At 42.0% G+C, this 144,179-nt stretch overlaps 3 protein-coding genes and 2 pseudogenes across 4 annotated transcripts; all 5 read right to left on the bottom strand.

Annotated features, from left to right (window-relative positions):
- Window positions 1-7,394: 7,394 nt before the first annotated feature.
- On the bottom strand, window positions 7,395-8,019 carry LOC148773592 (serpin B8-like; annotated as a pseudogene).
- Window positions 8,020-11,439: 3,420 nt separating this feature from the next.
- On the bottom strand, window positions 11,440-28,915 carry LOC129549914 (plasminogen activator inhibitor 2-like). Of its 2 annotated transcripts, none has more exons than XM_088833393.1 (8): window positions 28,821-28,915; window positions 24,013-24,192; window positions 20,021-20,140; window positions 18,156-18,284; window positions 17,397-17,514; window positions 14,181-14,323; window positions 13,346-13,510; window positions 11,440-11,979 (listed from the first exon to the last, which is right to left on the bottom strand). In XM_088833393.1, exons 2-8 carry the CDS (start codon window positions 24,181-24,183, stop codon window positions 11,575-11,577), a joined length of 1,251 nt encoding a protein of 416 aa, XP_088689519.1. In that variant the 5' UTR covers window positions 24,184-24,192; window positions 28,821-28,915; the 3' UTR covers window positions 11,440-11,574. The 2 variants fall into 2 exon arrangements, with proteins under 2 accessions (XP_088689519.1, XP_088689518.1); XM_088833392.1 differs by lacking the exon at window positions 28,821-28,915 and adding an exon at window positions 27,854-27,990.
- A 49,772-nt stretch (window positions 28,916-78,687) lies between these two features.
- On the bottom strand, window positions 78,688-93,961 carry LOC129549642 (ovalbumin-like). The gene is made up of 7 exons (XM_088833418.1): window positions 93,794-93,961; window positions 89,937-89,987; window positions 88,348-88,470; window positions 87,340-87,457; window positions 85,195-85,337; window positions 82,354-82,509; window positions 78,688-80,736 (listed from the first exon to the last, which is right to left on the bottom strand). The coding sequence occupies exons 1-7, from the start codon at window positions 93,959-93,961 to the stop codon at window positions 80,341-80,343; spliced, it is 1,155 nt and encodes a 384-aa protein (XP_088689544.1). The 3' UTR covers window positions 78,688-80,340.
- Window positions 93,962-101,579: 7,618 nt separating this feature from the next.
- Window positions 101,580-130,005, bottom strand: SERPINB7 (serpin family B member 7). The gene is made up of 8 exons (XM_055417507.2): window positions 129,945-130,005; window positions 125,301-125,486; window positions 118,104-118,154; window positions 117,410-117,529; window positions 112,074-112,191; window positions 108,564-108,706; window positions 103,857-104,003; window positions 101,580-102,704 (listed from the first exon to the last, which is right to left on the bottom strand). The coding sequence occupies exons 2-8, from the start codon at window positions 125,466-125,468 to the stop codon at window positions 102,306-102,308; spliced, it is 1,146 nt and encodes a 381-aa protein (XP_055273482.2). The 5' UTR covers window positions 125,469-125,486; window positions 129,945-130,005; the 3' UTR covers window positions 101,580-102,305.
- A 5,794-nt stretch (window positions 130,006-135,799) lies between these two features.
- Window positions 135,800-136,869, bottom strand: LOC129549913 (large ribosomal subunit protein uL30 pseudogene; annotated as a pseudogene).
- Window positions 136,870-144,179: the final 7,310 nt, after the last annotated feature.

Here is a 144,179-nt window from a genome sequence, read left to right as displayed (position 1 = left end):
TGCATACAGGTTTCTCAAGCGGCAGGTCAGGTGGTCTGGTATTCTCATCTCTTTCAGTATGTTCCACAGTTTATTGTGATCCACGCAGTCTAAGGCTTGGCATAGTCAATGAAGCAGAAATAGATGTTTTTCTGGAACTCTCTTGCTTTCTCCATGATCCAGCAGATGTTGGCAATTTGATCTCTGGTGCCTCTGCCTTTTCTAAAACCTGCTTGAATATCCGGAAGTTCACGGTTCACGTATTGCTGAAGCCTGGCTTGGAGAATTTTGAGCATGACTTTACTAGCGTGTGAGATGAGTACAACTGTGCGGTAGTTTGAGCATTCTTTGGCATTGCCTTTCTTTGGGATTGGAATGAAGACTGACCTTTTCCAGTCCTGTGGCCACTGCTGAGTTTTCCAAATTTGCTGGCATATTGAGTGCAGCACTTTCACAGCATCATCTTTCAGGATTTGAAATAGGTCAACTGGAACTAAAGACATAAAAGACCTATAATCAGAAAACTCTAGGGCATTGATAAAGAAATTGAAAACAGAAAAGAAAAATATCCTATGCTCATTCATCAGGAAAAATATTTTAAAAATATTTTCTACTGAGCCCAAGAAGCCAGGTTTCTTACCACTGGAGTGGGAAGTTACAGGCAAACAAAGGGAGAAGGTTACAATAGCTGTGTCTTAACAGATCAGGTTGGAGTCATAATTATAAACTAGCTTAATACAGAAACACATATCTCTCTGTGAAAATCTTCATAACTGTGTGTATGCATAGTGTGGCATACATGCATATGTATTTTCATGCATTGTCTACTGAGAATAGTAAGTTCCCAAATGCAAGTTTTTATTACCATTCTCTAATAAAAAGGAACAAGGGCTCTTTAAATATGTGGCTGATACTAGGACTGAGACAGTAAATATGTAAAGCAAGATAATATTAAAATATGAGAAAGACGTACCAAAAAACCCCACAAAAGCTGAATTATGTAAAATAAAAACAGGAGAGCATGGAAAAAGCTCCCAATATCCAAAGCAAGAATAAACTAAGCAATCTAATAACGTTGTGCTGGATTATAAACAAAAGTTTAAAATAATTTTCATGTGTCCAAACTTTAAAAAAAAAAAGTTACATAGGTTTTATGAGTAGTGTTGAATAAAAATCTCTATGCAGAAAGAGTCTAAACAATTGATACAGACACTCAGCTGTCCATCAAGTATGTGAAGCTAACTTCGTCTCCTCAAGTGTGAGTCCTGCATTATGACTTCTACCTCAATAAGGCACACAGGATGGACATGGGGAAAATCAACAATAAAGACAAATAGCAAATGTTGGCAAAAATATACAGAATTTGGAACTCAAACTTTACTGGTGGAGATGTAAAATGGTGCAATCAATGGGTGTAAAACTTCAACATTTTCTCAAAACTACAGAAATGCAATTATCATATGTTTTGGAAGCTCCACTCCTAGATATACATACAAAGAATTTAAAACAGGTGTTCAAATATAAAGTTGTACACCAATATTCATAGCAGCACTGTTCTCAACAGCCCAAGGTAAAAACAATGAAAATGTCCACCAACAGGTGAATGAATAAGCAAAATAAGGTAGATCCATCCATAAGATGCATTACTCTGCCATAGAAAGGCATATAGTAATATATGCCACATAGTAAAATAGAGCCACAGCTGCAGAAAACAGTAGGGGGCTCCTCAAAAACAAACAGAGTTAACATAGAACCCTTCAATTTTGGTCTAGGGAATACATCCAAAATATTTAAAACCAATAACGGGAACAGATATTCGTATCCCATATGCATAGCAGCATTATTCACAGTAGCCAAAAAGTGGAAGCAACACAAGCATTCAACAGATGAATGGATAAGCACAGTGTAGTATATACACAATGGAAAATGATTCAACCTTTAAAAACAAGCTAACTCTCACACATGCTCTAATGTGAATGAACCTTCAAGTCATTATTTGAAGTGAAACAAGGCCAACACAAAAGGAAAAAAGTCCCATGATTCCACTAGTATGAGATATCCATATAAGACAAATTCCAAGTAGAATAAGGTAGCCAGGGATTGAGGGTGGTGAGTGTTTAATGGTTACAGCGTCACTTCAGGTAAAGGAAAAGATTCTGGAGATAAATGGTGAGGATATTTTTACAACCTGAGTGCAGTTAATGCTATAGACGTGCACACTTAAAATGACTCAAATGGTAAATATTATATGCTTGTAATCACAATTGATGCTTTTGAACTGTGGTGCTGGAGAATCCTCTTGAGAGTCCCTTGGACTGCAAGGAGATCCAACCAGTCCATTCTAAAGGAGATCAATCCTGGGTGTTCATTGGAAGGACTGATGCTAAAGCTGAAACTCCAATACTTTGGCTACCTCATGCGAAGAGTTGACTCAAGGGAAGGATTGGGGGCGGGAGGAGAAGGGGACGACAGAGAATGAGATGGCTGGATGGCATCACCGACTCGATGGACATGAGTTTGGGTGAACTCCAGGAGTTGGTGATGAACAGGGAGGCCTGGTGTGCTGTGATTCATGGGGTCGCAAAGAGTCGGACACGACTGAGCGACTGAACTGAACTGAACTGAATCACAATTGAAAAATGATACAGGTTACAACATGGAAAAGCACTGAAAACATCCTCAGTGAAAGAAGCCATAAAGAAAAAGCCATGCAGATCATAGTCACCTTGTCACTTTAAGTCCACAAAAGTTTTTGACATAACGGAAAGCCCCAGTGGTGGTCCCAGAAAAAGAAAAGTGAATTAGAATGGAGAAAGACATCTGCACAAAGTTTGGGCGGCTGATGCAAGTTGAAGTGGTCCTATGTATAGGATTGTAATGTGGACACCATAACTATCCCCCATTTGGGGATTATGGGCTGGTTCCCTGGGAAAGTGACCCTGTTTAGGTAAAACACATTGCATTTTTCGTTGTGAATATAGAAAACTTTGTACCACTATTAAACTTGAAGCTTTTGAAATTCTACTACAAAGTAAATTACTTTTCAGTACAACCATATAAGTCACATGCCAAAAATTCAGAGATGGCATCAAACATTGCAATAGAGTCCAAGACTTAACCAGACCAAATTCAACTAAAGTAGTGATGCTAATTGCCTTGTAGTAGTCCACATGGTATTAAAAGTCACCGTAGGAAGAGTAGCCACCATGCCTTGAATGCTGTGGATGGCCCTGATGGAACTGAAACTATGAGATGTCTGAATTCTAGTTTTCCATGTAACACTACACCAAAGCAACTATCAGAACTATAAAGTGAATTCAGGGACTTCCCTGGCAGTCCAGTGGTGAAGACTCTGCACATCTACTGCAGGGGGTCTGGGCTTGATCCTTGGTCAGGGAACTAAGATCCAACATGCTGCGTTGCATGGCCAAAAAATAAATCAGAACTGCAAGATCATGCGTGATTTTCTACACTAATAAATGAACTATCAGAAAGAGAAATTAAGAAAATAATCCCCTGTACAATTGCATCCCCCCAAAACTAGAAATTTAACCAAGGACTTGAAACAGCTGCAAGCTAAAAACTGCAAGACACAGTGCTCAATTAGACTGAACAGATATGAAAAGCTATCCCATGCTCATGGGTGACATTACCGTTAAAACCTCCATTCTAACCAAAATAACATACACATTCATGCAATCACTACCAACATCTCATTGACATTTTTCACAGAAACAAAAACAATGGTAAAATCCATGTGGAACGACAAAGGACCCAGAAGAGCCAAAGTGACCCTGAGAAAGAGAACAGGCTGGCAGCATCTCCATCCCTGACTTCAATCTACATTACGCATCTAAAGGCACCACAAGATGTGTGGAACTCTATCAGAAGCAGGCACAGACACCAGAGAGCCCAGAAATAAATCTGCAGCTTCATGGTAATCAATTTACAAGAAATGAGCTAAGAATATACACCCAGGAAAGGAGAGTCCCCTCAATAAGCCATGCTGGGGAAAATGGAAACCACACACCAAGGAACAACACTGGACACCATTCTATACCACAGACAAAAACTGACTCAAAACCCACCAACTTTCCACATCAAGCCCTAACAGTCCTGGGTCCTCTGAAGACACACACTCAGCAACAGCCACACACAGAAAGTTTCTTCCCAATTTTCCTCACCTTTTCCGTCAGCGGCACCACCTCCCTGCAGGTCCTGAGGAAACCAGACTCCTGTAAGACTCAACTGAACCCCACAAGTACCAAAGATGAAGCCCCAGCAGGTCCTGAGGAAACCAGGCTGTCAACCTGAACTGAACCCCACAATGTCCCAAAGCCAAAGCACTAATGGGTCCTGAGGGCCAGACTCCCATCACCCTGGATTGAACCCCAAAATGTATCAAAGCTGAAACCCCAATGGGTCCTGAGGAGACCAGACTCCCATCAGCTTGAACTGAACCCCACAACATCCCAAAGCCGAAGTCCCAGTGGGTCAATGTTCAGACTCCCGTCTCCCTGAACTGAACCCCACAATGTCCCAAACCTGAAATCCCAGTGCAGGTCCTGAGGAGACCAGACTCCCATCAGCCTGAACTAACCCCACAATGTCCCAAAGCCAAAGCCATAATGGGTCCTGAGGAGCCAGACTCCCATCACCCTGGATTGAACCCTAAATGTATCAAAGTTGAAACCCCAGTGGGTCCTGAGGAGACCAGACTCCAGTCAGCTTGAACTGAACCCCACAATGTCCCAAAGTTGAAACCCTAGTGGGTACTGAGGAGAACCACCTCCTGTCAGCCTGAAGTGAGATCTTTCCAGAGTGCAGTAGCTAGCAATTCTGACACCACTGTACATGTAACCTGAAGAGGAGAAAAGAGCTGACAAACGCAAATGGTGGGGGCCAGGCTCCTCGCTACAGGAGTGGGAAGTTACAGATAAGCAAAGAAAAAGAGGAGGATGCTGAGCCCCTGACCACCACTCCTTATGGCTCTGAGTTGTGTCCAACAGGACCACCACCACCTTCATGTAGATGCTATAACCCACCTGCCCCCTCCTGGCCTTTCCCCTTCCTCCCTGCGATGATTCCAGTGACATTTCCAGCCTGCACCCCTCTCCCAGGCCAGGTGAATCTGTCCATCCATGGCCTCCCCATCTCATTGTGGGGGCTAATAGGCCCCTCAAGGACTGCGATCCTCCTGCTGCCCAGGAGGCAGCCCCAACTTCTCCAGCTGCTGAGCCCAGACATCTGGTGTAACTGAGCAGGAGCCTATGGGGCCCTCCCAGGACAGACCCTGTCCTGTATCCTCTGCTGTAGCTCCTCTCTGAAGCTTGGAGATAACAGTATCTGAGGCACACTCAGGGAGTTGTTTTACAGCTGCTAAAAGCCCCACTGAGTGGCAGAAGTTAACTACTTGATGAGCATGAACACGTCACCCCCAGGGTGTCCAGTGCCTGAGGATTTGTGAGGTTAGCCGCCTGTTACCTCACCAACCAGAGAACCGCGCACCAGAGAATCACATACTCGGTGACGCCCCCCTCACTCACGTGGCCTGAAAAACTGCTTTCCTGAAACCCTTCAGGGATTTCAGGGTTTAGAGCACGAGTTACCTGTCTCCACGTATCGGTGCCTTTACAATTAATGCCGCACTTTCTTTTACTGCAACTGGCGTCAGGCGACTGGCTTTACTGCACTCAGGTGTGTGGACTCAAGTTTGGTTCAGTAACACGGAGGCCTCCCAGGTTCCCAGTTCCTTGTGCCCCAGGGACTGTCAGCTCCTTCTCCAGGGCATATGGCCAACCCCCACACTAATTCCCCTCTACACCCACGGCCCTGGCCCAAGCCTAATCCCTCCATCAGGCCCTACAAAGCTCCCTGTCCTCACGGTGCGTCTCACATCCCACCCAACATGGTCTTTTTGAAGCCTGAACAAGACCATGCCCCGCTCCTCCCTGTGATTCCCCTCACCTGATGAAGTCAGGCCTTGATCCGTTCCAGGTGACTCCAGGATCCTCATTCTCTCTACACTCCACGTGTGTGGCCTCTGTCTGTGCCCGCCTATATGGGTCTGTGGTGATCTCCTAAAATAAGGGTTATTTTATACACAGATAATGGGGTGAATGGTGGCCCCAAAAGATGTGTCCCCCCAGAACACGGGAAGAGGGCCGTATCTGGGAAAAGGGTCTTTGTAGATGTAGTTAAGGATATCAAGGTAAGGTCATCTAGGGTGAGGCTGACCTCCAATCCATGACAGAGTCCTTATAAGAGATGAAAGAGGACACAGACAAGAAGCCTCGTGAAGATGGAGGCAGAGGTGGGAGGGAGGGGGCCACAAGTCCCGGGAAACCTGGAGCCACAAAACTGGAGAAGGCAGGAAGGACCCTATCCTGGAGCCTCTGGAGGGACCTCAGCCCTGCGCCACCTTGATCTCAGGTGTCCGGTCTCCAGGACTGGGAGAGGATGAACTCCTATTGCTTTAAATCGCCCAACATTTGACTGTTTGTTACTGAAGCCACAGAGAACTCACACAGGACCTGCTCTGTAGGATCCTAGAAGTGTGGGTCTCACTAAAGGAAGATGGAGGCTGGATTACAGAACCCTTAGAGTCAGCACTGGGCCCTCAGAAATGCTAAAGCAGTGGATGGACCCCAAAATGTTGAGGGGTCAAGTCTGAACGCTGTCCCTAGGGGTACTGGCTGAACATGCCTCCCCAGGTTCTTACACCTGTATGTGGCATAGTAAGTATCTAGTCCTGACTGAGGACATTCAATGTCACTGTTCACATTGCTCATTAAGAACCCACCAGTTACACAGGTGAAAACCCAATTAGGATGCTTGAGACACCAATGAGCAATTCTGAAGATGGTTGGGGGTGGGGACTTACGTGCAGACAGCAGCCCTTCCACCATCCCACTCCTCCTCCACACTCCCGACCCCCTCCTCCACACTCCTGACCCCCCAACCCTAACCCCTCATCCCTAATCCCAACCCCTAATCCCTCACCCCTAATCCCTCACCAATTAACTACATTTTCTGTTATCTTTAGATGCATAAAAATGCAATTGACTGTTTTCCAATAATGATATCTTGTCTACTATAACAGATATTGTTCTAAAGTACAGTGACAGTCCTAATCACTCAGTTTTGTCTGATTCTTTGCGATCCCATTGCCTGTAGCCCACCAGGCTCCTCTGTCCTTGGAATTCTCCAGGCAACCGTACCTGAGTGGGCTGCCATTCCCTTCTCTAGGGAATCCTCCCCACCCAGGGATTGAACCCATGTCTCCTGCATTTCTGACAGATTCTTTACCATCCGAGCCACCAGGCAAGCCTCCAAGCTTTTTATCAACCAATTAAATCCTCTTAACAACTCGATGAGGGGAAGACCTGCTACCATAATCACACTTTATTCGGTATTCAAACCACTGGATCCATTTGGCCACCAGAATTTGGAGTAAGCCAGGGTGGGTGAAAGTGAAGAGAGAGAAGTAGATCAATTGCACCTCTTATGGAGAAGCCACAAAACAAAATGCTGTTGGTTTCCTGGTGTCTGACGAAGAGGAGGAAAGGGCAGTCTGCACAAAATTTTGGCTCCATTCTGCAGCACCGGGAGTTCATGACCACAGCCATGGCCCCAGCTGCCTCCGTGCTTTCCTCATTTACCTCTACGAAGCACTTGTGTGCGACCTTGGACATGGGCAGGTTCTTCTTAGCTGATATTCTGTAGTCTGCCTTGGCTTCCTAGATAGCATCAGTCATTTGTAAACTTCGAAGAAAAGCCTCCAAGTCATAATGCCTCCAGCTTTAATCTGGGAAGAAAAAACTTTAACTTTGTCCTCAGTCAACTTTTCTGGACTTGTCCAGGCTCTGAACTTTTCATACCTAAGTGCTTTTCCACCTGAAATAATGAGTTAAGTCTTAAAAGCTACATGACAATAGCCTGCTACCCACCCACGTACTGGCTCGTTAACTCCTCCCTCTCATGACCTGTGACTAGATGCTGAGTTCTGTTCCAAGATAATCTGCAGGGTATTTCTCGCATTTTCCCTTTTTTATGGATACAAGAGAACAATAGCTAGGCAACACCTAGCAAATGCCCCCGAGAATGGCAAGCCTCAGGCAGGGGAATGTGTTGGTTTCACTTTCTTACAGTGGTATCATGGGTAGTGTGAAATGGAATATCTCCTGTCATATCAACAAACAAAGATGCTGCATCTATCTGCAATTCCCGCCTCCCCAATTGTGAATTTCTGGGCCATGCCAGTAAGCAATAGGTGAGAGGGGGGCCCACCATGTGCCACAATAAGAATTTAAGAATGCCACAGTCTTTCACAGGTGGACTGAGTCAGTTTATCTCCCTGAGGCAGACCACTATGTATGCCTATAATAACAAAACTGGCAAGATAAGGGTTAAAGTCACAGAGCAGATCCATTGTGAATTCAAAATGAACCCTTCCCAGTTACATAAGAACACTGATTACATCCTTGACTCACCCTCATACCAATTCTAATCCCAATTATCCCCAAAGGCCCAGCCTACAAACTACATTATATCAGGGATTAGGGTTTCAATATTTGTGTTGGAATGAGGATAACAAATATTCAGGCCATAGTGGTGGCTGAGAGTTTCCCAGAACTAAAGCAAGACACAGGTTTCCAAATGGAAAACATTTCCTGATGAATAAGCTAAATTTTGAAAACTATTTAAAAGGACTCCTAATGCAAGGAAGACTCTTGAGAGTCCCTTGGACTGCAAGGAGATCCAACCAGTCCATTCTAAAGGAGCTCAGTCCTGGGTGTTCACTGGAAGGACTGATGCTAAAGCTGAAATTCCAATACTTTGGCCACCTCATGCGACGAGTTGACTCACTAGAAAAGACTCTGATGCTGGGAAGGATTGGGGGCAGGAAGAGAAGGGGATGACAGAGAATTAGATGGCTGGATGGCATCACCGACTCGATGGACATGAGTTTGAGTGAACTCTGGGAGTTGGTGATGGACAGGGAGGCCTGGCATGCTGTGATTCATGGGGTCGCAAATAGTTGGACACGACTGAGTGACTGAACTGAACTGAATGCAATGAAATATCAAGAATAGCATCAAAAACAAAAATAAAGTTATTAAATTTTAATAATTTAAACTACAAGAAGCAAAATTACAAAGACATCACTTTGCCCACATTCAAAGTTAGGGTTTTTCCAGTAGTCAGGTACGTATGTGAGAGTTGGACCATAAAGAAGGCTGAGCACTGAAGGATTGATGCTTTTGAATTGTGGTGCTGGAGAAGACTCTTGAGAGTCCCTTGGACAACAAGGAGATCAAACCAGTCAATCCTAAGGGAAATCAACCCTGAATATTCATTGGAAGGACTGATGCTAAAGCTGAAGCTCCAATACTTTGGCCACATGATGGAAGAGCCAACTTATTTTAAAAAGTCTCTGATGCTGGGAAAGAATGAAGGCAGGAGGAGAAGGGGATGACAGAGGATGAGATGGTTGGATGGCATCACTGACTCAATGGACTTTCATTTGAGCAAACTCAGGGAGATAGTGAAGGACAGGGAAGCCTGACATGCTGCAGTCCATGGAGTCACAAAGAGTTGGACACGACTTAGCAACCGAATAACAACAAAATGTGAATTTTAGAATTCTACGCTCATGCTCTAATTCAGTAATGATGGTGATATATATCTTAAGACTCACAACCTCACAATGATTCAGAAAGTTACTATTTATCACCTTGGGCTGAATGAATTGGTAAAATACATTTTTTTAATGAATCTAAAAGTAAGTAGGAGAAAGCAAGGAAGAACCTCTCATTTTTAAGAATGTCTGATTTAGAGGAAATAAATCACAATTCAAGCCTTAAAGAGTTAGCTGAATAATTTTTGGGGCTCTATGCTTGACCAGCTGGCAATGAGACAGTTTTATTGCCAACTAAGAAAATAATTATACTCACTAGTATTTATTAAGAACTGTATGTGCTAACCATTAATTTAATTTCTTGTTAGGTATGAATTCATTCCACCATCAGAACAACCTTAGGAGAAAAGCACTGTTTCCTCTAGTTTACACTGAAAGAAAACTGAAGCAGGAAGAAGCATCATTCCCAGCTTGTGGTTAGAGGACTCATAAGTGCTCAACTGGGATTTAGGTGCAGTTAAGCCAAGGTCATAAAGCTACCTCTTTAGCCACGATGCTCCAGTGGGTCACCCATCCCTGGATTTCATCATCAAGAGGGCAGTGCCTGGAATGCATTTTCAGGACCAGCCACACTTCTGCAGCCAGGTCAAACTCCCTAAACCTCAGATCTTCCTTATTTCTCAGGACTTAAATTATGTTTTTCTGTGCTGTTGACCCACTCAAAAATATTCAGTGCTATTCGAAGCAAGCACACTTAAAAGAGGTCAGTTTATGTCTTCCTTCCACCCTGGTGCCAGCTCTTCTCTACCCCTCTGAACGCTCTCTCAGTGCGCTCAGTGAGCTGACCCTGATGCTATGTCTGCACCACTAGACTCGGAGTTTATTCCTGACGTCCTGATCTGAACACAGGGCTCCCCAAAGGACTCTGACGCGAACTGTCCTTTCGGATTGCTATACTTTTTGCTGCTGTGAGAAGGTAGTTCTAATCAGTTTTTCACACAACTCTATTCCACCCCCAGCACTGGGGCCCCTTGCAAAGCAGTAGGTTATTCCCTTGGCTCCTTTATTCTGTTTACTATGTTCTCACAAACGAGTTGTGATGTCTGATTTCTGAGAAACAAGATAACTAGATCTTATAAAGACCTAATAGAATGTAAAAAACAAATGGTTTGTGAAAATAGGTTTATTTTTTATATTTTTGCAACCTTATGTAAGTTACAGCCACGTGTATGGGATACATAATGCTAGAAATGCATACAATATATATTTCCCTGTTGTTCAATGCGTTCTTCTAGGTTTCTATTACAAAGGGCATGGAAGGCCACCTACTTATCCTTCATTATAAGAACAAATACATATGCTTGCATGCTTAGTCACTAAGTCATGTCTCACTTGTTGCAACCCCATGGACTGTAGACTGCTAGGCTCCTCTGTTCATGGAATTCTCCAGGCAACAACAATGAAGTGGGTAGCCATTCCCTTCTCCAGGGGATCTTCCCGACCCAAGGATCGAACTTGGGTATCCTGCATTGCAGGTGGATTCTTCACCCTCTGAGCCATCAGGGAAGCCCACAGATACATATATTTCTTCAGAAAGAAAAATAAGTGATGACCGGCTTCTGTAAATGTATCAGCTACAATAGACAGTGACCATAATAAAAAAAAAAGTATATAAAACAATAAATAATACAGTAAAAATTAATGCTATAAAATAAACTGAGAGTAAGAAAGAGCTAAATGAGATATCATCCCATTTTAGGAGCCCAAATGATTAATGGCGGTGGGGGGGTAACGTTATGATTGACAGATGTCACACTATGTGTTTCTAGTTAGTGTGTAATAAAAGTTCAGAAAAGCAGAAACATGCAGAGGTCTCTAAAGTTTTGGCACTTGCAGAATTCCTGAGGCTTATACCTCATATTACAAATTCGTGTGCAGAAACGAAAACTTTCAATTTAGGGTGATGCAAATCTGCCCCAAAAGAGAATGGTCTTGGTTATCTTGTGCACAATAAGGAAGAGGAAAGGATGGTCTGCCACAAACTGCGGGCCTCCATGGCCTGTTCTCCCTGTTACGATGGCCCCAGTGCCGGCAGCAGCCTCAGTGCCCTCCTCGTTCACATCCACAGAAGCTTGATGGAACACTTCAGACAGAAACAGGTCATTCTTTTCTGACATGCCTGAGAAATTGGCTCGGCCTTGGCTGAAGGCATCGCCCATGCCCATGCTTGTGAGAATGGTCTTGAGTCCATAACGCTCTTCCAGTTTGAACTTGGGGATGTACACCTCCACGTCATCCTCACCCATGGTGTCCTCGCTGAGCCACTTGCTGAGTTTGTCATGGGTGATTTCACTCTCCAGCTGAGTCCAAAAGATAAAACCACTGAGTGCTTAGCAGAGAAGGACAACAACCTTTAATGATGACAACCAATGACTTTACTATATTAAAGTAAAGTAGGTGATATTAAAATTTAACAGGTAAAATTTTTGCAAGAAGATAGCATATATGAGATGTGTTTAAGGCTTCTGAATGACTGGGAAGCCTGGCACAGTTCGTGTCAAACAAGTTCACATATTCAAACTGCACACCATTTCCTCAGATGTAGACATGTGCAAGGGCTTTCCAGGTGACTCACTAATAAAAAAATCCACCTGCCAATGCAGGAGACGTGGGTTTGATCCTTGGGTCAGGAAGACCCCCTGGAGAAGGAAATGGCAACCTGCTCCAGTAATCTTGCCTGGGAAATCCCACGGACAGAGGAGTATGGCGGGCTACAGTCCAGGGAGTCTCAACGAGTCGGACATGATTTAGCGACTGAACAGCAACAGCAACAGCAGACGTGTGCAAAGGCGAGTTCAGCCCCAGAAGGTTTAAAACAATGGAGCTGGGTTCTTACCAGCTCCAGGCCCGCAGAGGGCTCAGCAAAGGCGAGTTCAGCCCCAGAAGTTTAAAACAATGGAGCTGGGTTCTTACCAGCTGCAGGCCCGCAGAGGGCTCAGCAAAGGCGAGTTCAGCCCCAGAAGGTTTAAAACAACGGAGCTGGGTTCTTACCAGCTCCAGGCCCGCAGAGGGCTCAGCAGTTCCGTCTGGAAGCAGCAGGAACATGCTGACCTCTCCAGCATATGGGAGTTCTAGAATCTGGGCCTTCAGGTCTGCTATGTAAACAATGGGAGCTGGGGTTCTTACCAGCTCCAGGCCCGCAGAGGGCTCAGCAGTTCCGTCTGGAAGCAGCAGGGACATACTGACCTCTCCAGCATATGGGAGTTCTAGAATCTGGGCCTTCAGGTCTGCTATGTAAACAATGGGAGCTGGGGTTCTTACCAGCTCCAGGCCCGCAGAGGGCTCAGCAGTTCCGTCTGGAAGCAGCAGGGACATACTGACCTCTCCAGCATATGGGAGTTCTAGAATCTGGACCTTCAGGTCTGCTATGTAAACAATGGGAGCTGGAGTTCTTACCAGCTCCAAGCCCGCAGAGGGCTCAGCAGTTCCGTCTGGAAGCAGCAGGAACATGCTGACCTCTCCAGCATATGGGAGTTCTAGAATCTGGACCTTCAGGTCTGCTATGTAAACAATGGGAGCTGGGGTTCTTACCAGCTCCAGGCCCGCAGAGGGCTCAGCAGTTCCGTCTGGAAGCAGCAGGAACATGCTGACCTCTCCAGCATATGGGAGTTCTAGAATCTGGACCTTCAGGTCTGCTATGTAAACAATGGGAGCTGGGGTTCTTACCAGCTCCAAGCCCGCAGAGGGCTCAGCAATTCCGTCTGGAAGCAGCAGGAACATGCTGACCTCTCCAGCATATGGGAGTTCTAGAATCTGGACCTTCAGGTCTGCTATGTATCCAATGTTTAGCTTTTCATGCAGGAACATCATCTCTACTGATTTGCGCTGAGTCTAAAGTAATTAAAAAATAAATTGTGAAAGTTGATAGTAAGATGTCAAAAGATTTACAACCAGACATAAAAGAGAATGGGTTCTGCTTTCATGCTAAAGAAATGTATATTTTTAATTAAAATTTTGTTTTGAAATTTGTTTAAAAATGTCAAAATATATTTAAAAAATAAAAATCTATTATTTGTATACTCTCACAGTGACTCTGATCTATTTTGCTTTTTCAAGATTATACCCATAAGATGGACAATTATAATTAAATACTAAAACATTTGTTCAGTACCTGCTAGGGGTCAAGAACTCTGCAAAATGTCATTGAATCTTTACAACAACATTTTGAGTTGGATATTATCATCCTAGTTTCACAGATCAAAACAAGGAGTGCATGAACCACAAGTAACAACACGGCTGGTACAGCCTACATATGAGTCCAGGTCGTGCAATTGCAAAGCCCATGGTCTCTATCATTACTCGTATGACCTCTCAGAAAATTACTAAGTGCTATTCAGTAACCTGAAGGAGCCAGTCAACTTTCCAGTGTGTATAACTTATGACTACTAATAGCAAATCATGTATGGGTATCAATGAGTGGTCCCGATTTTTCTTTCTCTATTTTGTCAAGGGCCCTAAAATATATGTTAAGAAAGTCTGCTTTGTTGTTGTTGTCTCATACCGAGTTCACACGGAAAGGATAAAGCCCCTCTAGTTTCTTCTGAAATGGAGTCTTCCATTTTCCTTTGAAGAAGACAGCATTCACCAGGACCATCTTGGTGTCTGCATCAACAGAACCTTCAGGTAACAAGTTTGGGATTTTGCCTACAGAAAATATGATATATGCTTATGTTTCATGATTAACAATTACAAAGTCATTATGATTTCTTGAATCTTTTGAGTCACCATCAAGCTTAGCATCCATATTTATCAAACTCTGCAGAGATGTTGATATTCACATTCAAATTTTTCTCTTAATTTATTTAAAACATAAGTAAAACTCAGACCAAACTTTTTAGGTTTGCAAAATTCAAGAGCAAATGAAGAAGTAATGTAATTAAGATTTAGAATTACTATCAGACTTGGAAAAAAAATTTTTTAATTTCTTTTTTTTTTCTTTGTGCTGCAAGCAAGATCTTATTCCTCTGACCAGGAAACGAACCTGCATCCCTTACTTTGAGAGCACAGAGTCTCAACCCCTGGACCGCCAGAGAAGTCCCAGAAATTTTTAAATTCCTTTTATACTGTTTTCTCAAAGTTTCATAGTTATATGAAGTTAGTTCATTCAGATGGGATTGAAAAAGAGACTCAAGGAATATAATGGGCTTCCCTGGTGACTCAGATGGTAAAGAATCTGCCAGCAATGCAGAAGACCCGAGTTCAAGTCCCTGGGTGGCGAAGATCCCTTGGAGAAGAGAATGGCCTGGAGAATTTCATGGGCAGAGGAGCCTGGTGGTCTACAGTCCATGGGATCGCAAAGAGCGGACACGACTGAGCGACTGACACTGACACGGTATTTACTAGCTCATTTCCCCAGTGTGTCAGCAGGGCTCCTTCTGGGTCAGGTCTAGACAGCCCATAGGTCTAACTCACTGATTCATCCAAAACAGTGTTTGGGAAGTTGTGCTACACCTACATCAGGAATAGCACAGATTCATGGAGTAATAAAGGAAAAACTGTCCTGGGGGCGGGGCGGGCTTAGAATATGGGAAGAGACATTCTAAATCATTCAGGAAAGAAAGTGCGGTGCGTTCCATTAAGAGAGCTGAATAACAGAGAGGAGGGCGTGAATGACCGAGTCCAAGGAAGTTCCCAGAAGTGATAATATCTGAGTGTGATTTTTTTTAAGTTGGTTTAAGAAACAGCCCATTTATAGTGAATACCTGCTCTGTGATATTTCAACCACATTATTTTGTTTGCTCCTCACAACCATTCTAGTAAGGGAGTATTATAGTGTCATTTTACACAAATAGGAAATCAACCTTGAATATTCAGTGGAAGGACGAATGCTGAAGCTGAAGCTCCGATACTTTGGCCACCTACTGGAAAGAGTCAACTCATTGGAAAAGACCCTGACGTTGGAAAGACTGAGAGCAAGAGAAGACGGCAACAGAGGATGAGATGGTTCGAAGGCATCACTGACTCAACGGACATGAGTTTGAGTAAACTGCAGGAGATAGTGAAGGACAGGGAAGCCTGGCTTGCTGCAGTTCATGGGCTGGCAAAGAGGTGGACATGACTTAGCAACTGAACAACAACACAAATGGACACCATAGTGAGATATTAGTAATCTTTCCAAGGTCACAATGCTTGAGAGCTGGTCAGAATTCCACCATCTTCCATTTCTGCTGACAGATACAGGACTCAAGCAAAAAGGTCACTGTAGTCTGACCAGTTTCAGTACAGTTATTAAATATCTTCATTCAGTATGCTGCTGCTGCTAAGTCATTTCAGTCGTGTCTGACTCTGTGCAACCCCATAGACGGCAACCCACCAGGCTCCGCCATCCCTGGGATTCTCCAGGCAAGAAACTGGAGTGGGTTGCCATTTCCATTTCCAATGCATGAATAACCCCTAGCAATTAAAACTCCTGGTTACTACTTGGAAATCTACTGGGACTTTATTTAACTTTGTGACACATAATATTTGATCATAACAAGGAAAAAAAGAAATTTTTCTCAAATTACTACAAAAATTGGTAAAATAATCAGTCCAAGTGACTATTTGGCATTTTTGCAATTTCACTGATTGATTTATAGCCATTCACCACAAATGCTCAGAAAGAAGAGAAATTCTTGCTGTTCTCAAAAAAAGCAAAGCTTTCATGCATCTCTCTGATTTTGCAATCAGCTTTGACTTTCGTTTTTGTTAAATCTTCACTTTCTCTGCTTCCTTTTTGTCAGTGGTGTATCAATCTTTTACAGCAGTAATTTTAAAATCTAGAAATGAAGAACTAAAGAAAGCCAACTGTTTTTAGAGAATCAATAATTCTTTTTTCAATTCTACAGAACTTAATACAAGTGCTTTTTCTATTATGGTAGCTAAGAAACCAGGATAGCATACTATGCTTTGAAACAGTGTTTTAAACGTAGGAGGCAGGGACTTCTCTAGTAGTCCAGTGGCTCAGATTCCATGCTGCATCCCTGGGCAGCCCAGGTTCAATCCCTGGTCAGGGAACTAGATGTCACGTGCCACAACTGCGACCAAACACAGCCAAATAAAAATGTATTTAAAAGTAAATAAGCATAGGAGATAAGTGAAAATATGTTTTCTGCCTTAAGTTATCAAGCTCTTTAAACATTAATTTGAAGAATTCCAGAATTAGACCAAGGCTCAGAAGAAGAGGAAACCCCAGCTGCACCACAAACAGGTAGTGGGATCTTGGGTGAGTCAGTGCGTAACAAAGGTAGAAGGCGCTGAGACGACTTATGGGAGAAAAGAAGGGACTGAGAGAACTGGGCGACACACTGGGCGGTGAAACGGAAGAAAGAGCTAAAAGTTCATGGTCCCTCCTTTTTCCATTGACCACATTCTCACACCAATTACTAAGCTGAATATCGTTCCTTTTTTCTTTGCTTTTGTTTGCAGTGAACATAAAGTCACAATTATTTCAATACTGATATTTCCTAAATTAGAAAAGATCTTCCTCCTATTCTGAGGCAATAATCCAAACCAGATGAATGAAGTACTGAATATATACCTTCTATTAGTAGACCTTGATTATTTTTTTCTCACTTCAAACACCACAAAGCTCAACAAGAATCAGGTTACATTAGCCAAAATAACTAAGGTTAGGAGTAAGAGCTAAGTTCAAGGATTTAAACACACACACACACACACACACACATCAGAGTTTTCTATGTGGAAAGAAGAGCAGAAACTATTTCCTTGGTTTTACCTTTGGTTTGAGTCTTTACCCAGGAATTAATCTTTTTTCTGGCATCTTCTGCATATTCTAGGAAGTCAACTGCCTGGGGTTCTGTAGAGTAATATTTCTTGGAGAGTTGCATATATTCCTTTAAAGTGAAAAAATAATGACAAGATTACTTAGACTATATACTCAACAAGTGAAAGTGAAAGTGTTAGCTGCTCAGTTATGTCCGACTCTTTGTGACCCCATGGACTGTAGCCTGCTAGGCTCCTCTTCCATGGAAATCCCCAGCCAAGAATACTGGAGTGGGCTGCCATGCCCTCCTCCAGGATATCCAACCATCTGTGGTGTATTTGTAAATTACAGGTTTCCTGTCAAGACTGGGGAGCATGAAGCAGGGCAGGGGGAGGTCGGCTGGGGGCTGATTATGTGCTCTCTTGACCACCCCCCAATCCAGCCCCGACTGCCTTTGTTCTCCTGCATGCTTTGCACGATGAACACTGAGAGCAGAGGGAGAAGCTGGACGAGGCGTCAGCGGCTCTGGGGACACCTGTGCACACCTCCTGACCTGTGACTTTACACGTGGGGTTTTTACAGTGGAAAGAGGAAGCACCCACGGAGGGAGCATAAGCATGGCTGTGTTGGGTCGTGTCCCAGGGCCTCGGGGAGCCTTAGCGAGCCTGAGTGGAATTCTGACCCTCTGGGAATGAATCAGAGAAAACAGCTTTGAAAGTGACCTCGTTGCAAGTTTGGGACCCAGCCTTTTAGATCACAGGTTTCACTCACTTCCTTGAATCTTGCAGATTTCTCTCCAAACAGTTTATTGGCACTTTCCAATAAATACTCCCCCATGGACACGTTGATGGCGTTGCTCAGAGAATGGAAGGATGAATGGATCACCCCTGCAGTTTGTGCCTTAAAAGGAAGGGAGAGATTCATTTTATATAACTCAGGACTTCTAAACAAGATATTTCTTAAGCAATAGTATTTTTTTCCCAGGATATCAATAAAATGCTGTATTACAATATACTTTTTTCTGGCATTTTAGAGGTAACTCAGGAAATAATGTTGATATGGATATAGTACACTAAAACTTATCAGATAATTTTTGACTTATTTCAGATTTTTCTGTGCCCATAGGATTGGATTTAACTGTAACAGAACTGAGATCCTAGAAAAAGTCAGGCTCCTTTGATACTTACCTAAGCTATAAAGTCTTTAAGCAAGTTTTATTATATTAAAATGTTACCTTAGAATTGTTCTTTTAAAAGTTTATATAACTTCTACAAGTCCCTTGGCATAATTAAGGGGTAGTCTGTTTAATGGAATCTGGAGTTTAGAAAACATAAAATCGAGGGGAATTCCAATCCCCAACCTGAAGTTTGTGAGCATGATGACAGACACAGGGCTTAGTCACAGCAGTGGCTGGGTGAAGCTGAGGTCAGAGCCCTGAAGATGGACCATCAGCTGTCCACTCAGGCCTGGCAGAATAGCCTTTTGAAGAGGCCCTCTCCAGCATTCTTGCCTGGAGAATCCCACGGACAGAGAAGCCTGGTAGGCTACAGTCCACAGGGTCGCAAAGAGTCGGACACGACTGAGCGACTTCACTTCACTTCATTTCACTTCTCACCATCTTGAGTCTGTAATTCCCTGACTGACAGATGGAGCATCAGCATTCCTAGGAAGGAACCTGTGAGAGGACCTGAATCAGGCTGTGATTGTGGAAGTTCTTTACCAATAGGAACCGATCCGCACCAGGCTCTTATAATGTAGCTGAATGGTGTTTAAGGAAGTGGAGTACTGGGAAAAGATACTAGCCTGAGACTGATTAGATGACTGGATGGTAGACAGAGAGTAGGTGATGACCACAATAATGATGATAAACAGGTAGATAGACTGGTGTGGTTCTGTTGTTAATAATGATGATGATACAGCGATAGATAGGGAGAGAGAAGGAAGACAGACAGACAGTAGATGATGATCATAATGTTGACAGTAGGTAGGTAGATAGATAGATGGGTGCTCATGCTCAGTCGCTCAGTTGTGTCCAACTCTTTGTGACTCTTTGGACTTTAGCCCACCAAGCTCCTCTGTCCATGGGATTTTTCAGGCAAGAATACTGGAGTGGGTAGCCAATTCCTACTTCAGGGAATCATCTTATCCAGGGATTGAACCTGCGTCTCCTGCATTGCAGGCGGATTCTTTACCACTGCGCCATTGGGGAAGCCCTAGATAGATAAGGAGAGAGGAGATAAAGGATACATGAAGGTCAGTGACCTCTCCTGAAGTCACCAGGCCTGGCCACCTCCATTCCTCAATTACTTGTCACCCCTTACTCATGCATTCACACATGTGTATTATAGGAGTCTCTACCGTGGCGTTAGAATAAATTATACATACCCAACTAAGGGCAGAGTGATGTGACAGAATTTACAGTCTTGACCTGGAAGTCATAAAGCATGGTTGCTACCCCAGCTCTGCCCTCCCTTATCAGAGTGACAGTAAGATATTTACTCAAGGACTGTGAGTCTTAGTTTTCTTACTATGAAAGATGGAAGTTGTACTAGGTTCCTTCCTTAATATTGTGACTTTAAGACAAGAAGTTTCCGGAAAAAAAATACAAAAGAACTAGGAATGGATGAGTCCGATACCTGCAAAACAGCATCAGGATGGGTGCCCCTCTGGATCTGCTGTGAGAGGTCACAACTGGAGAGGCTCCGTGGGGTCACTGGGGTGCCTCTGTGGACTCCAACTTGGTTAAACTGAAGCACCTACAATTAGAATTCAAGAAAATTGGGTACATTTTTCTGCTGCATTAATTAGCTTTTAAACCAATGGCTGTCAAGTACCTCTTAGTGGTCCTACGTCAAGTTCCCTGCCTTTGTGTCTGGGCAACAAGCATAGATGCTCTTCAAGTATAATATGTGTAGTCAGTGAAATTCCCTTCATGGGAATTAGCATGAGTTATTTTAAACTAATTCAAATACTGGCCATTTTGACAAAAAAAAAATTATAATGAGATGATTTATAACCTTTTAATTAAATTATCTAAATTATCACCCAACTCATAAACTTCCTTGAAAACATCCCAGTATTTCGAAGGAAGTAATAAGGTTAACTCCTGACCTTGTATCTCTCTGTTCAGTGGCCTTACACATTATACCCTTCTAGACTGTTAAAAATTAGCAGCCACAGCTAGCTTAAGCACAAAAACAGGATGCTCAGCATTACCAAGGATCACCTAAAACATTTGTACATACATTACTTACACATAAAGAAATTCCTCACTTCTGTCCATGTTGGGGGAAGATGGCAGGGGTCAGAGGACGATATGAATTCCTTTCTTAAAATATTTATTTTCATTTATGTATTTATTTAGCTGCCCATGGTCTTAGTTGAGGCAGGCAGCATCTTTAGTGGCAGCATGCAGGATCTTTAGTTTCCACATGTTCCCTGACCAGGGATCAGATCCAGGTCCCCTTGTGTTGGGGGCATGGAGTCTTAGCCACTGGACCACCAAGAAGTCCCAATGTGAATTTCTTTACGTTGTAAGTGGCAGATTCAGCTAACAGTGAAACTGGCAGGTGCAGGCTGGCCCTGGAAGGTGCCTCAAGCCCACTTCCCCAGTACAGTAGACTCCTCTGCTTTGCCCTGCCACCCACCCACCCCCACCTCCAGCATCCTTGGGTCCCAGCGCCATGGGGCCCCAGGCAGGAAGGAACTTATTGGTAAAGCATTGATGTGGAGGCTCTGCCAAGGGAGGGAAGGCAAGTTTGCCCAGCAGATGGTGGATTTCTAGGCTGGAAGAAGAGGTGTTAGGATTTCTGGGGCCTTTCTCTGCTCTTCAGATCTTATATTGTAAGTTCCTAACTAATACACTCTGAAAAGCAGTCTGACTGCCACTGTAAAAGGGAGGAATACTTTGTGTAAGAGCTTCTCTAGTTGTCCTACCTTTTAAGGAAGTTGACCCATAAGTTGGGGTCTCTGGGCAGCACTGAAGCCCACTCGAGTCATGGCAAAAGTCCTTGCAGGTGTGGGGTGTGTGTCATGGTCCTGAGCCAGGTTGAGGCAGGCACCATTCCCAGAGAGCTGGCCTGGCCGGTCTGTGGACTTATCCTAAAGGTAAGAGCTGGGTAAAAATATTCCTGCAAATCTCACATTGCCTGTGCTCTGTAAGAGAGTATCTATTTATTCTATTTGCTCCTTTTTCCCACTACAACTGTGCCAGCCTTACCAGCTACACCAGTTCCCAAATGTGGGCAGCCTCTCCCTGACCTGATTTTCTCATCTGTAAAGTGAATACAGTAATCAGAGCACCTACCTCACAGGATTTTGTATTCTGTGGATAAATTCATAAAACATTCTAAGCAAGGTGCCTGGCTGTAAGTATCAGCTATGAAAACAATTAGTTCCACCACTTGCCTCTCCTGTTAGCTCTAATCTTCATACTCATCTTGCCCAATACACATTTTCATTTACATTTTAAGAATAAAAAAGTTACTACTAGACTCTTTTGAGTTATCAAATAGTGTTTGAGAGGTCTGCAACTATTGTACAAAATATGTGGTTAACAATCCGCATTATGTATGATCAAATTAATATAGTTTATGGGTACAGAATGTCTCCCATCCAAGTACTAACCAGGCCCAGCCCTGCTGAACTTCCAAGATTGGAAGGGTTCAGGGTGGTATGGCCATAGACCATACAGAATTTCTTTGGGGAAGAAGAAGATACTCTAAAATTAGACTGTGGTGATGGCTGCACAATTCTTTTGAATATACTAAGAATTACTGAATTGTAAACTTGAAATGGGTGAATTTTATGAAATGTGAATTATATCTCAACAAATTTGTTCTTAAAAAATAAAAAATAAGAAAGCTGAGGCTCAGAGCATTTAAATGTCTTCATTTACACACCTAGTAAGTGGCAAAACCACCAACCAAATATAGGCAAGTCTGTCCCCAAAGTCCAGGCTTCCATGTCCAAACCAAAAAGCATCTCCTCTTTTTTTTGGTAGAGAATTAACCCAATTTGCCTTTGAATTTTAAAATTTTCCCATGTAGCAGAGTTACAAGAAAACTACTGTATATAAAATTCTTTTCCCACATGCAGAAAATACTTTCCAAACACAGAAAAGCTGTATTGTACCGTGAGTGACCAATAAGTTACTTTTCCTCTGGTAGCAAAATCAAGATTTTCCCTTTAGCACCTAGAGCACTTTGTTTGGCATCTGTCCTCAAAAAAAAAAAAAAAATTGCTTCTGAGTCCTTTACATTTAAAAAATGGAAACCTCCACATGCCACATAGCATGGCCAAAAACTAAATAAAAATAAAAATTGAAGTCCTTCATGTTTTCTAGTTTTTAATGGAGTTCACTGCCTTTGTTATTTTTTTTCAAGGCAAAGAAAATAAAGGGGAAGGAGTTTTGCAAAATGTGGCTGGTATCAGAGAGTTGAGCAACTGGGCTTTGTTGTGAGTCTTGATGTTCAAACTGCCACAAACAGAAAAAGAAGCTCCCAGCCCTTTTCTTCCTGCGGTGAGATTGGCTAACACTCTGTGTGAGCCACTCCAAACAAGGCCCGGCTTAAGTGGGTCACCGTGTACCTGGAAGACTGTCCATCTCCCTGTACTCACACACTCCGAAGCGATTCTCATGGGAAACTCCAGTGTGACTGAGGACAGCATCCACGCTTGTGAAAAACAGAGCTTGGACACCCAGCACTCAGTGCTGACATCCATACACACGGGACTAGGAAAGAATTTTAATGATATAATTACCCCGTCTGCCCACGGACCCAGGGAAGACAGGATCGTGTGAAATTTAACAGCACCACATTCATCCCCGAGGATGACTGCTGTGTACAAGTGAAGTAGGTCAATGTATTTCCACAGTCCCTGACCCAGTGAAAGTGTCCCCTGACTGAGCTGGTGTCCATTCACCAAGGAAGGAAGCCAGCGGCCCTGACAGAAAGACCCCACAGTGCCGCCCCCCGCCGACCACCTTGACTTTGAAGACAGGCCATCCTGTCAGCCCCACTTTGTTGACATGAGCTCATGGGGCCGAGCACGTTGGCTAAAGCCCTCCGAAGTCGTGTTGCTCTCAGTGCCTCCCCTGGAGTGCAGAGTCCAAGCTCTGGGACAGTTTTTTCTCTTCATGGCACTCTCTCAAAACCACTACCAGGAATTCTTCATATAAATGGAAAGAGCCTGAGATGAGAGAGCAGAAACCGGAGGAACCCCAGGGAAAGGTGCTTCAGTTCCATTGCCCATCCATCAGTGACACTCTAAAAACCAGTAAGAGATAAAGCACACAAATCCTTTGAAAAATATAAACACTATCAGTTGTCAGATATAGTCACTATTAACTATTTCTAATATTGCAGGATAAGAAAATCTGATAATCCTTCTACTATATCTACCACTGAGGTTTGGCTCTTTTATAGATTTGAATCTAAGTAACTTGTTTTGTAATGGCTTGTGATGATTGCTGAGGGCATGGGTTTGATCCCTGCTGGGGGAACTAAGGTCCCACTAGCTGCTGACTTTTTTATAGTCCAGATCCTGCAAGCATTTAATCAGAGCAGTTTTGCAATTCAGTTCAGGAATCCTTCAGTCCCAGTTGGGAACTTTAACAGAAACTCACTTGGGCTATCTGGTCTGCAGTATTGCCCCGGGCGCCCAGGTAGACCATGGCCATGGTGGAGGAGATGCTCCAGGGACAGAAGAAGAGATTCTGGGTGTCGGTGCTTGTATTTGCCAGATGCTTGAAGAAATTGAGGGCAAAGATTGTGTTTGCCACATAAAGTTCTTCCATTGTCTCAATCTGGAAGGAAAATGAGGAAAAGCAACAGCTCTAAAAGATGACTCAACATTTTGAGGGATGTCAATGGCGTAGCACAGGCTGTACCCTGCACAGGGCAGGGGTTCCCCTTCTGTTCTCCCTTCACTGAACAGGGCCAGCAGCATCGTGACCCTGGGACCTGTGCAGCCACAAAAGGATTCACTCTTGGTGCAGTGTGCTGCTGTCACAGCCCAGCAATCCCTTAATAATTTTATACAAAGCGCTCTCCCTGCATTTCCCTTTTGCACGGGATCCTGAAAATGACACAGCTGATCCTGAGATAGAGGGGACAGTCCCGGGATGCGTGGTAACACTCCATCTCATAATAATGATAATAACAGTAAATAGTCATTACTGAATTCGTAACTGTACAACAGATGCTGTATTCAACATTTCACCTGTACTAAACCAGTTAATCTTCACACAAGCCCTGTGAGAAAGGCACTGCTATTCTTGTACTTACAAAGGAAAAAACTACTGCCCAAAGAGAATCAGAAAAGTGACCCATGTCACTCGACTATGAGGGACAGGACTGGAAATTGAAGCCAGATGGGTGGGTGGCCTTCAGGGTCATACTCTCAACCTCTGTGTTGTACCTACAAACACACATCACACGTACAGACACACAGATACACACACTAGGGTCTTCCCTGGTGGCTCAGTCGGTAAAGAATCCACCTGAAATGCAGGAAACCCACATTTGACCCCTGGGTCAGGAAGATCCCCTGGAGAAGGAAATGGCAACCCACTCCAGTATTCTTGCCTGGGAAATCCCATGGACAGAGGAGCCTGGTAGGCTACAGTCCACAGGGTCGCAAGAGTCAATGGACACGAATTAGTGAATAAACCATCACCATCACACACACTAGAGGAAAACACACACATATTCAAATGCATGCCACATGCACACATACTTTTTTTTTCAATTTTATTTCTTTTTTTTTCAAGGTTTTCCATCTATTTTATTTTTTTTTTCAAAAACAATTTTAGGAATCTTTACTTAAAAACAACCTTATCTTAAAATGGAGTAACTTTGGTTTTACGAGCAGCAAGCAAAGTACAGAAGCAAAAATGCATTACAGGAGCATTAAGTTCTACATTAGGTCATAGCATCTAATCTGAAATCACACCCGTAATATCATTTTTCAGGATATCTGGGATATCTAGTTATTTCCCAGGATGTCTGAACCATAGCTACTCTATTTTGACTTTTAATTGTAAAAAAAAAAAAAATTTTTTTTTAATAGCCAAAGCAGATTTCACCATTAATGACGTCAGTGTTTTTCTAGGTATGAGAAGATGCAAGAATTGGAACTCATGAAACCTTTTTCTGAAAAGATCTAACTATCTGAAGGCCTGTTCTGCCAGTTTTGTTTTGTTTTGTTTTTTTCAGAGCACAGAGTGCCTCATTCCTGATTTTCACCCTGAACTTCTTTCAGGGGGTGTTGAAGGTCAGCAGCTTGCAATGGTCACACATACTCTTGTTGGCCCCAGTGGAGATGGCCAAACTCCCTTCTAGAAGTGGCTTAGACTCACCTTTTGAGAGTGAGCATTTCACACTGTCTTATCTCCCATTCCTACACCCCCTCCACTCACTCACACACCACAGCCTTTCTATCAAAGCGCCCCCCGTGCTGAGCAGCTCATTACTGGGGATGCTGGTAAGGTCCCCCTCCTCCCACCACCCCTATCAGGGCTGTCAACACCGGGTCCCTCTGCAGGAGTGGTCCTGGATTTATGGAGCTCACACACACACACACACGAACACACACACCCCATCTACCATCTGAAGATAAATGACAGACACCTTCTGTGACCTAAGACTCGCATTCAGCTGAATGCTTGGACACACCCGGGTGTGGGTGGGTACCTGCTGGTTCTAGCCAAAAGACTGTATCTTACACTTTCACAATGGCTTCAAACACACCCTGCGATTACCAGAATCTATAAATATACCAAGCTTCACTGACACTCATCATTCCACAGGAACCTTCTGGGGACGGTGGCTGGGGAACTGCTGGCAGAGGCCCCGGAGGAGGCTCTCTACAGCCTTGGGCTCCCTCAGCGGGGCCTCCCAGGCTCACGTCTCCCTAGTCCATGGCTGTCATGTGAACACTCGGTTCAAGAACATTTTTTGTGAAGAAAGTGATTGCCATTTGTATCAAAATTTCTCATGCGAGATACCACCCAATTGTATTTTATCAAGATAAAATAGTAAATTAAATAAAACTTGTCCCCAAAACTCTCTCATGTCTTCTTGTCTCCTTTAATACGTAATATTCACAGGATCAGTGTGAGGTGCATATTCTGATCTTTATTCTATAGGTTGCATTCTGATGCCCTGAGACATATGTAAGGTCACAGAGTTTGTATGTAATGATGCAGGGATTCAAGCCTAGGATTCAAGCTTCAGAAACCCACTCTGTCCAATGTCACTTACACTTCACCTGCTGATGTTTAACTACTATATGTAAGAGTTTCAGCCAGTTGCTGGTTTGAGAAATGCTAGAAAGAGGAAATAAAAAGAGGAAGGAAGCCAGTCTGTAATACTCCTAGAAGGCTTAAGTTTCGAAAAATCACTGTTTTTTTTTTTTTCTCTTGCTTCATCACTGAGATTAGATTAACCTAGGTGACTCAGAAATTTGTTTCCTCCTCCTTCTCAATTTTAAAATTATCCTTGTAATGATTTATTCCTCTCAAAAACATTTCAAAAACAGAATTAATAGCATAAATATTTCTCTATTGTGTGCAATAAAATAAAGAATTGGAGCTATAAAAATAAACATAAGCCTGGGAATTAACTAGTGTTCCAGTGATTAAGACTCAGAACTTTCATTTCTAAGGGCATGGGCTCAATCCCTGGCTGGGGAACTAAGATCCCACAAGCTGCATCATGTGACCAATTAACTAATTAACTAGTTAATGTAGGCCTCTCCTATACCTAATTCCTTATAATGACCTGAATAGTCAGTCACTTTTACACTAGCAAAATTTGTCAAGACAAATGAAGAGTGAGGGTTTTTAATGCCAAGTTAGAAGTCCAGTTGACTGTGACTATTTTGTTAAAAAAATAAAAAAGAACAGAATTAAATCACCCCAGATGTATTTACTTGTTTTAAAAATAGTCTAAATTTTATCTTTCAGATAGGTAGGTGCAATTAACTGCATTTAACATAAAAAAATATTGTGTGACGTCTATATCGCAGTTACCAAATTCCTTCAGCCTCACTGTTTTATTTACCTTCCATAATTACTTGCTGGTAAACCCAGTAATTCTTGTTATACCAAGGAAAATATGAAGATGTTGACAGCACAGCTGGTTTCAAAGCCTAGACCAGCTTCCAATTCCAGCTCTAGTGCTGTCCCTACAGACATTTCCAATAAGGTTTGAGAAGTTTACATTTGTAGAAACCTGTGAACATATAATGTATGTATGTGTATACACACAGTGTCTTCTGACTCTACCGTGTGTCCCCACACATTTAAGTGGGAATCTGCCTAAGACCGTGTAAAATCGAAGTCACTGAGTGACATCAGAATCTCTCAGAGCAGGAAACACCTGTTGTGAATCTTAACACTAGAGTGAGTTACACAACTTCAACAGTTTCTAGATATGACACTCCTAACCAACATTTCATGTTACCTTTAGAAGAACAGACGGATGAAAAGCATACGTGGGGCTGGGCTCTGTGAGGTTTGTGGTGGTTCCTAAAACGCAAGTTGACAAATGTGCCGCTGAAACTTGGCACAGGTGACAAAAACTCAGACCCGCAGCCACACTCCCTCTGCTCACGGGCATCGAACATTAGATTTGAGCTTGCTGTTGCACTTTTAAGTGAATATTTTTGCAGCAACACACTATAAATATTTTGAAATTGACCGGAAAAATTAATGACACAGAGAAAACGATAACTTCAAGGAAATTTCCCATTCCAAATTACCAAGTTTTCCACCCATAAAATTAAAAGTCTTTTCTGTATTTGATTTCTTTCATAATGAATAATTATTTATGGGATATTAAATTACTTATTGAACTATTACTTCAGTCGATCCAGCAACTAACCGGGCTGTCCTTTCTCTTTCACGGAATTGACCAATTATCAAACTAAATTCAGTAAGTATATTCTGGTATTGAACTGAACCACTCAGTTTTCTGCTTAATTTCTGGTTGTTTAAGATGAAAACTTAGTCCTCTTTTTGTCTTTATTATATTTATGTACAATTTATAAATTACTTTCAGTTGCTAAAAAAATACATTTTAATTGGTCTAGCTATTTTCATTAAATTCAGTGCCAAACAAGAACTAGTAAAGGATACACACATTCTAAGCTGTTCAGTAAACCTGACATTGCAACCAGAATGTACATTTGGGTTTGATGAATGTTACGTAGGCATTTGCTGATCTCTGAGATTTAAGATTATGTATAACTTAATTTAATTCAAATCTTGAACCAAAATATTCTCAAACAAGCAACTAAACAAGAAAACACCATTAAACTTTTACTCATCCTCTAAAAGCATCCCACAGTTTAATTTCATTATATTAATGATACCAGTATGCAAAATAAAACCCTATTTCACAGAGAGAGACATGGAAATGGCTGAAATACCTGGTTCTTCTCTGCCTGACAGGAAACAGTCTTCTGAGCGTTGTCAGAGTTCAGACATGGCAATGACTGGTTTTATAAAGCTCTGCCCCTCCCACGTGGCATTTTTTCCTCTCTCTATCTGTGTTCTTTGAGTGATTCAACATTTTACTCAGAAAGACATCATTAGAATAGAAATGCTTGTTTGCTAAGGCATCATTTAAGAAGATGACATCATTCAGAAACTTAAGAATTTAGCAATACCCACACAGGCCTGTTAAAATTAGCTAAAATCTGTCAGCCCCAGTTTCAACAGTCCCCTCTATAGCTTGCTCTCTTAGTAAGAAATTCTACAATGTCTCTTCTATCTTTTGATAAGAATGGCCTGGGAGCTTTTTGCAATACTTAAAAGGAATGGAATCCTTTCTCTTTTGAATCTGGACAGCCCCCAAACAATTCTTTGGGAACAGAAAAAATAAAACAACACACTTTTCTTCCTTATGAATTCTCTATTTTAAACCCTCTTACATTTTCTCAAGCTATAATTACCTAAATAATTCTGGGTTCCACCCTAATCTGTCACAAATCACACCCAAAGAACATTTCATTAGCCCTTTTTTAGAACATAAATCTTATCTTTAATTAAATAGTGAAAATTTATTGTGCACTTTAAGTTAATTTTTTTAAAATTTATTTTATTGGAGGCAAATTACCTTACATTAATATATTGGTTGGTTTTGCCATACATTGACACGAATCCGCCCCGGGTGTACATGTGTTCCCTTTCTTGAACCCCCCTCCCACCTCCCTTTTCCCCATATCCTCCTTCCAGGTCATCCCCGTGCACCAGACCCAAGCATCCTGTATCATGCCTCGAACCTGGACTGGTCACATATGATAATATACATGCTACAGTGCCATTCTCCCCAATCATCCCACCTTCACCCTCTCCCACAGAGTCCCAAAGACTGTTCTATATACCTATGTCTCTTTTGCAGTCTCGTATACAGGGTTAAAGTTACCATCTTTCTAAATTCCATATATATGTGTTAGTATACTGTATTGATGTTTTTCTTTCTGGCTTACTTCACTCTGCATAATAGGCTCCAATTTCATCCACCTCATTAGAACTGATTCAAATGCATTCTTTTTGATGGCTGAAAAATATTCCATCGTGTATATGTACCAAAGCTTTCTTATCCATTCATCTGCAGATGGACTTCTAGGTTGCTTCCATGTCCTGGCTATTATAAACAGTGCTGCAATGAACATTGGAGTACATGTGTCTCTTTCAATTCTGGTTTCCTCGGTGTGTATGCCCAGGAGTGCGATTGCTGGATCATATGGCAGTTCTATTTCCAGTTTTTTGAGGAATCTCCACACTGTTCTCCATAGTGACTGAACTAGTTTGCATTCCCACCAACAGTGTAAGAGGGTTCCCTTTTCTCCACACCCTCTCCAGCATTTATTGCATGTAGACATTTGAATAGCAGCCATTCTGACTGGTGTGAAATGGTATCTCATTGTGGTTTTGATTTGCATTTCTCTGATTATGAGGGATGTTGAGCATTTTTTCATGTGTTTGTTAGCCATCTTTATGTCTTCTTTGGAGAAATGTCTGTTTAGTTCTTTGGCCCATTTTTTGATTGGGTCACATTTTTCTGGAATTGAGCTGCAGGAGCTGCTTGTATATTTTGGAGATTAATCCTTTATCAGTTGCTTCATTTGCTATTATTTTCTCCCATTCTGAAGGCTGTCTTTTCACCTTGCTTCACTTTAAGTTAATTTTTAAGTAGGTAAATTAAAGGTGTTAATTGGAATTTGTGATGTTGAAATCATGATTCTGAAAATCACTAGATTTTTAGATGCAGACAAAGGAATCTGATAAAAACAGATAAAAGATATGCATAATGAAAGAGAATCTGAGTTTTAAAGTGTTCATATTGTTAGAGCTTATTGAAAAGTGTTTGCAATACATTGTAAAGATGGTTTTCTTCTCACTTTACTTCTTTATTGAAGTATAGTTATTTTAAAATGTTCTTCCAATCTCTGCTGCACAGCAAAGTGACTCAGTTTTACACATACATATAGTTGTTCGGAGAAGGCAATGGCAAGCCACTCCAACACTCTTGCCTAGAAAATCCCATGGATGGAGGAGCCTGGCAGGCTGCGGTCCATGGGGTCGCTAAGGGTCGGACACGACTGAGCGACTTCACTTTCACTTTTCACTTTCACACATTGGAGAAGGAAATGGCAACCCACTCCAGTGTTCTTGCCTGGAGAATCCCAGGGACGGGGGAGCCTGGTGGGCCTCCGTCTATGGGGTCGCACAGAGTCGGACACGACTGAAGCGACTTAGCAGCAGCAGCAGCAGCATAGTTGTTGTTGTTGTTTAATATTCTGCTACCATGGGCTTCCCAGATGTCACTAGAGGTAAAGAATTCTCCTGCCGATGCAGGAGACTAATAGAGGTAGATTCAATCCCTGGATCAGAAAGATCCCCTGAAGTAGGAAATTGCACTCTACTCCTGTATTCTTGCCCGGAAAATCCTATTGACAGAGGAACCAGAGTCAGACACGACTGAGCACACACAAACACCATTATGGCTTATCCCAGGAGACTGGAAATGCTTTCCCTGTGTTGTACTGTAAGACCTGGTTCTATGCCCATTCTAAATGTAGTAGTTTTCATCTACCGGTGCCAAATCCCATCCACCCCACTTCCTCTCCCCGCTCCCGCTTGGCGACCACAAGTCTGATCGCCAGGCCTGCGTCTGCCTCACAGATGCTCACTCACACCACGTTCAGATCCCACATATGAGTGATGTCATACGGTATTTGTCTTTCTCTTTCCGACTTACCTCACCTCGTATGATCATCTCTAGTTGCACACTTAGCTTTTATGCATAGGAAACCCCCAAAGTGATAAGGATGAAAAGAAGCAAAAGCACCATACTTCTCTGCTGGTGTGGCAAGCCCCATGTCTCCACCGGAAGAGCTGAGCTGCCAATCTGGAGTGTCCTTGAAACCAAGCCTGTGGGATTGAGCCCTTTGTGAGCTTCTTACCTTGGCTGTGGTCCACAGAGCCAGACGTATCTTTAACTCTTCTTGCTAATGTGAGTCTCTGGTCAAAAAGGAGTGGACTGACTTAATCCAAAGTGTTACTCACTCATTTGTGTCCAACTCTTTGTAGCCCTATGGACTACAGACCACCAGGCTCCTCTGTCTATGGGCTTCTCCAGGAAAGAATACTGTAGTGGGTAGCCAATCCCTTCTCCAGCAGCTCTTCTCCACCCAGGGATCAAACCCAGGTCTCCTGCATTGCAGACAGATTCTTTATTATCTGAACCACCAGATTTAACCCAAATGCCTGATTATTATTAAAAGGGCAATTAGATAGGTGTGTTCTTCAGAATCTGGCCTTCAAAAGCCAAATTATTCAGTTTATTAATTTCTGGAAGATCTCAGGTCACATAAAGAAAAAGAGCTGAAATTTCACTTCAAGAGTGACCTTTCAAATCCTCGGTTTCTTCATGAGACCACAGAAACCTTGCAGGCAGCCACCGACCCTTATATAAATTTTCACAGCCCTTGGCACTCAGCCACTCCTCTGTCTCCGTGAACATTCAGGGGGTGCTATTGCTTGGTGGTCCAGGTCTCTCTCTTCTTTCAGTCTCAGTCCCCTGGAGACCGAACCCCTGACACTGCAACCAATTTTTTCAACTGTTTTTTAACCACACATAGGCAGCACAACAGTCTGCTAAGCCAAGAGTGAATGTATTATCACAGCAGGGTCCTCTATGACCCCCCTCCCAGAGTAATGGAAATAAAAGCAAAAATAAACAAATGGTACCTAATTAAACTTAAAAGCTTTTGCCCAAGGAAGGAAACTATAAGCAAGGTGAAAAGACAGCCTTCAGAATGGGAGAAAATAATAGAAAAAGAAGCAACTGACAAAGAATTAATCTCAAAAATATACAAGCAACTCCTGCAGCTCAATTCCTGAAAAATAAACGACCCAATCAAAAAATGGGCCAAAGAACTAAACAGACATTTCTCCAAAGAAGACATACAGATGGCTAACAAACACATGAAAAGATGCTCAACATCACTCATTATCAGAGAATTGCAAATCAAAACCACAGTGAGACACCAACTCACACTGGTCAGAATGGCCGCTATCCAAAAGTCTACAAACAATAAATGTTGGAGAGGGTGTGGAGAAAAGGGAACCCTCTTATACTATTGGTGGGAATGCAAACCAGTACAGCCACTATAGAGAACAGTGTGGAGATTCCTTAAAAAACTGGAAATAGAACTGCCATATGACCCAGCAATCCCATTGCTGGGCATACACACTGAGAAAACCAGAATTGAAAGAGACACATGTACTCCAATGTTCATTGCAGCACTGTTTATAATAGCCAGGACATGGAAGCAACCTAGATGTCCATTGGCAGATGAATGGATAAGAAAGTTGTGGTACATACACACAATGGAATATTACTCAGCCATTAAAAAGAATACATTTGAATCAGTTCCAATGAGGTGGGTGAAACTGGAGCCTATTATACAGAGTGAAGTAAGTCAGAAAGAAAAACACCAATACAGTATACTAACACGTATATATGGAATTTAGAAAGATGGTACGATGACTGTATATGCAAGACAGCAAAAGAGACACAGATGTATAGAACAGTCTTTTGGACTCTGTGGGAGAAGGCGAGGGTGGGATGATTTGAGAGAATAGCATTGAAATATGTATATTATCATATATGAAACAGATCACCAGTCCAGGTTAGATGCATGAGACAGGGTGCTCAGGGCTGGTGCACTGGGATGACCCTGAGGGATGGAATGGGGAGGGAGGTGGAAGGAAGGTTCAGGATGGGGAACACATGTACACCCATGGCTGATTCATGTCAATGTATGGAAAAAACCACTACAATATTGTAAAGTAATTAGCCTCCAATTGAAATAAGTAATTTTTTTAAAAAAGAAAGAAAAAAAATAGTGAATGTATGAATACCTAGAACATTAGTCACCTTTATTTCTCTTGAACCAAAGCTGTGGGATTTGATTCACAGTCCATAGTGTCCAGTCTGACTTCTACCAACTTTGGTGAATTTCTGCTACATAGAACCATACCCCTTCAAGTTGAACTTGCAACATAAAAATGTATGATTATTAATTAATTAACCTTGTGTGTTCCAGCTGTTTCATCTGGGTTGAGCTTCTGTCACTAACTAGATTATATACTATTTCCTTTAAGCAGCAAGAACAGTGCTGAGCATCAAGTGGGTACTGAATGTTTTTTGATGAATTGAATAAGATGCTAAAACTCTCTAGAAAGAACTTATAGTGTGGTAAGCAAAGATGTGGATTCTGAGAGACTCCAAAGGTCTGATTTGAATCCTCTTCCTGCCATTTAGTGGGAAGCCCTGGTGTCTCAGATGGTAAAGAATCCACCTGCCTATGAAGGAGAAGCAGGTTCAATTCCTGGGTCAGGAAAATCCTGCGGAGCAAGAAATGGCAATCCATTCCAGTATTCTTGCCTGGGAAACCCCACAAACAGAGGAGCCTGGTGGTCTTACCATGGGGTTGCGAAACAGTTGGACATGACTTCGTGATGAAACAACAACAAAGATACTATTTACTAATTGTGTGTCCTGTCCATGTGCTTAGCCACTCAGTCACGTCCGACTCTGCAGCCCGGGACTATAATCCACCGGGCTCCTCTGTCTACAGGGATTCTCCAGGCAATACTGGAGTGGGTAATCTTAGGTAAATGCCTCAGCTTCTCTGAGCTTACATTTCCTAACATGCCCCACAGCCGGCACTGTTTATTGCCTATGCAAGAGCAGTTCATTTTTCACGTCTTTCTTCCTGATTTTTAGTATTATTCAGAGATTTCTTGATCTTGGGAAGAAGGACCTAGTTGTTGCTCATCTAGAGGGTGGCTCAATAACCCAATTCTAGTCAATGAGATGTGGGAGAAGCCTGCTGGGGAAAATCTGGGGACATTTTCCCTTCCTGATAAGAGGGAGATATGTGAAGAGAACCCCCTGTTCTCTACACCACCCCTCCTACTCGACTTTGAGCAGGGTTGTATGACGATGTGATATCGGGAAATGCTGCAGCCATAAAGCAACCACGGGGAAGCTGGAAAGACTTGTAGAGAGGCCAAACCAGAAACCTGACATCAGAGTTCCTAAGCCAATGCTGAAAACCACCTACCTTCAGTTTTTTCTCTTGCTGTTACTGTCATATTATATAATAAATAAATTTGTATTGTTTAGGCATCGTGAGACATCTTGGGTCCTTGTTTGCAGCTGAAAGCATTCCTAAAAGACACAGACTTTTGTGAAGAATGAATGCGCTACTGTCTGTTAAGTCCTTAACATATTATCCTTTACATGGGGCAAATGCCACATGGTGTTAGCTGGTATAACAGAGTGATCGCTGGTGTCCAGGTGTGGAAGTCACTGCCCTGCCTAGATTAGATCAATATCTGAAAAAGACATTCACCAACCAAGCAACTGGAGAAAGTTGTAAAAGGCAATATATGATTCAGAACAAAACTGAATAGTGCCAAAAGTAGGAAGTGTCATAGGGAGGAGAGGAAAGCATTGAAAATGTGTGTGAGGACCGCAAGGAAAGGGTTGAGATAAATTTAAAAAATGAAGATTGAAAAGAAAAGACACTAAAATTACAAAGTGGGGAGCACACTGGCTGTCCGAGGTCTGCCTGGAGCATTCAAGTGTCCAGGAGCTGGAGAGAGGAAAGGAGACAGCATCTTACAGAGGGGCCTCTAATGCTAGATGGAGTTGAGTGCTAATCTAGAAGTGTGCTTTTGTGCTCAGTTGCTAAGTTATGTCCAACTATTCGCAACCCCATGGACGATAGCACGCCAGGATCCTCTGCCCGTGGAATTTTCCAGGCAGGAACACTGGAGTGGGTTGCCATTTCCTTATACAGGGGATCTCCCTGACCCAGGGATGAAGCCCTCATCTCCTATGTGTCTTGCATTGGCAGGCAGTTTCTTTACCACTAAGCCACCAGGGAAACCCAATCTAAAGGCAGCCTTCTACACACCCTGGAGAAGGGAAGTAACTTGTAAAAGGTGGTGTTTTACCAAGAAAAATCTGGGAAGTCTGGAACAGAAAGAACCCAAAGGATGAAACACGTCTTAGGATACTTGTTTGAAAAGCACAGCTTCTCTGAAGTGTTCCTTACTATTGTAAAATATATTTGATTTGGTTTTATGGTAAGATTGCTGCTGCTGCTGCTAAGTCACTTCAGTCGTGTCCGACTCTGTGTGACCCCATAGACGGCAGCCCACCAGGCTCCCCCGTCCCTGGGATTCTCCAGGCAAGAACACTGGAGTGGGTTGCCATTTCCTTCTCCAATGTGTGAAAGTGAAAAGTGAGAGTGAAGTTGCTCAGTCATCTCTGACTTGTAGCGACCCCACGGACTGCAGCCTACTAGGCTCCTCCATCCATGGGATTTTCTAGGCAAGAGTACTGGAGTGGCTTGCCATTAGTGACCCTGAAATAGTACATGTAACAGTTGTAGAACAGATCGCTTCTACGGAAGTAAAGAATAAAATGAACAGAATATCTTTCACCTTCTCATTTTCTTATTTTCTAGGAAATGTGTATATGATTATCTTAAGTGGAAAAAAGAAGGATATATAATTAAATATATAGTATTATGTGAGCTATATATAATTAATATGTGCAAAAAAAAATGACTTGAAGGAAATCTGTCAAACTGTAAACAGTGATGTCTCGGCATTATAGCTTCATAGATATTCATCATTTTTTCATTTGCTTTAGAAATTTTTTACATGTACTGTTCAGTTCAGTTCAGTCGCTCAGTCGTGTCCGACTCTCCGCGACCCCATGAATCACAGCATGCCAGGCCTCCCTGTCCAGTACTGTAATTGGTATGCATTTATTTTAAAATCAGAAATATATTATCAAATTATCTATATTGAAGTATTCATTTTCTTTCCAGTAGCACTACAATGAATTATGTATAAATAGAAATTATATGCAGAATACCCTAAATAAGAAAGCAACTTTATGAATAAGGTTCTCATATTCTAATTTAAAGATGACATGCGCTGTCCTTTTTTTTTAACACAAGTTCAACCGAGATTGAGTAGCGCTTGCAGTTAACTATCCCGCGTCCGTCTTCCCGCCCGATGGGTAAACGTCGTGAGCTCCGCAAGCGCACCATCTTTCCTGATGGCCAGGATAGGCACTTGCTCAGACTGTTTCTCACTAAGTGCTTGTTAAACGACTTACTCACCCTCAGTGAGCCGTGATCTCGTCCTGCTCTCTCCAGGTTGAATGAGCAAACACTAACACTTCCTAATTACCCTTTTCCATATGACTGGGGACTGTACGATTTAGAAAGATATATCTACCCTGGCAGTAATGTCATTATTGACGTTATCTAAAGGATAATGTAAATGTAGGACAAAAAGGAAGCCCCGTTAGGCACAAAAGTCCATATAGTGGAACTTCCCCGGTGATCCAGTGGTTAGGACTCTGAACTTCCACTGCAGGGGGCACAGGCTTGATCCCTGCTACAGGAAATAAGATCCTGCATGCATGGCGCAGCCACAAAAATAAACAGCCCTTAAAGATAAGACATCATGCAGAGAGAAAAAATGTATGGAGGAGAATGCCCCAAGTTGAACACCAGCTGAACTCAGTTCCAACAAATATCAGATTATTCCAACAAATATCACTGGAACAAAACAAACAAACAAACAAAAAAAATCCACATAACCCACAACACTGTAAGAAGAATAAATTAGTTTTTAAAAAACTCCATATAGTAATCTTATTTTATAAAATACTTTCAGTTAAATATATTAAAACATTGTTTTTATAACAAAGATCATTAAAACAAATTAGCCTGTGTGTTTAAATAGCCTGATTCATTTTAGAAATTTGAATAGTTGTTGCTGGGAGCAGGACCAAGTGTATACGAAAGTAGTTACCCCTGTAGTGTGACTTTGGGGTCACCTTGACTAAAACATCCTCCAACATACATTCCTTGAAATATCTTTATAAGAGAATAAACATCTCCTTTTACAATTGGCAACAAAAAATATAGTATGTTAAAGTCTCTTGGAGAGATGATACATGTTTTGAAATTCCTGCAGAGAGGGTTTTGATGGAGTGGAAGGGGACATAGTCAAGGAAGGAGTTTCGGGGTGTGTGAAGAGAATAAGCAAGAGAATGAGAAGGTTTTTAGTGAGCTTGGGCTAGGCCACAGAGAGGGACAGTTCCAGAATCCAGGACAACAGAAAGCAAACCTCACCTATTTTAAGATGTTGCCCCAGGCTAGCCACAAGTGTGAGAAAGTTTCTACATGAAACAAGCTTTGTTAGGGAGTGTAGCACCTCATCAGAGTATTTATCTTGTTGCCAAGAGATAAACCCAAGTCTGCCATGGTTGGTAGACTGTGGGAACACATATCCAGGGTTCTGTGATTCAGTGGTTTGAGAAAGTCAACAACCTTCCTAAGACTTGTCATGACAAAAGCATGCAAAGAGACTGCCTTTTCAGAGCAGCCTCAGAATGCATGGTGAATCATGAATTCACTCACCATACACATCAGGTGAAACTCTGCACTTACAATGATGCATTTTCTTCGAGGACCTAGTGATATATTAGTGGACTACTGAAGCCACAATTGCATGCATCATTCAACTCTATTATCCTTGTGGATTACTTTTCTATAAATGGATTATTATATCACTTCAGTTCAGTTCAGTCGCTCAGTTGTGTCCAACTCTTTGCAACCACATGAATCACAGCACACCAGGCCTCCCTGTCCAACACCAACTCCCGGAGTTCACTCAGACTCATGTCCACAGAGTCGGTGATGCCATCCAGCCATCTCATTCTCTGTCATCCCCGCCTCCTCCCGCCCCCAATCCCTCCTAGCATCAGAGTCTTTTCCAGTGAGTCAACTCTTCGCATGAGGTGGCCAAAGTATTGCAGTTTCAGCTTTAGCATCAGTCCTTCCAATGAACACCCAGGACTGATCTCCTTTAGAATGGACTGGTTGGATCTCCTTGCAGTCCAAGGGACTCTCAAGAGTCTTCTCCAGCACCACAGTTCAAAAGCATCAATTCTTCGGCGATCAGCTTTCTTCACAGTCCAACTCTCACATCCATACATGACCACGAGAAAAACCATGGCCTTGACTAGACGGACCTTGGTTGGCAAAGTAATGTCTCTGCTTTTTAATATGCTATCTAGGTTGGTCATAACTTTCCTTCCAAGGAGTAAGCGTCTTTTAATTTCATGGCTGCCATCAGCATCCGCAGTGAGTTTGAAGCCCCCAAAAATAAAGTCTGACACTGTTTCCACTGTTTCCCCATCTATTTCCCATGAAGTGATGGGACCAGATGCCACGATCTTCATTTTCTGAATGTTGAGCTTCAAGCCAACCTTTTCACTCTCCTCTTTCACTTTCTTCAAGAGGCTTTTGAGTTCCTCTTCACTTTCTGCCATAAGGGTGGTGTCATCTGCATATCAGAGGTTATTGGTATTTCTCCCAGCAATCTTGATTCCAGCTTGTGCTCCTTCCAGTCCAGCGTTCCTCATGATGTACTCTGCATATAAGTTAAATAAGAAGGGTGACAATATACAACCTTGACGTACTCCTTTTCCTATTTGGAACCAGTCTGTTGTTCCACGTCCAGTTCTAACTGTTACTTCCTGGCCTGCATACAAGTTTCTCAAGAGGCAGGTCAGGTGGTCTGGTATTCCCATCTCTTTCAGAATGTTCCACAGTTTATTGTGATCCACACAGTCAAAGGCTTGGCATAGTCAATGAAGCAGAAATAGATGTTTTTCTGGAACTCTCTTGCTTTCTCCATGATCCAGCGGGTGTTGGCAATTTGATCTCTGGTGCCTCTGCCTTTTCTAAAACCTGCTTTAACAGCTGGAAGTTCACAGTTCGCATATTGCTGAAGTCTGGCTTGGAGAATTTTGAGCATGACTTTACCAGCATTTGAGATGAGTGCAATTGTGCAGTAGTTTGAGCATTCTTTGGCATTGCCTTTCTTTAGGGTTGGAATGAAGACTGACCTTTTCCAGTCCTGTGGCCACTGCTGAGTTTTCCAAATTTGCTGGCATATTGAGTGCAGCACTTTCACAGCATCATCTTTCAGGATTTGAAATAGCTCAATTGGAATTCCATAACTTCCACTAGCTTTGTTCATCGTGATGCTCTCTAAGGCCCACTTGACTTCACATTCCAAGATGTCTGGCTCCAAGTGAGTGATCATGCCATCGTGATTATGTTGGTCCTGAAGATGTTTTTTGTACAGTTCTTCTGTGTATTCTTGCCACCTCTTCTTAATATCTCTGCTTCTGTTAGGACCATACCATTTCTGTCCTTTATCGAGCCCATCTTTGCATGAAATGTTCCCTTGATAGCTCTAATTTTCTTGAAGAGATCTCTTGTTTTTCCTATTCTGTTGTTTTCCTCTATTTCTTTGCACTGATCACTGAGGAAGGCTTTCTTATCTCTCCTTGCTATTCTTTGGAACTCTGCATTCAGATGCTTATATCTTTCCTTTTCTCCTTTGCTTTTCACTTCTCTTCTTTTCACAGCTATTTGTAAGGCCTCCTCAGACAGCCATTCTGCTTTTTTGCATTTCTTTTCCATGGGGATGGTCTTGGTCCCTGTCCCCTGTACAATGTCATGAACCTCCGTCCATAGTTCATCAGGCACTCTATCTATCAGACCTAGTCCCTTAAATCTACTTCTCACTTCCACTGTATAATCATAAGGGATTTGATTTAGGTCATATCTGAATGGTCTAGTGGGTTTTCCTACTTGCTTCAATTTAAGTCTGAATTTGGCAATAAGGAATTCATGATCTGAGCCACAGTCAGCTCCTGGTCTTGTTTTGGCTAACTCTATAGAGCTTCTCCATCTTTGGCTGCAAAGAATATAATCAACCTGATTTCAGTGTTGACCATCTGGTGATGTCCACGTGTAGAGTCTTCTCTTGTGTTGTTCGAAGAGGATGTTTGCTATGTCCAGTGCGTTCTCTTGGCAAAACTCTATTAGCCTTTGCCCTGCTTCATTCCGTGCTCCAAGGCCAAATTTGCCTGTTACTCCAGGTGTTTCTTGACTTCCTACTTTTGCATTCCAGTCCCCTATAATGAAAAGGACATCTTTTTTGGGTGTTAGTTCTAAAATGTCTTGTAGGTCTTCATAGGACCGTTCAACTTCGCTTTCTTCAGCATTACTGGCTGGGGCATAGGCTTGGATTACTGTAATATTGAATGGTTTGCCTTGGAAACGAACAGAAACCATTCTGTCATTTTTAAGATTGCATCCAAGTACTGCATTTCAGACTCTTTTGTTGACCATGATGGCTACTCCATTTCTTCTAAGGGATTCCTGCCCACAGTAGTAGATATAATGGTCATCTGAGTTAAATTCACCCATTCCAGTCCATTTTAGTTCACGGATTCCTAGAATGTCAACGTTCACTCTTGTCATCTCCTGTTTGACCACTTCCAATTTGCCTTGATTCATGGACCTAACATTCCAGGTTCCTATGCAATATTGCTCTTTACAGCATTGGACCTTGCTTCTATCACCAGTCACATCCACAACTGGGTATTTGTTTCACTTTTGCTCCACTCCTTCATTCTTTCTGGAGTTATTTCTCCACTGATTTCCAATAGCATACTGGGCACCTACCGACCTGGGGAATTCCTGATGCAATATCCTATCATTTTGCCTTTTGATACTGTTCATGGAGTTCTCAAGGCAAGTATACTGAAGTGGTTTGCCATTCCTCTCTCCAGTGGACCACATTCTGTCAGACCTCTCCACCATGACCCGTCCATCTTTGGTGGTCCCTCACGGCATGGTTTAGTTTCATTGAGTTAGACAGGGCTGTGGTCCATGTGATCAGATCAACTAGTTTTCTGTGGGTATGATTTCAGTGTGTCTGCCTTCTGACGCCCCCTCGCAATACCTGCTGCCTTATTTGGGCTTCTCTTACCTTGGCTGTGGGATATCCCTTCACAGTTGCTCCAGCAAAGCGCAGCCGCTGTGCCTTACCTTGGACGTGGGGTACCTCCTCTTGGCCACGCTTCTGCGTGTGGTCGGTTGTGTGGAGCCGGCATCTCTCGCGTCTGCGCTGTGGGCGCCGGCGTCTCTCACTTCTGTATCAGTTAAAACTCCTTAATTTACTCTCTCTGTTCTCTAACATGCTAGAGACACTGACATATATCTCAGTCAATGGCCTAGTAAAAGTAAACATTTCAGTTTCAACCTTCATAAAACATACATAGACGATAAATAACCACATCTTCATTTAAGGCATTCCAAAGCTAGGTATCACTTAGACACCTTACGCTTCTATGAGTTTCTGTATTTTTTTTTCTTTGAGTAGATAAATGACCAGAGACCAATTTACATGCCTGATGCACATACACATTCAGATTGGGCCTCATATAAAATGACCAGGGGAACCCTTTCATTTCTAGGAAGGACATGGCAAAGAAAAGTTAGATGAATTGTGAGGCAGGAACGTGTTTTATCACAGGATCAAGCCAGAGAATCCACATTGTCTTCAAATTATGATAGCCTTATTTAGACTTGTGTCAAATGAGGAGGAGGGAGAGGAAATTTTTGCTTAGTTTTTCCCTGTTCATTAGTCACAATTTATGGAATGTATGGACAGCAACATGGGGATGAGTGGGATGTGTGGATGACTGGGGAGGAGGAGGGAAAGGACAAACACTCCTACAACTCTTCTCCAGCCTTGACCTCTCCCAGACCTTGAGATGCCAAATCCAACTTCTTATGGTCATCTCCACTGATTGACCATGGCCACATGGGTTTCAGTGTGTCCAAAACTGGACACGTCACCTCCACATCATTCTCCCAGACATGTTTCTCCTTATCTACTCCCCATTGACTAGTCGTCCAAGCCAGAATCAAAGCCACATCCTTGACGCCTTTATTTTCATCCACTGTCACATCTATCATTTAACAGATCTCAATAATTTTACTTTTAAGATATTTTGAGTTTTCTTTTTTTTTCTCTTAAACTATTGCCCTGGCTCAGATCTTCATCATCTCTGCCCTGATCTGTCTTTCATGTCTTGGTCTTTAAGCCACAGCTTATTCTATTTACAATGTAAATCTGACCCAGCCTTGACTCTTCTTCAAATTCTTCAACGAGTCCCCATTATGCTACTTGTCACTTAAGCCTTCTCTGATGGCTCAGATAGTAAAGAATCTATCTGTAATGCAGGAGACACAGGGGATATGGGTTTGATCCTTGGGTTGGGAAGATCTCCTAGAGAAGGAAATGGCAACCCACTCCAACATTCTTGCCTGGGAAATCTCATGGACAAAGGAGTTTGGTGGGCTATAGTCCAAAAAGGTTGCAAAGACTCAGACAAATGAGCACACACACACACACTCAGTGTCCTAACTGGGTTCACATGAGTCCAAGACCATTTGTTATCTAGCCCCTGCCTTCCTCTCAAATCACGTTAAAGACTCTAGATAAGTTTTTATCATAATATTGCGTTGGACAAAAAGTTTGTTGGGTTTTTCCAAACAGACTTTTTGGCCAACCCCATAGCTGGCACATAGTAAGTACTCAAAATAAAATTTTGCTATCATATCCACCTCTATCATGTACTTAGAAATTATATTAAAGTGCTATCTTTGCATATTTGTTTCCCCAGTAGGGCTCTTTCAGGGGAGAAATTGGGTGTCTAATTTTTTAACTTGGTGTGTGCGCTCATTGTGGATACCTACTTACTGCTTTTTTAATTAAACTGAAAATGAACTTTTGTGTCTCAATGCTGATCTTCTGTAGAACTACTGAATTACCTGAAGTATGGTTTTTTCTTCTTTCCCCTTCACTATGAGGATAGAAAATGTCAACTTAAAAAAAATTCACAACCTGAGAGTTGCATTTTATTTGGTGGGAATTTTTAGGACTTGAAGACCACCTCAAGTAACCCTGAGAGAACTGCTCTCCAACAAGGTGATGGGGGAGAACCAGGTTATATAAAAGGTTTGCAACAAAAGGTAAGTAGTCTGAATGTCAAAAGATTATTGTAAATTAAAGAAAATCAGTATTCCAAGTTAAGGAATTTAACACTTTTCTATTTGTGGGAAGATGCAAGAGTCTGGGCTCACTGAAATCATTCCTTTGGTATGTATCTCAGCTAGCTGGGACCAGGATCCTGTGTTTTCACATCCTGAGTTTCCTCAGGGCTCACTGTAGGGAGTGGGTGCAGTCTGATCACTGTTAGATGGCAGTGATTCTTTCCTTCCTGAGTTTCTTCAGGGCTCACCATCCATGGTGACTGCAATCTCTGATAACTGGGACTTCCTTTTGTTTACCGATATGCCAGCAAATACTCCATTTCTCAAAAACTTAATCTTCCAGGACAGAGAGTAGTTAAGAGTGAGCCCCATGAACTGGATGTGAGGTGAATGCTGGGACCCTGGGTCTAGGAGCTCAGGGAATTTCAGGGGCAGGTAGACAAAGGAACAGACACCTTCATCTTGTACAACAGGCATGGAGGGGAACAGGCCTGTGGAAGGGGAAACATCTCCTCTACTGCAGAGTTTGAGTGAAGTTGAGACCCCAAGAGTCTAAACAGTGAGGAAGTAACAGTACTAAGGAAGGAGGCAAAGAGCTAAAGATGATAATGGTCAAGGCCACAGAAAGTGGACTTTATAGGGGAAGAAGTCTACTCCATCTGCCTTTATTTTCTAAGTTTTTTATTGGACACTTGAAGTGCAGATGACACTACCCTTATGGCAGAAAGTGAAGAGGAACTCAAAAGCCTCTTGATGAAAGTGAAAGAGGAGAGTGAAAAGGTTGGCTTGAAGCTCAACATTCAGAAAACAAAGATCATGGCATCTGGTCCCATCACTTCATGGGAAATAGATGGAAAAACAGTGGAAACAGTGTCAGACTTTATTTTTTTTGGGCTCCAAAATCACTGCAGATGCTGATTGCAGCCATGAAATTAAAAGACGCTTACTGCTTGGAAGGAAAGTTATGACCAACCTTGATAATATATTAAAAAGCAGAGACATTATTTTGCCAACCAAGGTCTGTCTAGTCAAGGCTATGGTTTTTCCCGTGGTCGTGTATGGATGTGAGAGTTGGACTGTGAAGAAAGCTGATCGCTGAAGAATTGATGCTTTTGAACTGTGGTGTTGGAGAAGACTCTTGAGAGTCCCTTGTACAGCAAGGAGATCCAACCAGTCCATTCTAAGGGAGATCAATCCTGGGTGTTCATTGGAAGGACTGATGCTAAAGCTGAAACTGCAATACTTTGGCCACCTCATGCGACGAGTTGACTCACTGGAAAAGACTCTGATGCTGGGAAAAGTTGGGGGCGGGAGGAGAAGGGGACGACCGAGAATGAGATGGCTGGATGGCATCACCGACTCTGTGGACATGAGTTTGGGTGAACTCCGGGAGTTGGTGTTGGACAGGGAGGCCTGGCGTGCTGTGATCCATGGGGTCGTGGAGAGTCGGACATGACTGAGCGACTGAACTGAACTGAACTGAAGTGAGTAAAACTTCTGATTGATAAAGGAATTTTTAAAGATGCTGCTAAACACCACCTTTTAGGTTATAGACTATGTGAGATTGGCAAGATTACTAGCTTCATTGAAAGAAATAAATGATTTATGTCAATGGCACTGAAGTGAATAAACTAATGAGATCATACAAAGATCAGGACATCTCAGATTTCCATCAGGTCTGGACTTGTGATGACTTTTTTCCCCTGACATTTGCTTCTAGTTACTTAATCCATTGCTTTGGAGCCCTTGCTGATCTGAAGTCTGAGTCAAAGGAATGAATATCTCCCAAAGTATATTGTGTCTCAGTGAATTTTGTTATTATCACCCTTCCAACACTATTTTAATCCTATTTCTTGGTAATTTCCATACTTGCCCCCACAAGCGTGTTGCCTTAAAATTGGGTTGGCCAAGAAGTACATCATGGAAAAACACAAATGAAATTCTTGGCCAACCCAGTTTGAAAGTGCCAGCTTATCTGTTCACACGCTGGCAGGACATGAGATTGAGTACAATAATCTGACTTTTCTTTAGTAGTTACAAACGCTTACTCCATAACCATTTCATGGAATTGTCCAGGCAAACATAAATTGGTTATGGAATAAGCGTTTGTAATTAAAGCTCATTACAAAATTTTTTGGAGAACTCCACCATCAAGGAAGAATCTTTGGTCATCATACTTGCCTAATAGTCATGACCTCTTAGCCTGAATCTATGACTCATATTGAAATTATGCTGCATGACTTTCTAATATGGCATCATAAACTTGAAGCAAGATCCTCTTCCTTCTTATCATATCAGTGTGGTAATATGCACACATATCCTGCATTTCCAATGTTTGATACAGTCATCTAAAATATAATGAATAATCCTCATGAGTTCCAACAGCTTTGGATAAAATTATAAAGTAGGAGAGATTTGAAAATAGTTACTTGCTCTGTATTCAGAACTATTGCTGTTATAAATGAAATTATGCAGGTGAAGCAAGAACAAAATGTCTGATCATATTAAACAACCAGTATTATTTTATTGGAGAAGGACATGGCAACCCACTCCAGTATTCTTGCCTGGAAAATTCCATGGATAGAGGAGCCCGGCAGGTTACAGTTCATGGGGTCGCAAAGAGTTGGCCACAACTGAGCAACTGAGCACATTATTGTTAGAGTATTATTAGTAATTATCTCTTGAGATATTGAGAGATATAATTAAGATATAATTATCTCTTAATTACACTTGAGTGTTATACTGACATCTGATAATAGTTGTGTGATATTGGCTGGATCATCTTATGCTTTTTCTTCCACATCATGGTGGTCCCATACAAATTATAAAATATTTTAATGCACATTGTGTTGGTTGCTCAGTTCAGTTCAGTCGCTCAGTCGTGTCTGACTCTTTGCGACCCCATGAATCGCAGCACGCCAGGCCTCCCTGTCCATCACCAACTCCCGGAGTTCACTCAAACTCATGCCCATCGAGTCGGTGATGTGATCCAGCCATCTCATCCTCTATCATTGGTTGCTCAGTCATGTCCAATTCTTTGCGACCCCATGGACTGTAGTCCACTAGGCTCCTCTGTCCATGGAACTCTCCAGGCAAGAACACTGAAATGGAAATGCATTTCCTTCTCCAGGGAAACTTCCCCACTCTGGGATTGAACACAGGTCTCCACATTGCATGCAGATTCTTTACCATTTGAGCCACCAGGGAAGCCCCATTAATGCACATTATCTTATTAAATATGTTCAATGACTGTTTAACCAGATAAATCACTGTTTCACAGCTGAGGAAAGAGGATAGGAGAGCAGTCAAAGGATGTGCCTCATAGTTAATGAACGGTCAAAACTAAATTAAATCTAAATGAGTTAGGTCAATGCTCTTTCCACGTTTGAAATTTATGAGTCTGTATTTCTGTGACTACTTAAGGAGCTACCAGGACCACCAGGATCAGACAATGTGGTATTCGCTCTTGACTTACCCAGAGCCTGGCAAAGTCATTCCGTTCCGTTCCGTTCCGTCGCTCAGTTGTGTCCGACTCTTTGCGACCCCGTGGACTGTAGCCTACCAGGCTTCTCCGTCCATGGGATTCTCCAGGCAAGAATACTGGAGTGGGTTACTGTAGCAAATGATAAGTCTTCAGTCAATATGCTAAGCTGGACCCTCCCAGGATATGTGACCTCTGGCAACACATTGTCTAACATCCCAACCTACTTATGGCTGGGGTTTTCTCTGCATTAGATGCTGTTAGAAAGAGAGGTGGATAATTTTATAAAGTTTTGCTTATAGGGAAGGGAGACTAGAATGAGGATAAAACTAAATGATCAATAAGCAGAAATCATTGGAAGGGTGAAGGTTAAGAGTGTTTGATATTTCATGAGGGGCACAGTGACTTCACTTTTGTCTGAGTTTGGGCAATATTATGAGAGGACCCTATTTTTGTCTAATTTTTTTCATGGTCTTGGAGTGACTTGTCGGAGCTTGGTATCCCATGACATGGTGGTTTATGTCTAACAGGAGAATAATATGACCTGGCTGTGTCAGATCAGTTTCTGAAATGTCAGGGGCTGCTGCTCTTTTCATTTGTATGTTTTCTTCCTGATGGTTAAACAGCAGTCATTCTGGAGAAAGAAATTTATATGAATTGGAAGATGGCACAATATGCTAAGGTGCTACAATGAAAACTTCCTAACCCAGGGTGGAACCCAGGCCTCCCGCGTTGCCATCTGAGCCACCAGGGAAGTCCTAGCACATTATACCATCTTCCAATTCATGTAAAGTTGCCATACTAAGACAGCGAACTGCAGGAGATGGTGAGGGACAGAGAAACCTGAAGTGCTGCACTAAATGGGGTCACAGTGTTGAAAGTGACTCGGCAACTGAACAACAGCAACAACACAATGCGCTAAAGGGATTTTAAAAAATATCTCGTGTTCGTAGATTTAAACTGACTTGCTTGAATGAAAGAAATAAAAGAAAGATAAAATATTTCCATTAGCTTCTGTTTACTGTGGATTCCTTCCCATCTTATTTTTGACTTTTCTATCCCTACACTATTCTGAGTTTATACTCTTTTATTTTTATGCCTTTACTACCTTAAAGTCTAATAACAGGTTGTTGAGTTTAGCTTATGTGAGAGCTTTATAAAAATTTGGCCCTATTTGTACATACCCTAGACTGGGTCTCAACAAATAAAGAGCAGGAGAACCCCTAAATGTTTTAGTCTTTGTGAACCTATGGTCTCTGACGCCTCTACTCTGCTGTTGGGGTGTAAATGCAGAGTGGGCTCCCCCATGTTTGAACACAATTTAACTTAAAAAGCAGGGTGATGGGCCATGAACTGTAGTTTGCTGCTTCTGCTCCAGAGAAACTCTGAACACGTACATACACAGTAAATGCAAGAGTCTCTCTATGGTGTGTACAAAACAATGCCAAATAGGTTACAAAATTTTACATATTCCATCAAGTCTTCTGGATCTTGGTGATTCCATTTTACATTATTCAGCCAGGTTGCTTCTTGCAGGGACAGTCCGTGTTTTCACTACTACTCCATCAGTGTTATCACTGATAATTCATCCATTCTGGTGTCAGTACGTATGTATTTTGTTTCTAGTGTTCATCTTCTGATGTGATTTTCTAAGATATATTCTCACTCTTTGTGACCCCATGGACTGTAGCCCGTGAGGCTCCTTTGTCCACAGAATTCTCCTGGCAAGAATACTGGTGAGGGTTGCTGTGCCCTCCTCCAGGGGACCTTCCTGACCCAGGGATCAAATCCACATCTCCTGAGGCTCCTGCATTGCAGGCGGGTTTCTTACCCCGGAGCCTCCAGGGAAGCCCTTTCTTTCCCTGACTGCAGAGTGTCCACCAATGTTATAGGGCAGCTTGTGCCCTTTCCCCAGTGAATTAAAACTGTTCCGAGTGGAAACGGAAGAGAGAGATCCGGGTAGAGTTTCTTGTTCCTTTGCATTTCCACTGTTTTCTTGACCCAGGTTTGGCATTTTTAAGAGCTTGTCGAGTTGTTTCTGTGGGAAGAAAGAGTCTATGAGAAGATGCGTACCCTCCTAAGCCGCGTAGCCCCCGGACCTGTTACACTTCCACCAGCCTGCCGGTCTGTACAGAGACCCTCACCAATCTGTCCCCACAATGTGGTGGCCCAGGGGGTGGGGTCAGGCTGGCACCTCTCCTCTCCCTACACACCTCTCCAGTATTTGATATTGTCAAATTTCTTTATTTTTGACCGTCTAACATTAAAAAAAAAAAAAATGGTGGGTCATTATTTGCATTTCCCTGATGACAGAAGAGGTTGAACATTCTTTCATAATATTACAATGATGTGGACTTCCTTTTCTGTGAAAGGCTTGATATTTTTTTTTGTGGGGCAAAGCTTAGGAAGGCATTTTTTCTTTTTTCAATTTTAATTTATCTTTCTTTTATTAACTTATTGGAGTTCTTTATATATGTTTCAGTTATATATGTTGCAAAAATATTCTAATTTGTCTTTTTAAGAAAAATTTTTTTGTTTGTGTTGTTTTGGCACTTTAAATATGTCTATACTTCATTACATGCTTAGTATTTTGTGTCTTTTTAAGGAAGTACATGGAACAACAGACTGGTAACAAATAGGAAAAGGAATACGTCAAGGCTGTACATTGTCACCTTGCTTATTTAACTTATATGCAGAGTACATCATGAGGAACGCTGGGCTGGAAGAAGCACAAGCTGGAATCAAGATTGCTGGGAGAAATATCAATAACCTCTGATATGCAGATGACACCACCCTTATGGCAGAAAGTGAAGAGGAACTAAAAAGCCTCTTGATGAAAGTGAAAAAGGAGAGTGAAAAGGTTGGCTTGAAGCTCAACATTCAGAAAACTAAGATCATGGCATCTGGTCCCATCCCTTCATGGGAAATAGATGGAAAAACAGTGGAAACAGTGTCAGACTTTATTTTTTTGGACTCCAGAATCACTGCAGATGCTGATTGTCGCCATGAAATTAAAAGACACTTGGAAGAAAAGTTATGACCAATCTAGACAGAATATGAAAAAGCAGAGACATTACTTTGCCAACCAAGGTCCGTCTAGTCAAGGTTATGGTTTTTCCAGTGGTCATGTATGGATGTGAGAGTTGGACTGTGAAGAAAGCTGATCGCTGAAGAATTGATGCTTTTGAACTGTGGTGTTGGAGAAGACTCTTGAGAGTCCCTTGTACTGCAAGGAGATCCAAACAGTCCATTCTAAAGGAGATCGATCCTGGGTGTTCATTGGAAGGACTGATGCTAAAGCTGAAACTGCAATACTTTAGCCACCTCATGTGACGAGTTGACTCACTGGAAAAGACTCTGATGCTGGGAAAGGTTGAGGGTGGGAGGAGAAGGGGACGACCGAGAATGAGATGGCTGGATGGCATCACCGACTCTGTGGACATGAGTTTGAGTGTACTCCGGGAGTTGGTGATGGACAGGGAGGCCTGGCGTGCTGTGATTCATGGGGTCGTGGAGAGTCGGACATGACTGAGAGACTGAACTGAACTGAAGGAAATCTTTTTTTCTCAAAGTCAGAAAGATATTCATAACTATAGTAACTTCTAAAATTTTTGCCTGTAAGGAGGACTAGAGCTACTTGAAAAATATAAGTGATTCCATATCTAGGGCAGGAAATATACAAGATGAATCTGGAACATAATTGTCTTACCAGAAAAACAAGGAGGCCATCAAAGATACTAGGATCATGTCAGAAGGACTCAGAAGCCAAGTTGCAGAAATCTCTCACTGGCTAAACATAAGGCAATTTGAGGATGAAAAAATAATAATCACAGTAATAAATGGAAACATTGCAAATATATTAAAATCCATGAGTTAAAATGAGAGCTAAAGGAAATAGCACCAAAGAATGCAATCAGCAAAACTATTGAATTTCATGGGAGAATATGTAATAAAATCACTAATTTCCTTCAAAAACTATCTTTCAAGGACAAAAAAGGAGAAATCTAGACTGAAAGAGAGAAAAGTTATTTTTAAAGCAATTTGTGGATCTTACTTGGATTCTGATTTAAAATTAGCCAGTTATAAAAGGAGAAAATGGAGAGTCGAATGGAGAAATTTAAACAGACATTGGCTTTTTGGATGATACGATTATTTGTTCATTGTGTTAAAGGATCTTGAATTTTTATTTTAAACAGTCTTTACCTTAGTGAGATGTGCTGAAATATTTGTGGGTAAAGTGACATGATACTTAGAATTTGCTTCAAAGTATTCCAAACTGAGGGAGAAAGTGGAATTTCAGTGAAATAAGAGGCCATCAGGTGATAATAACTAAAGCTAGTTGGTAAGCATACTGAGGTTCATTAAACTGCTGTCTCTATTTTTATATATATTTGAATTTTTTCATAACAGAAATAAAATAAAATTCAACACCATAATCCAATAAAAGGATTTTTTTTCAACTACTCCATACACCCATGTGAATCAGTGGGTAGACGGAGAATGGTCCCAAACCAGGTGTAGCATCCTGTGTTACCTAGAAGAGAGCACAAGGCAATGCTTACACATTAAGTGTTAATAGGGCACCAAGAGGAAAGGAAGAAGGGAAGTGACACAGCAAAGGGGAGCTGTCACCCAGAGGTTCATCACCTGGTTGGCCGCAGCTTGAGCACCGAGCCAGATGCCCATCCACACAGAATGTCTCTGAGAAGCTGTATGGAAAGAGCACACGTTGGAACAGTGCATCAGAACAAAAGGGAGGCATTTATCAATGGGCTTATTCTAGTCTCCTGTCTCTCTCTGATCCAGGATTGTCCCATGGAACATGAACTCTTTCAGCTTCTGGGCTGTGTTTCCCAGCCCCTCTGGACAAGTGGTGGGAGAAGCATCTCTAACATGGAAAGCACTTTGACATTGTTCTCTTATTTTGCATGTTTTCCTTAGATCTTCGTGGATCCTAACCAGTTTTATTTTAGAACGGGGCATCAAAAAGCTGACTGCAAGTTCTGCCTAGAAGGGAACCTGGGAAGAGGGGAGAAAAGTGCTGAATGTAGGATTGTCTAGCTGGATGTTTCTTCAGGATAATCCCAATATTACTATCTTTAAATGCCTGCAAAACATTGACTGCCAGATTTCTGGGGTCCTGGGGAAGTCTGAAAAATTCAGAATTTAAACTTCCACTTGCTTGTCCTTTTTTATTATGGAAACACTGATCTTATCCATGTCTGCTGCAGTGCAATCTGGAGCTCACCCTCTGTTTGACTCTCTAGAGAATCAACATCCAGGTCACCTACCTTCCTACTGGGCAGGGGAGGTAGAGTTTGCTGGCTGTGTGTAGTGTGGGAGAGAATCTGGATGTCAAACTGCTTCTTCAGCAGTCTACCACTGTTTCTATTTGTATGTTTTTTTCACTCAGTCCTGCATTTCTAATGTACCCAGTGCTGTTTTCCTTAGATATTCTGTGGGTCCCAGCCTTCCCCTTCCCTCACTTTCTAGGGTTCAACGTTTTGGGTTCTGCTAAGTCAGTTACCACTCTTAACCAGTCCACATTTTAACCTCCTAAAAATTTCATGGCTGCTGTATTCTCTGTAATTCTCTTTATCTCCCTAGATTGGAGCTTTAAGACAGCAACAGCAACAACAAGAAAATTTCATGATCTTCTTGTGTGATTCTAGGAAAGATCTGAGGTTAAATGAACGTGTGCAATTGTTACTGTAATTGTTACCATCTTCAACTAAATGTCTCCCAGAATTTCCTACCGCAGCCTTCCGGAGGCTGTGTTAGGTGACTGATTCCATCATGACTGATGGCAGAAAATGTTCAATGTTGTGGAAGAGACCTTTTTGTGCTGTTTGAGGTCTTTTGGTGATCCATGTATTTGACCCCAGAGATTTCTCCTCATGCATGAGTAGTGCCAGGCATGACTCCTTAGTGATACGTATCTGAGTCAAGTAAATTACAGGCAATTTTTAAAATGCGTTTCAAGCTTAAATTGTGGGGTCGGCTCTAAATCTTGCCTTATTTCGTATTTTGCTCTTTCCAATGTCCACACCCAAACCCTTCCCCCTTAGCTTCTCTCCCTGCCCTCCATTTCTTGACAGTCAGAAAGATATGGATTCCAGGTAGCATAATGAAAGAAACAGAGCTCAGGAATTTGGAACCTGCCAGCTTGGCACATGGGAGCACAGAGCAGAGAGGTAGGCACTGACCTGCTTTCAATGAAGACCGTGTTCTCTTTCCCTTGACTTCAGCTGCCACACTGAGAACTTCCTAAGTCCATTACATTGCAGCTCTGGTCTCGGTGCTTATTCCTGCCAGTTTAGGAGGACAGCAAATCATTTTCTCAAACACTCAGCAGCCAGGTTTCTTAGAAATTAATATGACTACAAAATTCCTGAAGATCTTAATATTCCAATTCTGTTTAACTAGGTCTTCCATGAGACTTGAGACTCCACATTCCCAACAAACTCCTTGGTGATGGATCTTCATTAGCCCAGATGTTGCTATTCTGAGGACCACACTTTGCAGAACAAGACTCTGCACGCTCTTTCCTTCTGTAAAGCCTGTCTATACCCTCCCATGCTGTGTGGTGCAGTGGGCACTGTTGGTGCCTTACCTATGTGCTCATCCCCAGCTCTGTGTGCTCTGCTGCTGATGGCTTACATCTACAACATTCAGAGAATTCCCACTGGGTGCTTGAGCCCTGTTTCCAGTACTGAAAGCTGGGTGAACAGGAGAGTTTTATACCTCCTGTGGGAGGCCCATAGCCAACAGCTGCCGTAGGTGAGAATCCAAAAGTTCAACTCCTTTGCTTTGTTCTGATGTGGTACAAACCCTGAAATTTAAACCCGTTGGAGTTCCCCAGGCAATTAGAGTGAGTCTGGGACTTCACTTGAAATCCCACCCTTATTTGGATTCCTCTCCTTCCTCCCCTGTACCCTTTCTGGTTTCCCCTGGGGGTACTTCCTTAAACAATTCACCTCTACAAAAATCCTAGAGTTAAGGTTTATTTTTGAGAAAACCTATAATGTGTTTGAGTGAACTCCGGGAGTTGGTGATGGACAGGGAGGCCTGGCGTGCTGTGATTTATGGGGATGTGGAGAGTCAGACATGACTGAGCGACTGAACTGAACTGAACTGATCCCCTGGAGGAGAGCATGGCAACCCACTCCAGTATTCTTGCTGGAGAATCCCATGGACAGAGGAGTCTGGCAGGCTATAGTCCATAGGGTCTCAAAGAGTCAGACAGAACTGAAGTTACTTGGCATGCACACACACAACCTGTCAATAAAACAGGTGACTTTCTCCAAAATAGTTCTTAGAATCTAATGAAACCTAAGAAGAAAGGGATTATAGCAGGAATTTTTCAGATTAAGAGATGGTGCAGGGACTTCACTGGTGATCCAGTGGTTAAAGCTCTGAGCTTCTAATGCAGAGGATGCTGGTTTGATCTCTGGTCCAGGAACTAAGACCCCACGTGCCTCACATCATGGTCAAAAACTTTAAAAAGAGAGAGAGAGAAGAGATGGTTGGCTGCTGTTTCCCAGCACAGCATCTGACACGTAGTGCTTCATTCGTTTGAGCTTGATAAAGTTCATACAGGACCCATGAAGTGGAGGCTGACCCAGCACCCAGCCCACGTCACGAACGTAAGCCTAATCAGCCTCCACTCAGGGGCAACCCCTGTCGGGGGAAATCAGCATGCACCAGTCACCATCCTCCAGCCCAGCCTCAGCTGGCTCACCTCTCTTAGAAAACAGGACCTGCTACATTATAAGGAGATCCCTGACTTTCTGTCTGATAAAGTTCAGTTGTGATGTTGCCTCTTCCATTTACTGGATGATTGAATCAAATTTCTTGACAGGCTTAATGTAAAAACTTTATCTAATTTTTGAAAATAGTGCTGTTTACTTATTTATTTTTGGCTGTGCTGTCTTTGTCGCTGTGTGGGCTCTTTTTTAGTCACAACAAGCAGGGATTGCTCTCTAGCTGCAGAGTCAGTTCAGTTCAGTTCAGTCGCTCAGTCGTGTCCGACGCTTCGCGGCCCCATGAACCACGGCGCGCCAGGCTGCAGTGTGGGGGCTTCTCGTTGCAGCGGCTCCTCTCGCTGCGGATCCCGGGCTCGGGGCGCACCTGCTTCGGTGACTGCAGCACGTGGACTCAGTAGTTGCAGTTCCCAGGCTCTAGCGCACAGGCTTGAGAGTCACGGCACACGGGCTTAGTCGGCCCATGGCTTGCGGGATCTTCCCAGATCAGGGGTTGAACCCATGTCCCCTGCATTGGCAGGTGGACTCTTTACCACTGAGCCACCAGGGAAGCACCTAAAAACCTTATCTACTTTTTTGATGATACAGTCAGGCCAAACCTGAATCCTCTCTCAACACACCTGAATGTTACCAAGTCCAAGCTCACTCTGCTCATCACGCATCAGGCCAATAAGTCTACAGACTAATTAAAATAATGCCTTTACTCTGAAGGCTGGCAGACTGAGAAGACAGCAGACTTGTGTCTCAAGACAACCAGCTTATCAGGGTCTGGATGCCAGTTTCTTTCATAGAACAGGATAGGAGGAGGGTTGAGGAAACAAATTATAAAGTCCATTTATTTTGCAAAATAGGAGAGGATGTGCTAATGTCTTATTTCCTGCAGCCATTCACAGGCTGGCAGGATCAGGTAGTCTCTCTGTGAGCTGAACAAAGCCACTTTAACAGTCAGGAATAGGGGCAGGGTTCTCTGAGGTAAGCCATTATTTGTTATTCAGTTGCTAAGTTGTATCCAACTCTTGGAAATAAATACCATGGACTGCAGAACGCTAGGCCTCTCTGATCTTCCCTATCTGCTACAGTTTGCTCAAATTCATATCCATTAAACTGGTGATGCTATCCAACCATCTCATCCTCTGTCATCCCCTTATCCTCCTGCCCTGAATCTTTTCCAACATCAGGGTCTTTTCCAATGAGTCAGCCCATCACATCAGGTGGCCAAAGTATTGGAGCTTCAGCATCAGCATCAGTCCTTCCAATGAGTATTCAGGGTTGATTTCCTTTAGGATTGATTGGTTTGATCTCCTTGCTGTCCAAGGGACTCTCAAGAGTCTTCTCTAGCACCACAGTCTGAAAGCATCAATTTTTTGGTGCTTCAGGCCATTATGTATGATTATAATAACAAAAACAACCAAAAGCAAAGGTTAAATAAAGTCAAAGAAGGGCTTCCCAGGCAGCACTAGTTGTAAAGAACCCACTTGTCAATGCAGGAGACAGAAGAGACATGAGTTTGATCCCTGAGTCAGGAAGATCCTCTGGAGGAGGGCATGGCAACCCAATCCAGTATTTCTTGCCTGGAGAATCCCATGGACAGAAGAACCTGCAGGGCTGCAGTCCATAGGGTCTCAAAGAGTCAGACACTACTGAAGCAATTTAGCACACACGCATGCAAAGTCAAAGAAACAGATCCAACGTGGAGTCAGAATCGGCTCTTCCCTGTTACACGAACAACTGCCTGGGCAGGGCCAGTCCACTAGCTCCTCACCTCTAGCCACCCAAATGATAGTTGAGGATCTCTGGAGGTACAGAATGCTCACCACCATATGTCCCCAGAACCCAGTCCTTAAACAGAGATCTGTGCTATAGACTTGGTGGTCGGCATCCCTGTACTTTTGCTCCCAGCCTCCAGCCCTGCTTCAGGAAAGAGCTCCAGAGCATCTAGTCATTGCCACATCCACCCTGAGTGCTGACCCAGCAGCTCCTCCCTGATGATATGTTTCTGATCATGAGGAAAGACAGGAAGACCGCTCCACACGCAAAGCCCATTTCCTGCAGATTCGTAATGGCAACACATCACGGAGCTGCTGTGTCGTGGGGCAACCCAGCTGTGCACGTATTCTTGCAACATTTTTGGAATGCAGGCCCAGCAAATATGTACGTGGTAGAAAGCATGATCATTCTAAGGAAAGCTATTTGACATGAACCATTTTGAAGTAAATGTCTACACATCTGTTTTTTTTATGGTTTCTTTAAATGACTGCATAGCAAAAGAAGAAATGGAAGTAAAAGCGAATGGTATTGTGAAATTTTTAAAGTATTCACAACATAAAAGTTGACAGTTACATTTTATTCAGCAGGAACTTTTAGGACTTTGAGCCCGGGAGGCAGCATCTTACTTAACCCAGAAAGAATTGCTCTGAGGAGGCACTTGGGGGAGGGACAGATTATATAGAGGTTTGGCAACAAAGGGCAGGTAGTTTGAATGTCAAAAGATTACAGTAAGTTAAAGAAAACCAGATATCCCAAGTTAAGGAGTTTAGCACTTTTCTGGGTGTGGAAAGATGCAAGAGTCTGGGCTCACTGAAATCATTCCTTTAATATGCATCTCAGCTATCTGGGGCCAGGATCTTGTGTTTTCACATCCCAGTTTCCTCAGGGCTCACTGTGGGGAGTGGCTGCTGTTTGATGACTGCTAGATAGCAGGTATTCTTTCCTTCCCGAGTTTCCTTAGGGCTCACCAGCTCACCTTCTCTGGCGGCTACAATCATTGATGATTGTGACATTCTTTGTTCACTGATGTGAGATGGTTGGATGGCATCACCAACTTGATGGACATGAGTTTGAGCAAGCTCCGGGAATTGGTGATGGACAGGGAAGCCTGGTGTCCATGGTCACAAAGAGTTGGACATGACTGAGCAACTGAATTGATGGTAGGAAATATTCCATTCATCAGTATCACCCAGATAAAGCCCACCTGAGTTCTACATGGATAAAAGACATGTGTAGCCTACAGAGTATTTTTGTCCAGACAGGTAGCAACCAGAAGTATTCAAAAAGCAATTCCACCCTTTACTTCTGTCTCTTGGAAGAACACTAAAGGGTCTCCAGTTGGGAACCCATAGTGCCATTTTGTCAATCCCTTTGCAACTCTCCCAGCACTGGCCCTGCCCCCAGCACCTCCCGCTCACTCTGGACTTTGCCCTCTCTCTCTACTCACATCCCCTCTCAGATATTTGGAACTCCTCACTCTGCGGTTCATCCTGCTTTCTCTCTCCCTCCCTTTTCTTAGCCCTTGATTGTATCAGTTAACTTACCCTCTGACTTCTGGTCATTTCCTCTTTGTAATGTGTATTAGTTAACTTTTCCTACCTGGAATCCAAGCAACAAAACTCCCTACAAAACAGAAGCAAAGAAAGAGAAGGAAGCAGGGGTGGGAGATTGTGAACAATCATTCGTAATAAATCTTTCATCAAATTTATTCACTTTATTCAGTAAAAATACTATAAATTTAAAAGTGAGCTTAAAATGAAAAGGTATATTGTATTAATTTAAAAGTGTGATGCTACTTGTCATAAAGTTATTCCGTGAGCACAAACAGCTGGGAAAATACTTGCCACTCCCTGCCCCACCCCACCCCGCTCCTCCTAGCTTGTTTAAGCATGTTCACACCTCCCTCAGTCCCAGTTTCTGGTTCTATATCTCAGTTTTCACACTTGTTTTTGCCCTTCGTTCACTCTGGCAATTCTTAAATTTCACTTTTCATGTTTGTTTTTTTTTAATACAGATTTTCCCACCTGACTTCTAGTTCTTTCTGCTGCTCCTTTTTAATATTTTATACCATTTCCTGGGATGAAAATGTCCCCTAACTCCTCACCACACACACCTGGATTCTCCACTCCAAATTCAAACAGGTGTGAATTTACATGTCTGTCTTGTTCTCTGGGCAATGACCTTACAGTAAAAACAGATTTATCTTTGCTTTGAGTTAAACAGACTTTCAGTGACTGCTGAGTGAACTCAACTCCATTGCGTTACTTTTCGACACACTGACTCAAGCCCTCCTACCACGCAGAGCCTCCACGCTTGTCGCGCCTCCATTCCAGCACCTTCTCTGTGCGCCCTTCAGGAGCGTTCATTTCTTCTTTCCTCCTCCCGAAGTCTGCAGCCCTCTTCCGTCAATGCTGGGCCAATGTAACCACCTCATATGTGCTCCCCTAGTTTTGTAAAACTTTTTTCAGTAAAAAGAGCACAAGCTATGACTCAGTTAACAACAATAATACACCATAGTGACAGTAATTGAGTATCTACCTTGTGCGTTCACTGTAGAAAGCAATTTGCATGCATTATCTAATTTAAAGTATACATTAATCTTCTGCATATGTACTGTTACTATTCCATTTCATAGAGGAGAAAACTGAAGCTTAAAGATTTTAAGGCATTTACTGAGGGTTACACAGTTAGCTATGTCAAAGCTATGACTTTTCCAGTAGTCATGTATGGTTATGAGAGTTGGACCATAAAGAAGGCTGAGCACCAAAGAATTGATGCTTTTGAACTGTGGTGTTGGAGAAGACTCTTGAGAGTTCCTTGGACTGCAAGGAGATCAAACCAGTTCTTCCTAAAGGAAATCAATTGTGAATATTCATTGGAAGGACTGATGCTAAAGCTGAAACTCCAATACTTTGGCCACCTGATGTGAATAACTGACTCACTGGAAAAGACCCTGATGCTGGGAAAGATTGAAGGCAGGAGGAGAAGGGGACGACAGAGGATGAGTTGGTTGTGTTAGGTAGGTAGAATAGGGAAAAGGAGTCCAAAATGGCGGTGGCCAAAAGACAAGGAAGGGAAAAGCCGGTGAAAATAGAACAAAGGAAGATCCGAGGACTGGAGTGAGGACCTCAGGTAAAACAAACAGCACTCCTGGCTGGCCCAATTTACATAGGGCAGGCCCAGGGGAAAAAAGCATATAAAGAGAAGAGCCAAAGCTAGCTCTCTCTCCCCCACGAGCTGGGCGCTCTTCTCTTCGCATCTTTGGGTTAACATGCCCTCCCTCATGCCTCGAGGATGGATTTTCCTGCTATCTTCTAAATAAGATAGAGCTGTAACACTGAGCTGTAAACACTGATTTGTCTAAGAGCTATAACACGGTCCTTTCGAGACCTGAGAGCTATAACATGGCCTGTCCAAGACCCGAGAGCTGTGACACGCCAAGGGGGCTTTAATGTCCATCACCCCAAATCTTTGTTGTGACGAGACAAAGAACCGAGGAGCATACACTCGAGTGACAGTTGGATGGCATCACTGACTCGATGGACTGAGTTTGAGCAAGCTCCAGGAGTTGGTGATGGACAGGGAGGCCTGGTGTGCTGCAGTCCATGGGGTCGCAAACAGTTGAACACGATTGAGTGACTGAACTGAACTGAACACAGTTAGCAAGGGTCAAAACTGGGTACAGAGTTGAAGATGTTTAGGTCCTTGGATTTATGCTTTGGGGACAGCAGGTATTATGAGATACCCCCACTGGGGGGAGGGGCTAAGATCAGCATGGGACGTGCCTCTGATCTCAGAGAGCAAGCACGTTGCAGGACACATCGCCTAGCTCCATGGTGCTTTGTTTAGTTGACTCCACCACTTATTTTGGAGGCTTTCCAGGTGGTGCTAGTGGTAAAGAACCCAACTGCCAGTGCTGGAGGTGCAAGAGAAACGGTTTTGATCCCTGGGTCAAGGAGACCCCCTGAAGTAGAAAATGACAACCCACTCCAGTATTCTTGCCTGGAGAATCCCGTGGATAGAGGAGCCAGGCAGGCATCAGTCCATGGGTTCGCAAGGAGTCGGATGTGAATTAGCACAGCACACCACTCTTATTTAAGTCTCTTTAAACAATTTCAGGGGCTTTCCTGGTGGCTCAGAGGTTAAAGCGTCTGCCTCCAATGCGGGAGACCCGGGTTCGATCCCTGGGTTGGGAAGATCCCCTGGAGAAGGAAACGGTAACCCACTCCAGTATTCTTGCCTGGAGAATCCCATGGACGGAGAAGCCTGGTAGGCTACAGTCCACGGGGTCGCATAGAGTCGGACGCGACTGAGCGACGGAACGGAAGGGAAACAATTTCAACCTGTCCTGACTGTCTCAGTATTAAAATGTAGAGGATGTTTGGCAACCAAGAATTGTGTTTTCTCACCAGCCGTGGAGAAGCCAAGTTTCATTTTCATTAAGGAAGAAGGATATTTTCATACTTGATCCTCACAGAGCATTTCTTAGGTTTTCTCAACCGGATTATCTGGTTCTCCTCCCCTTGATTGAAGACTTAAAGTATTCTATTCTTTCTACTGACATCTATTACTGTTCTTCGCATTAGTTTTGGGGGTGGTGTTCTCATTATTTCCTTCACTGGATTGGATTCTATGTGATGACTGGGACCACGCCTTTTTCCTCTTTTAATTTCCTACAGCCTCTCACTGTTCTCAGTTCAGTTCAATTGCTCAGTCATGTCCAGCTCTTTGTGACCCCATGAACCATAGCACGCCAGGCCTCCCTGTCCATCACCAACTCTCAGAGTTTACCCAAACTCATGTCCATTGAGTCAGTGATGCCATCCAACCATCTCATCCTCTGCTGTCCCCTTCTCCTCCTGCCCTCAATCTTTCCCAGCATCAAGGTTTTTTCAAATAAGTCAGCTCTTCGCATCAGGTGACCAAAGTATTGGAGTTTCAGCTTCAACGTCAGTCCTTCCAATGAGCACCCAGGACTGACCTCCTTTAGGATGGACTGGTTGGATCTCCTTGCAGTCCAAGGGACTCTCAAGAGTCTTCTCCAACACCACAGTTCAGAAGCATCCACTCTTCTGCGCTCAGCTTTCTTTATAGTCCAAATCTCACATCCATACATGACTACTGGTGTCGGTTGATCTCAATAAGGAAAAGTCCCGTATGTGTGTCCAGAGCAGGATTTGCCCGTCTTGGCACTGTTGGCATCTGGGGCTGGACTGTCCCTGACAGTAAGAAGCATTTCTGACCTCCAGTCCCTAGCAGCCGTCCCCACAAATCTGACAAAATATCTCTGGGTATTGCCCAGAGTCACCTGGGAGGCAGAACCACTCCTGGTTGAGGACCACTGGTAAATAAAGAACATCAGCATTCAAAGGATTTAGCACAATAGATGGCTATTAAAAGCTGAATGAGGGGAATTCCCTGACAGTCCAGTGGTTAAGACTTCACCTTCCAGTGCAGTGAGTTTGATCCCTGGTTGAGGAGTTAAGATCCACTTGCCTCAGGGCCACATAATGAGACCATAAACAGCAGAAACAATCTTGTAACAGATTCAATAAAGACTTTTAAAAATATTGAATGAAATAAATGATAAGCAAAATATGGCTTAAGTTAGTTAAGCTGTATGATTTTCAATATCCATTTTGGAAATTTGAAACAAGCCTCAAAATAGACGGATGAAAGGGAACTAGGGTTTATATACTATATCCACTAGGTTTTGAGAGCTTATCTCTTAGTGACTCATTTCGTGATCCACAAAATGTAACGAAGAAAGTTGCTAGTAGAACCCAGGGAAGGCCCTGTGTTCTCAGATGATCTTCACTGAACATTCACCGTCAATGTAAAATAAAAGAACAGCAAGATATTTAAACCCATGGGCTATAGAAATAGAGAGTGAATTCCAAGCCTGGTTTTGTTACTTATCCCAGGGACAGGGGAGCCTGGTGGGCTGACGTCTATGGGGTCGCACAGAGTTGCACATGACTGAAGTGACTTAGCAGCAGCAGCAGCCATGGGGCTAGGAACAAGTAACTTAAACTCCCTGACCTTCAATTTACTTACCTGTGAAGATGGATTTAATTATAGCACCCTTTTCAAAGGGTTTTGTGAGGATTAAATGAAATAATGCCTGCAAAGTGTTTAGAACACTGCGAAACCTTAGTACTCAAGAAATATTAGCTTCTAAAAGTATGCATATAATATTAGCTTCTATAAGTTTCCATATAAAGGAGCACTTGTGTTGCAAGCTCATCAATTATATGATGTAATCCAATTTTTGAAGCTTTACAATATACATTTATCATGTCCCTGAGGACTATTGATATTCATCATCTTTTCATATCCTGTCCTATTGGTCACTTGATTCTTTTCTTTTGTGAAATGTCTGCTATTTTTTAAACATTGAGAGTTTGTGAATGAACTTTCATGAAACAGAAACAGACACTTTGCTGTACAGAAAAATTAAGACAACATTGTAAATCAAGTATATTTCAACAAAAAATGGAGTGTTTGTCTTTAAGTATTATTTTGAATACAAGTCCTTTATCTAATATACGTGTACAAATATTTTTCTCCCTCTCTGTGACTTGCATTTTTGCTTTCTTAGTAACTTCTTTCAAAGAGTAACCATTTTTTAACATTGATAAAGTCCAATTATATTTTGTTCATTTGCTATTTGTTCAGTTGGTATTCTACAAAAACTTTGCCTACACTGAGATTACAAAATTTTATCCTGTATTTTTCTTTAGAAGTTTTAACTTTCAAACAAAAATCTATGATCCACTTCAAGTTAAGCAAAATATGGTATAACTCTATCATGTAATACTCTTCAAAAAAAGAGACAAATCATTGACACATACAACTTTAGATGAATCTCAAAATCATTAGTTTGAATAAAAGGAAGACACAAAAGAGTGGATAGTCTACCATTCCATTGATGAACATATTCTAGAAAATGCAAACTCATTTATAAAGACAAATGAGTTGTTGTGCACGATGGGGATAGAGACAGGGTGGACCACAAAGGGGATGAGGAAACTTAGGAGGAGACGGAAACGTTAAGTACCTGGAGTTTCTGGCGTATGCACGATTGTCAGATGTCAAGTGGTTCACTTTAAATATGTGAGGCTTATATAATTATGTCAATAAAGTTGAAAAATACACATTTGCAACCATGGAGACATGGAATTTTGTTCAAGCTACTTGGTGCAGAATTAAGATTTTACATTCATACCATGCTAACCCCAGCATTTATCTGACTCCTTATACCACCTTAATACTCATAACTCACTCGGTTCAGTTCACTCACTCAGTCTCGTCTGACTCTTTGCGACCCCATGGACTGCAGCATTCCAGGCCTCCCTGCCCATCACCGACTCCCAGAGTTTACTCAATGTCCATTGAGTCGGTGATACCATCCAACCATCTCATCCTCTGTCGTCACTGTCTCCTCCTGCCTTCAACCTTTCCCGGCATCAGGGTCTTTTCCAATGAGTCAGTTCTCTGCATCAGGTGGCCAAAGTATTGGAATTTCAGCTTCAGCATCAGTCCTTTCAATGAATATTCAGGACTGATTTCCTTTAGGAAGAACTGGCTGGATCTCCTTGCAGTCTAAGGGACTCTCAAGAGTCTTCTCCAACACCACAGTTCAAAAGCATCAATTCTTCGGCGCTCTGCTTTCTTTATGGTCCAACTCACACATCCATACATGACTACTGGAAAAACCATAGCTTTGACTAGGCAGTCCTTTGTTGGCAAAGTAATGTCTCTGGTTTTTAATACACTGTCTAGGTTGGTCATAACTTTTCTTCCAAGGAGCAAGCATCGTTTAATTTCATGGCTGCAGTCACCATCTGCAGTGAAAAATAGCCTGTCACTGTTTCCATTGTTTACACATCTATTTGCCATGAAGTGATTGGACGAGATGCCATGATCTTAGTTTTCTGAATGTTGAGTTTTAAGCGCCAACTTTTTCACTCTCCTCTTTCACTTTCATCAAGAGGCTCTTTAGTTCTTTGCTTTCTGCAATAAGGGTGGTGTCATCTGCATATCTGAGGTTATTGATATTTCTCCCAGCCATCTTGATTTCAGCTTGTGCTTCATCCAGCCCAACATTTCTCATGATGTACTCTGCACATAAGTTAAATAAGCAGAGTGACAATATACAGCCTTGACGTACTCCTTTCCCGATTTGGAACCAGTAACTCACTAGTACCTGGCATTGGCTCTTAATGCTTCTTTTACATACAACACCTGTCCTCTAGAGGTCAGGCTTGCCCCAGAAAAATAATTCAAGTTGGTAAATACATTGGTTCATCTTCTTGAAGAGAATCTGTGCCTGATATGTGTGTGTTTGTGTGTGTGTGCGTGCGCGTGCTCACGCGCTTGTGTGATTTACTTAACTCACATCAAATCAAAAATTGGTGTACTTTAATGTGATTTCCATCCTGTTATTCAGTTGCTAAGTCATGTCCGACTCTACGAGACAGCATGGACTGAAAAACACCAGGCTGCCCTGTCCTTCACTTTTTCCCAGAGTTAGCTCAAACTCAGGTCCATTGAGTCAGTGATGCCATCCAACCATCTCATCCTCTGTCACCCCCTTCTCCTCCTGCCTTCAATCTTTCCCAGCATCAGGGTCTTATCCAATGAGTCAGCTCTTCGCAGCAGGTGGCCAAAGTATTGGAGTTTCAGCCTCCACATCAGTCCTTCCAATGAAAATTTCCATCCTAAAGTGATAAATATCCAGTACAAGTAGTGGAATTTGGAAACAACTGAGACCCTGAATAATACAGATCCTTGAAAAGGGAAATGCCTATCAAAAATGACATCCCACACTTGGATAATTAAGACTTTTGCATGGTCTAAAAGGACATGAAATAGGAAAAGGGTAAAGAAAGATAGACAACAGAGCTTATATTAGACTCAAAAAGAATGATATGAAACAATAAAAATGATCAAATAAAAAAAAAAAATGACATCCCAGCCATGCCTCCAATACCCTGATTCATGAGCCAGGGACCTTGTCCTCAGTGAACTCCACCTCTTTATTCCCTTTTTCAAAAAATCCCCAAACTTGGTAATACTTCCATTCCTTCTTCTGTGAAGCAAAGATGGCATTGTGATTAACTAAAAATTTAGGAATAAATGTCAAAGATCCTGATTACCATAAAGACGGCCTGATACATGATTTGGGGTATAACCCTTATATCCCAAAGCAACTAAGACATGTCCACCAAGAAGACTGAAATTTAAATTTAGGAGTTTTCATTGATATGGTTGATGATATCATCAACTCAGTGGACATGAGTGTGAGCAGGCTCCGGGAGATCGTGAAGGACGGGGAAGCCCGGCGTGCTGCGGTCCACGGGGCCGCAGAGTCAAACACAAAGGAGAAACCGAACAACAACAAACTAACCTGCAGTTGGTCACGGCCCGTTCGTCCTACGCCACAGCCCCAGGGTGAGCGCTAGCCTATGCATTGTGACGTAAAATGTCTAAAACAGCAACGTCAGAGTTTCAGTGACTTGCCAGTCTTAGTTCTGGCTTGATGTTAGAGGACAAAGTGTCTACAGAGAGTTTAAAATAGATGAAACAAAAAGAGGTGAAGAAAGGGGATATTCAAGTTGATTAATTGAATTGCTCGATTACTTTTGCCATTGGGTGTCAATCCATCAGCACGACAGTATGGAGCTGGAGCAGGATCCCAGAGGCCCCCTGCTGTGACAGACAGTAAGACTGACCTAGGAGTCAGTGGGCTTCCCAGGTGGCACTAGCAGTAAAGAACCCGCCTGACAGTGCAGGAGACGTAAGAGAGGTAGGTTCCATCCCTGGGTCGGGAAGATTCTCTGCAGGAGGGCACAGCAACCCACTCCAGTATTCCTGCCTGGAGAATCCCATGAACAGAAGAGCCTGGTGGGCTACATTCCATAGGGTCAAAAGAGTCAGGACAATACTGAAGCAACTTAGCACACAGCACAACTGGGAACCAATCCATTTCCCAGGTGCCCTGATGGAGGTTCGTCAGACTGACACTGATGGGGAAGACACTCAGTGTGGATCAGACACAAGGCACAACAGAGACCAGCCCTGCCTGGCTCACGTGACTATCTTGATGACGAAATGATACATTTAGGGCATGTCCATATTCTACAGCTAAATTTTTATTTTAATATTATTCTATTTGAAAAGTTTATAGCTATTGTTCAGATAAACAGTAACAAATTCTACAGTCCCGGACACTTTGGAAACCATCATTAAATAAATCAAACTGAAAAATTCTAGTAATGGCTCTTATTTTTTAATCAGAAAGTTAGACTTTATTTTGGCCCTGCCATGTGGCATGTGGGATCTTAGTTCACTGACCATGGACAGAACCCATGCCTCCTGAAGTGGAAGCATGGAGTCAACCACTGGACCTCCAGAGAAGTTGCAAAGGTTAAGTTAGACGTTTATGCTTAGAAAGTATTTGTAATAATTCCTTTCTGCTTCATGTCTAGATAGACTGGTGGTTCTCAACCAGGGGTGATTTTGGGCCCAGGGGGTGTTAGCAATGACATTCTGGATAGTCACAGCTACTGCCATTCGTGTCTAGCAGGTAAGAGGCAGTAGATGCTGATATACACCCATACATCTTTCAACGCACAGTGTAGCTCATCACAGCAAAGAATCTCCAGGCATGCAGCGTCAACAGTGTTGAGGCAGAGAAAGCCTGAACCTAGAACAGGCAACTCTTTTATGAATAACAATTTAGAAACTACAGAAACATCAAAGAAAACACTAGGGGACAGTAAGAGCTCACTGAGTGTCACCTCCTGTTAAAAACAGTTCCACATCGATTCCACAGCATTTTTTGTATGTATTGTAGGAAGTGAATAAACATTGATGTTTTTGAGAAACAGGCCTTTTCATTGCAGGAAAAGGATCTACAAATAGGAAAGGGGGAGGGGGAGGAAAGCACCTGCAGGGCTGAATTTCAGTTGTCAGTTCAGTCACTCAGTCGTGTCCAACTCTGCAACCCCAAAGACTGCAGCATGCCAGGCCTCCCTGTCCATCACCAACTCCCAGAGTTTACCCAAACTCATGTCCATTGAGTCAATGATGCCATCCAACCACCTCATCCTCTGTCGTCCCCTTCTCTTCCTGCCTTCAGTCTTTCCCAGCGAGTCAGTTCTTCACATCAGGTGGCCAAAGTTTTGGAGCTTCAGCATCAGCATCAGTCCTTCCAATAAATATTCAGGACTGATTTCCTTTAGGATGGACTGGTTGGATCTCCTTGCAGTCCAAGGGACTCTCAAGAGTCTCCTCCAACACCACAGTTCAAAAGCATCAATTCTTCGGCATTCAGCTTTCTTTATAGTCCAACTCTCACATCCATACATGACTATTGGAAAAACCATAGCTTTGACTAGATTGACCTTTGTTGGCAAAGTAATGTCTCTGCTTTAAGCTGTCTAGGTTGGTCATAGCTTTTCTTCCATGGAACAGCATCTTTTAATTTCATCACTGAAATCACCATCTGCAGTGATTCTGGAGCTGATTTCAGTTGTGAATCAGTGCGAATACATCAATATATTATATCTACCGTATTATATATCATATCATACTGATTTTCTATCTCTGCTTACTGAAAAGTCTTATAAATGAAGGCATCCATAAAGCCAGGAGCACTCCTGGTACCCAAATCTTGTTTTCTAAATATCGTTCTCTATGAACAGAAACTAGAGATTCTTAAAGAATTGGCTTATTCCAGGAACGCGACAATAAGCCTAGGATATCTTGTTGGGCCTCAGAGCACGATGTAGCTGTTGTTGTTTAGTTGCTAAGTCATGTTCTACTGTTTTGCAACCCCATGGACTGTAGCCCATCAGATTCCTCTATCCATGGGATTTCCCAGGCAAGGATACTGGAGTGTGTTGCCATTTCTTTCTCTAGGCTACCTTGCTGACTCTGTCAAAAGGACATGGGACCTGACTTGTGAGGGCTTTCAATGGCCAGATTTGGGGCAATTTTTACATGATAAATGAGAAAAAGCTAACAAATGGAATATCTTAATTTTTTAAATTTACAAATTGAAGAGAAAAAAATACTATTTTTAGAAGAATGCTAGCTACATAAACTGGTAGGAAGGGTAGAATATTTTTTGTCCCTGCCTCTCAGCGTACAGGATCTTAGCTCCCCAAACAACGATTGAACCCATGCCCCTAATGACTGGATCGTCAGGGAAGTCTCAGAGTAGAACTTTAGGATACGGTTTCGGCTCCAGCCACGCAGAAGCAAGTGACGCTGGCTGCGAGCAACCGACCATGCACAGAAGCGTGGCCGAGAGGAGCTACCCCACGTCCAAGGTAAGGTACAGCAGCTGCACTTTGTGGAGCAGCTGTGAAGAGATATTCCACGACCAAGGTAAGAGAAACCCAAATAAGACGGTAGGTATTGCGAGGGGGCATCAGAGGTCAGACACACTGAAATCATAATCACAGAAAACTAGTTGATCTGATCACATGGACCACAGCCCTGTCTAACTCAGTGAAACTAAGCCATGCCGTGAGGGGCCACCAAAGATGGAGGGGTCATGGTGGAGAGGTCTGACAGAATGTGGTCCACTGGAGAGGGGAATGGCAAACCACTTCAGTATACTTGCCTTGAGAACTCCATGAACAGTATCAAAAGGCAAAATGATAGGATACTGCATGAGGAATTCCCCAGGTCGGTAGGTACCCAGTATGCTACTGGAGATCAGTGGAGAAATAACTCCAGAAAGAATGAAAGAGTGGAGCAAAAGTGAAACAAATACCCAGTTGTGGATGTGACTGGTGATAGAAGCAAGGTCCAATGCTGTAAAGAGCAATATTGCATAGGAACCTGGAATGTTAGGTCCATGAATCAAGGCAAATTGGAAGTGGTCAAACAGGAGATGGCAAGAGTGAACGTTGACATTCTAGGAATCCGTGAACTAAAATGGATTGGAATGGGTGAATTTAACTCAGATGACCATTATATCTACTACTGTGGGCAGGAATCCCTTAGAAGAAATGGAGTAGCCATCATGGTCAACAAAAGAGTCTGAAATGCAGTACTTGGATGCAATCTTTAAAATGACAGAATGATTTCTGTTCGTTTCCAAGGCAAACCATTCAATATTACAGTAATCCAAGCCTATGCCCCAGCCAGTAATGCTGAAGAAAGCGAAGTTGAACGGTCCTATGAAGACCTACAAGACCTTTTAGAACTAACACCCAAAAAAGATGTCCTTTTCATTATAGGGGACTGGAATGCAAAAGTAGGAAGTCAAGAAACACCTGGAGTAACAGGCAAATTTGGCCTTGGAGCACGAAATGAAGCAGGGCAAAGGCTAATAGAGTTTTAGCAAGGGAACGCACTGGTCATAGCAAACAGCCTCTTCCAACAACACAAGAGAAGACTCTACACATGGACATCACCAGATGGTCAACACCGAAATCAGGTTGATTATATTCTTTGCAGCCAAAGATGGAGAAGCTCTATACAGTTAGCCAAAACAAGACCAGGAGCTGACTGTGGCTCAGATCATGAATTCCTTATTGCCATATTCAGACTAAATTGAAGAAAGTAGGGAAAACCACTAGACGATTCAGATATGACCTAAATCAAATCCTTTATGATTATACAGTGGAAGTAAGAAGTAGATTTAAGGGACTAGGTCTGATAGATAGAGTGCCTGATGAACTCTGGACGGAGGTTCGTGACAGTGTACAGGCGACAGGGACCAAGACCATCCCCATGGAAGAGAAATGCAAAAAAGCAAAATGGCTGACTGAGGAGGCCTTACAAATAGCTGTGAAAAGAAGAGAAGAGAAAAACAAAGGAGAAAAGAAAAGATATAAGCATCTGAATGCAGAGTTCCAAAGAATAGCAAGGAGAGATAAGAAAGCCTTCCTCAGCGATCAATGCAAAGAAATAGAGGAAAACAACAGAATAGGAAAAACAAGAGATCTCTTCAAGAATATTAGAGATATCAAGGGAACATTTCATGCAAAGATGGGCTCGATAAAGGACAGAAATGGTATGAAGGCAGAAGATATTAAGAAGAGGTGGCAAGAATACACAGAAGAACTGTACAAAAAAGATCTTCACGATGAAGATAATCACGATGGCGTGATCACTCACCTAGAGCCAGACATCCTGGAATGTGAAGTCAAGTGGGCCTTAGAGAGCATCACTACGAACAAAGCTAGTGGAGGTGATGGAATTCCAGTTGAGCTATTTCAGATCCTGAAAGATGATGCTGTGAAAGTGCTGCACTCAATATGCCAGCAAATTTGGAAAACTCAGCAGTGGCCACAGGACTGGAAAAGGTCAGTCTTCATTCCAATCCCAAAGAAAGGCAATGCCAAAGAATGCTCAAACTACCACACAATTGCACTCATCTCACAAGCTAGTAAAGTCATGCTCAAAATTCTCCAAGCCAGGCTTCAGCAATATGTGAACCGTGAACTTCCAGATGTTCAAGCAGGTTTTAGAAAAGGCAGAGGAACCAGAGATCAAATTGCCAATACCCGCTGGATCATGGAGCAAGCCAGCGAGTTCCAGAAAAACATCTATTTCTGCTTCATTGACTATGCCAAGCCTTTGACTGTGTGGATCACAATAGACTGTGGAAAATTCTGAAAGAGATGGGAATACCAGACCACCTGACCTGCCTCTTGAGAAACCTGTATGCAGGTCAGGAAGCAACAGTTAGAACTGGACATGGAACAACAGACTGGTTCCAAATAGGAAAAGGAGTACGTCAAGGCTGTATATTGTCACCTTGCTTATTTAACTTATATGCAGAGTACATCATGAGGACCGCTGGGCTGGAAGAAGCACAAGCTGGAATCAAGATTTCTGGGAGAAATATCAATAACCTCAGATATGCAGATGACACCACCCTTATGGCAGAAAGTGAAGAGGAACTAAAAAGCCTCTTGATGAAAGTGAAAGAGGAAAGTGAAAAGGTTGGCTTGAAGCTCAACATTCAGAAAATGAAGATCATGGCATCTGGTCCCATCATTTCATGGGAAAAAGATGGGGAAACAGTGGAAACAGTGTCAGACTTTATTTTTTTGGGCTCCAAAATCACTGCAGATGCTGATTGCAGCCATTAAATTAAAAGACGCTTACACCTTGGAAGGAAAGTTATGACCAACATAGATAGCATATTAAAAAGCAGAGACATTACTTTGCAAACCAAGGTCCATCTAGTCAAGGCTATGGTTTTTCCCATGGTCATGTATGGATGTGAGAGTTGGACTGTGAAGAAAGCTGATCGCCGAAGAATTGATGCTTTTGAACTGTGGTGCTGGTCCCTTGGACTGCAAGGATATCCAACCAGTCCATTCTAAAGGATATCAGTTCTGGATGTTCATTGGAAGGACTGATGCTAAAGCTGAAACTCCAATACTTTGGCCAACTGCTGCAAAGAGCTGACTCATTGGATAAGACCCTGATGCTGCGAAGGATTGATGGCAGGAGGGGAAGGGGACGACAGAGGATGATATGGTTGGATGGCATCACCGACTCAATGGACATGAGTTTGAGTGAACTCCGGGAGTTGGTGATGGACAGGGAGGCCTGGCGTGCTGTGATTCATGGGGTCACAAAGAGTTGGACACGACTGAGCGACTGAGCTGAACTGAACTGAACTTAATGATTTTTAATCTTAAGTGGAGTTGTCACCAGAAAGCATCTTCAACATGTGTTAAAACCACTTGATGTTGGGGAAGAATATACTCTGTCTCAGAGTATCACCCCATGGGTTATGCATAAAATACTGTAGAGAGGCCTGTTAGCATTTTCACATGGTGATCAGGCTTCACTCAACTCCACAAGTGGACAACTGGATGTCCTATGCCGCCAATGTTGCACAATGGGCATGTTACCCATGTAATAATTTTGCCAAAATGTTTAACCTGAATCTACTGTGAGGAAAAATTTTAAAAACCAAGATGGGGGACTTTAAACAAGACCATTGCTCTAGACCCTTCAGAAAAAAGTCAAAGTCACACACAAAAAAACACAAAAATTCACGGACAGATCCATATGAAAAAGATTAATGAGACACCACCAAATGCAAAGTGAAAACCTTAAGAAAATTAAAATATTACCATACATTATATGATATATTTAATTAAAGTTAATTTTCTCAGTATGAATATGGTGTTGTGGTTTGAGGGGAAAAGTCCTTATTCTCATGCATATTAAAGGATTTAGATAAATGTGTCATGGTGTTTGCAACTTATATTTAAATATATGTTTCAGGAAACATAGATAGACATAGACAGCATATGTCTCAAAATGTTGACATTGATGAATGTGGATGAAGAATGTGCATACATTCATTGTATGGTTTTGAAACTTGTTTAAAAAAAAAGAAAGGAAAATTTTGCACCAGTCAATGGCAGTAGGGGAAAAAGCAAAACTTCACCTTTCATTACAACTATTACTGGCAAATTATTTTTCTTCAACTCCATATGCTTTTGACAGACTCCAGTATACAGACAAATGTATTTATAACATAGAGGACAGTGCCTTAGGTGTCCTTTCTGCTACAGATGATTCACCTAAGTTTCATATTCTTGTCCACCATTCTACAGATGCTTGTTTTGGTTTGGTAACTTTGGTTTGGTAACACAGTTTGTAAAAGTGCTGCACTCAATATGCCAGCAAATTTGGAAAACTCAGCAGTGGCCACAGGACTGAAAAAGGTCAGTTTTCATTCCAATCCCAAAGAAAGGCAATGCCAAAGAATGCTCAAGCTACTGCACAATTGCACTCATCTCACATGCTAGCAAAGTAATGCTCAAAATTCTCCAAGCCAGGCTTCTACAGTACGTGAACCATGAACTTCCAGATGCTCAAGCTGGATTTAGAAAAGGCAGAGGAACCAGAGATCCAATTGCCAACATTTACTGGATCATCAAAAATGCAAGAGAGTTCCAGAAAAAAATCTACTTCTGTTTTATTGACTATGCCAAAGTCTTTGTGTGGATCACAACAAACTGTGGAAAATTCTGAAAGAGATGGGAATACCAGACCACCTGACCTGCCTCCTGGGAAATCTGTGTGCAGGTCAGGAAGCAACAGTTAAAACTGGACATAGAACAACAGACCAGTTCCAAATCAGGAAAGGAGTATGTCAAGGCTGTATATTGCCACCCTGCTTATTTAACTTATATGCAGAATACATCATGATAAATGCTGGGCTGGATGAAGAACAAGCTGGAATCAAGACTGCTGGGAGAAATATCAATAACCTCAGATATAAAAATGACACCACGCTTATGGCAAAAAGTGAAGAACTAAAGAGTCTCTTGATGAAAGTAAAAGAGGAGAGTGAAAAAGTTGGCTTAAAACTCAACATTCAGATAACTTAGATCATGGCATCTGGTCCCATCACTTCATGGCAAATAGATAGGGAAACAATGGAAACAATGACAGACTTTATTTTCTTGGGCTCCAAAACCATGGCAAACAGTGACTGCAGCCATGGAATTAAAAGATGCTTGTTCCTTGGGAGAAAAGTTATGACAAACCCAGACACCATATTAAAAAGCAGAGACATTACTTTGCCAACAAAGTTCCATCTAGTCAAAACTATGGTTTTTCCAGTAGTTATGTATGGATGTGAGAGTTGGACTATAAGGAAAGTTGAGAGCCAAAGAATTGGTGCTTTTGAATTGTGGTTTTGGAGAAGACTCTTGAAAGTCCCTGAGACTGCAAGGAGATCCAACCAGCCTATCCTAAATGAAATCAGTCCTGAGCGTTCACTGGAAAGACTGAAGCTGAAACCCCAATACCTTGGCCACCTGCTGTGAAGAACTGTCTCATCTGAAAAGACCCTGACGCTGGGAAAGATTGAGGGCAGGAGGAGAAGGGGACGACAGAGGATGAGATGGCATCACTGACTCAATGGACATGAGTTTGAGTAAACTCCGGGAGTTGGTGATGGACAGGGGGGCCTGGCGTGCTGCAGTCCATGGGGTTGCAGAGTCAGACACGACTGAGCGACAGAACTGAACTGAACTGAACAAAGTTTGGTAGCTTTGAAGAATACTCAGATTCAAGTTCACTGAAGAACTGCCTCAGGAGCACATTTTTGTTGTCCATGGGCTCTGCCTGATGATTCTTGAAGCCTAACTGTGTGTGTTTTTTAAATTTGTAACTTTGTTAGACCTGTTACATTTTTATATCTAGCACTTCTACAAAACAGAGGAAACTCAGCTTTTATTCAATAGACTGGCTGTGGTAAACAGGAGGAAAGTAATTTCATGTACATAGGACTTTTGTTTTGTTTTTACACATGAAATGAAAATATGTACACATTCTGCCTTAAACCAGCAAGATTTCTTTTGCTGCTCATTCACTTCTGTATGTGAAGGTGGAGTGAGCAATGGGGAAATGGGGATTCCTGACAAGATACTTTACCTAGAAACAGCTTCCTCTTATTCTTACCCAGAGTCTATGACAAGGTGAAATCCAGTTTTTATTCAGCATCATCATTTTTCCTAATCCTCCCTGAATCCTCCCTAAATGTGTTATGTGTGGATGTGAGAGCTGGACCGTAAATAAAGCTGAGAACTGAAGAATTGATGCTTATGAACTGTGGTGTTGGAGAAGACTCTTGAGAGTTCCTTGGACTGCAAGGAGATCCAACCAGTTCATCCTAAAGGAAATCAGTCCTGAATTTGGAAGGAGTGATGCTGAAGCTGAAGCTCCAATACTTTGGCCACCTGATGCAGAGAACTGACTCACTGGAAAAGACCTCGGTGTTGGGAAAGACTGAAGGGTGGAGAAGGGGACAACAGAGGATGAGATTGTTGGATGGCATCACTGACTCAATAGACATGAGTTCGAGTAAACTCTGGGAGTTGGTGATAGGCAGGGAGGCCTGGCATGCTGCAGTCCACGGGGTCACAAAGAGTCTCACACGACTGAGCGACTGAACTGAATGACTGATATCGTGTCAATAAGTGGCCATGTCCACTTTATGCAACTGCATAATAGGTATTTGGAAAGTATGATTAAACATAGGACAACACTGGACCTCCCTGGCAGTCCAGTGGTTGAAACCCCACACTCCCAGTGCAGAGGTGCAAAGGGTGTGGGTTTGATCCCTGGTCGGGGAACTGAGATCCCACATGGCCAAAAAAAATAAAATAAAAGTGGTTTATTTTTCAAAGTAGGGAGCAGAGTCCAGTAGCTTGATGAAAGCTTCAACCTTTTAAATCCAATGTGAAAGTGAAAGCCTTTCAGTCGTGTCGAACTCTCTGTGACCCCATGGACTACACAGTCCATGGAATTCCCCAGGCCAGAACACTGGAGTGGGTAGCCTCCCTTCTCCAGGGGATCTTCCCAGCCCAGGGATCAAACCCAGGTCTCCCTAGATTCCAGTCAGCAGGAGGATTTTTTTACCAGCTGAGCCATAAGGGAAGCACTTAAATCCGATAAAGTGAAGACAAATTTATTTTGTTGAAGAATTTGAACTGATTGGCCAGGAATGTGGTTCAATAGTCCGTAGCTGTAATGGCTCTCTGTTTTAGAAACAATCTCTGAATAGAAAACTTGCTTTCAAACAGTAATTTAGAAAAATATTTAAATTTTATACCTCAGAGAATAAATAGTAATTTCCATATGGAATATATTATTTTCTGCTCTGAAATTTTAATTACTCCATAAAATTAGTTATAGGGGTTTATTCCTGATCCTTTAGCATCTAAGTGTCTTGGTCCAAGGTAGTGCCAGGTGAAGCTTATTCTAAGTGTTCTATTTAAGGATTTATTTGTTGTTTTGGCAGATTTTCTTTCCTTTCCTTGTTTTCAATTTTTCAATGTCAAGATCAAGGAGATTAATTCATAAGATATTTTGTTTCAAATTTTATCTTTCATCTTACGCCAAATTTTTCCTAAAGCAGAGACACAATGATTCAGTGCAGTCTGCTAGAACAGTGTTCCACACAGATCAGCCCTCAGGCTTTCCGCCTCAAGTGACAGCTGGGTGAGGGAGCTAAATTTTCTTGTTCTGTGGATTTCCTTTTGTCTCTGCTGTAGGTGGGGAAACTTTTAGAAGATGCCATGTTCCCTACCAGTTGACTCACTGGAAAAGACTGATGCTGGGAGGGATTGGGGGCGGGAGGAGACGGGGACGACAGAGAATGAGATGGCTGGATGGCATCACCGGCTCGATGGACATGAGTTTGAGTGAACTCCGGGAGTTGGTGATGGACAGGGAGGCCTGGCGTGCTGTGATTCATAGGGTCGCAAAGAGTCGGACACGACTGAGCAACTGAACTGAACTGAATGTTCCCTACCGATGTTCAAGCCCCAATAGTGGCTGACTTATTGACTAACCTCATTAACAACACTCCCATCAACTCATGTACAGACCCAAGATAACTATACATCTAGGAGAGAGGAAGCTATATACAAGGTGAGTCATGCAAAGTTGCAAAGTTTTATGAATAGAAATGAAATATTTTACCAAGTGTGAAATAAGGAATTTCTTCGGGCCTAATACTCATGCTATTATACAAGTCTTCTGTCAATTTTGCCTGTATGTATTTCACACATTTTCCAAACTCTTTCCAAATATATCTTTTCTATCTGAAGAAAGGACATCTTTCTTTAATTCAAGCTACCAGAAACCATTGTCAGTTTTAAAAAATCATCTTCAGAAATCAGTGTTTGTTAAAAGTAATTCCAAATCATATTTAGGATTCCAAATTTTCTTTGTTTTTCAATGGTTGATTTTCACTGCATTCTTTTCCTTTTTACACAGATTCATTTACTCATCATTTCTCTCTCTCTCAATGAATGGATATTTTTTTTCTTTCTTATTTGACTTGTCCTCATTAGGCAGGCAGAACTCCATGCACAATTTCATTCTTTGAATATTAAGAAATTTAATATATTCATGGGTGTTGGTTGGTTTATGTGACTCTTGGCATGTCCTGTATGTAACACTTACCTAGCCATACCCGTTTTCAGGAAATAGAAATTGCTATCTAATTTCAACTGCATTGCATTTTCTTCTATCAGATGAATCTTATGGTCTTTAAAACAAAACGCATTAATCAAAGACATCAAACTATTTGTATATTCAGCAATGATTTTATGATTAAATTTAAGCTCTGACACATCACAATGGAAAGAAAATTGTCTTAGTCTCACATAATGTTTGACATTATTTAGTGTCATTGAGTTATACCACAGTTTGAGGATGTGAGTCTGTAAAGGAATTAGAGATATTCTGGTAGACCCAGAAAATGTTCTCTTTACTCAGAGAAGAAGCTAAAGTAACAGCTAAAAGAATGAAAATGTAAGAGTAGAAAGTGACAGAAAGGTGTGAAGTGAAGAGATGGCAGCCTGTGACCGCAAGTGGCGTAGTGACGTATTTCGGAGGAGAAGGCAGCAGAATTTGGGAAATAAAATGCCCGTGTGGAAAGATACAGTTACAACCCCAAACTCTTCAATCAACAGTGAAACCCAAGTCTAGGAAGAAAAAATTCAAAATGGTTGAATTTTAGAAAAGAAAAAAAAATACTAATGAAGCAAGGCACCTAGTCAGGTAACCGAAGTATCAGTAGAATTCAGAACTCAGTGTAGAATTCAGGAAGTATAATCAATGTATTCAATCAGTGACAAATGCATGAATTTAGTAAGTTTATTTGTGAAAGAAATACCAAATTATTTAATATCTCTACTTTTAATCAATAACATTTTTTTCATGCCTGGAGTCAAAGTGTTGGTCGCTCAGCCATGTCTGACTCTGTGTGACCCCGTGGACTGTAGCCCATTAGGCTCCTCTATCCATGTGGTTTCCAGGCAGGGACACTGGAGTGGGTAGTCATTCCCTTCTCTAACACAGAGAGTGAACCCGGGTCTCCTGCATTGCTGGCGGATTCTTTACCATCTGAGCCGGCAGGAAGTCCACTGGAGGCAAAGACACTACCTGAAAAGCCATGGTCAATCAAGCATCATGATTCCACTTGCCTGAAAGAGCAGGGGCGACCATTCCAGAACCAGTCAGCAGAGCTGGCTACGCCGCCCTCCAGAAACACACGCTGGCATGGCAATGCTCGGGGAGGGACGCTCACTCATGTTGCCTGCAGTAGGGGCACAATGGTTTAGTACTCGGCCTCTGTGCATTCTGTTTGAACTCTTAGTACTTTAGTTTTACAGAAAATAGTTCACAAAACCATGAGTCTCTCTTCTCCCAATTATACTTTTTGTTTCCTTTTCTCTTTTTCTGTATAACTGATAAGGGGAATAGATGTAAAAAATTAAAAAGAAGAAAATGACCAACATTAAAATGAAAAATCCAAATAGTTGAAATGTTTCCACATAGTGTATACTTTGTCCTTCCCCACTTTTCCTTAGCTCTCCTTCCTTGGCTTGGCCAGCATGAATTGTCTTCTTGTACTCTTTGGCTGCTTCTGGCAGTACTACGTTTGGAAAATATGGTTACTCCGACATCAGCTTAGACAATGGAGATTATTTGCAAGAAATTCTGGGAATGTGTACTTAGGATGTCACCTATGGAGCACAAGTTGTTCGAAGTTACACAACACAAAATACTCCAGGCAACCCGTAAATGTTTAATAGTATGGTATTACCACTATTTCCTCCTTTTAAAATACATTAGTAAGTTCAGCTGCAAGTGATGTGAACAAATAACTTGGTAACCTAACCACATGGAATAATATAATTTCTTTAGATAAAAGCATTCTGAGTTTTAGCATCCTATAAATGAGGTTCTGAGTGAATTGAAGGCCCTAACCCTAAGAAAAAATTGGTGTGGATAACAAAACAGAAACAGATTCACAGATACAAACAACAAACTAGTGGTTACCAGTGGGTGATGAGAGCTGAGGACACAAAGGGAAACGGGATTAAAAGGTAATACTACTAGGTATAAAAAACAAAATGCAAATATACATTGTACAGCACAGGAAATACAATCAGTATTTTATAATGACTCTACATGGAGTATAACCTTTGAAAATACTGAATTACTATATTGTACTCCTGAAACCAATATAATATTGTAAGTCAACCATGCTTCAGTTAAAATAAGTAAATAGATATAAATAAATGGGGAATTTTACAGTGTTTGCACTGTATCTCAAGAAAGCTGTTATTTTTTTTTAAGAAAAAAAAGGAATGGTATGGATTATAATTTTTTAATAAGTGTAATTAATAGTGTGCTATAACTTGTTTAGTCAAAGTCAACAAAACCAAGAGGGATGGGTTGGATGGTCTACATGAGATAGTTGAAGGCAAAACATTGCTAAAAAGTATGCGTATCCCTCTTAATTGTACCTATTCTGAGAGTTTTCTGCAAGCTAATTTCAAGAATCAAAAAGCTGACTATAAATCCCACCCCTTCCTTAAGGGTTGGAGACTCTGCCATAGAAAAGAATCGTCTTAGTTTCCTTGTGTAAGATAAAGAAGAGAAAAGGATGATCCACATTGAATATTTCAGGATTTTCCACTTTGATTGTTTGGTTGGTTAGGGTGAACTCTGAACCACTCTCATTAACCTCCAGCATGGCCTTGTGGATTATCTTGGAGACCCCGAGGCCTCCTCCTGCAATTATGCCAGATAAGTTAGCCCTCGAGCGGTCAAAGACATCTACCATTCCTAGAGCCACCAGTACGGCTGCCAGGTCTTCAGGGAACCCCTCAAGCCTGAGCTGCGGCAGATACAGGACCACAGCTGTGTCTTTCATGTTGCCCGAGCTTATCCAGTTATTGAGTTTCTCATGAGTGATCTCTTTGATAACCTATGGGAAAGAAAGAAGAAAAACATGAACATTTTTTTAGAAAATAAAATTACACCAAAATGTGAAATATCCTAAGGACTAGATGTGAGGCTGTAAATAGGTGAAGCTACTTCTCATTGTTTTGAAAGCAGAATCTATAAGAATAAGTGGGGGAAGTGCAACCATGTTCAAAAGCCGAATATGAGGCATGCAGCCCTGGGATCAATGCCTTGGCACACCATCTGAGAGTTACTTGGAAAAGCAATAATTTATCACAAGGAAGGTCTATTTTTGTTTCTCTCGTTGTCCCTCTCTAAGCTGCACTATTTATGTATTATAACAATAAAATTTATATATGTACCTACCCTTCCTTTTGGCCACATTAAAAGGCATCTTTGGAACCTGAGGTCTTCAGATTCTGATGACATAAGTTGTAATTCTAGGCTGTTGTTTTTGTTGTTAGTTGCTCAGTCGTGTCTGATTCTTTGTGACCCCTTGGACTGTAGCCCTCCAGGCTCCTCTCTCCATGGGATTTCCCAGGCAAGAATACTAGAGTTGGTTGCCATTTCCTCCTCCAGGGTATCTTCCTGACCCAGTGATGGAACCTCCAATTTCCTGCTTTGGCAGGTGGATTATTTACCACTGAGCCATCTGGAAAGCCCAATTCTAGGCTGACCAGTATGAATTTCTACCTCAACTCCAACCAGAATTCTCATTAGTCAGACATCTGTAGAGACTGAATTTGTATCAAACTAACATTTCTGGATCATTACAATCAATTAATCTCAACTGTGAAAGAGATCGTAGAGGAGGTCCTTCAAGGAGCATCTGAGACACCCACCACATCGACTACCCACTTCTTTATAAACATCCTGGTTTGGTGGCTGCACAGCTCAGCTTGCAAGAAAGACCTTTCCCATTTTGACCATGAATCTGCTTCCCTGTAATTGGTACCTATCAGTTTTAGTTCTCACTCTGGGAACTACACAAAATTAGTCCATTTCTTCTTTCATGTGATAACTAAATATTTTAATACAACCAACATACTCCCTAAATTCTACCATCCCTTTTCTCATTCATCCCTCATTTCCTTTGGTCCAAAAGAGGTGTTGATACATAACATATAAAAACTACATGTAAAATAACAACTCATGAAGACCAGAAGAGGATGCACGTGACTGTGCTTTCAAAACTTAAAACTAAAACCATTAGAAGTAACATACCCTAGTGTGTGGGTACTCTATTTGGGGATTATTTTGCTTTTTAAGTGCACATAGCCACTTCTTAGCCTTTTGGCTAAGATCAAGCATAGTATGGAGGATTCTGGGGTAGCACAGCGGTAGAGAATCCACCTGCCAAAGCAGGAGATGTAAGAGATGCATATTCAATCCCTGGGTTGGGAAGACCCCCTGGAGGAGGCCATGGCAACCCACTCCAGTGTTCTAGCTTGGAGAGTCCCATGGACAGAGGAGCCTAGCGCCCATGGGATCACACAGAGTCAAACATGACTGAGCAACTAAGCATGCAGCACTGCATTAAGCATAAGCAGTTATTTGGAATCTCCAGCTTCCTGCATGCATAATTTTCAAGTACAGACCCTTTTCTGGTGTCTGTGGCTGCAAAGACTGAGTGGTTTACCTGTCCCAGACCGACATCCTTGCTGGGTAGGATGATTACCATACTCAGGTGATCCTCCACATCGGGCAGCTCCAGAACCTGCCCTGGAGGCTTCGTGATGGAGCCCAGTTTCAAGTGCCCTTGCAGACGCATCATCTGGACAGATTTGCTCTGAGACTATAAAAGTAACAACAGTGAGACAACAAAGCCAGTTCCTTTCTGTGTTTCCATTTAAAGCATGGGGAATTTACATCTTATCCTCCAAAGTTTCCCACAAGGAGTGACCAAACCAAAATCTATCCATCTTGCCACAGAAATATCCATGATTGATCACTGTTGTACTGATTGAAAGGGGGGAGGGTAGCCTAAATTAAGGAGTTGCTGAAGTGCAAAGGGTTTATGCCTTTCAATATGTTATTTTTCGTCAAGTGTACATTTTTGATGCCCAGAAGCAGTTAATTTACTTCAAAGAGTTAAGAAATAAGCATCATAAGATCTTATCAGGATGACCATTTTTTAAAAGTCAAACAGGTCCTTTGAAGAACATAATTTAGTGTCTTTCCAGCTCAAGTAATGACTAATCTGGACCAATTCACAGCATTTGGGTTGCAGATTACAAAATAGCTACAAAATATTAATAACAAAGCATGTAACAATGTGCTCAGTGAATTCCACATACTGAGGTCAGTTAAGGAAATTTAGTTATGACCATAACCTTGTTTTATGTTTTTCTCTTTGAAAGGCTAGTCATAACATGAAGATAGCTGCATCATATAAACCAAATGGACCAGATTTTCCTGCGAAAATAAAGATTTTGACATTAACTCGTCAGATTCTGACTTGTTTCCTCTAGAAAGTCTGCTTGCTTTGGGGTATATTTGCCCCTTTAAGTAGCTTTATGATCCCTATTAAAATCTCCATTCCATTTTCCTTATACTATGGTCCCCAAACTTGGCTAATCTTTGGAAGGACCTACACAGGTTACTTAAAAATACAAATACTCAAGCACTTCTTGCGAATCAGAATCTCCAGGAATGTGGCCCTGATATTTGCATGAAAAAAAAAAAACCCACAGCTTGTCATAGCAATATAATTTCACTATACGTCCAATGACCTCAGTATCTTATGACAATATTCTTTGGAAAGATAATACTGGATAATTCCAGCTGTGACTAGTATGTTTGGCTAGGGAATTATGTTTTCCTTAAAGTCATTCACTATTTCTTTTACATGAAAAAGCATTCATGTAATAAGTATTCTAATATACTTATCCAGAAATATAAACCCTCTGTAATTTTACAGTTGGCTATAACAAATGTTTAACTGACCAATAATGGCAAGCATTTTTGGAAATATATTTGATAGAGTATATACAATTGATAGTTTGCCGCTGCTGCTGCTGCTGCTGAGTCACTTCAGTCGTGTTCGACTCTGTGTGACCCCATAGACGGAAGCCCACCATGCTCCCCCGTCCCTGGGATTCTCCAGGCAAGAACACTGGAGTGGGTTGCCATTTCCTTCTCCAATGTGTGAAAGTGAAAAGTGAAAGTGAAGTCGCTCAGTCGTGTCCGACCCTTAGTGACCCCACGGACTGCAGCCTACCAGGCTACTCCACCCATGGGATTTTCCAGGCAAGAGTACTGGAGTGGCTAGGAACTTGTTTATAATATACAGACCCGTTCTTTCTTGTTAAATAACAAGTATTATTTTGGTTTCAGTCTGACACTTAGGATATGTTGAGGACACAAAGAAGAGAAGTTGGTTGGACTTCCCTGGTGGTTCAGTGGTTAGGACTCACCACTTCCAGTGCAAGGGGCAAGTGTTCAATCCCTGATCAGGGAACTGAGATCCCACATGCTGCACAGCACAGCCAAAAAATAAAAACTTTAAAATTTTTAAAATATATTAAGAAGGAAAGAAGTTGGGGAGATTGCGGATAGCAGGACAGCCTACCTAGAAACTTTTTATTTATCTATTTACTTTTAAAATATTTATTTACTTATTTGGCTGGGCCAGGTTTTACTTGCAGCACACAGAATTTCTAGTTGTGCCACGTGGGATCTAGTTCCCTGACCAGGGATGGAACTTGGGCCCCCTGCATTGAGAACGTGAAGTCTTAGCCACTGGACCACCAGGCAATCCCAGAAGCCGTTTATTCTGATTCTGAACATTGTTCTCCAGGTTTGCTTAGCCTCTCAAGGTCACGCCCACTGTGCAATTGCCCTGCACTGTAAGCATCTATTGCAGTTATTATCTATTACCGGATTTCATTTCCAGTTTGCAGTAAATGAATTGCTTAGCAGTGGTTTAAGCTTAGCCCAAAGCCCAGACTTGCCTTAAACCTGTCCAAGGTCTATGTTTTATTCCAGTTTTTCAATTATGCAACTGTCATGCTAAATAGAGCAAAATCAAATAAAAGTTTCATTAACCTATTAATAAATCAACTTTTGGAGAAAGCAATGGCAAGCCACTCCAGTACTCTTGCCTGGAAAATCCCATGGATGGAGGAGCCTGGTAGGCTGCAGTCCATGGGGTCGCTAAGGGTCGGACACGACTGAGCGACTTCACTTTCACTTTTCACTTTCACACATAGGAGAAGGAAATGGCAACCCACTCCAGTGTTCTTGCCTGGACAATCCCAGGGACGGGGGAGCCTGGTGGGCTTCCGTCTATGGGGTCACACAGAGTCGGACACGATTGAAGTGACTTAGCAGCAGCAGCAAATTGACTTTATCTGGTAGGTACTTGCGATAGTCACTTGGAAATTAACCTATCTAAGGCCAGAAATTATTTAACATATTTTAAGGTAAAATTTGTGGGGACCAGCTTTAAGAGAAAAAGCAAATTAAGTCAAGAGTCTACCTCATCCAATCTGAAAGCCATGGCCATAGTTTGGTCTTTTTGAAATGCGTACTTCCAGGCCCCTCTGAAGGAGATGGCATTAACCAGCACCAACTGCTCGGAGGATGTGAGGCTACTGGGGAACAAGAGCTCCTTAACTTCACCTTTGGGAGGAGAAACAGTGAGATTATACGTGACTGACCATGCAATGGAAATTGGTTTCATTGGTTTTGCTTTGTATTTTGTCCCATCTTTGGATTTATATTTGTATTAGTAATCGCCACTCAATATCTTCAGGTGAACCAAGAAGACTTTTGAGCAAATATCTAAACAGTCACAATTCTGTGGCACTCAAGAGAAGCCATTATTTAAGGCACTACACTTCAGCCTGACTTGTCACCCCCTACCACGAGCCCAGTCATCGTGTCCAAGGGCCAGGGGCCACTCCCTGGGAGGGATCATGGACCTAAATGGCTATCTGACCTTACTGTCATTCATGTGTCATGGACCTGTTTGCAAAATGTAATGCATTTGTGCTTTAAGGAAAATTTGGTTTTGCAAAAATTAAATTAATCAACTAATGTAGAAAGCAAAAGAAAGTAAAGTAAGTGTATAGCTTACCTGCCTACTTTATGGTTGTGGAAATGAACAAGCATGATTAATTTATATAACATTAAGTTGCCCAGTGAAGAGATGATTTATAGATACCAATACATTAACCATTTACATTTGACTTTGCTGTGACATTCCTCCTGGTACCATCCTAGGTCGAAAGCAATGACTATCTGAGTCTGTGGTTTTACAGATAACTTCTGTTATCCAATGATTTTCTACTATAATCAAACAACAACAACAAAAAAATAACTGGGAAAGTTGCAGAAGAAAGACTTGACCTTTTATGCCTCCTCACTTCTCAAGAGTAAAATTGATAAGATGTTAGGAACTTTCATTTTATGAAATGGAAAAAGTCTTGAGATATTTAATACCTGGTGCTAGAATAACCAGTTATCCACATGGAAGAAAAAAGAACCGTTCCCCCTCTTTCTCATCCTATATTAAAATCAGCTTGAGGTGGATCACAAACCTAAATGTAAACACTAAAGCAATAAATCTACTAAAAGAAAGCAGAGAATATCTTTGTGACCTTAGGTAAGCAAAAATTTCTTAGAAAATACACAGAAAGCACAAACCATTGATAAACTGGACTTCATTTAAAATTAGAAACTTCTGCTCATCAAAAATATGGTGAACAAAATAAATACAGAGACTAAGAGAAAATATTAGCAGCACAGGTGTCTAACAAAATATTTGTATCCAGAATATGTAAAGAATTCTTGCAACTCAATAATAAAAAGTAAATAATCCAATAAAAAATGAGCAAATAAATTGAACAGAGCTTCATAAATTAAGGTATATTAAAGACCAACAGTCACTAAAAAAGATGCTCAATATTTATAGTCACCAGAGAAATGCAAATAAAGACCACAATGAGATACTAGTACATATCTACAGAAAGAGTTAAATGAAAAATATTTACAACACCAAAAACCAGAGAGGATTGGGAGTAACTGGAATTTTCATACAGTCCTGGTGAGAATGTAAATGGTTCAGCCACTTGGGAAATCTATTTGGCAGTTGCTTAAGAAGTTAAACATCCATCCATGTGGTCTAAGACTTAGAATTTATGCTAAGTATTTACTCAAGAGAAATGAAAAAAAAATGAATGCAAAAGCTTTTTACAAAAGTGTTCACAGTAACACTATTTATAATAGCCCAAAACTAGATATGACCCAGATATCCAACAAGAAGAAAAAGGATAAACAAACTGGTATATTCACACAGTGGAATATTTCTTAGCAATAAAAAGGCATGAGCCACTGATACATCCAAATACATGAATGAAAAAACACAAAATAGTACATCCTGTAATACTTCACTTATTTGAAGCTTTAGGATAGGTAAAACTAACCTGTGAGTAGAATAAAATCACTGGTTGCTTGGGAACAGATGTGGAAGAAATTTTCAGGGTAAAGGAAATGCTCTGTGTCATGACACATATTTGTCAAAACTGCCTGAATGTTTTAAGATCTGAGCGTGTCACTGAATGTAATCACACCTAAAAGAAAAAAGAAGGTGGAGAGAAAGAAGACGGCATAGGTCTCCTACCTTTGGTCTTATTCTCAGTCTGCGCGTTAATCTGCATTCTGGCTTCTTCTAAGTGAGTTCTGAAATCCAGATTTTCAGGTCTTAGTTTACATAATAGTTTAATACAGTCTAAGTATTTCTATAAAATAAGCATAGAAAAAGAAAGGACATAGCCTATAAATTGAGATTGTAAAACATTTAGACCATACATGGTAGGAATTATATGAAGGGGGGAAAATATATTAAATATTGTAATGCAGGTCTAGGTCCAACCTAGTAAGAATATATACAGTTTTCATGCTTAGAAAAGATGTTTTAATGAAACAAACAAAGTACTGCAGGATGTTATTTCATGATAAGAACAATTCTCTTCTTTTAAGCCTCTGAGATTGTACTTTATACTTATAACTGCATAATTGGGATAATCAAACTTAGCATAATTAGAGTCCCCAACTTGGAGTTCCAAAATATTAATTCCTCTTTTATTATTGATACAAAAATTTTGTCGGTGTTGTTTTTAATCATAAATTATATAAAACTGTGTTCTTTATGCTTCACCTGGGTCCACATGAAACACAGTTGAACATGTGACAAACTTGCATCTGAAAATTAAAGCTCTTTTACATTTTTTCTACATGAAATGAAATACATATATAAAATATATTGCAAGCTATCTGTCTAAATGTAAGAAAAGATATAATATACATGTGTGCAAGCTCAGTTGCTTGGACTCTTGTGTCCAACTCTTTGTGACCCCACGGACTGTAGACTGCCAGGCTCGTCTGTCCATGGGATTTTCCAGGCAAGAACACTGGAGTGAGTTAACATTTCCTTCTTCATAATATATATATATATATATATTATGTCTTTTATTATTAATAAATATATATATTGTATCATTATATATATATATATATATTCTACTTTCTCACCATTGTGATAGCACAAACAATACTAGAATAAATTAAATGAAGACAGAAAGGAAAGACTTCTACCTTACTTATAGAAAAATGTCTTATTTTAACTCACCGGGAGGAATGGATGGGCTTTTTCTGCAAAGAGTCCACTTGCTATGTGGACTTGACTATGGCTGGACTTGCTGATTTCAGAGAGGAGTGCTTGAATGAGTAAATGGACTGCTGTATCTTCACACTAAAGGGAAGTTTAAAAACACTTGAAAACAAGGACCCTGTTCTAACACACATATCAACTGACACTACACAAGATGCTCTTGGGTTTGCATTAGGACATGCTGTGAAAGGGAAAAAGTGAAGTTGCTCAGTCACTTCCGACTCTTTGCGACCCCATGGACTGTAGCCTAACACACTCCTCCATCCATGGGATTTTCCAGCAAGAGTACCGGACTGGGTTGCCATTTCCTTCTCCAGAGGATCTTCCTGACCCAGGGATTGAACCTGGGTCTCCCACGTTGTAAGCAGATGCTTTACCATCTGAGCCACTAAGGAAGTCCAGGACATGTTGTAGCAGAATAAAAACAAAGAGTAATTCTACCATTAGGATGTATGAAAACATTTGCCTTTCACCAAGCAGAGTGGCCTGATGATCTGATAACAATGAATCACAATCATCTTACCAGTGTGAGGGCCCTGCTAGGCCTCTGCCCTGGTCAGACTTGCCCTGTCTCCACCACAAGATGGCCCAGAGCACACACAGCATCACTGACGTATTTAATATAGTTGGTGTCAGGAAAAATGTTTTTCTGTACCCTTGTAATAAAGGAGAATTCTGAGCAATAAAGTTTGGTCTTAGTAGCCCCATTATAGGTACTAGTGAGAAAGTCACATCTAAAACACTGTAGGAGGCACACACTACACATTTCCCTAAAAACTAGCAATATGGAAAACACTGAACACTAAAACGTGTAAAGATAAGCTGTGGAGAAGGAAATGGCAACCCACTCCAGGGTTCTTGCCTGGAGAATCCCATGGACACAGGAGCCTGGTGCGCTATGGTCCATGGGGTTGCAAGAGTTGGACACGACTTAGCGACTAAACCACCACCATCTTTAGCTGAAGTGAAAGTGTTAGTTGTTCAGCCATGTCTGACTTTTTGTGACCCCATGGACTGTGGCCTGCCAGGCCTCTCTGTCCTTGGGATTCTCCAGGCAAGAATGCTGGAGTGGGTTGCCACTCCCTTCTCCAGGGGATCGTCCCAACCCAGGGATGGAGCCCAGATCTCCTGCTTGGCAGGCAGATTCTTTACCGTCTGAGCCACCATTTCCCCCAAAATGATATATTTATACCTAGTGAGCATTGATCCTGGGCCAGGCAGTGTTTGAAGCACTTCTATTGCCTGAGTAGCCCTGGGGGTTCCATCCTGAAAACTCATTAAGAATAATCTCTCTTCTGCTGCTTTTCTTTAAAGGCTAGGGCTCTACCTCAAAGTTTTGACAGTTCTCATTTTCTCATCTCTTATTTCAAAATTTCAGCATGATTATTTTAAAACAGCAAACCCAAAAGGTTGACTGTATCAATATGAAAGGCTCAAAGCATGTCTGGAATAAATACTCTGTTTTATTGCCTTAAGCATTTAGTCCTCATGGACTGAAGAGAGACTGCTATAAGAGAAGTAAAAAGGAAAGTAAGAATTATATCTACCCTTGTGTTCGAAGAATTTGCAGTTCTTGTTAACTCATTCAAGTGCAGTACCTACAATGGGAAACAAAGAATCTGTGTCAAAGCGTATGCAAATACCTCTCCATAAGACCAGGGTGTGTGTGTGTGTCTGTGTGTGTATGACTGCGTGTGCTCAGTCGTGTCCAACTCTTTGCTGTTGAACCTGTGTCTCTTGCACCTCCTGCACTGGCAGGTAAATTCTTTACCACTAACCTCACCTGGGAAGCCCCTTCCCCCATATATAAATTACTTTCTTGCTATAAACATTAAGTTCTTACATTTTTATGAACTTTCTGTGATTCAGACCATCTGTCTTCTCTGTATATTAGTTTTGCTCCTCATTTTTTTAAAAAATGGAAGTCCCTTTTTTTTTTCAAAAGAAGTCCCTAGATTATGAAGCAATATGCCTTATGACACAGGAGTGTATGCTTGCTGCTGCTGCTGCTGCTGCTAAGTCACTTCAGTCGTGTCTGACTCTGTGTGACCCCATAGACGGAAGCCCACCAGGCTCCCCCGTCCCTGGGATTCTCCAGGCAAGAACACTGGAGTGGGTTGCCATTTCCTTCTTCAATGTGTGAAAGTGAAAAGTGAAAGTGAAGTCGCTCAGTCGTGTCCGACCCTTAGCAACCCCATGGACTGCAGCCTACCAGGCTCCTCCGTCCATGGGATTTTCCAGGCAAGAGTACTGGAGTGGCTTGCCATTGCCTTCTCCGGTGTATGCTTGCAGTCATGTCCAAATCTTTGCGATGCCATGGACTTAGCCCATCAAGCTCTTCTGTCCATGGGATTTCCCAGGGAAGAACATTGGAGTGGGCAGCCATTCCCTTCTCCAGGGGATCTTTTCATCCAGCGTTCGAATGTGGCAGATTCTTTACTGTCTGAGCCACCACAGAAGCCTTTTTTTTTTTTTTTTTAAAAGATGTCAAAGAGGACAGATGAGTTTTAAAAAGAAAACCCTTCATGTGCTCTTAGGCAGAAGTCTAACCGTTAAAGTGTTACAGACATGCAGGCACTGACTAGTACTCATCTTTGTAGGTAGAAGGCAAACTTTGAGACAGAATGAAACCTGAAGGTTTAGAAGAGTGTTTCAAAATCAGTTCAGGCTTAATCATTTCTATTGTTACTTAATTTGTTTATCCCTACCTTCCCAGTTGTGAAACATAGTACGAACCCAACAATTATTTGTTGAATGAAGAACAAATAGTTGTATGGATAAAGACATGAATCAATTTATTTGTGGGCAATTTATAGCATTGGTTACTCACCCAGCAGACAAGATAATGGATGAATTCACATAATAGGTAATTATTTTTAAATGATTTTTATAAACATTATCTGATTTGACACTCACAGTATCCCCTTGAGATTTCATAGCTTGTATCATTTTCTCCACTAAGAATTAATGTTTGCTATAGTCCTGTTGACTTAAAAGAGGTATAATTATAGTTTTCTAAAGAAGGCCTTCATCAGAGAACAACTGAAATAAAACAATGCAATCTCTTCAAATATTTAAAGGGTGAGTACATTTAACTTGTTTTGTGTGATTCCCTAGAGCCTGTCAGGCTACAGTCAGTCCGTGGAGTCACAAAGAGTTGAACACAGCTGAGTGCAATCAAGAGCAAGAGAGCCCTGAAGTAAAATGGGGTAAGAAGCAGATATCAGCAGATGTTATAACTTTCTTCACATGCATGGAAGAGGACATGATTTACATGTGTGTGTATCTTTTAAGAACAGAAAAGTGATAAGGGAGCTATGCTTATAGAAAGGCAAATTTTAACTCAAGGCTAGAAAGAACTTTCTAAAATGTAGAGTTGTCTGATTCTTTTGTTAAAACACTACTTCACATTAAACTCTGCGTCATCAGAGGACTTGGCACAATCTCTTGCCTGCTGGGTCCCTGTTTAGACTAAATCATAGAGTGGAGAGTGGGAAATTTATGGTTTCTTCCAGTTCTGAGATTGCCTGGTGATCTCCAAATTATAGGGCTTCCCAGGTGGTGCAGTGGTAAAAGAGTCTGCTTGCCAATGCAGGAGACACAAGAGATGAGGGTTCAAACCCTGGGTTGGGAAGATCCCCTAGAGTAGGAATCCTTCTTTGGTGGTTCAGACTGTAAATAATCTTCCTGAGCCAACTTCAATCCCTAGGTCTGGAAGATCCCCTAGAGAAGGGAATGGCAACTCTCTCCATTATTTTTGTCTGAAGAATTCCAGGGACAGGGGAACCTAGAAAGCTACAGTCCATGGGGTCGCACAGAGTCAGACACGACTGAGTGACTAACATTTTCACTTTCTTTCCTGGAGTAGGAATTGGCCACCCATTTGCGCGTGGAAAATTCCATGCACAAAGGAGCCTGATGGGCTACAGTCCATGAGGTCACAAAAAGTCAGACACGACCCCAAGCACGCTCTCCTATATCATAAGGCATTTTGTTCCATAATCTAGGGACTTGGCATGCATAGTGCCTCTGATATTGCTTCAGTGGTGGGCCTCGCCCTAACCAAAAGAGAGCGTGATGGTTGAACCTAGAATTCTGAGCACTGAACTCAGTCTTTGAGTGTTGTAAAATAATTGTTAACAGGATGAAAATATGAGGAATTTTTCTCCATTTGTATGGAAATCAGCAAGGGAACTTTTTGAATTATTTGGCTCCCTTTTAACTCAGAAAAGACAAAGAAGTATTTCCACTCCAGACTCTATCTCTGCCTAACTTGTGCCCTTAACACAATGACCCCACCATCTTTCTGCTTGCAAAACCTCAGGCTTGCACAGGTGTAGACAGAGTCACCTGCTGGCAAGCTCTCACTTCAGAGGGAGAGAGAGAGAAGGGGTGCGTCTACACGTACTCATCCCAGGATGATTTGTAAAGATTCCCGGATCATCCTCATTCTCAGCTAGTTCTCCCTCTCCGCAAACATGAATTTATTGAGCATACATTCTGGGTAAGACACTGGAGACCTCTTTGCCAATTGCATGGAAATAGAATAAAATTGAACACAAGAGCATTTACATTTAGTTTTTCTTGAGTTTAAGTATATTATTAAATTCAGGATTTGACTCCAGCCTTCCAAATTTATTTCCAATTTAAATCCCGACTGGAGAGAAGCTTTGTTCCACGAGTCAGTCATTCCCTCTGTAATAAGTAGAGAGATGATTAAGGTATGTTGAAAGATGTCTACTAAAGAAATAGTTTTTCTAGTCACCCAAAATTATTGGTTGAGTTAAAGCACTGGTGATCTCCTTGGGAAGATAATTGCATAGTCTGTAAATCCTTGCAAAATGTTCTTTGTCTGTCCCACAGCAGGAAGGCCCTGGGGACACAAGCATGCAAATGGGTGGGGGTGGGGATGCGGAGTCCCGATTTCCCGGTGGACCAGGTTGCCCTTGTTCACTGCCTCTTCCTGTTCAGCCTCTGCTGCGCGCACTCGTCCCCTGCCTCTTAGAACGGAGCTATGGGAAATCTTACTGTTTGTCTTTTTGATAGAGCCAATATGATAGGTCTCCTCAAGTGAAGGTGAACAGTCTCTTGTGTTTACAGAATTGGGCATCTACATGTGGGTTAGTCACTCAGTCATGTCCAACTCTTTGAAGCTCCATGGACTATAGACCACAGGCTCCTCTGTCCATTGGATTCTCCAGAGTACCGGAGGGGGTAGCCATTCCCTTCTCCAGGGGATCTTCCCGACCCAGGGACCAAACTCAGATCTCCTGTATTGCAGGCAGATTCTTTACCATCTGAGCCACCGAGGAAGTTGCCTCTATGAAATCTCCATAACAAGTCAGGGTTTGAAGTTGTTCCTTGACTGCCTGTAGACGTGGCTGAAAGTGTGTCTGTGACTTACCTTCTCTATCTGGGATGCACTGTTTCCTCTGGCTCCGAAGAGCACTAGAGCCAGGGCAGACAGGATACTCAAGGGAGACAGGAGCACATTCTCAATCGTGTGGTCACAGCTCACCTCTTTAAAGACATCAAAGCAGAACTGGGCATTTGCCACGCTGAGTGAGTCCATTCCTTTACCTGAGGTCTAGAATACAAAGGCAGAGGTCAACAACAACAGAAGTGTAGGTGGAAACATTGCTATTTCAGTTTATCTCTAATGAGAGTAAGAATTATTTCTATTTTGTGAGCCCCAGATCCTAAAATAGGGTCTGTATGTAAACAAAAAGAACACAGATTTTGGAGTCAGATACGTTTCCAGCTCTGTCACGTTCAAGCTTTATGTCCCTGGGCAAGTTACTTAAGTTCTCTTAGTTTCTATCTTTTCTTCTGCAAAAGTGGTTCAACAACGGTTTCCTTATAGGTCTAGTGTGAGGATTAAACCATGTACTGTTTGTAAAGCACCTGGGACTGCATATATTCATGGACAAATATGGCCGTGAATATGGTCATTACTGTTGCCATTGTTACCATGGTTAGTCCATTCAGTTAAAGTAATGACAAAGAGGACAAGGTTATAATATTGATCCCAACGGACACATAACCTCACTTGAGTCAAAAGTACACAAAAGGGACTGGCTGAGTGGGAGAGTAGGGCCCACGATTCGAGACCCACTTCACCACTAGAGAAACACCCCAAAGTGCTGACCTCCCTTCAGGAGGCTGATGGCGCCATCAGCACACGTAACGGAGCGTATTATCCCTGGTCACTCAGTGGTAAAGAAGCCACCTGCAATGCAGGAGACACAGCTAATGTTTGTTCAATCCCTGGTCGAGGAAAAACCCTGGAGGAGGGCAGAGCAGCCCACTCCAGTATTCTTGCCTGGAGAATTCCATGGAGAGTGGAGCCTAGTGGGCTATAGTCCATGGGGCTGCAAAGAGCTGGACACAACTGAAGCAACTGAGCACACACACACACAAGTGTGTGTATGTCTGTGTGTGTATATACACATATTATTACCGTTTTATTACATATATAATAAATATATAATTTGATGGTGCCATGTGGCATGCAAGACCTTAGTTCCCTGACCAGGGATTGAACTCACACCCAGGAGTGGAAGTGCAGAGTCTTAAGCACTGGACAGCCAAGAATGACCTTATATTTAAATATATATATATATCAAGGGACTTCCTGCGGTCGGCTCCAATCATATTTTTTTTTATTGGAGGCTAATTATTTTACAATATTACTGCAAAACCCCCACGCTTGCCTTTATATACGGAGAGTTTGTAACAATAAAGTGGAACTGCCTTGACAGAAAAAAAAAAAAAATATATATATATATATATATATATCAGTTGCTTAGTCACTTCTGACTGTTTGCAACCCTATGAACTGTAGCCCACCAAGATACTCTGTCCATGAGGATTACAACTAAATCTTCCCCTATGCTTTGTGAGAAATCATCACCAATTACGAAAATCATGGCAAAGAAGAGACAATTTGGTATTTGCATTTTTACCTTGTCTTCAGGGTGGTTGCAGTTCTGCTTGGTGAGCTCAGAGCTGTGCCTGCAACACAGACTTACACTGCACTCAGCACTGAGTTTGCTCCTCCTGTGTTCTCAGAATTTCGTTCCACAAGTCATTTTCCTTGCATTGTGAACTGACTTCAAGTATTTATACAAAAGGGTAGAGAGTGAGCCAGCTGACGTATGCATTGTAAAACAGACTGCAACCTTGGGTCAACAGAGTGACCCAAGAAATGTATAGGGAAAAAATGAAACATTTAATGGCATGGATTTTACGTAATAAATTAAGTAGCATTTAAAAATTAGCTATAACGTGTATGTCTTTATTACACACGCTCTCTGGCTACGACAACAATTTATTGGTGTTTAAAAGCCAGAGAGGAGGAATTTTGTCTTGAGCACTTGGCATCAAGTTTCTTTTCTGACTCCTACAATGAGACATAGTGAATGAAATGCTCTTCTGTCTGGCATGGAGGCGGCCAGGAACAGAGTAATCCTCACTGAGTAAGAATTTCAAACCTACCTCATGACAAACATAGGGAGGATTCCCACAAGAAGTGAGTGACAGATCAGCTGTAGCTCCACCTCAGAGAGAGACCAGTAAGGTATCTTAGAATGCTAGCGAGGAAGGGGTCTTAGAGAGCATATCTTCAGAGATTTTCAGTCCCTACTAAGAACTAATTTTTATCCTGTGACCCAGAATATATCTTCAATACTGAACAAAGAATTTCACAAACAAAGCATTGAAAGCAGAACCTCCGTGTGGTCCAGTGATTTCATTTCTGGGTATTTACTCTAATTCAAAGAGATATATGCACACCAATGTTCACTGCAGCATTATTTGCAACAACCAAGATATCACAGCAGTCTAAATGTCCATGGATAAATGAGTGGATAGAGAAGATATGTTACTTATATGCAATAGAATATTCTAAGCTGTAAACTTGGCCATTTGCAGCAACATGGGTGGATGTAGAAAGTATTATATTAAGTGAAACGGCAGAGAAAGACAAATAAGTTGATCTCAGTCATAGAAGGAATCTAAAAACAAAACTAAATGAAATGAAAACAACTCATAGTTACAGAAAACTACTATGCCTTAAAGTATTTCTTCTAAAACTAGACATATTTTTAAAAATTTATTTATAAAGAATCCTTCCAATAAATTATTAGCTAACTCTAACTGGGTGCAATTGAAGTGAAATCCAGGCTCGTGTACTAGCAGCTTTTTATCAAATTGCACACACACAACACACACACACACATATATATAAAGACAGATGCTTTTAGTTTTAAAAACAGTGTCCAAATTATAAATATAAACACAGGAAGAAGAGGCTAATTAATAGAAGAAAAAGATCCAAAGCCATTTAAAAAAAAAGAAAAGAGCTAGAATTTAGATCTTTTGTATTTCCATTAAATGACTCTTGATTTGTGTAGGTTTAATCCCTGTGTTGAAAAGATCCCCTGGAAAAGGAAATGGCAACCCACTCCAGTCTTCTTGCCTGGAGAATCCCATGGACAGAGGAGCCTGGAAGGCTATAGTCCATAGCGTTAAAAAGAGTCAGACACCACTGTACATCTAAGTACCCACGCATGTGAGAGAAATGGACTTCAAAATGGTGCAGATCTTCTCTAGAGCCTCAAGGAAACATACCTTGATTCAGACTTCCACCAATTTAGAGAACTTTACATTGCTCATATACAGTCCTGAGGAGAGCTTGGATTCAAAAATGAAAAGCAGGGAGGGTTGGTTCACAATAAGAAAAAAACTTCACAGAGACTTATTAATCTGTATAGATGCTGTTCCCCCAGAGACACAAAGAACGGTCATTTTTGGGGGGGGAAACCAGTTAATAATTCACTAGCTAACTATTCATAAAACCAGGAAATTGTTTGCGAATAATTGTCTGGAGCATTGTTCAATAGTTTATGTGCTATTATTTCCTGTAAACATTCTCTTAACCAAAGAACACTTGCTGGTTTTTCTTGCCTGTAAAGTCCCTGACCTATAAAGGCTCTGACTAATAGCTAGGAGTGAAGGCGTGTGTCCCTGTCTATTGTTCTAGATGTTTAAAGGAACATATCACAGTGTGTGGCCGCCCCGGAGCCTGAATTCCACAGAACCTGCATCCCTCTAGTGGTCCTTGTCCCTTGCTTGCTCTGTGCTGTAATGAATGGTTCCCACCCAGAATGTCCTCACTTAGGTATATATGGCAGGGATTTTTTAATGACCTGATTTTATTAGATTCTCATAAACATTCATTTTCATTTCTGTACTAAAATTGTCCTTTTTTTGGCCACCCCATGTGGCATGCTTAAAACTCAACATTCAAAAAACAAAGATCATGGCACCCGGTTCCATCACTTCATGGCAAATAGTTGGAGAAATAATGGAAACCGTGACAGACTTTATTTTCTTGGGCTCCAAAATTACTTCAGCCATGAAATTAAAAGACACTTGCTCCTTGGAAAAAAGCTATAACTAACCTAGACAGCATATTAAAAAGCAGAGATATTACTTTGCCAACAAAGATCCGTTTAGTCAAAGCTATGGTTTTTCCAATAGTCATGTATGGATGTGAGTTAGACCATAAAGAAAGCTAATCGCTAAAGAATTGATGCTTTTGAACTGCGGTGTTAGAGAAGACTCTTGAGAGTCCCTTGGACTGCAAGGAGATCCAACCAATCAATTCTAAAGGAAATCAGTCCCGAATGTTCATTGGAAGGACTGATGTTGAAACTAAAGCTCCAGTACTTTGGCCACCTGATGCAAAGAACTGACTCATTAGAAAAGACCCTGATGCTGGGAAAGATTGAAGACAGGAGGAAAAGTGGACAACAGAGGATGCCATGGTTGGATGGCATCACCAACTCAATGGACATGAGTTTGATCAGGCTCCAGGAGTTGGTGATGGACAGGAAGCCTGGCGTGCTGCAGTCAGTGGGATCGCAGAGTTGGACTCAACTGAGCGACTGAACTCATGTGGCACACAGGATCTTAGTTACCCAAGAAGGGATTGAACCTGTGCCCTCTGCAGTGGAAGCATGTATTCTTAACCACTAGACTACCAGGGAAGTCTCTAAAATTGTTATCTTTTAATTGAAAGATAGCTGATTTACAATGTTTCAGGTGTCCAGCAAAATGATTCAATTAAATATGGATACTTTTTCAGATTTTTTCTATTATTAGAGGATATTACAAGATTCATCAGACTTATACTGCCTACAACTTGTGAACATAGTGACAGCTTTTTCCAGTCTAAGAATCAAACTCTTAGCAGCATTGACAAGTCTAATCTGAAGAGGTGCACTTGGAAAGAAATACCTTTAAAGGTGGATTGTCTCTTAAATATTTGAAAAGCATTTCGGTCCATCTTTTCTTTCCTCCATGCTTTCCTCTGCATTCTGCATCCTTTTCTCTCCCTCCCAATCACTGAGTACGCATGAGCATGTATTGCTTTGCTTAAATTACAAGCCAAATTAGGCAAAAATTTGAAGGTTTTCTAAAATATATAGGTTATACATATTACTTGGGGCTTCCCTGGTGGCTCAGATGGTAAAGAATCTGCCTGCAATGTCAGAGACCTGTGCTTGATCCCTGAGTTGGAAAGATCCCCTAGAGGAGGGCACGGCAACCCACTCCAGTGTTCTTGCCTAGAGAATCCCACGGACAGGGGAGCCTGCAGGCTACAGTCCGTGGGGTCGCAAAGCATCGGACATGACTGAGTGACTAAGCCCAGCATGCATATTATTTATATATATATGTATATGTAAGCTTTTCTACTATACTTGATAAAAGTTTACAAAAGAACATTCAAAAAAAAGAAGAGATGGAGTAACTGGAAAACATAAACTAACTGAAATGGAAACACTGAATATGAAATAGAAAAAGTGGAACAAGCTAGATGAAAGGTCATCATGCAGTCCAGCTGTTTTCAAACATGGCCTAAACATGTTTGGCCAAAAAATTTATGACATTTTGATTCCATTTTGACTTGGTATGAATAGAATGCTAGATTTCTAATAAAAAAAACTAGATATGCAACAAGCAACAAAGGTTTACTGTACAGTACAGGGAACTACAATCAATATCTTGTAATAACCTATAAAGGAAAATAACTTCAAAAATAATATGTGTATATGCATAACTGAATCACCTTGTTGTGCACTGTAAACTCTGTAAGTCAACTATACTTCAACAATATATACATTAAAAAATTACAAGCCAAGAATAAATCTCCATGTGTGTAAAAGATTAGTCACTCTAGCTTCACTTAAGTGTGATGCATCCAGTACAATGCTGTTCTTGTCTTGGTTCACAAAGCCACAGGCAGGGAACAAGCAGAAGGCAGAGATGATCAAAGGGAGGTCTCACCTCATGACACAATTAAGTTCTGAAAGTCAGCAGGTTACCTGCTTTGTTAGGTAAGTTTCCTGTGGCTTTCTGTTCTCAAAAGTGCTGCTGGTATCTACAGTGAGGATTAGTCTTATTGCTAGACCCATGCTTTTCTAGTCATGGGTCTTCAAATATTCTAGGTTGTCTATTGGGACAGAAACTAAATATTAGCATCAAGAGATACCCAGATGATTAAAGACACTTAGTGCCTTTCTCTGCTGAGTAAAATCTGTCAGTCAGTGAAGCATGCACTGGAGAGAAATTAGAAAGGGAGCAGAAGATCATTGTCTTTTCTCTTAGAGAGCTTGTACTTAGGGGAGTGTATTCTTAGAAGAGTTTATGTTATTCTTATATTACAATGCAAATTGTCAGAAAGTTTATTATTAAGAGAAATAATACCTAGCCACATGAAATCAACTGAAAGTCTGCTGCTGCTGCTAAGTTGCATCAGTCATGTCCGACTCTGGGCAACCCCAGCTCCCCCATCCCTGGGGTTCTCCAGGCAAGAATACTGGAGTGGGTTGCCATTTCCTTCTCCAATGCATGAAAGTGAAAAGTTTAAGTGAAGTCACTCAGTCATGCTCGACTCTTCATGACCCCATGGACTATAGCCTACCAGAGTCCTCTGTCCATGGGATTTTCCAGGCAAGAGTACTGCAGTGGGTTGCCATTGCCTTCTCTACCTGAAAGTCTAGATGACCCAAACATGAGAACATGTAGTATGTAATTATTAATTTGCCCAAATTTATAAGGGGTGTGGTCTTCCAGAAAAGTCTGAGGTCATCAGAGATACTTGGCATCAATCAGTAAGCATGCTAGAGAAGCGGTGAGCCATGTGAGTTGCTAGAGTGTGAGATGAGAAGACAGCGCAGCCGAGGCACAGTGAGGTTTGCAGTGAAGTCCAAGGCACATCTTGGCTGAGTACAAATCATCTCTGGCAGCTGCTTAATGTCTATGAAACTTATTTTCCTTATGAAATGAGAATAACAGTAATAAATAACAATTTCCACCTTACAGTTTTGTAAGGAGAATCGAGATGAGGTCTGAGATCATTTTATAAGTGATACGCGGTGGGGGACTTCCTTGGTGGTCCAGTGGTTAAGACTTTATCTTCCAGCGCAGGGGGGTGATTGTTCGATCTTTGGTTGGGAAACTAAGATCCCAAATGCCTCAAGGCCAAAAAACCAGAACATAAACAACAGAAGCAATATTGTAACAAATTCAATAAAGACTTTAAATATGGTTCACATAAAAAAAGTCAAAAAATAAATAAGCTATGATTATGATGATAATGAAGGTGATGTCGATATTTCTCCTCCTATTAAAAGTTGTGAGAAAAAGCTTCTTTCTGCTCCTTTAGAAATCGAAGCTCCAACGATGCTCTTCCCCTCACCTTAGACATCATCCCTTTGTTTAGGTTTGGTATGTGTTTAGCAGAACACAGAATACTCTCAAGGATCCACTGATGGAGGTAGAAATGAATATGTGTGGACTTGATGTGTTTTGTGAGTCGACCTGAGTGGAGATCTCCACGAAGAACATGAATGTGGTCAGGTTTTTGAACAATAAAATTAATATGGGTTAATATATGCAAATTATGTAACTTTATGAATTTAAATCCTAATATTTAATTTTAAATTAGATGATCTGCTTATGTAAGTATCTGTAAAAGTAACTTTTATGAGTAACAAAATAGCAACATTAACCAAATCAGATTTATATTAAAAAAGCATTCTTTCTTTTAACTGCTTGCTTGGCCTAGAAAAGAGTGCCGATAGTCCCACAATTCGTCCAAGGAGAATAATCACATGATATGATTATTTTGTATTTCTTTATTCTGATAAATAAAAACAAACCACACAGCATATAAAATAATATGCTGTAAACAACAACTGGCAAAAGTTAAAAGACACTAGTATTTGAAAAACTGTGTACACATCCAGTCTCTATCAAGGAAAGGCTGAAAGTTGTCAACTCAAAATTATTGATGAACTATTTTTTCCCAATCCCAAATTCATAATATTTAGCATCTAGATTAGATACTAATTTCAAATCAGATATATTAAAAGTAAATTCTGATGCCTTCTTAGCTCAGCAAGGAAAAGTTATCCTTGACACTTATTTCCAGCAGCTGGATCTACTTCCTAGATATTTGCAATGGAACTAGAATATTTGTGATAACTACAGTCTCAAAAAATATCCCTAGGGCTGCTTCTACATTACTACTCTAACATTACAGGTAGAGCATTCCATAGTTCCCAGATAATATACCCAGATCTTTGTGCAAGTGGCTGTGGTGAAGACTGGTAGAAATCAACGTGGATAGAAAGACGATGAAATTAGAAAGAGGTGGGTCTGATGGTGGTAGAAACGCTAAGAGCAAGATCAGGACAATCAACCAGGTCAAGTCTTCTGCTGATCAATGTTAGAAGGAAGTAAACTGAAAGGAGTCATCACATGCTTTAAGATTAAACTTAAATCTATTTCCTTGTGGTGGTTCCTTGATGTTGTTGTTTCTATTCTAATAAAAGCCAGTTGTAGTTTCAAGGGCAAGAGACTTTGCCACTGAACAAGATGATGTCGTCCTTCCTGATTATAAATAGGAATGGGTGATCAGCTCGGAACACACTAGACTCGGGCAGCTGCTTTTCCACGATGTTGCTTCCTGTGACGGCGGTGGCCTCTGCGCCCTCCTCGGTGACCTCTATGTAAGACTTGTGCATCAGTTTTGATACATATAGACGGCCTCCTGCAGCTATACCAGAGAGATCAGCTCTGGATTCATCAAAGATATCTCTCAGCCCTAGGGCTTCTAAATAGTGCTTGATTTCATAATTCTTCTCTATCTTGAACTGAGGTAGAAACACTTCGACATACTGAGATTTCATTTTTCTTGGATTGGTCCAGTCCATTAGATTCTGAAAAGTCAGTTTGTTTTCAATCTGCAGAAATAGTTAAAAGGCAATTTAGAACCATATGGTTAAGAAACAGATGAAACAATAGCCTCAGACGTATATGGATTTCCATAACAATTCTCTCCTGGATATTTGCTTGTAAGTATGTGAAAGGGTGCCAGGGGAATCTGGAAATAGGAAATGATTAAAGCAAATGGTTCAAGTGCTCTTGAATGAGTCATATGTTTAATTTGCTCTGCTATGACAAGGTGTGGTTTATTTGTATTGATATTTCAGGGCATTTCTGTTCTCTGCCCACATATTAACATATACAGACAAAGTGGATCAGTGAGCAAGTGAAGGAATTTGGGAATCAGAGATCATCAGAGGGAGAAAGGAACTCAGCAGTCATTTGAATCAGTGTTTCCTGACCATTTCTGCCTCATGAAAGACATGGAAAATAACATTTGCACAACTTGTAGGAGTAAACCAACAGAACCCCGGGTAGCCAACAGCAAGGAGCCCAGAGCTGTAGCCTAGGGGCTGGTGTGATCAGCATCCCCCAGAGCAGCGCCCACACTGGAAGATCTGGATACAAATTGACTCTCCTACTCCACACGTGTGACAATTGCAGCACAAGACAATGTAGGGAGATGTGCTCAAGATGCACAGCTAGGACCCTTAGTGACACAGTGCATGCATGTGTGTGAGTGCCCAGTCATGTCCAACTTTGCAAACCCATGGACTATAGCCTGCCAAGCTCCTCCATCCATGAAATTCTCCAGGCAAGAACACTGGAATGGGTAGCCATTTCCTTCTCCAGGGGATCTTCCAGACCCAGAGATCAAACCCATGTCTCCTGCTTGACAGGTAGATTCTTTACGACTGAGCCAGCTGGGAAGCCCCTAGTGACAGAGTGAGGGGCCACATATATCTTTCCAATACCACTGCCCCAAAGTGACTCACAAATTGAACTCAGCAACTCGTTAACACTGAGAATCGATCATAGATTATTCCAGATTTATAACGCGACAAGTTTTCATATGAGCACTGTTTACAAATCTTAGATTAATAAATGAACAAATGGGTAAGTGACTAATTCTAATAACCTGAAATCTTGAAGTTGATGGATAAGAACACAATCAAGGGTCCTAGACGTCTTCTTACTCCCCAGCAATGAGAGCAACAGTGGTGACTTACTTGGGATAGGTCATCATCCGGCAGCATTATGTACATGCTTATCCCACCATGATATCTGAGCTCAAGAACCTGCATGGATGGATCTTTAATGACAGACAAATTGAACTTCCGTTCTTGATGCATCATGGCCACTGCTTTCCCAGGACACTGAAAGTCAAGTCATTTAAAAAAAAAAAATTAAAGCCCGCCTTATTTCATTTATTGACCAAATACAAGGAGGACAGTGCTGCAGGTTTTCCTTTCCAGTGGATTTTCCCCAGCTTGCTGCCAGTGGTGGTCCTATTGGTCCACATCTTGAGTAAAGCCACAGACTTTGAGAGTCAAGTGGGCCTTAGAGAGCATCACTACGAACAGAGCTAGTGGAGGTGATGGAATTGCAATTGAGCTATTTCAAATCCTAAAAGATGATGCTGTGAAAGTGCTGCACTCAATATGCCAGCAAATTTGGAAAACTCAGCAGTGGCCACAGGACTGGAAAAGGTCAGTCTTCATTCCAATCCCAAAGAAAGGCAATGCCAAAGAATGCTCAAATGACCGCACAATTGCACTCATCTCACACGCTAGTAAAGTCATGCTCAAAATTCTCCAAGCCAGGCTTCAGCAATAAGTGAACCGTGAACTTCCAGATGTTCAAGCTGGTTTTAGAAAAGGCAGAGGCACCAGAGATCAAATTGCCAACATCTGCTGGATCATGGAAAAAGCAAGAGAGTTCCAGAAAAACATCTATTTCTGCTTTATTGACTATGCCAAAGCCTTTGACTGTGTGGATCACAAGAAACTGTGGGAAATTCTGAAAAAGAGGGGAATACCACACCACCTGACCTGCCTCTTGAGAAACCTGTATGCAGGTCTGGAAGCAACAGTTAGAACTGGACATGGAACAACAGACTGGTTCCAAATAGGAAAAGGAGTACGTCAAGGCTGTATATTGTCACCCGGCTTATTTAACTTATATGCAGAGTACATCATGAGGAACGCTGGGCTGGAAGAAGCACAAGCTGGAATCAAGATTGCTGGGAGAAATATCAATAACCTCAGATATGCAGATGATACCACCCTTATGGCAGAAAGTGAAGAGGAACTAAGAAGCCTCTTGATGAAAGTGAAAGAGGAGAGTGAAAAGGTTGGCTTGAAGCTCAACATTCAGAAAATGAAGATCATGGCATCTGGTCCCATCACTTCATGGCAAATAGATGGGGAAACAGTGGAAACAGTGTCAGACTTTATTTTTTTGGGCTCCAAAATCACTGCAGATGCTGATTTCAGCCATGAAATTAAAAGACGCTTCTCCTTGTAAGGAAAGTTATGACCAACCTAGATAGCATATTAAAAAGCAGAGACATTACTTTGCCAACCAAGGTCCATCTAGTCAAGGCTATGGTTTTTCTCATGGTCATGTATGGATGTGAGAGTTGGACTGTGAAGAAAGCTGATCGCCGAAGAATTGATGCTTTTGAACTGTGGTGCTGGAGAAGACTCTTGAGAGTCCCTTGGACTGCAAGGAGATCCAACCAGTCCATTCTAGAGGAGATCAATCCTGGGTGTTCATTGGAAGGACTGATGCTAAAGCTGAAACTGCAATACTTTGGCCACCTCATGCGACAAGTTGACTCACTGGAAAAGACTCTGATGCTGGGAGGGATTAGGGGTGGGAGGAGAAGGGGACGACAGAGGATGAGATGGCTGGATGGCATCGCCGACTCAATGGACGAGTTTGAGTGAACTCCGGGAGGTGGTGATGGACAGGGAGGCCTGGTGTGCTGTGATTCATGGGGTCGCAAAGAGTTGGACACGACTGAGTGACTGAACTGAACTGAACCCGAGTTTAAAACTCACCAAATGTGTGACCTTGGAAAGTTACTTCACCTCTGTATGTCTCTACACCTCACCTCTGTAATGGAGGTAAATGCAGTCTCTATTGCATAGGATTGTTGTAAAGATCATGCGCCTCACCATAGCTAGCACTTGGAACTTTGCCTTGCATTTAGTGTTTTATCTGAAAATGTCTATATCATGTCATGAATAATTATTAAATAATATTATAATTTCAAGTGATTGCTATAGATTTTTCTCTTATCTGAAGTAAAATCCAGGCAAATGTTATAAAAATTGCAATTTAATAATGGGGTGTTGTAAAGTTTTTTTTAAAATTCTGTGAAATATTTCACAAATTAACTTGAGGGAAACACAGTAGCTCCTATCTTTAGGATACCACTTCTAGATTTAGAAACATAATAGAGATATAATAAACCATCTTTTCCTAAAAGATATTGTGATTCTGCAAGTTTTTCAGTTATTTGTATAAAATCTCCCTTTATGAAAGAAGATCCTACAGAGGAGGATGGATAAAGTTTACATTTGAATCATGGGTTCTTCTTCCTCCAGAAAAGCTGTCCTTTCTGACCCAGAATCCAAACCCCAGAAAGAGCACACATGATGCAGTCCAGGGAAGAAGGCGCCAAGTGAGACAGGCAGGTGCCTCTCAATGAGTCTGGAACTGTGGGGCGGAGCCACAAAGTCTCAGCTCCAAGCTAGGGCAGGGAAGATTCCCACAACTGAGTTATGTTGGAGAAAGATGGAAAACAGACTTCTTAACAAAGGGTTGATTTCACCAATTTTGGGTGGAACCAAAGCTGTCAAGTGATACAGATTCTACAGCATATTTTATTATAAGCTATATATTCAGTTCAGTTCAGTTCAGTCGCTCAGTCATGTCCGACTCTGCGACCCCATGAATCACAGCACGCCAGGCCTCCCTGTCCATCACCAGCTCCCGGAGTTCACTCAAACTCATGTCCATCAAGTTGGTGATGCCATCCATCCATCTCATTCTCTGTCGTCCCCATCTCCTCCCACCCCCAATCCCTCCCAGAATCAGAGTCTTTTCCAGTGAGTCAACTCATCGCATGAGGTGGCCAAAGTATTGGAGTTTCAGTTTTAGCATCAGTCTTAGAGCTCTACTATAAGGGATATAGTCAGGAAGATTATTTTAAACAATGTTATTATACTTCATGTTAATACTTACAGATATTTTATTTGCACATACTCATATTTATTTAAATAAGCCATTATTTAGGAGCAAAATACAAACAAACAAAACCCCACAGACATTGCAGGAAAGAGTCATGTTTCATTTTCATTCATGGAAATGAGTTAACAAATGCAGTCTACCAGAGGAGTTGAAGGAAAGAGTAGGGAATAAAAGCTCATTTCCAAATACCATTTACACTGCCAGCCCCAGTCATTAAAATTCTGTGTGTGTGCACTTGGTCACGTCCAACTGTTTGCAACCCCATGGACTGTAGTCCACCAGGCTCCTCTATCCATGGAATTTTCCAGGCAAGAATACTGGTGTGGATTGCCATGGTCTCCTCCAGGGGATCTTCCCTACCCAGGTATCAAACCTGAATCTCCTGCATTGGCAGCTGAATTCTTTATCACTAGGGCCACCTGGGAAGCCCCATTACAATTCTGGGACTGTCTAATATGCTTCATCTTGCAATTACACAGCTAACATCTCCATCAGACAGAGTTATGGTTTATTAGGATTTATTAGGGTTCAGTTTTTTCACTTAGGATTTTCAAAATACTTCTATGCCCCTCTCTGTGTTCTCATAGAAGCACCTAGATTATAGACTTGCTCCTGAGTTGGGCTCTCCTTAGGACCCTGCAGTTAAGGACACATAGCAGGGCTGGCCACCCTCCAAAAGGTGCTAAAGGCCACCAAACTCCAAGTCCTCCTGGCATCTGATCTACTCTGTGGTCAAGTTTCTTCTCCTTCCTCCCAAAGCGCTCCTCTCCCCACAGACGCGGCCTACTAGGCCACCTCTTACTGCCCATCTCCTCACTCATGAGTCATCTTTGATTTCCATGAGCTCTCAGCACTCCTGTGTCTAAAACTTCTGATGTGGAAAGGTGCAGAAAGAACGTTTCAATAGCATTTTCCACTTAAAAATAAAACTATGTTTAAATGTTAAATCTGAATTTCTATGCTTCAACATGAAAAACTGAGGATTGAAAGGAATTTGTTGTTGTTGTTCAGTCACAAAATCATGTCTGGCTCTTTGTATGCCATGGAATGCAACACTCCAGGCTTCCCTGTCCTTCTTTATCTCCAGAGTTTGCTCAGATTTATGTCTATTGAGTTGGTGATGATATCCAACCATCTCATCCTCTGTAACCCTCTTCGCCTGCCCTCAATCCTTCCCAGCATCAGGGTCTTTTCCAATGAGTCAGCTCTTCGCATCAGCTGACCAAAGAATTGAAAGGAATGTTCTAGGTGAACTAATGGAATCAATTGGCTTTACTTGTGAGAAAGACTATGGGTTTAAGGTTCACGTGCTAAGACAAGGCAACTCCTATGAAGCAAGGTAAGGACCCTAACGTGGGACGTCTGACTACAAAGTATCTGATGTTTCTACTATGCTAAGACTATTGTGTGAAAGTGGAAGTATTAGTCTCTCAGAGATGTCTGACTCTCTGGGACTCCATGGACTGTAGCCCACCAGGCTCCTCTGTCAATGGGTTTCTCCAGGCAAGAATCCTGGAGTGGGTTGCTGTGCCCTTCTCCAGGGAATCTTCCCAACCCAGGGACTGAACCAGGTCTCCTGCATTGCAAGTGGTTTCTTTACTGTCTGAGTCACTAGGGAAGTCCTGTAAAGGCGTATTATTGGCAAAAACCTTCCTAAATTAAACAGAATTCCATACCTTGGGAGATCTGAAATGGCAATTTTGGGTCTGGCTTTTGGTGAAGGCTGACTCCCACTTGCCTTTGAAGTACACGGCGTTCACCAGCACCATCACAGCAGACGAGCTTATGGTACCTTCATGAAAGACATCCCTGATTTTGCCTTTTGAAAAATAAATTGAGAAAGAAAATGTAACTTTCAAAAAGCTAAAGAGGATGAATACTTTTCCTGTCACATAATTGAAATCATCGTGTCAGTGACAGTCTGTGACCGATTACTTCGTCCAGCACTCTCCATGTGCACTGCTTTACACGCAATATCTGGTTCGATTCTCACGAAGTCCCTGTAGGGAAAGCACTGATATTATTTCTGTCTGAATACTTTTCCTGTCACATAATTGAAATCATCGTATCAGTGACAGTCTGTGATCGATTACTTCGTCCAGCACTCTCCATGTGCACTGCTTTACACGCAATATTTGGTTCGATTCTCACGAAGTCCCTGTAGGGAAAGCACTGATATTATTTCTGTCTGAATATTTTTCTTATCACATAATTGAAATCATCGTATCAGTGACAGTCTGTGATCGATTACTTCGTCCAGCACTCTCCATGTGCACTGCTTTACACGCAATATTTGGTTCGATTCTCACGAAGTCCCTGTAGGGAAAGCACTGATATTATTTCTGTCTGAATATTTTTCTTATCACATAATTGAAATCATCGTGTCAGTGACAGTCTGTGATCGGTTACTTTGTCCAGCACTCTCCATGTGCAGTGCTTTACACGCAATATTTGGTTCGATTCTCACGAAGTCCCTGTAGGGAAAGCACTGATATTATTTCTGTCGCTTGCTGAGAAATCCAGGGTAGAAAAGTAACTTGTACAAAGTCACGTAAAACAGGACTCTGGCCCAAGAAGACAGTTCTCAGAGACCTTCCCTACTAATAGACACCAAACTGCCTGCATTTATTCCATTGATGAAGCCATAGCACTCCAAGTATACTTTAATGCCATTTCATTGAATGGGCTAATTCCTACATTTCATGTTCATGAGATTTTTGCTAAATGCCTTGCACTATTCTGGATACTGAAAAGGATCCTATGGGGCCTTCCCTGGGCAGGCCTTCCCCCATAACCTCTCCTTTAGCTCCTCTCTGAAGTGCCTAGATAATAGTATTTGATACACATTTGCTGGTGGCACTAGTGGTATAGAATTTGCCTGCCAATGTGAGAGAAGCGGGAGACTCAGGAATATAATGGGTTTCCCAGTGGCTCAGATGGTGATGAACATGCCAGCAATGCAGGAGATCCAGGTTCGGTCTCTGGGTTGGGAAGATCCCCTGGAGGAGGGATTGGCAACCCACTCCAGTATTCCTGCCTGGAGAATTCCATGGATAGAGGAGCCTGGTGGACTACCATCCATGGGATCACAAGGAGTCAGACACAATGGAAAGGACTTAGCCTGCCCACATTTCCTGAGTTGTCTAGCAGATGTAAAAAAACCTCCCCCGTACCAAATGGAGGAGGTTAACTGCCTAACACCAGAGCCCATAGCCTCAGGCCTCTTGGAGCCTAAGGATTGAGAATGTGAATCTCTGTGACGCCACCCTGGTGACTCAGCATCACCCAGAGAATTCTTCACGAGATGATCATCAACTCTGCAACTCCCACCTCCCTTGGCTTTTAAAAATGCTTTGCTGAAACTCTTCCAGGAGCTCAGGACTTTTTGGGTCCACCACAGGGACCACTTGCTTGGTCCTGCAGTAAACGTTTCTCTGTTCCAAACTCTGACAGTTCAGTTTGTTTGGCTTCACTGTGTGTTGGCCTCATGAACCTGCATTAACAAGTCCAGTGCAGTGGGGGCACCACCTTAATGCAGTTGCAGCATCCTGGGGTTGCAGCCCTGTACTCAGTGTGGGGGGGGACACAGAGTCTATGGCCAGGCCACCTGCTTGAGCTGAGGGCAAGGTGAGGGCCAGGGAGAATTTCCATAAAGTTGGGACTCTTTATACAAAACTTGGAAGCTTCGAAGAGCTAACTGTATTTGGGCAAATCCTAACTTATTCTGATTCAACAGGAAGAGTAAGATTGGAAAGGTTGGTGGCAGGAGCCAGATGATTGAGTCTGGAAAGTCTGATAAGAATTTTTTTATTATCTTGAAGGCGATGGAAAAGCATTGTTCAGGATTCACTGAAACACAAAAAAGGGCATGGTCATGATGGATCAGATTTGCCTTTCTAAAGGATGACTCTGGCAGTGTGTGTAGGATTGAAGAGGGAGTGGAGGGAGGAGGGAGGAGGAGGAATAAAACCTAATAAGACTAGAGTAGGTTTACTGGAATATTGACATCATTTTGAAGTGTTCCTCCAAATAAGTATTGAGTCCATGCCCTCACCACAGTGAGAATAATTATACATAGATTTGCATGAGAAAGGAAAAAAGGGAAATAAATTACTGCTCCAAATAAAGAACAGTACTAGTAATCTGATACGCCAAAACACTTTAACACTAAATGGAAGGCAGGAGAAAGGGGGACGACAGAGGATGAGATGGTTGGATGGCATCACCAACTCAATGGACATGAATTTGAGCAAACTCCAGGAAATGGTGAAGCCTGGCATGCTTTAGGGTTGCAAAGAGTCGGACATGACTGAGCGACTGAACAACATTAGAAAAGTAATTGCATAGTTTTTTGATTTATGAAGAGTATATTTGAAATACATGGTGGCTAATGGTCAAATTAACTCTACTGAAGTAATGATGAATGCATGAGCAAAAGCAAAACTGAGCCACTGTATTCTTATTTCCTGGAATAATTATATGCTTTTGAATGTTTGCACTTAAGGGTGCAAGTTACATGTCTCATATTTTTGAAACAGAACCAAACTCAGCAAATATATATATTGTTGAGTATAAATCAAGGCCATTTCTTAGGTAAAGAAATGACAAGCTTTGGAATCATTGACTAAGAAAACAATAAATAGATTTCTTTATTTGTTTTGTACTAAAACAGACCATTAGCTGGCATTTCATTTTTAGTTGGAAAGAGACTTGTCAATAAAGAAATATGCTTTTTTATGGAAGGAACCATTGCCAGATATATAATTTTGATAAATGAAGAGAGTTTAAATTTATTTTTTGACAGAGTGTTATAAAAATTATGTGTGTGTATGCTCAGTCATGTCCAGCTCTTTGCAACCAATGGACTGTAGCCCACAAGGCTCCGCTGTTCATGGGATTTTCCTGGCAAGAATACTGGAGTGAGTTGCCATCTCCTCCTTCAAGGGATCTTCCCAACCCAGGGATCTAACCTGTATCTCCTGCATTGGCAGGTGAATTCTTTACCATTGTGCCACCTGGGAATTCCCTGGACAAAAACTAGAGCAATTTTAAATAACAGCAATCATTACTTCTGATAAGCAGGAGCAGTTTCTCATATGTAAAAAGACTCCCAACTTTAAAATTGGGAGTTCTCGATATTCACATATAACTAACAATCTTGCAGAAAAACATGGCATCGCACTCACCATGGGTTTCGTTTTCAATCCATTTGTTAATTTTATATCTGGTGTCTTCCACATCATTTGTAAAGTCAACTCTTTCCACTTTGGCATTATATAATTTCTTAGCACACTCAATATAGTCCTATAAATATAAATGATATACAGCTCTATAAGTAATAAACACAGTTCTTGGACTCACAAATAACCACCAACTAAGCACCATAAGAAATACGTATTTGAAATTGTCCGCTTATTTCCACTGCCTTACTCAAGGGCTACTTCCTGCCTCAAAGGTGAAGAAATATGGCTGGGAGGGAGGACCAGAGAGCGTGAAGCTGACTTTGCATAGCGTGCACACTGAAATGCATTGGGGGAGATCAGCAGAGCTCATGGCTGATACGCACCCCCTCAACTTCACCGCTGCTTTCTCACCATAAATATTTCAGGAGCCTCCTACCTCTTGCCCCTTGTTTGTATCATCCTCTTCCTACTAAAAAACTGTTCAAGAAACCTAACAGATATCACCTTAATCAAGTGATCAAAGATAACATTGTCAGCAATAGGATTAATCAAAATCCTGCGGGGGGGGGCAATAAGGATAATACGATGAAAATAAAACAATACCCGTAATGTTTTCTACCAAATCAGATGGAGGAGTGATCTAAAGAAATGGTGATAACCATTTTGCAACATATGTGTGTTAGCTGCTCAGTCATGTCCAACTCTTTGCAACCCCATGGACTGTAGCCCTCCAGGCTCCTCTGTCCATTGGATTCTCCAGGCAAGAAGACTGGAGTGGGTTGTCATGTCCTTCTCCAGGGGATCTTCCTGACCCAGGGATCAAACCCCAGTCTTCCACATTGCAGGCAGATTCTTTACCATCTGAGCACCAGGGAAGAATTTTACGACATATAAGAGCATCAAATCAACGTTTTGTCCACCTTAGACTCACACAGTGTTATATGCTAATTAAGTCTCAATAGAACTGGAAAAAATATGACTCTAATTATGAAGAAACATCAAACAAATTCACACTGAGGGACATCCTAAATTATAACTAGTTTATAACTGGACATTATGAATAATCATTGAAAATGTCAAGATCCTTAAAGTCAAAAAAAGGCTACGGAACTATTCCAAATTGAAAGATACTAAACATATATACCAACAAGACACAATGCATGATTCTGAAGTAAATTATTTTGCTATGGGATGAGGTAGTGATGATTGGTTAGACTCAAAAGGATCTAAAGATTAGCTGATAATGATATAACAGTGTGAATTTCCTGATTATGATGGGTGCACTGTGGTTATGTAGGAAAATCTCATTGTTTGTAGGATTACACCAAAGACTTCAAATATGATTAGGGATTTCCAATGGTTCAGGAAAAAATTTTTTTCTCCTCTATAATACCTGCAACTTTCCTGTAAGTTTCAGATTATTTCAATATAGCTTTTCTTTTGAAAAGTAGGAGGAAGACCTAATAAGTCTTCACTAATGGACTATGAAGCTTAGGGAAAAGGAGAAGACAAATTTGACCCAATACTTGGTGGATAATTCACTGAGAGAGAACACAGAAGAAAGAGAAGTCAGAGGACAGAAGGGATGGTACATGGGAGTCTGGAGGCGCCCGCCTGAGGACTGGCAGGAGGCAGGTGCAACCACAAAGCGCGCAGAGGCAGGGAGGACAAGGCTGAAGACCTGCACACTGAGCACGCAGTCTCTCCTTGCGTGAGAAAGGAGACTGAGGACGGAAGATGGCTGAGGACAGAAAGGTTAAAGAGCACTAGTATTTGAGGAATGCCTGGAGGAACAAATATAAACCAAAGAGACTGAGATGAAATGAGCCTGAGTAGAGAAATCAATGCCATGAAAACAAGGAGAGGGAGAGTTTCAGAAACACCTTTCATGTTGGACACCACAAAGAGACAGATGAGATAAAAACCGCAAACCGTCCCTAGCTTGGGTGTCCACATGGAAGGCAGCAGTCAACTTCATAAAAAGGATTTCAGGGGAGCATTTAACACAGAAGCCAGATTGCAATGGATTGAGGAGTAAAAGTTGCGGGGGGGGGGGAATGGACTCCGAGAATACACATTACCCTTTCATTAAGCTGGGTTTTTCAAGCTTACATTTTCATTGTGAGAAACAATAAGATGGGAAGGAGAATCATTAAGTAGCTTTTAAAGAAAAACTTTAGAAAAAAGGTACCTTGTACATATATTTATGTGCTATGAGAGAGAAGAAAGTAGGGTAGTAAAACCCCAATAAAGAATATTGATGGAAAGATAACACCAAGGAAGGGGGTAGGAGGCAAGAAAGCAGTGGAGGAATTGACCGCTTAGGAAAACAGTTCCCTCTGAAATTGATGGAAAGAGGGGGGAAGATCAGCAGATGGGTTGGGATATGAATCCTGCCTCTATTTTCTTTGTCAAGTAGAAGACAGGCCCTTCAGTTGAAACTGATGGTGGTAGTAAGGGGTTGTTGGGAAACGGAAAGAAGTAGGAGAGTTTTCAAAACCTGATGTCAGGAATGAAACACCAAAACTGGCTGTTGGACACCACGAAGAACGTCTGACTGGGACGGCAGGGAGACCGCCACGTTGCATTGGTGAAACTGCGCACTGCCAGGCTTCCCACAAGCATCCCTTGTAGCCCAGGCACAGCCGTGAGTGAAATCACGGCACCGATCCTGATTCAGGGCTTTGTTGGGGGAAGAGAATGGGGAAGGAATGGCTGAGAGTAGTTCAGTGTAGGAATAAAGCTAGGCAAGGAGAGGGCTGACGCGCTGAGAGAAAGTCGAGAGATCAAGAGAACGAATCCCTCAGTGCAGCTGAAGAGCAGGTAGAGTAGTGATGGAAGAACGAGAAGCACATGGCAGTGTGACTACACTGGAAAACTGGAGCTGCAGACTGCAGGTCGTTGATGAGTTTCAGGGTGTGGCTCAAGTATCTATAATGGTGTAGAGAGAAGGTCAGGAAACTGTGGAAGCTGCAGCATCCATAGGGACACTGAGTTTATTGAAAACAGTGGCGGAATCAGGTGTGGATAACATGTACCGAGGTCCTACCCAAGGCACATCTAGCGAGATTGGGGGAGGAGGGGGAACATGGGATCAGACATAGTAGTTGAGTCTTCTATAATACCATACTTTTCACAGAGACTATTTACACATTATTATCTTTATCAATCCTAGTAGAATATGTATCCACTTATTTGAACCCATACTCAAATGTGAGTTAAATGTTGTAAGAAGAAATGTAAGAAGCTTGGAGATTATCTATCTTTGTACTGATCTATCTGATCGAAATCTGATGATATAAATGTTTGGGAGGAAAAAAAAATGGCTATCTTGTTTTCAATGTTCTTGATTAGATCTCACCTTTACTATGCTTCTGGGTACATTGCATGAGAGTCAGAAAAAGGAACATGAAAAACAAGATGCTATAAAGAGCACCATGATAGACACATCAACGTCCAGGCTACGGCTGAGTGTCCCTCAGGAACATAACAGCATCTGTGGGAATTGAGACTCAAACTGTGGGCTGAGCATCATGGTAGCCCCTGCAAAACTTGTGTAGGATACCTTTGGGAGGATTAAAAGCAAAGTGACCTAATGCTTCATAATTGACAGGTTGCCAAACGATTCGGGAGTGGTGCTGGAAAGGGCGAAGAATCTGAGTGGGTGACAGACAAACGAAGCATTAATGACTGGGCGGAACACAGAGAGTTGGAAACGTTGCAAGTGGAGACCAGCCCAGAAATGTCATGGGGTGGAGTTTCATAGCTGTGTGAGACATGGAGAAGTAAAAGGGAGAACAGACGTCCCCCAGAGAATCATGGCCACTGTGTCTGCTTGAACAGTGCTACCAGCTTCTGGTTGTCATAGCAACGATGGGTCAGGCATACCAGCATGCAAGAGTGCATTCTGGGACTTGCTGGTCTTTGAATGAGGAGAATTCCATGATGAGTGAATTGGTAATTCAAACACCATGTAGTAGTACCAAAAATCAGTCTGCTGACTTCAAGTTATTCGCCTCCTGTGTTGAGTCTTAGCTGCAATTCTACCATTGGCCAGCCTTATATGGCTATGTCTCTTACCAAGAACTCTTTTATAAGTGTGTGCCACCTGCTCAGTCATGCTCAACTCTTTGCAACACCATGTCTGTACCCACCAGACTCCTCTGTCCATGGGATTAGGTAAGAAAATTGCAGTGGGTAGCCATTCCCTACTCCAGGGATCTTCCTGACCCAGAGATTGAACCCATGTCTCCTGTGACTCCTACATTGCAAGTGGATTCCTTCCAAGCTGAACCATCGGGGAACCCCCCTTTTATAAGTGAGCTTACTGAAAAGAGAAGTAACTGCTGGGAGGAGAGATGGAAGGGCATAGCTAAGAAAAAAAAGGGAGGTGAACTCAGCACTGAGGATGAAGAACTGTCCTAGGAGACAGAAAACTCAAAGGAAAAGTAGATAGGTTTTTTTCTCTGCTGCCCATAGACAACCCTAAATGCACTGTTGGCTCCTCCCACCCCAATTCTAACTCCACATCACTGCCAGTGGGCAAGCTCTCTCTGTCTTGGAGCATGTCAGTCTAGTGACCCTGAATATGTGATCACTCAGGTGAAGAAAAGTTGTACTTTTTGGAAATAAAGTGATAATATTGAGAAGGCATCTGGGAACCTAATTAATAGTGACAGGAAAAAAAAATATCACCTTGGTGCTTACTCCTTGGAAGGAAAGTTATGACCCACCTAGATAGCATATTAAAAAGCAGAGACATTACTTTGCCAACAAAGGTCCGTCTAGTTAAGGCTATGGTTTTTCCAGTGGTCATGTATGGATGTGAGAATTGGACTATAAAAAAACTGAGCACCGAAGAATTGATGCTTTTGAACTGTGGTGTTGGAGAAGACTCTTGAGAGTCCCTTGGATTGCAAGGAGATCCAACCAGTCCATCCTAAAGGAGATCAGTCCTGAGTGTTCATTGGAAGGACTGATGCTAAAGCTGAAACTCCAATACTTTGGCCACCTCATGCGAAGAGTTGACTCACTGGAAAAGACTCTGATGCTAGGAGAGATTGGGGGCAGGAGGAGAAGGGGGTGATAGAGAATGAGATGGCTGGATGGCATCACCGACTCGATGGACATGAGTTTGAGTGAACTCTGGGAGTTGGTGATGGACAGGGAGGCCTGGCGTGCTGTGATTCATGGGGTCGCCGAGTCAGACACGACTGAGCGACTGAACTGAACTGACTGATGGACCCATGGAAAGGTGCAAGCCTTTATTCAGATGATGAATTAAACAAGACTCAGGTTCATAACAGAAATAACCATCTAACATAGGAGCCTGCACTTACCTTTCGAATATCAAATACTTTTTCTGCAAAAATTCCATTGGCAATGCTGAGCTCATAATCCTTGTGGGATGTGTTTATATCAGACAGAACTCTTTTCAGTTGAGATTGGAGTCCTGGCTGCTGTTAAAAGATTTATAAAAAATTATTCTTGGGCTGCAAAGATAGGTCTACTCTTTTTACACATGAAATAAAATATGTATAATATTATCATAAAAGAATTTAAAAGCAATGATGCTTATTAAAGCAGGAAACAGTGTCACACACATCTAAAATTTCTCACCCTTTCTCAAAATAGTGTCTGTGATCAAAGTTTATTAAAGGAGATAGTGAAATAAATAAATAACCTTAAAATAAAACTATTAACAGAAGATAATGGATTTGTCTAATGCATGTACTAAATAATTCATTTTACCAATGTAAGTTGACTGTGAATATCAAAGGATAAAACGCAAACATTTAGTTCCACACTATCGTGCCAAATTTTTTCTAACACGTAAGTAAAATATTGGCTTACTTGATAATTTACAAATAAATTATCAAGAATTGTATCTGGAATACCCACAATACAGAAATCTGAATTAGACATGATCCTTTGCTGTAAAGGGGCGAGAACATAGAAATATATTAGTGAGATGGGGATTATTCTAAATTGAGTCTTACAGTCTCTTTCTCTAGAAGAACATATTGTATTTACCTGAGTATCAGAAGAGTTTCCATGTCTTGAGAAGGTATTAACGTGAAGTACCTGTAAACAGGCAACAAGGAAAGCAGTCAGCAAGTAGTGGCAAACAAGAAGAGAACTAATTTAAAAAGAAAGTGGAGATTTCACTGTTGATGGTTGTGTTTCTGTATTTGTTTGTTAGCACATAGGGTGGCAATGAACTGTGCAACTGTCCTATTGATGTGTTTAGAATCTATTTTATCTGATATGAGTATTGCTACTCCTGCTTTCTTTTGGTCTCTATTTGCATGGAATATCTTTTTCCAGCCCTTCACTTTCAGTCTGTATGTGTCCCTCGTTTTGAGGTGGGTCTCTCGTAGACAACATATGTGGGGGTCTTGTTTTTGTATCCACTCAGCCAGCCTTTGTCTTTTGGTTGGGGCATTCAACCCATTTACGTTTAAGGTGATTATTGATAAGTGTGATCCCATTGCCATTTTCTTTATTGTTTTGGGTTCGAGTTTATATACCCTTTCTGTGTTTCCTGTCTAGAGAAGATCCTTTAATATTTGTTGGAGAGCTAGTTTGGTGATGCTGAATTCTCTCAGCTTTCACTTGTCTGTAAAGCTTTTGATTTCTCCTTCATATTTGAATGAGATCCTTGCTGGGTATAGTAATCTGGGCTGTAGGTTACTTTCTTTCATCACTTTAAGTATATCTTGCCATTCCCTCCTGGCCTGAAGAGTTTCTGCTGAAAGATCAGCTGTTATCCTTATGGGGATCCCCTTGTGTGTTATTTGTTGTTTTTCCCTTGCTGCTTTTAATATTTGTTCTTTGTGTTTGATCTTTGTTAATTTGATTACCATGTGCCTTGGAGTATTTCGCCTTGGGTTTATCCTGTTAGGGACTCTCTGTGTTTCTTGGACTTGGGTGATTATTTCCTTCCCCATTTTAGGGAAATTTTCCACTATTATCTCCTCAAGTATTCTCTCATGGTCTTTCTTTTTGTCTTATTCTTCTGGGACTCCTATGATTCGAATGTTGGGGCGTTTAATATTGTCCCATATGTCTCTAATATTGTCCTCATTTCTTTTAATTCTTTTTTCTTTTTCCATTTCTGTTTCATTTATTTCTACAATTCTATCTTCTAGCTCGCTTATCCTGTCTTCTGCCTCCGTTATTCTACTGTTTGTTCCCGCCAGAGTGTTTCTGATCTCACCTATTGCATTATTCATTGTATATTGACTCTTTTTTATTTCCTCTAATTCCTTATTAAACATTTCTTGCGTCTTCTCAATCCTTTTCTCCAGTTTATTTATCTGTAACTCCATTTTGCTTTCCAGATTTTGAATCATTTTCACAATTAAAATTCGAAATTGTTTATCGGGTAGGTTCCCTATATCTTCCTCTTTTGTTTGTGTTGGTGGGCATTTATCCTGTTCCTTTACTTGCTGGGTATTTCTCTGCCTTTTCATCTTGCTTATATTGCTGTGTTCGGGGTGGCCTTTCCATCTTCCGGCAGTTTGTGGAGTTCTCTTTATTATGTATTTACCTCGTTGTGTATGGGGTCGGAAGGGTGACTTGTCAAGTTTCCCTGGTTAGGGAAGCTTGTGTCGATGTTCTGGTGGGTGGAGCTGGATTTCTTCTCTCTGGAGTGCAATGAAGTGTCCAGTAATGAGTTTGAGATGTCAGTGGGTTTGGAGTGGCTTTGGGCAGCCGTATATTGAAGCTCAGTGCTATTCTCCTGTGTTGCTGGATAGTTTGCGTAGTATGTCTTTCACTGAAACTTGTTGACCCTTGGGTGGTGCCTGGTTTCAGTGTATGTATGGAGGCACTTGATGAGTACCTATCAATTAATGCTCTCTCGGAACAGGAGATCTCTGGTGTTCTCAGGATTTGGACTTAAGCCTCTGCCTCTGTTTTTCAGTCTTATTCTTGCAGTAGGCTCAAAGCTTCTCCCTCTGTTACTTCCAAGGCATTTCCTTCTGTTGAAAAAGCTCTTCTGTTTTCTGGTCTCCTCAGTGTCTAATTCCCGTCCTGACACCAGGATGCGGTAGTGGACACTTTTTTTTTTCCCGGCTCACCTGTTCAGTCCTGCTCCTTTCGACGACTATGCGCTGCTTTTCTGAGTGCCTGATGTCCTCTGCCGGTATTCAGAAGTTGTTTTGTGGGATTTACTCAGCGTTCACATGTTCTTTTGCTGATTTTGTGGGGAGAAAGCGGTCGCCCCGTCCCATTCCTCCGCCATCTTCCCGTCCCCCTATTGATGTGTTTAGAACAAGACTATTCACTGGGGAAAGTATCACAAACTGGGAGAATTCATAAATCAATGGCTACAAAGTGAAATATATTTAATAATTTTGGTTTGCTCATTCTTGGGGATCAATTTAATAATTACTCACTGATTAAACCTGAACCAGAGTCAAAAATAGTCTCATAAAAAAATAAAAACTTTGTTTAATGAAACAGGAGGCAAGATTGGGGCTAACTACATATGCACCAAGACATAAAAGCAAGAGATTTCCTGGGGGTCCAGTGGCTAAGACTCTGTACCTCCAATGCTAGGGGTCCCAGGTTTGATTCCTGGTCAAGGAACTAGATCCCAAGTGCCACAACTAAGGCCTGGTTCCACCAATTAATAAATAATTTTTTAAGACATAAAAGGGAAAACTAGTTATTGAGTATCTAGCAAATATTAAATAGGAAGCAAAATTGGGATTTGATAGATATGATTTTTGCTCCTGCAATTATTTGAGAGGCTTCCCCGGTGGCTCAATGGTAAAGACTCTTCCTGCCAATTCAGGAGACATAAGAGACATGGGTTTGACCCCTGGGTTGGAAGATCCCCTGTAGAAGGAAATGGCAACCCACTCCAATATTCTTGCTTGGGAAATCCCATGGACAGAAGAGCCTGGCAGGCTACAGTCCATGGAGTGACAAAGAGTTGGACATGACTGAGTGACTAAACAAACAAAAAAATTACTTGAAATTAACCAGTTTGGGGTTTTCCTTTTTCAGCCTGGCTCTCAATAACCCCATTATTCTAATAACTGTTCCTATGCCCATCTTGATTTCTTACTACATTTGATCTGCCTTTTTCCAGGCCCTCTGTCTCTGGAATCTGAAATGCAAAACAGCTCCATTAATAGGAAGTAATAAAATGTGCCATGCATGTGACAATCACTCATGCAGCTGTCTGGGGCAGACTGAGTGCATCCTACCTCCTCGGCACGGGTGGGCAGTGCAAGGAGCAGCATTTATCTTATATTCCCCTGACCAATCATCTGAAAGATCTAAATAACTGCCAGGCAACGGTGAATTTGTTCTATTGTATCAGTTTGTGACTCTCGGAATCTCAATGGTTGAATTTTCGGTAAAAAGATGTAACTTTGCCTTAAGGGACCTTCCGGGCTGTGTTTGTGTGTGAGGAGTGGGAGTAGGGAGAAGGTTGGAAGGACTGTTCTGACGCAGGGTAAAGAGACACGTATGGGAATTTAACTAAACCAATGTTGCTATCGGGGCCTCTGTGAGGGATTTCTACTTCAAAGCCTCAGACCCCAAATTATAGCATCATCTTCTTGGCTTGGGGAGAATGGAACAGCTCAGAAAGGGATATAAAAACTTATAAAGGCTACTAATATCATTGTTAGTCTTAAAAATGCCACAAAGAATTGGAACCGAACCTCAATTTCTACATCCTCTTAATCTAGAATGATAATATGAGATGGAGTGAGAGAGAAGGCAAAGTCTACAAGGCAAAATTGATATACACATTAGTTCTACTGTAGACTTAAAATTCACAAATGGGGTCTTTGAAGACATCATGGACTATGCCTGGAAGCCTGGGTGTCATTTCCACCCTAGTTCTAGGCAATTGTGGGGCAGGAAGAGCATCAACACCCTTTCTCATCCTTCGGGGCCTTCAGGGATATTGCGGTTACCTCTCCCCAGCTGATCAAGTTGACTAGAATATTCCAGGGTTCGTAATTCTGCCTCACAGTTTTGTGGTCAGTTTCACTATGACAAGATTCGTCAAAAGAACACTGAAATTAGTAATTTAAGGGACTTCCCTGGCTGTCCAGTGGTTAAGACACCCCCTTCCAATGCAGGAGCTGCAGATTCCATCCCTGGTCAGGAAACTACAATTCCACAAGCCTCGTGTGTGGCCAAAACACATAAAATAGAAGCAATATTGTAACACATTCAATAAAGACTTTACAAAATGTCCACATCAAGCACAAAAAATCTCAAAAAAGAAATTGCTAATTTGTCACTAAGAAAGGAAGGTTCAACAAGGACCCTCCTTCCCATGGAGTTTATTTTGTAATTACAAGGGAGGAAACAAAAACAAGAGTTTTATTACTTGGATTATGTTATAGGACTTCCCTAGTGGCTCAGATGGTAACGAATCTACTGCAATGCAGGAGACCTGGGTTCGATCCCTGGGTTGGGACGATCCCCTGGAGAAGGGAAAGGCCACCCACTCCAGTGTTCTTGCCTGGAGAATCCCCAAGTACAGAGGTGCCTGGTGAGCTACAGTCCATGGGGTCACCAAGAGTAGTTTTTTTAATTCTTACTGATTTGTAACATTCATGTTGAAAGTTTACCTCTCAGTACCCCCAGAACTGAAAAAGGAAAAGTTGCAAAGAAAAGTCTGTATCGTCAGTAACCTCAGTATGAGATGGAGAGAAGCTCCAGCCAGCTTTTGTTCACTTAACTTGAACTTGGGCGGCCTCGTTGCATATTTCCTTTCTAAAATAAGGCCTGGAAGTTGGAAGGTCCATTCTATCATCTTTGAGAAAGATTTAACCAAGAGAAGGCTGAGAAAACTCTGGAAGTCATATTGATTGTTATGTAATGCTATCTTTAGTGAAATATATACAGCTTTGTGGAAAAACATTTTGAATGGTGTCTGCTCCTTTGAGTTCTAAACCTTTTACTCACTACCTCATAAAAACAACCTAGTAATTAACTTAATTAACTGAACCTTAGCAAGGAGAAAGGAATCTTCTCTTCTTTTTGACCAAAATTTCTGTCAGACTAACTTTTTAAATTTTCTGCAGCTGTCTTAAAAAAAACTCCCCACGGTCACTATTAGATAAATAGACTATTTGAGACTATATGGATGTACCAGAAACAGACTCACTTGCTTCTAAAACATTGTGTTTTTTAAATAATGAATGGAAATCTTTTTTTATTAGTTGCTAGATTGATTTTTCCAAAGTCAATACCTGTATTTACCAAAATATTGACTTCAAGATAACTGAAGCTTTATGGTAATGTACTTTGAGCTACCTTTCAGTTTGCTGACTTTAGGGCAAACAGCTTTTCCTCTTGGGGATATTTGGTGGAGGAGACTCTTGAGAGTCCCTTGGACTGCAGGGAGATCCAACCAGTCCATTCTAGAGGAGATGGATCCTGGGTGTTCATTGGAAGGACTGATGCTAAAGCTGAAACTCCAATACTTTGGCCACCTCATGCGAAGAGTTGACTCACTGGAAAAGAGTCTGATGCTGGGAGGGATTGGGGGTGGGAGGAGAAGGGGGTGATAGAGAATGAGATGGCTGGATGGCATCACCGACTCGATGGACATGAGTTTGAGTGAATTCCGGGAGTTGGTGATGGACAGGGAGGCCTGGCGTGCTGTGATTCATGGGGTCGCAAAGAGTCGGACACGACTGAGAGACTGAACTGAACTGAACTGAACTGAAGGGACACGTTTTATTTTCACGATGGGGGAGAAGTGTGCTGATGATATCCAACAGGAAGGGGCCAGGGGTGCTGCAAAACCTCCTACAAAGCACAGAACAGCCCCTCACAACAAAGAATTCTCTGACCCAGAAGGTCAGTAGAGCCAAGGTTGAGAAACTGTGCTTTAGAATAAGAGCTACCTGAGTTTACTAGCACAGAGATGGTGTGACAACCCCTGCATAAAACCGGGGAAATGATGCCAACTCCAGGGTTACTGTGAGCATCAAATAAGATACGTGGAGAGCTTATCCCAGAGACTGACCCTGATGGAGTTCCCAGCTGGCTGTTGCTATCATTGCGTTAGCGTGAGGTGTTTAGCGCACCGGTTAGGAACCACTCCAGCTCTGGGACAGCAGCATTCTTAGACTCTGTGGTTATTCCCTAGCATCAGTTACTGGTGGAGCTGTCCAGAGAGTGAAACAAGTCTTTCCAGCTTCCCTGACTGCACAAATAACCTTCAACACTTACTTAAGTGTGAAAGGTTACAGCAGGGATCCCTTCCTTCTTGCACTGGTTTATGAACTAAAATAATGGGAGGAATCGGTGGGCAGAAGGTTGGGCATCGAAGTTTCAACATGCAGCCCTGGTATCTCATTTGCTGCTGACCCACTGTATTTAAATGGAAAATTCCTGAGAGAAGGGAGAGAAACCACGACCTTTTTGCCTCCTTGCAGTCTCGCTCAGGGTAGTATACAGGAGTGAGTTAATAAGCTGTTTCTAAATGTGGTGGGGAAGGTGATGCTGGCGACAATAGGACAAGCATCCTGGTGGGCTGCGAACATCCAGACTGTACTATGATGTCATTTGTGGCAGGTCCCCAGTGCCTAAGCTAGGACTTCATGGCATTTCTTTCTAGCTCTTCCTTCTCATCCATGTTACTCAGGTGTCGTGCATGCTCAGTCACTCAGTCCTGACCCCTTGCGACCCCGGGGACTGTAGCCCACCACGCTCCTCTGTCCATGGGATTCTCCAGGCAAGAACACTGGAGCGGGTTGCCATTCCCTTCTCCAGGGGATCTTCCCGACCAGGGACTGAACACGGGTCTCTTGCGTCCCCTGCATCGGCAGCAGGCTCTTCATCACTGAGCCGCCATCACTCAGGCCGAGGCTCTCTACTTCCGCATGCACCGGGAACGCCCATCAAAGCTCAAGTGCTAGGCTCCATCCCCGTAGTTTCTGATTCAGTAGGTCTGAGTTGGAGCCGAAGATTTTGCATTCCTACTGAGATCTCCAGGTGAAGCTGGCATGGCAAACACACTTTGAGACCCACACTAAGGCACAGTATCAAACCTGCAGTTATGGAAAAGTTCCAGCTTAAACAGCAGGGGTTGCCAGCTGCATTCTTTCCTCCCCCTGGATGGGGTCCACTGAGAGGTCTTCCTTACATGAGACCATTGCAGTGCAATATTCTCTTGGGAAAAACAATTTGCCCTGATGATCGATTACACAAGTCATGGTTGGTGATGCAATCAAGACTGACCTTATCAATCTGAGAAGCACAGTCACCCCTTGCACCCAAACGAACCAGGGCCAGGGCAGTGAAGAGGCTCAGAGAGGAAAAGAATACATTTTCACTTCCTTGATTGCTGTCCATCTCTCCGAACAGGTTGAAGCAAAAGTCTGCGTCTGCTGCAGCGAGGGAGGCCATGGTGAAATGGAGTACAGCCTAGAGAGGGAGAAAAGAAAGAGCTCTGAGTATGTTTTCTGTGGCTATTACGGAGTTGTTGTTTTTTTTAGTCAGAGTATAATTACCTTACATTGTTGTGTTAGTTTCCGCTGTACAATAATGTGCATGCTAAGTCGTTTCAGTCATGTCCGATTCTTTGTGACCCCATGGACTGTGCCCACCAGGCTCTGTCCATGGGATTCTCCAGGCAAGAATACTGGAGCGGGTTTTCATTTCCTCCTCCAGGGGATCTTCCCGACCCAGGGATCAAATATGCGTCTCTTATGTCTCCTGCATTGGCAGGGGGGTTCTTTACCACTAGCGCCACCTGGGAAGCCCTGAATCAGCTGTCAGTATACATATATCCCCTCCCTCCTGAGTCTCCTTCCCACCCACCCTGTTCCACCCCTTCAGGTTGTCACCGAACACCAAGCTGAGCTCCAGTGTTGTACAGGAGCTCCCGACTAGCTGTCTGTTTTACACATGGCGGTCTATATTCATTCATTTTTTAAATCCGAGGCTTCATTTCTTCAACCTTGGATGTAACTATCAAATAACTCACAACAAAAAGAACAGGTTCTTTTGGCCCAGTATTCTTGCTATCAAAGCTCTAAGACTCTCTTCTGGCAACAATATTATGGTACGTTTTTTAAAAAACATTGATCTTCTTTAGCACGATGTTTCCATATTTCTGCCTGTGCTCTCATATTCACATCCAGGGCAGAGTCTCACTGTTTCTGGAGGTGGAATTTCCAGCTTCAGTGATCTTTGATAATTCTGTTTTGAGTCCCAAGTAAACATATTTATGGGGCCTACTATCTCTCAAATCTCCCAGATTTCTAAGCTGAAATACAGCAGAAATGCTGTTGTTGTTTAGTCACTAAGTCATATATGACTCTCTGTGGACCCCTGGACTATAGCCTGCCAGGCTCCTCTATCCACGGAATTTCCCAAGCAAGAACAGTAGAGTGGTCTGCCATTTCCTTCTCTGGGAGATATTCCCAACCAGGATTGGAACCCATGTCTTCTGCATTGGTGGGTGTATTCTTTGCCACTGAGCTACCATGGAAGCCCCAGAAGTGTTGTTATAGTAAAACAAATTTTACATTAGACAGTCTATTCAAGGGACTATATTTCAGGAAGAAAAACTGTGTGTTACATTCTCTCTCTTCAAATAGTTTTCAAGACTTCATGTTGATTGCCAAAAAATCATAGTATTTAAATGAAATTAATCTCTCTTAGAAAAGTAACTTCAAAGCAAAACCATAATAATTATTTCCAAATATTTACAGAGGAAATTACATCTACTAAAGCACTGTGGGCGCATTAACATGTTGATACAAACCCTCTTTGGGGACCTACCTGAGTGACCCAGTGGGGGTCTGAAAGCTATTTGGTAATTTCATAACCCAAAACACAAAAACACACTCTGCAGTACATTTTTCCTCAATCAAGTCCCAACTGTTCTTATTGCTTTATAAATGCAACTTTTACTATTTTACCCCTAGGTGGGAAAGGGATGTTTCATGTTTTTAAAAATTATTCTTTAAATCACTTTCTAAAAAAGCAATAATCACAAAATTTTATTTTCTAATTTTTAATCATCCTCTTGACTTTTCACAAAACTGTTGTCGTATTGAAGAGAAGAGAAGCTACACAGGAATGTGTTCATTCAAACAATGAAGTACATATTTTTAGGGCTTAGGTAAATTCTATGGCCAAGAAACCATACTAGATAAATAATCATTACAGAGAAACATCAGCCAAGAACTTCTTAGATCTAGTCATTCCCAAGTAATAGCTTTTAAAATGATAAACTGCTCTAGGTAATATACAGTTAAATGTTCTCGTACAGACGTGTTCATACTCTATGAAAATATATGCCAAGAAATATGTTCCACTGCACATCATTGCTTTTTTCTTTTCTCTATGCAAGTGCTTTGTAGTTTCCAAAAATGAAAGTAAGTTTCATTCCTCTCATCTGATACAAAAACTGAATCCCACCGGCAAATAAGTACCAATATATATGGCTGAATTACTTGCTTTTCACCCTAAATTTCCATCAGATGACATAGAATTAATATTAGAAAATTAACATGCTACCAAAACTGATTTTCTTTCTCCTATAATTTCTTTTTCCAGCAACATTTAAAAAAAATTAAACACACAAAAAAATAATTAAATGTAAACATGCCATCAACAAGTGCCCAGTGATTTGGGCCCCAGTTAAATAACTAAACTGAAGAGGAAAATTAATTACATCAAGCTACAGAAGAAGGCATCAGTGTGGGGCTCCCCAGTATGCCACTATCCAGATACAGCAATGAAGGGAAATTCTTTTTAAATCATACAGAAACTTAACTTTAGATTAATCTTTTATTTCACTAAAACTGCAAAAATACTTACAAAAATAATATACAGATATGGAATTAATTTATAATTTTCAAGTTAACATGAATCAAATACTTATGAAGTTCTTCAAATCCTAAACAGCAAACTTAAGGATGTCAAAGTCCAGGGAAGACTGAAGCCTATTTACTTACTTATGGTACATTTCAACTTGAGAAATTTTTTTATTTCTTGCTTTCTTTTGTTAACATACTTTTTGTGTCAAAACAAAAAGAATAGATATGTTCTCAGTAAAGCTTTTTAAAAGTCTAGTTAAAAAGCAAGAAAAATAAATTTTAAAGCATGAGAAAAACCAAAAACACTTTCAGTAAAACATGAAATTATATTGAAAATATTTCATGGATCTAAGCTTATTATAACAAGTTGATAAATTGTGTGCCTTATTCTTTGATCAAAATATTATTTCTTTTCTGTCTGCACAAGAAAAAGTAATCATGTTTCATGGTACATTACTGAGGGGAGAAAAGCCTCCTGTTTTTACTGAACTAAAGTACACATAGAGGAAAAAACTGAAGCTACAGTTGAACAGACTTAATTTTTGCTCTTATCATTTAAGTCAAAGGTAATACATTCAAATCTTTCCATTTTTTTAAAAAAACATAGTTTAAAATTTTGATAAATTCCTAATCAAATAAGTAGAGATATACAATTAAAACAGAATTCAATTCTAATGTCAAGAATGTGCATACTCCAACATATAATGCCTTAAATAAGAACATCAGAAATAAAGAATTTTAGACTTGTCCATAACTCTCTGATCCTATTTCTGTTCTCCAAGACGGAACGTGACGTGTTGGGTGGTCTTGGATGCCCTCTGAGTGGCTGGCGCCTCTGTCCTCGGGCTGCAGACAAGCCCTGAGACAGAGAAGCTGGGAGGAGGGCGGACCCAGGGTCACGCTGAGGGACGGATTCTCGGCAGAGACGCACTCACTGCTGTCTCTCCCTACCCGCCTTGCTGTCTGTCTGTCTCTCTCTTATGTGTCTCTCCATGTCTCCCTGTCTCTCTCTGTGTGTGTCTCTGTCTCTCCATGTCTCTGTGTCTCTCTGTCTCTGTGTCTGTCTCTGTGTCTCTGTCTCTGTCTCTGTGTCTCTCTGTCTCTGTCTCTGTGTCTCTCTGTCTCTGTCTGTTTCTCTGTCTCTCTGTATCTGTGTCTCTATGTCTCTGTCTCTCTGTGTGTGTCTCTCTGTCTCTGTCTCTCTGTCTCTGTGTCTGTCTCTGTGTCTCTATGTCTCTGTCTCTCTCTCTGTGTCTGTGTTTCTGTCTCTCTGTGTTTCTGTCTCTCTGTGTCTCTGTCTCTCTCTGTGTCTCTGTCTCTCTGTGTCTGTGTCTCTATGTCTCTGTCTCTCTCTCTGTCTCTCTGTGTCTCCCCGTCTCTGTCTCTCTGTGTCTCTGTCTCTCTCTGTGTCTCTGTCTCTCTGTCTCTCTCTGTGTCTCTATGTCTCTGTCTCTCTGTCTCTCTCTGTGTCTGTGTCTGTCTCTCTGTGTCTCTATGTCTCTGTCTCTCTGTCTCTCTGTGTCTGTCTCTGTGTCTCTCTGTCTCTCTCTGTGTCTCTATGTCTCTGTCTCTCTGTCTGTCTCTCTGTGTCTGTGTCTGTGTTTCTGTCTCTCTGTGTCTGTGTCTCTCTGTCTCTCTGTGTCTGTGTGTCTCTCTCTGTGTCTCTATGTCTCTGTCTCTCTCTATGTGTCTCTCTGTGTCTGTGTCTGTCTCTCTGTGTCTCTCTGTCTCTGTGTCTCTATGTCTCTGTCTCTCTGTCTCTCTGTGTCTGTCTCTGTGTCTCTCTGTCTCTCTCTGTGTCTCTATGTCTCTGTCTCTCTGTCTGTCTCTCTGTGTCTGTGTTTCTGTCTCTCTGTGTCTGTGTCTGTCTCTCTGTGTCTCTCTGTCTCTCTCTGTGTCTCTATGTCTCTGTCTCTCTCTATGTGTCTCTCTGTGTCTGTGTTTCTGTCTCTCTGTGTCTCTATCTCTGTGTCTCTCTGTCTCTCTGTCTCTGTGTCTCTGTCTCCTAAGCTGTCTGGCCAGACTTTAAGTTCTGAGCTCTGGAAATATTTACCTTACTCTCTTCATAGAGGAAGTTAGCCGCTGGTTGGATGAGTCTGCAAGAGTTCCTTGCATTACTCTGAAATATAAAGCCTCTGACTCAGACACTCCCTACTTCCTTTTGTAATGGCCATGATAATTTTAAATAATATCATTAAAATGGAGTTATGTTCAGGCCCTTAATAGGGCAAATTCAAAGAAGTGTGCAGAGTATTAGCTACAGACTTGATTCAGAACAGTCAAAGCAGATATTTTCTAATGAACCCAAGCTTAGCATGGGGTTTTCTGTAGTTTGATGGGAGCACCGCAGTCTTTGCATAGGGTATCTGGCGGTACGAAGGCTACTTTGGGTTCGTGTGGAGTGGTGTGCTTGTCAGCTTCGCTCACTGGTTCGTGCTGTGCCCTCAGTTTCTCACCTTTGAGGGGCCGCGTTCCCGCCTGTGGAGGCGCCGCGTTCCCGCGCGTGTGGAGGCGCCACGTTCCCGCCTGTGGAGGCGCCGCGTTCCTGCCTTCTCGCGCGTGCGCAGGCGCCGCGTTCCCGCACGTGTGCAGGCGAGCAGAAGACACGTGACTGCAGGCGCAGAGCGCGGGGAGACGCTGCGGCCGGGCTGGGCTTTGCTGTGCTCGGGGCAGCGGAGAGCGGACGCATTCAGGACGAAGAGGGTTTTGCTCTACACGGTGGCTTTTGGCTTTGGGTTTTTTTTTTTTTTTCTATGAACCATGTTTCATTTTTAAAGTCTTTACTGAATTTGTTACAATATTGCTTCTGGTATATGTTTTGGGTTTTTTGGCCACCAACCTGTGACATCTTGGCCCCGACCAGGGAATGAAGCCGCAGCCCCTGTATCGGAAGGCAAAGTCTTAACCCCTGGGGTTCCAGGGAAGTCCCCGCAGTGTCTTAGACCTCGCCTTACAGATTATTTATACATTTTTACCCTCCCGGCCTCATCTTCAGTGTATGCTTCATCCTAAAATGGAATATCCTGACCATTTGAAGTGTCCTCAGATGAATGTCCTCTCAGAGGGACAGATGCGTTTGAACATATTGAACAAGATGGAGAGTATCTGCCTCCATCATAACAGGAATATGTTAGTGATGAAAACATTAAAACAAAAAATAAGAAAAAAGATTAACTCCAGAGAAAAGAAGATTGCACAGGGAAATGCGTATCATACTACACTTTATAGTTGGGCTGTGAATAATATTCTCTTAGTTGTAATGATTTCCATGGATTTCCTTGGTGGCTCAGCGGTAAAGAATCTGCCTGCCAATTCAGGAGACGCAAGTTCAATCCCTGCTTAAGGAAGATCCCCTGGAGAAGGAAATGGCAACCCACTCCAATTTTATCTGGGAAATCCCATGGACAGAGGAGCCTGGTGGGCCATGGTCCATGGGGGGGTCTCAAAGAGTTAGACATGACTTAGTGACTAAACAACAACAGTGATTTCAATATTGAGTGCTGAGCTAAACAAGATTGAGGGTGTATTGATACTGTAGGGATATTAGGAGGAGGTGGTAGGGGACGGGATTGGGAACTGGACATCCAAGGAGTCCATTGTCCTTCGGTGAAAGGAAGGCGACAGATCATCTCTAAAAGCAAAACGAAAAAGTGCCACCTTAGCTTGTTATTTGGATGTCTGGAAAGATACAAGAAGTAACACCAAAAGCGATTGAAATTGGAGATAAGTATCCACCCATGAAACCAACCCAACAATCGATCATGCTTCAATACAGTGGCTTTTTTTCTTTAAAAAGCAGTGGGGAGAATTGTTCCTGTTGAGTGAGAGTAGTGTGGGAGGGGGAGAGTGGAGGAGCCTGCTGCTCTGCATGACAAGCTGCGTGGCCTGCTTTTGACTCCCTCATCACCTAGATCAGAAGAAACTTGAAATAAATGAAGGATAAAATAATGGCTCTGGATTAAATCTCAACTTGGCAACTCACTGTGCTGTGTGACTTTGAGCAAGTAACTTAATTTCTCTGAGCCCCCATTTTCTCATCCATAAAATAAGAGTTCATATCAATTATATTCATATTTTTATTTAAAATATGTAATATATTACATACTTAAGTTTTATATACATATATATTTATGTGTATATACATATGCCTGCCTACCTGTGCTGTACTTAGTGGTGTCCAACTCTTTACCCCATGGACTGTAGCCCACCAGGTTTCTCTGTCAGTGAGATTCTCCAGGCAAGAATACTGGAGTGGGTTTTCATTTCCTTCTCCAGGGAATCTTCTTGACCCAGGGATCAAATCTATGTCTCCTGTGTCTTCTATGTATGCATATAATCACTAGCATAATACTCAATGCAGGGTAAGTCATCACTAATTTTTATTTCAGGGACTTCCCTATAGCTCAGATGGTAAAGAATTTGCCTGCAATGCAGGAGACCTGGGTTTAATCCCTGGGACAGGAAGATCCCCTAGAGAAGGAAATGGCAACCCACTCCAGTATTCTTGCCTGGAGAAATCCATGCACAGAGGAGCTTGGTGGGCTACAGTCCATGGGGTCTCAAGGAGTCAGACATGAACTAAGTGACTAACACACACAGTTTTAATTCTCCCCTACCTGTCCTCCACCCTCACTTTGCTTTGTTACATTTTATTGTATATGTTAATACTGTATAACGTAAGAAGTCAGATCACTTCAGCAGTTTTCAAGCAGGATTTTACCCTCCAAAATCAGGAAGTTTATCTCTCTAGTGTGTTATCTCCCTTCCTAAGACAGATAATATAATGGCTTCTTCACAGGGATTTTTGTCACAGGAGGAGTGTGGAGAGTCTTTAGAAATAATGAGCAGCTATGAGTAAAAATTCCAGAACTAACACAGTAGACAGAGAACCCAACTGGAGGTGGCTCTGTGGAGGCAAGGACCCAGGTTACCCACTGGTCCTCATTCACCTGGGATTTTCCTGGTTTTAGGGCCGAAAATCCTGCCTCCAAGGATTCCCCTTGGTCCTGATGCAGCGTCCACTAGGATGTATCCTCTCCCTCAGACAAAGGGTTCCCAAAGCTTCTCCCAAGACCAAGAGTGTATCTAGTACACCCAAAACTCTGCTCCACACCAGGTCACAGTCACTCAATCCAAACTATCGTAAGAACATATTCTGAACACCCAAAATTCATCTTCATCTGCTCACTGGTGCCCAAAATCATCATGCAGGAGACCTGTAGTCCCAACCCACAGTTAGAAGTAATGCTTAGGGAACCAAATAAGTCAGGAAGAAAAGAATGCACACAACACGAGTTCCTTGATGAAATGGTCCAACCAAGTGGTCATGTATGGACGTGAGAGTTGGATCAAAAGGAAGGCTGAGCACCAAAGAATTGATGCTTTTGAACTGTGGTGCTGGAGAAGACTCACAAGAGTCCCATGGACTGTAAGGAGATCCAACCAGTCCATCCTAAAGGAAATCAGTCCTGAATATTCATTGGAAGGACTGATGCTGAAGCTTAAACTCCAATACTTTGGCCACCTGATGCAAAGGATTGACTCACTGGGAAAGACTGATACTGGGAAAGATTGAAGGCAGGAGAAGGGGGCGACAGAGGATGAGATGGTTGGATGGCATCATTGACTCAATGGACATGAGTTTGAGCAAGCTCCAGGAGATGGTGAAGGACAGGGAAGCCTGGCGTGCTATGTGTAGTCCATGGGGTCTCAAAGAGTCAGACATGACTTAGTGACTGAACAACAGCAAAAGCAAAACTGGGTTCTTAAGGATGCTGACTTACACTGGTAGGCAGACTGTCCTGAAGAAATGATTGCCTCTAGTGGGAAGAGAAGAGGACTCTTTTGTTGTTGTTTTGTTTTTTGTTAAAGGAATAACAGAGGGAGACTTCAGAGATTCTGATCAGGTTCTGTTTGCATATACTGAATGCACTTTTATGGATCCAAGTTATCTTTCAAAATTTTTAAAAACAAATCAGAATATAAAGAAAGAAAGTACCTCAGAGATAGGATCACAGTTCATTGTCTATAATTGATAGTTGACCTATTCCTAAGCGCAAGCTTTGGTGGAAGATAGGCTGGGACCCTGAGCCAAGGTTGAACAGAGTGGCCCCGAGGTCGAGAATATGCTTCTAAGAAGACCCAGAGGACTGACACAATGCACCCGGCAGAGACCAGGGACCCCAGTGCTTCCCAAACCTAACAAGGCGTTACTGAAGGCAATACAGCCCAATTCCCCTGAAGGGCGGTTTTCCAAAGATGCGACTGGAGAGATTTCAGACCTCTGCGTGTGACCACCGGCTGTTTTCTACACCTTTCTCCAGACTCAGTCAGGAGCTCACCTCTTGCTTACAACAGCAGAGACAGGAGCGGCCTATTTGAGTATGCAAAACCATAACACGATTCACACTGCCATCCTGGTACACAAAAGCAGTGATGAGAATCTGGTCTCCTTTCTCACTCAAAGAAAATATTCCTATATCGTGCAGAGTCTAGACTACTCACTTTTCCCCACGCACTTAGGAAGGTGCACAAAATCAAACAGAATTTAATACAGTATTTTTGTCATTCTTTAAACTCAAACATTCATCTGGACCCTAAGCTGTTTCAGCGGGCTTCTCTTTGTACTGTTCTCAACTCCTTTCCCATCTGCTCTTTATTCCCAATTTTCTCCTCTTGGAATTTTCCAGAAGTATATCTCACCTGGCTTCTATAGATGCTTGCTTGAATGAAGCAGCTTTAGCTAAGAGCTGAAACTTGGGGCGTTCATTCTTGGCACCCTGCCAACCTCTTCTCCACCCTTCTGATCTGGTAATGGAAAGTTATATTTGTAACACCCAGATCCTCCCTGCTGGAGTACAGGCTAGAGCTCCTTCAAGGGGGTTTTCCCTTTGAAAAGTGGCCAGGTATGGAGAGAGGTAGGTTAGGACTGGCTGGTTGCTGACACCTTGGCCATCAGAATGCGGACAAGCGTCCCAGGTTAGCATCACATTGCAGAGAGCTCGTGTTACACCCCCTGCATCTGCTGTGCACAGTGCGTGTATATGCTGTCACTTCAGTCGTGTCCAACTCTATGTGACCCAATAGACTATAGCCCTCCAGGCTCCTCTGTCCATGGGATTCTCCAGGCAAGGATACTGGAATGCGTTGCATGCCCTCCTCCAGGGGATCTTCTCAACCCGGAGACTGAACCCACATCTTTTATGTCTCCCGCATTTGCAGGTGGGTTCTTTACCACAAGTGCCAATTGCAAACCTGGTTCTTCTGGCTGAATATTTTCCAGTGTAAAGCCAGTGGTTACCCAAATGACTGAGTCCTCTGTTGTAAAAGCTATTAGAATCATAAGGCACCATCACTGTATGGTTGCTTGTAAATTTTATGAGTTTTGCCTCTTTCTTGCCAGTTTATACATAGCCAGTGCTCGTTTCCATGATGATTTGTAAATAATAGCAGAGGAAACTAAAGTCACAAATAATACCTGAAACTTAATTTTGATTTAGCATTTGCAGTCAATTTTCTGATGCTTGTTGTGAATATGGAAAATACAAGCATAGAAATGGATTGTGTCTTCTGTATTCTGATGACTGTGATAATTAACTAGAGTGAGCTGAAATATTTTTAATTCCACATCATTTCTGCTATAAAGAAATATAAAGTAGGGATAAAGTATTTTCAGTAGATAAAATGGCTCATAGGTAAAAGGCACAAGATCTGAGTGATATGCAGACTGGATAACCCTCCTAGAATTACTAAGAGTCAGCCACATTTATTTATTGTTTCAGTTGTTTATTAATTGACCAGATTACAAAAATAATTCTGGTAGATACCTTGGTTCATCCTTCTAATAAGCCTGTTGATCTGGTCTTCGCTGTTGCCAGCGTCTCCACCTTCTATAAAATGGGTGGTCTTTTTCTTCATTCCACCTCATAGAGAAGATAATTTAAAGGGCCACAGGAAGTTGTTTGCTTCTTTGAAACGTTTTCCAACGGTATAGATCTCATGAATCAGATCCTCCATGCAGATGATTCCGTATTTCCCAAAAGATCGAGAAATCAATGCGTCGTCAGTCAGGGCAATTCGCTTTTTGTTGATTCTGCCATAACCACGCTTGTAGATCAATTCATTTACAGACTTCAGATTTGGGTATCCCCATGCAATGTATGGCTCCACAATTCTCAGCATGTTAATAGATGCCTTGTTGAGCTTCACAAAGGTGCCATTGAAGATCTGCCGGAGGCGAAGGAGCTGCAGCACCTTTCGAACCTTTGGGCTCACACCGTTGATGCCTCTGATCCTGATGACAAATGCCAGTTTGGGTTCCGCGGGTCCATAGAAGTTGCCGGCTTTTCGTGCCATCCTAGCCATTCGAATTTCAGTTCTGTACATCTGCCTGTATTCCTTGTGGTAATGCTTGGCTTTTTCATAGATAAGCTTCCTCCTTGCCTTTCGAAGCATCTTTTGGGCAAACTTCTTTCTCAGGCGCTTGATCTTGAGCTCTGCGAAATTCTTTCGCTTTTCCTTAAGGGTTTCTGGCACAGCAGGAACCTTCTTTTTCTTCTTCTCGCCATTGTTTTCTTCTTCACTTTAACACAGACAAGCCTCCCATAACTGTGTTGGCAATAGTTTATTCAGAATTAACCAATCCCAAAGTGACATCAGTCCAGGAAGGAAACTCAGCAGGTCACATGAACGCTTCTCCCTTGCAATACAATGGTGACCCAAATATGCAGAGGCCTTGCCAGCTCATGAGCACAGATGGAGGCCACGCGAATCGTAACAATCTGACTTTGACTGTCATTTGTCACCACTGACTTACCTAGTACTTGAGCCTGCTGTGCTCTTTGAGCATTGCCAAGGAAATAAGATTGCCCATCAACTGCATCCATCACATGGCCTTCCACGTTTTTCCTCTGTCCTGGTTCCCCCATCGGTGTCACCCCTGAGGACCTCGCACCTTTGTCACTGCTGCCGCTGCTCATTGGGAGAACACTGCTTCCTCATTCAGAATACCATTTCCTGAGATTTCTAAGCTGGGCCAGTGGCTTCGACTACATGCTGCTAAGGCAGGGGGCTTGGGTTCCATCCTTGGTCAAAGAACTAGAGCCTACACACTGCAACTAAGACCTGGCATAGTCAAATTAATAAATAAATATTTTAAAAGAATACCATTTCCTGATCCCTTCACAGAAGCCAAGCAGGAAGCCAATACCTGCATTTGGTCCCATGAAGAAATGGGAAGAAGGTCCCTTCCCCAACTCTTACTTACTTTATTGACAGGCAGCCAGCAGAGACACTTACTACACTCACTAGATCTTCCAGAGCTTGTCATCTAAACGGTTTCTTTACCTTATGCTCTCCTTGGGAACAGATGAAAAACAGATTCTTCCATTCATTCCAAGGAAGAGATTCCTTCATTCTCCCACTGTACTCAGAGATACCCATGAATAAACAGCCTCTGGTAGATTCCTTGTCTCAATCAAAATAACGATTTTAAATAGGCACTTTGAGGGGACTACCAAACCATCATTTGACCCAAATAGGTCTGCATTTTCTCTACTAGTATCATCTTTAACATTTTCTATGAAGGCTTTATCTAAAAACTATTCCCCTGTTCTTCTCCCTAAGTGAACTGCTAGCTGTTTCTTCTTTTTAAAAGCTGATACAAAGTGAATAAAAATGTCCACCTTGCACAACAGAAAGAAGAGAAATGAAAGAAAATGGCCTGCCTAATCCAAAGTCATTCTCCTCCAAAATTTCAACCTCTTATATAACTAGGGAACGATTTTGTAAACAAGAGGAACCTCTTGCTCCACTATAAATAGAGGAACCTCTCAGTGTCTGGTGGAGCTTACACTGTTTTCACACATGCTTTATCTTCATGCTAAATCTACAAGGAAGTGGGTTTTTTTCCCCCGCATAGCTTTGGTGTCATGGCTGCCAATCTCAGAAAGTTTTGATTCTCCAGTTACCTAATGCGGACAGAGGAGCCTGGCGGGCTATGGCCCATGGGGTTGCAAAGGGTCAGCTGTAACTGAGAGCACACAGACAGACAAGACAGACATTGTCATAAGAGACATTCTGAGTCTAAGAAGTCTTTTCTTGTACCAGTATTGTGTTAGATTTTACTCTAGGACCTGCCATCAGGTGAGTCCACACCACACTGTTGGCATGCAGAGTTTCTGTTTTCATAACTTGAGAAATACTACACAATTGCAATTGTCTTGTAATGCAGTTCTATAAAGTGACCCATTTAGAAACACAGGTCAAACTTGTTCTTTTCTGGGTTCCTTGACCTGGAATACATTCCCAAGTCATGGAATTCTCAAAGTGTGGCGTGGTGAGATGTTAGGATTTGCCACCAGAAGTAGTCTTTAATTTAGAAAAATAACAGTGAGTGCATAAGGAACCTCATCTTTTACAAAGGGAAGTAGCTACAGTATTCTTGGTCCAATAGACACTAATTTCTGCCGCAAACCAAAGATACCACTGAAAGCAGCAGTTCACCTGGATTATGGGTGGTTAGCCTCTGACCTCCTTCTCTGACTTTCTATTATTTAAAGTACTCTTCACAAATGCTTTGTATTCCCAGAGCACCTGAACATAAACTGCTTAAATCTTGGACCAGCAATCACCCTTTCGGTCATGCATCTAATGAATCTGAATGTTATCACATTTAGCTTCTGGCTTTGACTTCACCAGGATTATTTTGAACCATAATGGAAAATAATATGAAAAGAATATATAATATATATACATATGTATAAATGTATATATAACTGAATCACTTTTCTGTACAGTAGAAATTAACACAATATTGTAAATCAACTGTACTTCAATAAAATAAATTAAAAAAAAATAAAACAAACCTATTTTAGACCTGATCATAAATTTAAGTGCTTTGTTTACTAATCTTTAAATTATTAAAAATTAGATAAAATCAAACATAAAATCATTTTAGGTTGAATTTTTTAATATTTAAGCAATAACAACAGAAACCCTATAGAACACTTTATTCTAAGTACCAATTTACTTTCTGGATGGTGTCTTAATTGTTTCCACTTGTTAGCGTATTATTTATGCTTGTTAAAAAAAAAATAGTAGCAAGGAAATTTGAAGCACAAGTTTGCATGGAGGAGACAGAAAATCTTCAACAACTCCCTGTAGCAATTCAGAAAAATTGTGTCAGTATTTTGATAATGAAAAGCAAAGTTTCTGGTGATATTAGTTAGGGTTTTCAATCTCTTTCTTGAGAACAATTTTCATTCATTCTTTGATTCTTTCCCAGTTCAGTTCAGTTCAGTCGCTCAGTCGTGTCCGACTCTCCGCGACCCCATGAATCACAGCATACCAGGCCTCCCTGTCCATCACCAACTCCCGGAGTTCACTCAAACTCATGTCCACAGAGTCGGTGATGCCATCCAGCCATCTCATTCTCCGTCGTCCCCTTCTCCTCCCGCCCCCAACCTTTCCCAGCATCAGAGTCTTTTCCAGTGAGTCAACTCGTCGCATGAGGTGGCCAAAGTATTGCAGTTTCAGCTTTAGCATCAGTCCCTCCAATGAACATCCAGGATTGATCTCCTTTAGAATGGACTGATTGGATCTCCTTGCAGTATAAGGATTCTCAAGAGTCTTCTCCAACACCACAGTTCAAAAGCATCGATTCTTCGGCGATCAGCTTTCTTCACAGTCCAACTCTCACATCCATACGTGACCATGGGAAAAACCATAGCCTTGACTAGACAGACCTTGGTTGGCAAAGTAATGTCTCTGCTTTTTAATATACTATCAAGGTTGGTCATAACTTTCCTTCCAAGGAGCAAGCGCCTTTTAATTTCCTGGCTGCAATCAGCATCTGCAGTGATTTTGGAGCCCCCCAAAATAAAGTCTGACACTGTTTCCACTGTTTTTCCCTCTATTTCCCATGGCAACTATAAAGCAAGTCTATAATCACAGTTCACCGAAAGCCCAGAGTGATGGGATATGTTTAATGTAGACTACAGAAGCTGGATCCCCCACCCTTTCTTGATTTGTGATGTAATCTAAAAATAGGGATATGGCCTAACCTCATATACATCTCATCAACCTTTTAATTCACAATTCTGCTTTCATTACAGGCATGAGGGTAATTCAGTGTTTAATTTTAAATGTTCTATTGTTGTATATATAAAACTCATGATCAAATACAATCCTATTGTAATGATTGATAAAGAAAAATGAATCTAGAATGTGTCACTGAATACAGTAAATTAAGTCATCGTATTAAATGACTCTTCTCCTCCTAAATATTTGTACTCAAATAGGCAAAGATTTAGAAAGCCCTTATTTGAAAAACCAGTTTTTTAAAGTAATAGTGTTCATAGCACTTGGTTTTAAAGAAAGCAAATGCTCAAACCACAAAACAAGTAAATGTCAAATGTATTAAAAAACCAGGCCTTCTCACTCTCCGTCTCCTACAGGTGCCGGGGTTCCACCCACATTTTCTTCTGAGATCCACGAGAGTCACATGGGGCCTGGACCGCACCCCCCCCAACCTCAGTCTCCGTCACTGGCTCCTCCTGTCCACTCTGTGCTCTAAATTTCGATCCCTTTTCTCTTTCCACTGTTACTTCCAGAGACCTTACCCTTTCTCATCAATTCCAAGACCACCTACCCCTGAGGACTTCCATATTTGCATTCCCAGATCTCCTTTGACTTTATATTCCAGTGCCTACTTGACATCTCAGAGGCATTCCCAACTTCACCTTAAAGTCTGTCCTCATCATCTTTCTCCCAAACCTGCCTTCCTTTCCAGCTCTCTGCATCTCAGCAAGAGGGCCTTCCAATGGCCCAGTTAGAATGAAACCTGAGACTGATCTTTGACACCCCGTCTGCCTCATATGCACGCAGTCCATTGCCAAGTGCTACTGATGCCTCCTCCGAAGGATAGCTCAGGCCTCTCCGCCTTTCATCATCTTCCCATGGCCCTTAGTCAAAAGTCAGTGCCGGCTCTCACCTGAGCCTTGCAGCGGTTGTCTCTTGGCTCTTGCCTCTTTCATTCTTATCTTATGCAGCCTGTTTCTACTATCGTCCAAAATGACTGTCCTCACACATAAGGTGGATCTTATTACCCTCCTGCTGAAATCCCTTCAAAGACTTTGTGTTGGCTTGATATTGCCTAAAAGGCCTCCCATGGTCTGGCCATGCCACCTGTCCACCTATTCGTCACCACTCTTCAGTAGGGGTTGAATTATATCCTCCCAAATGATATATCCAATTCAACCCCCAGTAGCTGTGACCATGAGATTATTTGGAAATAAAGTCTTTGTAGACTTAATTAAGGTTTTCCAAATTAAATAACCCTGAATTACCCAGATAGGCTCTAGATTCAATGACTGGTGGTCTTATCAGACCAGTGAGAGTGAGATGGTGGGCCCAGAGAAGGTATGTGAAGATGGAGACAGGGACAGGATGCAGCAGGATGCAGCAGCGCATCCGCAAGAGGAGGCAGTCTCGAGCCACCGGCATCTGGAAGCGGCAGCGGGGTTCCCCAAGGCACTTCCAGAAGGAGCAGTGGCCCGCTGACTCTGAGTTTAGAATTCTGACCCTCAGAACTGTCGGAGGATACATGTGTGCTGCTTTAAGCCACCAAGTCTGTGGTCACTTGTTACAGCAGCCCTGCGTGTTAAGTTGCTTCAGTCATGCCCGAGTCTCTGCGACTCTATGGACCTTAGCCCACTAGGCTCCGGTCGATAGAGCAAGAATTCTCTAGGCAAGAATATGGATGCGGGTTGCCGTCCCACCTCCAGGGGACCTTCCTGACCCAGGGACCGAACCCAGGTCTCTTCTGTCTCCGGCGCTGGGTGGTGGGTTCTTCACCACTAGCGCCCCCTGGGAAGACCTAGGACCCTAATACACCCCTAAACTCCCATACACGGACCTTTCAATTATTTTAGAGTCAGATTTTTCCTGCTGGGTTCTTCACCACTAGCGCCCCCTGGGAAGACCTAGGACCCTAATACACCCCTAAACTCCCATACACTGACCTTTCAATTATTTCAGAGTCAGATTTTTCCTGCTGAAAGATTCTTTGCAAATTTCCACCACCAGGAATTAAGGCAGCTTTTCAAAGAGATTTCCTCAAGACCTAATCTAAATCAGGCCCTCCCCCCTGTACTCAGAGGTCTTTCTTTTAGCATTTATAAGAATTTATGACTGCATATTTGTGTATTTGTTAAATGTCTTCTCTTTTTAACATTCTAGTCTCCATGAAGGCAATGACTGTGTCTTTTATGTCACTACAATAATTCCTATCCTGGCAGAATAGGTACTAAAACTGTTTTTCCAATAAACCGCATTACAGAGATGAAAGGAGACTAAATGCACTCCTTCTTTTGGTGGCTATCTTGAGAAGTGGCTTACCTTGTGTTGACTTAGCTGAAATCCACCAGCTGTAATCCACCAACTCAGTTAAATTTTAACTGAGTTATTGTTTAAAGGATTTATACACCATGGATTAACCCATCAAATCCATAGAAAATTAGAAATCACAATGCCATTACAAGGGAAAATACTTTCTATTGATACACGATCTGCTAGAGAACAGGGCTAATTGTTTGCATGCAGGCACCAACCACTGCGTGAACTAGCTGAGGTACCAAGATACACAATGAGAAACCACACCAGGGAAGCCACGCAAATCGGCTCCTTGGCACCTACAGTCTTCATGAACGTGCCTGAAATGCAGATCCTTGTACGTATGACCTCTTCCCACTTCCTTTCATCCCAACAAGCATGTCTCAATGCTTTCATCCCAATAAGCAAGGCCCTCATACCTCCTAATACCTGACACACGCCAATGCACACAACAATCTGTGAGTCAGACTTGGCCACAGGGGGATGACTGTCTTGGGTGGGTGAGCTCTGAATCGGGGCACAAGAACCATATTGCCAGACATAGGAGAAACACATCTCAATCTTATTTCAGAGGAAAATTTCATGAACATTGTGCCAACTAAGCCAAAGGAGAGTATTAACTAGGTAACCTTCGAGTCCTTCATGTGGGGGCGCTTGCCCTCCGGCCGGTATCCTCATTCATCTACTCAGTGATCCCACAAAGTTTCCCTGAAGGTTCACTAGACACTGTGCCCCTCTCGAGCTATAGACATAGTGTGTAGGCAAACATAACCCTGCACTCAATGGGCCAAAAGTCTGATAAGGGAGACAATTTACAAGCAATTACAAGGCAGCAAGAAAAGAGGCACAAGGGGATGCCGTTTGAACAACCAGAAGACAGAATTAATTGAGTACTAGAGGGAGCAGGAAATACTTCTCAGGGACACTCAGATCCATCGGATAATTTGGGACTGACCACTCATAAGCTGGTGCTCAGGGTCCCCTGGGCATAAATGGCCAGTCAATGGATGAGACACAGGAAAAGGTTTTCTCACCCCACTTTCTGGTCTTTACTTTGCATCCCATAAAGTACATTCTCATTACACAGCATCCTTGTGGGTTGGAAAACAGCACCTTTCTACTTCTAAACTTCAAAAGTTGGTCTGTAAATCCCTGATCTATTTCTCAGTAAATATTGTTACTATTTGTTTCCACTTTTGGCAATAGGTAATAAAGAACCGGTAAGCCTGGGGGCTCCCTGAAGAGTCAGTGACTAGCACTCAGTTCTTTCACTGCCTGGACACAGGTTTGATACCTGATCGGGGAACTAAGATCCCAAAAGCCATGTGACACAGCCAAAAAAAAAAAAAGAATCCATGTAATGACTTTAATATAGAGAATTTTATATTTTTTATTCATGAAGTGGTGCAATTCTTGTCAATAGTTGAATAAAAATATTTAAAGTTCTTCAAAATTAAGCACAGTTTGCCTCACTGACTCATCTTTTTAAATGACACCATCGCAGGTGAGTTTTGCTCAGCTAACCTGCTAACTCCAGCATCTGCCATAAAACAGGGTAATTACATACCAAGGGGACAAGTAGGAACAAACTAGGATCATTCTCACTGTCTCTAATTTCCATTCTTACTGATGCCTCCTCCAACCCCCAAATTTCTCTTGACCTCTTCACAGGAAAGAAAAAATTGAAAATGAGGGGAAATTAAGAAAAGCAGCAGTAAAGGCAAAACAAGTTCTTCTCATCATTTCAGAAGAAGGGAAAGAACTGGAAGCCTGTCACCGTGACCTGAAGAGCCACTACAGTGCAGCACTGCAGGTTCAACACTGCTGGGCACAAGGGAGTTGGTAAGGCACTTTCCCTGACCCCTTCCAAATAACCCAAGGTCTAAGATAGATTGGA

Source organism: Moschus berezovskii, chromosome 28 (assembly GCF_049115385.1).
Source record: "Moschus berezovskii isolate FMDL1 chromosome 28, NW_MosBer_1.0, whole genome shotgun sequence".
NCBI lineage: Eukaryota > Metazoa > Chordata > Mammalia > Artiodactyla > Moschidae > Moschus > Moschus berezovskii.
This window is presented reverse-complemented; position numbering and strand designations above follow the sequence as displayed.

Coding starts and splice junctions, on each gene's coding strand:
- LOC129549914 (XM_088833393.1), bottom strand. CDS start 24,183: ATGGAAGAACTTTATGTGGCAAACACAATCTTTGCCCTCAATTTCTTC. Junction 17,515..18,155: donor AATCTGCAAGATTCAAGGAA/GTGAGTGAAACC, acceptor TTCACTTTAAAG/GAATATATGCAACTCTCCAA. Junction 11,980..13,345: donor CCTCTGCGGGCTTGGAGCTG/GTAAGAACCCCA, acceptor TTTTGGACTCAG/CTGGAGAGTGAAATCACCCA.
- LOC129549642 (XM_088833418.1), bottom strand. CDS start 93,961: ATGGACTCACTCAGCGTGGCAAATGCCCAGTTCTGCTTTGATGTCTTT. Junction 89,988..93,793: donor GTGCATCCCAGATAGAGAAG/GTAAGTCACAGA, acceptor TTCCCATTGTAG/GTACTGCACTTGAATGAGTT. Junction 80,737..82,353: donor AGGATGTCGGTCTGGGACAG/GTAAACCACTCA, acceptor TCTTTCCCATAG/GTTATCAAAGAGATCACTCA.
- SERPINB7 (XM_055417507.2), bottom strand. CDS start 125,468: ATGGCCTCCCTCGCTGCAGCAGACGCAGACTTTTGCTTCAACCTGTTC. Junction 112,192..117,409: donor AAGTATTTGATATTCGAAAG/GTAAGTGCAGGC, acceptor TTATATTTATAG/GACTATATTGAGTGTGCTAA. Junction 104,004..108,563: donor GCCATTTCAGATCTCCCAAG/GTATGGAATTCT, acceptor CTTGACTTTCAG/TGTCCTGGGAAAGCAGTGGC.